This window comes from Myxocyprinus asiaticus, chromosome 32, assembly GCF_019703515.2.
Source record: "Myxocyprinus asiaticus isolate MX2 ecotype Aquarium Trade chromosome 32, UBuf_Myxa_2, whole genome shotgun sequence".
In the NCBI taxonomy this organism is placed as follows: Eukaryota; Metazoa; Chordata; class Actinopteri; order Cypriniformes; family Catostomidae; genus Myxocyprinus; species Myxocyprinus asiaticus.
Genome location: NC_059375.1, coordinates 4767646 through 4885211, shown reverse-complemented (window position 1 = coordinate 4885211; position 117566 = coordinate 4767646). Strand labels below are relative to the sequence as shown.

Genomic DNA, 117566 nt, shown 5'->3' with positions numbered 1-117566 from the left:
ATCGACCACTAATCTGAATAGTCTATTAGATAGTCTATTAGTGGAATGTATCCTTTTATGCTGTTTCCCTAAATCTCAGAAACATGCTGAATCCAGTGTTTCGAGTCAAAAGCACTACTGGTTTTGCTCGTTCTCTGGACTATCCAGCAACTCAACGCTCACAAAGCACTAATAGAATATCTCACATTTTTATTGATCGCATCAGTTTCTGCCGCTCTCTTGTTTGCGCACAAGCTCTGAAGTTAAGGAAAATTCCATGGCAACACGTTCATTGTACATGTTCTTTGTTGCAGCACTCCTCGTAGGTGGAAATTACACATTGCGCAGATGGGTTAAAAAAAAATTCATTGCATTTTATCATTTTAAGCACAAATGTGAGCAAAACTGTCACTGTACATCCGCTAGAGCAGATATGTGACTAGAAGCCCATCCGGTTAATGTGGTCAGTGCTGCATGTCACTGGGCTTTTTGAATCACAGATTCTAGGAAATTTCAATCTACATACAAATACATGTCCAACCAACAAGATTTCCTCAGATGTCCCAACTAGCCTATCAGAGTGTCTGGACAATTCCCTGTGAGTTCCCAGAATGTTGCTGGGCTGTTTCTATTGAATAAGACTAGGGCCATATTTTAAGAGTGCTATGCTTAAGCGCAGTGCTATCCGATATGTCAAACGCAGTGCGAATGGCCATGAAGTCTTGATATTTTAGTGCAAGCATGTACTAAGTCTAGGCGCAAGTGTGTTGATGAAATTGCACATGCAAAGCTTTAATGGGCTGGGTCAAGTGTCATTTAATTCTGAGGTTTTTCTCAGATTATTGTACCATCTGCCTAATTTATTCCATTCCCTCTCAAGCAACATCAATATAAATGAAGACAGCCTATTCATAGGAATTTGGTAGTGTAAATGAGCTGTATGTAATGCATTAGAAGAATAAAAATATGGACCATTTGTGACCACTTATGTTCTTGTGCGCAATAACTACGTCCTTGCTGTGAATTCTCTCCCGTTTTATCTGTCACCATTCCTGTGCTATGGTGTTTAGTGGTGAAATACTAGTGAGGATGTTTGTGTTTCCTCCTGCCTCCGGACCGGGATGTATGTTGGTGTTACGGGACATTTGAAACATGCTTTGCTGCTCTCCTATTGTTCATTGTTTTGTAATGTATTTTTGTTATATGTTTCTCTGTTTAATGTTTTTTATGTTTAATTTCTGTACAGCGTTTTTGAGTTTGGAAAAGTGCTATACAAAATAAATGTATATTAATAATAATAATAATTATTATTATTATTACTACTACTACTAATAATAATCATATTGATCTACTGACAAAAAAATCATGGCTAGTTTTAAAAGTGATTGAGGGCGCTTGAATTACTTTCTTGCGGGGGCCAAAAATGTTTCTGTATTTATCTTAGCTAGCACTTTTATTGTAAGTAACATATTAACATGAAAAACTAAATTAAACACCACGGTGAGGATGTGCTTAGTGCGGACAACCCAGGTTCGATTCCCCCTTTTTCCCCATCCTGTTTCCTGTCTCCACTCTTAATATTTCCTTTAATACTGCTTATAATAATAAATGAAAATGAATATAAAGGTTGATTTCCTTGTAGTGATTTGGTCATGGTGAAGGTCGGGGAGTTGAGAGGAAGGTTTGATCTGGGTAAATTTAACCACGGTTTTATTATAGTTACCATGTTTTTTGTCAGAAACCATAGTTTCAATCAACCATAGTGTTACTACAGTAATATGGTGTTTTAATATAGAAACAAAGTTTAATTTAGTGGTTACTATAGTTTTACCACAAAATACCAGGGTGATACTAGGGTTACTGTAGTAAAACCATAGTTAATTTTTGTAAGGGAAGACTAGGGTTAGGTTTAGGGGTAGGGGTTGGTGTAGGGTGTCTGTGGTACTCTAAATAAACACAAACATGCTGCAGTGATGCCATTTTACTGTATGTTAGTATTTACTTAGGGGTGCAAATAGTATCTGCCACTATTTGCACTGGGGTGCAAATAGCATGTTACACTATTTGCACTTAGTGCAAAGAAGATGCTTTTTGTTGCTATGTTACACTTAGTGGCAATTCTAAATTAGACACAGATATAAAGTAATGCGATAAGATTACATTTATTGAAATGAATTACATATAAAGCTGTACAAATAATTGGAAAGAGTATTTTTTGAGACCACACACTCTAAAAAATCTGTGAATTTAAATGCACAATCCAAAAGTAGCACTTACTGTTCATGATGAGGGGAAAACCATCCAAAATTAACTGAAACCTGCAGACCTCTGTGACATCTATATGGTATCCATTAAGGCTGTACGATTGATTAAATTCAGAATGAAATTGTGATATGGCCTTGCACGATTACAAAGCCATGAAAGACTGCATTCAGCGCTTCAGTAAGCGGCATGTGATCAAGCAGCGCCCTCTAGTGGGTGTTTTTCCCATTCATTTCTTCCATAGACTTTTCATAAAATCCTCCATAAAAGAGTTGTAAGCCATGAACCAAACCAACCAGCACCGAGGTGAATCACAACATCACAAACTTTGTTTTGAGCTAAAAAAGTATTTGAAAATCGGTCAAAAAGTAAAAGGTACAATACTATGTACTTACCTTCTTTAACGAGGGCACAAACTACAATCCACTACATTCAACTACTATTGAATAAAAAACAATGGGAAAATATAAAACTATTGATTTTAGGTTGTTGATTAAAAATATGGAATAAATATATTTTAAGTTTATTGCAAAATATTGTGATATGTACTGTACACGTAGATAAGTAGTTTAACTGTGAAGGGAGAACGACTTGATTACGTTATTCACAGTGCGTCAGGGAAGTGGGGGGGTCGCTCCAGGGCACATTTCGTGGTTCTCTGATTGTGAAGCTTTCTCTGCTGGACCATGGGTTATGAGGTTGCTTCCAAGGAATTCTGCTATCAAATGCGATTTTTAATAATGAAGTTGAAATAATGCAGACTGATGGCTTCAACAGAAGCATATACCATTGATGAGCAATCTTGGAGCTAAAGGTAGATCTCTCTTTAAAGGTATATAAGTTGTTGTTGAAAATCAATTTGTTGATGGAAACAATTAGGGCTGCAACTAACAATTATTTTGGTAATCGATTAATCTTCAGTTATTTCTTCGATTAATCGATTAATCGGATAAATAACAACATTTTGTTTTCTGCATTTTATTCAGATGTGATTTTTTTTTTTAAAACTGAAATGATAAAGGGCGTAAGGATTTGGTTTGATTTGCTGTACTGAATTCATGATTCTATACTCTCACAAAACATTGAACAAAGCCTGAATCATGAAAAGTTAGTTTGAATTTATTATTATTATTATTATTATTATTATTATTATTATTTCAGTACATATGCAGAATAGTTCCTTTACTTGTAAAACTTAAAGAGTACAGTTTATTAAAGGTAAAATAATTACAAATTCTGCATAGCTGGAAAATACATAATTATGTTAGATATGCTTGAACACTCTCACTGATTACATACATTTGAAGTATTTTAAATGAATATTGGAAGTTTTAAAATAGTATTGTCATTGATTACATGTTTCTAAAGTATACTTTTTAAACAAAATGTTTTATCCTAATATCCAGTAAAATTATATTTCCCATAGTATACATTTATTGGTGAAATCAGACATTTGGCATTATCAGAACTATCAAATATCAGGACCTTAAGCATTATTATAGATTATATTCAGCATTATATATAGTTTAATATAGTACAGTTATCTGTAAACGCAGTGCAGATTCACTCTCGCGCTGAAAAGTTGCATCCCGGTGCTCATTGTAACATGCGCCTGCATGATGAGAAATTATCAAAACACTTAAAAAATACGTGCTATGACCTCTGAGACATCAGTGTGACATCCATGAGCTGCACAGTTGATTACATTGAAACTGAAATTGTGGTCTGATGTTGGCGCTCCCTTTCTTCCTCGCAATCAGTTTGATTGACATGGATGAGCATGCTCACTTACTCAGTAAAGTTTAACGGGGACTCGCTTATGGTAAAGACAAACAGTTTTGCAAAACATACGGAAGTACATGCCTGATTTTGAATTTATAACATATATTCATTATAACATAGAATATGATGATTTTAAGCATTTTCATTATCGATAATTAACAATAATTATCGATTTTATCGAATAGTTGTTGCAGCCCTAGAAAAATTTATGGGATTTTTACTTCCAGAACCAGACTGTTACGCTCTATATCAGATGATATTTATCATATTAGAATTCAAATCGTTTTGCGGGACATCGCACTTGATAGCTCCAGGTATCCAAGAAGGCATTCTCTCCCCCTCCTTGCAAAACATAGCTGAATGTCAAACCATACTTTCCTTATAAGCTCTATGGGTGTGTAAGCGTAAAGTGCAGATGCATTACTAATTATCTCCAGGTTGGACTGCATGACTTTGCATTGCATGACTTGATAATGTTGAGCTTTGTGATGTCGTCTATATTCACGTCCAGAGATTATTTGAACAGGCATACATCTTTCGCAATGTCTCATTAATATAGAACGGTGATTAAACTGACTGGAACTACCTGTGCATTAAACAGTTTTAATGCAAACATTCCAGCCAATCAGAACTGAACATTCGAATAGACCATGGTATAACTAGAGATTCATATTGCTGCACTGCTAAGAGTGCTTCCTCTGACGGAAGAAGTGAGAGCACGTAAGGTCCAATTATGCTAAATGTAATGTCTGATTTCACGAGAAAATGTATGTAGGGCTATGGATACTTTGTGGATAGGCATGCATTGCCATAAAATTGTAACCAGTGACAATACTATTTTATTTTATTTTTTTATATTTTAAAGTTATGTAACCAGTGACATTGTGCAAGCACATGCATCTACAATGCTGTGATCCTGATTTCTTCTGTTTTTGTGAATATCTCCTACTAAATTGTTAAAAATTCAAACTAAATCTAACATAAAACAAAGGCAATCTGAGTAAACTCAAAATACAGTTTTTAAATGACAATGTTATTTATTGAAGCAAACACGTTATCCAATACCTACTGGACCTGTGTGAAAAAGTATTTTCCCCCTTAGTTACTAAATCCCCAAATCTATGAAACTGCATTCATAATGAGGTTCAGCTGGACTAGACACACCCAGGCCTGATTACTACCAGCACAGTTCAATACAATCAACACCTAAATATAACTTTTTCAGCAGCATGAAGTTGGCTAAAATGACTCACCCAGTAGCACACTATGCCAAGGTCGAAAGAAATTCCAGAAATAATGAGGAAAAAGGTGATTGAAATACATCAGTCTGGGAAGGGTTACAAAGCTAATTCAAAGTATCTGGAACTCCAAAGAACCACAGTGAGGGCCATTATCTCCAAATGGAGAAAATTTGGAACAGTAGTGAACCTTCCCAGAAGTGGCTGACCTTCCAAAATTCCTCCAAGAGCACAGCGACAACTCATCCAGGAAGTCACAAAAAAGTCAAGGACAGCATCCAAGGAACTGCAGGCCTCTCTCGCATCAATAAATGTCACTGTTCATGACTTCACTATCAGAAAGACACTGGCCAGAAATGGCATCCATGGAAGAGTGGCGAGGCAGAAGAACATTAAGGCTTGTCTGAATTTTGCCAAAACACACCTTGATGATCCTCAAACCTTTTGGGAGAATGTTCTGTGGACTGATAAGTCGAAAGTGTAACTGTTTGGAAGACAGGGGTCCCGTTACATCTGGTGTAAATCAAACACAGAATTCCACAAAAAAGATCATCATACCTACGGTCAAGCATGGTGGTGGTAGTGTGGTGTGGGGATGCTTTGCTGCTTCAGGGCCAGAGCGACTTGCAATAATTGAGGGAAAAAAGGAATTCTGCTCTCTACCAGAAAATCCTAAAGGAGAATGTCCAGTCATCTGTCCGTGAGTTAAAGCTCAAGCGCAACTGGATTATGCAGCAAGACAATGATCCAAAGCATAGGAGTAAGTCCACCTCTGAATGGCTCAAAAGAAGCAAAATTAAAGTTCTGGAGTGGCCTAGTCAAAGTCCTGACTTGAACCCGATTGAGATGCTTTGGCAGGATCTTAAATGGGCAGTTCATGCTCGAAAATCCTCCAATGTGGCTGAACTAAAGCAGTTCCAAATTTCCACCACAAAATTCCACCACAGTGTTGTGAAAGACTGATCTCCAGTTATCGGAAGCGTTTGGTTGCAGTTCTTGCTGCTAAAGGTGGCACAACCAGCTGTTTAAGGGGGCAGTTTGTTTTTCACATGGGTGATATTGGTGTTGAATAACTTTTTTGCTTAAAAAAAAAAAAAAGAAAATATATACATATATACATTTTGTGTTTACTCTGGTTGCCTTTGTTTTACGTTATATCTCGTTTGAAGATCTAAAACAATTTAGTATGAAAAAGACACAAAAATAGAAAAAATTCACATCACTGTATATTATGGTCTATTTTTCAGGTAAGCAGAATTGTAAATAATTTTATGGTGTCACCATTGCCCTGTGCTGGGCTAATTTTTAGTTCCACTCCATCCCTGATGAATCATTTTGCGCTATAATGAACAGTGTTTTTAGTTAAGTCAATTGTAGTTTTTTTTATTTAGACTTTAAAATAGGCTATCATGAGAGAATCTAATCGTGAATACACTACTGAAGGGCAGCACAGGACACTGCTCTCTGTTACTTTAAATGCCTTTAGCAACACAAACCCACAGATGATGATAGGAATTTTTCAAACACCAGCTAGGCTCAAAATATGTGATTAAAAAGATGTTTTCTCTTTTTCATCTAAGCTTTTGGGGTTATTCATGGTTTGCCCATGGTTAGAAAATATACCATCAAAGAAATGGAATCACTGCGCTCTACCAGTTCAGGGTGCGTAGATCCACAAAATATATTTGACAATCTCAAAAGCAAAATGATCTGCACTCAATTTCTTATGTTTTATTCATATCTTACAGTACAGGAAAACACAGACATTTCGGCCTCATGGCCTTCTTCAGTATGTGTACTTCTGTACTTTGTCATAGTTTTCCTTACCTTTTGGTTGGTCACTATGGTTAGGTAACTTGCCACAGAGTATGTTCTTTTAGGGCCAGATAAGTTTAAAGTTTGCTTTGAGATTTGGTGAGTTCTGTCCAATAATCAGTGTATTTTTCTTTAGACATAATTTGGTTGGGTCTGATTGTCTGTGGTTGTTTTGTTTTGGTGGGGTCACAGAGTCTCAGAATGAGTAGGCTAAGGGGGCTTCCTTCAGAGCTCATCTCTTGGCAGATCAGGCCATTGTGACAAAAGGAGAGGGGATCACTTGTTTTGTATTTCCAGAAATGTATGGCTTGTTAGTAGGGGATATTGGCCTAATTCAGCTCTACATGCAGAGTTTGGTGCTTTTCTTTGCACCTGGAGAATTCTTTTACAGAAATCTGCATGTAAAATTTCTATTGGATGCTTGACCCATTTTGCCCAATTTGGTTGTGTTGTGATCTCCATTTCAATTTTTGGTCTTTGCCCTGGTTAAACGGCTTAAATGTAAAGTAAATCACATACGGCAGCATTAGGCTACTGTGGAAGGTCTGGTGTTTAAGGTGACAACACTTGCAAAGTAAATAGACTAATGTTTTATTAATATTATAAATTATCATGTGCATAATACAGATTCACATAATTATTTATTAAAGTATATATATATATACTGTACACTGTATATATATATATATATATATATATATATATATATATATATATATATATATATATATATATATAATTGATGAATTATTATTATTATTAATATTATTGAAAATAGGCGTTACACCAACGTGCGTGAACCAAAGCGGGCGGTGGAATAAAAAATAATTTAGTTGCTTTGTAATGTTTTTTTTTTGCATTTACATTTTCATATCAATAGGCACTCGAGGTTACGGTTCGTGTTTCCAGGGGAGCTGTTACAGCGAAGATACTTTCTCGCGTTTCTATTGGCTACATTTCGTACAGCCTCAATCTGATTGGCTGCAGCAAGCGACACATCGCGGACGCACTGAATGAGAGACCTGTGCCAGAGACTGTAGCATAAGCGGAGCGTTTTTACAGCTACAAACATTAAATATTAGTTACAATATTAGTGTCTTACTCTCTTATCTCCGTTTTGTTTGCTCATACGTTAGCAAAGGTTTCTGAAGGTAAGTCGTATTCTTCAGAAAGCTTATCGTCATAATTAATGTGCTGTTCTGCCTGAATGGAAGTGAAGAGGTAGATGCTGAATACACTGCTGTAGTGTGGAAACAATACGCCATCGCTGTGTATCCCTAACATGTTTGTTATGATATCGTAGAGTAAGCATTTAAATACATACTAGGAAAAACACTTGGTTTTGCAACAGCATACTACCATATTACTAATGCAGAATGTGTACATGTTCAGTAGGCATAGAATACCCGGATGACCAATTCGACAAAGAGCAAAAACTGAGGTGATCTAAGATTTAACATGTGATTTAAACCCTTATAAAAACCAACAGGAAATATTAATTTAAATATTTTTATGTCTATCTGTACCAAGCATCACACAAAGACATAGTACAAAAGTTAAATTAACTTTAATTTTAGACTCCATAAATCTGCTTTATGGATTTTTCCAGTCTTATCAAGGTGTCATTCCCTTTAAAAAAAAGTGGCAGTATATGCCTTATTTTAGTGTTTTCCAAATGGTCGCACATGAGACAGTTACAGTTCAAGTCAGAAGTTTACAGTCACCTTAGCCAGATACATTTAAATTCGTTTTTCACAATTCCTGACATTTACTCGTAGAAAACATTCCCTGTCTTAGGTCAGTTAGGATCACAATTTTAAGAAAGTGAAATATCAGAATAATAGTAGAGAGAATGATTTATTTCAGCTTTTATTTCTTTCATCACATTTGCAGTGGGTCAGAAGTTTACATACACTTTGTTAGTATTTGGTAGCATTGCCTTTAAATTGTTTAACTTGGGTCAAACGTTTTGGGTAGCCTTCCACAAGCTTCTCACAATAAGTTGCTGGAATTTTGCCCCATTCCTCCAGACAGAACTGGTGTAACTGAGTCAGGTTTGTAGGCCTTCTTGCTCACACATGCTTTTTCAGTTCTGCCCACAAATTTTCTATCGTATTGAGGTCAGAGCTTTGTGATGGCCACTCCAATACCTTGACTTTGTTGTCCTTAAGCCATTTTGCCACAACTTTGGAGGTATGCTTGGAGTCATTGTACATTTGGAAGACCCATTTGCGACCGAGATTTAACTTCCTGGCTGATGTCTTGAGATGTTGTTTCAGTATATCCACATAATTTTCCTTCCTCATGATGCCATCTATTTTATGAAGTGCACCAGTTCCTCCTGCAGCAAAGCACCCCCACAACATGATGCTGCCACCCCCATGCTTCATGGTTGGGATGGTGTTCTTCAGCTTGCAAGCCTCACCCTTTTTTCACCAAACATAACGATGGTCATAATGGCCAAAAAGTTAAAATTTTGTTTCATCAGATCAGAGTAGATTTCTCCAAAAAGTAAGATCTTTGTCCCCATGTGCACTTGCAAACTGTAGTCTGCCTTTTTATGGCGGTTTTGGAGCAGTAGCTTCTTTCTTGCTGAGCAGCCTTTCAGGTTATGTAGATATAGGACTCGTTTTACTGTGGATATAGATACTTGTCTACCTGTTTCCTCCAGCATCTTCATAAGGTCCTTTGTTGTTGTTCTGGGATTGATTTGCACTTTTTGTACCAAACTACGTTCATCTCTAGGAGATCCTTCCTGAGCGGTATGATGGCTGCGTGCTCCCATGGTGTTTATACTTGCGTACTATCATTTGTACAGATGAACGTGGTACTTTCAGGCATTTGGAAATTGCTTCCAAGGATGAAGCACTCTTGTGGAGTTCCACCATTTGTTTTCTGAGGTCTTGGCTGATTTCTTTTGATTTTCCCATGATGTCAAGCAAAGAGGCACTGAGTTTGAAGGTAGGCCTTAAAATACATCCACAGGTACACCTCCAATTCAGTACACCTCCTATCAGAAGCTAATTGCCTAAAGGTTTGACATCATTTTCTGGAATTTTCCAAGCCACGGAAAGGCACAATTAACTTAGTGTATGTAAACTTCTGACCCACTGGAATTGTGATATAGTCAATTAAAAGTGAAACAATCTGTCAGTTAACAATTGCTGGAAAAATTACTCGTGTCATGCACAAAGTAGATGTCCTAAACGACTTGCCAAAACTATAGTTTGCTAATATGGAATATGTGGAGTGGTTAAAAAAGTAGTTTTAATGACTTCAACCTAAGTGAATGTAAACTTCTGACTGCAGCTGAATGTCCTTCTCCCTTCAGAGTACACACTTCAAGGGCTCTGCATAGGGATGCTCACTTTTGATTGGAATTCGGCCAGAATGTGCTCCATTTCCTGTGTAAATTGTCTTCATTTCTAATATAACCGAACTAAATGTACATCTGGGTAGGTGATGTGACAACAGTGTAACGTTCAACTGTTTGAAATATGTATTGTTGCAAAATGCCTACTGATTCACATACTACTTTTTAAAACATTAAGATTATTCAGTGTATACTTTGCAGTAAAGAGTATTCCATTAATTATTCCGAACATTAATTATTTCTAAGGTCTTTGTTCAAAATGGAATACTAGTCTAGCACTTTTTTTTTTTTTTTTTGCTGTATTATTGCACATTATACTGCCCAGTGTTTTAAAAAAAATTGCATGTATATTTCAGCCAGTGGTGTCCAGAAATAAATGCGTTTTTTTTTCACACTTTGGTTGAAAATATCTTTTATCTTTACTCTCACTCTTGTCAGTCTGATCAAATGATGATTCAAGAAGGAGATGTTAATCATGGCTGATACGACTTACCATCAATTTCTTCCACTGGAAATTGAAGGTTTTATTATTATTTCACTATGGGATACAGTATTTCACAGTGTGTCTGATGTATTGTAATCTGTACATTTTGGAAAGGAGAAGGTCATCCAAGTATTTAATTCCCAAAGGGTCATTCCATGTCCACTGAACCAACTTTAGGGGATGCTGCTTTCTTCATGTGTCACTTCAGCAGTCAGTGTCTTATATCTTTCTCACGTTCATGTCGTCTTTACAGATGTCTTTCAACACTGGTCGTGGATGCCCAAGGGGAAGACCGGTGGCTCCGGGCACAATGTTTTGCCCTGCTCCTCCGCGCTATCACTACGACCCCCTGGCCACCCCCGGTCCTTTCTATAACCCTCCAGTCAGCAGCGGCTACATGCCCCCTCGTCCTGACTTCATGCCTTTTCACTTTCCTGTGCCACCACAGGGCTCAAACGCCCCACCCCAGTGCCCTGTACGCCCGCCGGTCTTCCTAGAGCCGCCCGCTTTTCCTCCACCTGGGCCTCACAGCTCTGACTGCTCCACTATGGTGCAGCCTCAGAGCTCCTACCCCTACATGATGCCCTCAGTCACACCTCCACCCCTACCACCGATGCCACCCTCAATGCCCTACCCGCCCTCCTATCCCATGAGCTACCCTCCGCAGCCCCAGCTCCCACCTCCGGCCAGCTTCAACCCCGCTTATGCCCCGCCCGGGGGCTCCTTCAAAATCGAGCACAACCGCCAACCTCCACAGTACAAGGTCGACGGATGTACTAGGTCACCCGAGAGGCTTCGCCACCACGATGACCACCGGCACAGGGGCTATGGGGGATACGGAGGGCGACACAGCACTGAGTTTGGTGGAGATAGGAGGGACAGAGGTCGCAGTTCAGAGCGCAGACGGCCGGACAGCCCGCGGTATAAAGAAGACTATGATAGAGGCCGCATACCACAGAGACACCACAGCAGGTAACGCAAGTTTCATTCATGACAAATCTCTGAATAAATGTAAGGTGTTATAATCTATATGGTAGGTTTGGTCTTGGAGGACTAGATCTGCTACGCTGCTGCTGCTGCAGAGCAAGTGCACTTGCTACTGCTAGAACATACACTACCGGTCAAAAGATTAGAGTCACTTACTCATTCTTTATTATTATTATTTTTCATATTTAAGGATAATAGTAAAGTCATCAAAACTATGGAAGAACAGAAATGAAACTATAGGAATTGTTGTTTCTAAAAAATGTAAAAAAAAAATTATTTTTAATATGTTAGCATATTCAAAGTAGTCACCCTTTCCATAGAATTTTCAAAAATGTACTCTTGACATTTTCTCAACCAGCTTCTTGAGGTATCACCCTGGGATGCTTTTTAAACAGTATTGAAGGAGTTCCCATCTATGTTGGGCACTTATTTGCTGCTTTTCATAATTATTCAGTTCAAGTCATCCATTTCAAAAACTTTTTTTTTTTTAAATACATTTTAGTTTTATAATGAAATAAATTAATATGTTGGCACAATTCTATTTTTGTCTACAAAGCTAATTTCAAACATTTAAGCATACGTCTTCAGATTAAAAGGTTTTTAAGATCATGAGAATCATTTCAGTCAAGTGACCCCAAATTTTGAACGGCAGTGTACACGGACATACTGTGTTGAGCATGTAGGACATGCTGCTGCACAATCAAACAAACAGAAGGGCTCCAGACTACGACTAAAAGTAAATAGTATAGTGAAAAGCATTACACAAATAAAAATTACTTGAATTTGTTCACAAGCTTTGCTATGATGGTTAACCCTGCTACAGCAGTGCATAAAAGGACTAAACCTTAAGCATTAAAGAGACAAAACTCCTCAGAGATTTTTACTGTGGTGTCTGTTAGCCACTGTTTAGCACAACAAGCTATCAACACGCAAAAACGCTCTCGGATTAGTTACGTCTCTCAATTATTTGAAACACTGCAATATAATTTTTGCTAGTCAACCATCCTGGCACATTCCTAGTCTGTATCCAAGCCATTATTATCACAATAACAATGCCTTCATCTAACAGAGAGCGCTACCGGCACAGAGATGAGCGAGACTCACTCCCCTCTGACAGACACCGGAAGCACACTCGCAATCGCTCAGGCAGTCGAGAGAGGAAACGCCGGCGTGTGGAGGATGAGAAAGACCGGAGATCGGATGGTGCGAGCAGTAGAGAAAAGACACCGAGTTTCAGCAGGAGCAGAGATGCCGTGGAGACGTCCACCGACCGCCATGACGAGGAGAAAGGAGAAGAAGAGTTACTCAAGCCTGCCTGGATCCGCTGCACGCATGCGGAAAACTACTACTCCAACGACCCTATGGACCAAGTGGTATGACAATAATGAACATAAACACTTAGCCCATCAGTCATTGGTAAGAAAAAAAAGGATAGTGCTACCCCAAACTCAGGCTAATCGTAGAGCCAGAAGTTGACATGTTAGGACGTTTAAACAAAATTAACAATGTTTTGAAAGTACCTAAGAGTTAGTGTTTTCACCCTTGCTTAGTTGACTACATGTACAGTGCATCTGGAAAGTATTCACAGCGCTTCACTTTTTCCACATTTTGTTATGTTACAGCCTTATTCCAAAAAGGATTAAATTCAATTTTTTTCCTCAAAATTCTACAAACAATACCCCATAATGACAACGTGAAAGAAGTTTGTTTGAAATCTTTGCAAATTTTTTAAAAATAAAAAACAAATATTTCCAGATGCACTGTATATTCAGTCATTTTTTCCAGAAGTCATCTCAAACTTCCACTTCAGCAGATGAGTTTCTTCTTGAATCTTGATCTTCAGTGGAGAGTAAATCACACTGACTCTCTCCCTGCTTCACGCATTCGTTGGCTGTTTACGGCAAACGTCAGACATTCATGTGCCTACGCTTCAGGTTTATGCACAAACTCAGGATCAAACTCTGAGTTGACAGAGAAGGTTTATTGCATACTAGATCACTGAACCCGATCTAAACTGGTTTGGCTTTATCTGGTTTTGTCAATCTGAAACTTTCTCTGAAACTCTGTTGTTCAGCTAGCTTCGTGAAACAGGCTTCAGATGATCCAGAGAAGTTTTGTACTGATATTTTGATGCTGTCAAGACCACAGCACATCAGATAATCAAATTACATGAGTTTCTTTTTGTGTGCTCCGTTTCATCTGTTCTATAGTTGGATGTGTTTTTATTTGTTTTTAGGGCGACTCTACGGTCGTGGGCACCAGTAAGTTGAGAGATTTGTACAAGCGGTTTGAGGAGGAGCTTGGCCGGAGGCAGGAACGTGCCAAATCTAGCAGGCCTAAATGGGAACCACCCAAGACCAAATTGGACCAGGATGAAGGTACAGTGTACACTCCACATAGACCTCCTCAAGGTCTTTATGAATGCTTTCAAAAGGTTTTAGTCGTGATAGGGCTGAGCAATATAATGAATATTTAAGATATATTCAATATTATTTTGTTGGCTATATGAATGAACCAATATTGTGAATATCACCATGAGTTGGATGGATGGATGGATGGATGCATACATTATTGATCCAGTGTGGGGAAGTTGGGGTGCATTAGCCGCCAGACAAACAGCACAGCATATCACACATGACAATAAATACAGGAAATTAGAAGTCCACAGTTAAAATAAGAGTGGTTAGATTTGGTTGGGATGTGCATGAGTAATTGAGTACTTGTTCTGCACCAGTTACTCGAGTATTAAAAACGCTACTCGAATGTTGCAAGTTCATTTTCCTTTACGTATTTTCCTGTCGTGAGCAGCACTGAATTACAGAGTTTGTCTCTGAATCTCTCACCAAATATCGCAGTTACAACTGAGTCCACTGTGCTGAACAAGTGGCGAAAGTTTACATTTTATAAAAGCCAACTTTCACCACTTGTTTTCCTGAATAATAACATGTGAAATGATAAATATGTGATAGCCTTTATGTAGATTCAGAGTTTATATCTGTGCATTACCCTAATGCCATCAGTATTGGTTTCTATTTAAGCTCCAGGTCCAAATGTTTTTTACGGTTATTTTTAAATCTTTTTTGTTTTCCATTTTTATTAATGCATATTGTTCAATACATTCCCCCCCCCCCCCCCAAAAAAAAGCATAGTTTGTTGAAGTTATCTTATTTTGAAACCATTCTTGGTAACGTTTGTGAATAAAACAAAATATAAGATTCATGTACATGTCATACATATTATTTTTAATGTGCATTTTAATTTACGAGTAAACGAGTACTCGTTTTTTGTGGGTTAGAGTGCTTCACAAAAATAGCTTCCTATATTTATCTATTAATCATTGCAGCATTAAGATAAACGTATTTTTTTTTTTTATTAAATATTTTTTTTATTTTTCATCAGAGAGACATTTTAAAATCGTTTTGCTCAAGAATCGTGATTTGTAACAGAATAATTTTTTTTCCCCAGCCCTAAAATATACCACACAATTTTTCTGAAAAGTGTGACAGAATGATTGCCTGCCCTGACGTCAGCCTTGCCCTGTGTATACTTTATTCGCCCACTTTTCTTTTTTTTTTTTACATTATGTTCATAATTATTTAAAATAAACAGTTTTTCTGAAGTTGGCAGCTGACACTAGAGCCCGTGAAGAATTCTGGTGGTCTGACGTGTAGAGCAAAGAATCCAGCTTGTTCACAGCACCAGTGTCACCACTGTGAAATGTCTGCGCTGTATTTTGGTGTTGCATTAATGATACACAGCTGAACTCATTTGAGTTTATTTTTCTGATAAGCAAAAGGAATAAAACATATGTCAAATGCTGCAATGCCCCACAATGCCATCACCTCGGGGATAAGTAAAACCAATTATGATATACATTTTTAAGTTTATCACTCAACCCTATCTGGACACGTTTGAGAAAGAAATGCCATTGGCTAGTACATTTTTATTTTTATTCGCCAGACTTTTGATGACATGAAACCTTAATGCAACTGAAATAGATATTAACCCTCCTAATAGTTTCAAAAATTCTCTGTGTGTTTTTTCTACATTGTGGCTGATTTATAGTAGGGGTGGATGATATTACTACACTACTGGTCAAAAGTTCTGAAACATTCATTCTTTATTCCAAATAGTTTTTTGTTTTTTTTTCACATTTTAGAATAATAGTAAAGTCATCAAAACTATGGAATAACATAAATGGAACTATAGGAATTATGTTGTGACAAAACAAAATCCAAAATAAATCAAAACTGTGTTATATTTTAGCATCTTCAAAGTAGTCACCCTTTGCCTAGAATTTGCAGACATGTACTCTTGACATTTTCTCAACCAACTTCTTGAGGTATCACCCTGGGATGCTTTTTAAACAGTATTGAAGGAGTTCCCATCTATGTTGGGCACTTATTGGCTGCTTTTCTTGATTATTTGGTCCAAGTCATCAATTTAAAAACTTTTTTTTATTATTACATTTTAGTTTTATAATGAAATAAATTAATATGGTGGCACAATTATATTTTTGTCTACAAAACTAATTTCAAACATTTAAGCATATGCCTTCAGATCAAAAGATTTTTAAGATCATGAGAAACATTTCAGTCAAGTGTTTCAAAACTTTTGACCGGTAGTGTATATCACGATATAGTCAAAGTTTTCTGGAAAATCAATACAAATTGGGTTATATATCAAATAACCCTGTTGTAATGCCTATTTTTGAAACTCCAGTCAGTTAAATGCTTTATAAATTAAAACTACTTCCTCTTTATTTGGAACAAGACAAACAATGTCAAAGTAAATAAATAAATAAAAATAATCTTGTTTTCAAAAATCAACCTTAAAATGCTAAATATAACAGTATGCCACATTTCAGTTTAAAATGTTGTTGACCAATATTATTATTATTATTATTATTATTATAAATAAACTTTGATCCAGAAACTTAAGATCTTCTCAGCAATGCAGCAGAAAATAAAATATAAGAAAACAAATCCAATGAAAATAATCACTTATAATAAACACTTAAAAATAAATAAATGACTGAATTAATGCGGAATTAATCTTTTGGTTTTCATAATATTTTTTTGTGTGCTTCATTTTGAGGTGATAAAATAGACTGCTTGTATTCCAAGTGATTATATCGTCATGCGAAACAGTTTGCAGATGACATTGTTCTGGTCTGTGCTGGCTTTTGTGAGCCCACACCACAGATGTGGCACCTGTTTAAATAACAAGCTCATCTTCATTTTCTTGACCTGTTTGGGAGTCGTCCCGTTCTGTGGAGATTTCTTTCTCCATTTGGGGGTTTCCTGTGTCAAAAATGATTGAGTAGTTGAAGTGATCCTGCTCTGAGCTCTCCTGTCTCTGGAGCACAAATATCGGAAAGCCTGCTGGACTCGCACGCTCTTTGGAGCTCCAGAGACAGCGCGCGCAACAGTCACGTGAAACATTAGCATGTCAAATTAGTCGAATATTTAGCACTTTTAAAGTGCCAAACACACGAAGAAGATCATTACATTTGCTTGGGCGGCATCGAAACATTTTCAGTGCAGGAAAACCCCACTGATAGATAAGCCCACGGTGTGCACATGGATATTTACATATCGCAATATACACCAGGGATGTGATTCTTCCTTTTTAATCCAAAATTCTGTTTTTTTCTGACCTAAAAAATGTGACACCACGTGAATTGTGTAAGTCGTAAAAAAAAAAAAAAAAAAAATTAAAAGAGGGGGGAGGGGGTTGTTAATATCTCATCGGGGCGTACTATCCTGTCCTGTGCATTCTCGATAAGCACATTTCACCCAAATAACTGTCATTCAGCCTTCCCTTGGATGGCGCAACTGCAATTTCAGCACCGGCATGCTGTTTTCCCCTTTGACTTGCGGTGCATTCAGAAAAATGTCCTCTCGTACTAGCGAAGTATCAATGAGAATCACTTCTGTGGTGACGCGGGAAGTGGGTTTCCAAAATGTTGGCTTGCAAGTTGCCACTGTATCAGTATGGATGTTTTCACACTTGAGTCCTCTTAAACCTGTTCATGCCTGCAACCTCTGTTCCAGCCGAGCTGGCTTTTTCAGGTGTACAAATTAATCGCCTCAGGTGAGCCAAGTCCTGTCTTTCACCAGACCACGTTGACGTTAATTTCGCTCAACAAAAATGTATTATGATTAGTAAATGGCCTTTTGTAGGCTTTGAATGCATATTTTTTTACTCCGTCAGTTCAAGTAGGCTACTTTTCAAAGAATTGCCGACTCTTAAATTGATTAAATATGTTATTCTGTGAGTGGATGCCATATAGTAGGATAATATATTAGATTTATGTTTCTCCTTGGCCAGTTTTTCTATATTAGCTTTTTCTTTTTTTCTTTTTTTTTATATCGTAACTGTAACTTTCTTAATCAAATAGCTGTCATTTTTTGTAGATCATAATGCACGTCGCAAAATAAGCACAACTTTTCAGTGCATTTTTTATACTTGGCTTACCTGTTAATTATTTTTTAGCAATGTGCTGACTTATAATATGTTGAGTAACTTTTACTTGGTAATTTGCGTTCACCAGGCTATTATGTTTTCTCTTCTTGGTACTGCACTGCCTGTTCGTTCAATTGTTTTCAACAAATATGCCTATATTGGCTAACGTTGATTCCGTGAATGCCTGTCATTCGTTTTAATATACAGTAATCATAATGCAAGGCAATATGTTGCAAATATATGCCCTTTATCAGTCAGGCATTTAGTATTGGATTTAGCTATTGGAATAGATGAAATATTTCAAATGGGTTGCATATAATGTTTTTTTAATACTATTATTTGTACTGTTTTTTGATGGTTTCTTATTTTTTTAGACTAGCCGACTGCAAATTTCCGTTTAAACTTTAGTGAAATTAGTCGTTTCGCACATCCCAAATACAAAAATAGTCTGCATTGTCTGCTTCAGTCAGCTGTGTGAGCAGGCGGCGCCCTCTAGTGGGTGCGCAGCAAAATTTTATGATACAACATTTACCATATTACAATTCAAATCCCAAAGCTTGTCAAATGTTGGCTAGAGATGCAGCAAGCTTGAAACATCTCACAGACCAAAACAGATCAAAGTAATAGTAATCTATGTGTTATGTTTATGTATTATGAAGTATGTTTTTTTTATGACTACTTAGACCTATGGAATCAAATCTATATTTATGTATGTGTGTTCAGATAGTAAGTGGGAACAAAGTTACCAAGTCTTGTACCTATGTGATAAAGGAAACCATTTTTATTAAATCTGAAAAATCGATTCTGGTCAAAAATGACTGAAAGAGGAGGGTTAAGCAAACCGGGAAGGGGGCATCTTCATTTTTAATATTCATATATATGACTTAAAGTGCTATATGTATGAGTGTGTATTTTATTTCATATTTTAGTTTTCATAATTTTAATCATATTTTAATTTTTTTTTTTAAATGTACAAATTTCACATTTTAACAATTTATATGATGTCATGAAATGCAATTTACTGTATAATAATGATACAAGCTATTGTCACTTTGAAATTTCATAGACAAAATGAGCAAAATATTCACAAGATTGGAACCTAATAATGAAAATAGAATTCCACATAAAATTTTTGTGCTACTATAGCAAAGGAAAAAAAATTGGTTTATGGGGCAGGGCTTTGCACAGGTTTTTACCAAACCCCTGCATAGATGCTGCAAGAACCTGCTTGTTAAATTCTTCAATATTTACGGTGTTTGTTGAAGTTAAAATATTTCATAATGTATGATTGCCCATTTAGATATTTACACATTTATTACACTTACTACATTACTACATTAATTACATATTTGTTTACATCATTTACATTGATGAGAGCGGAGTCACGCAGTTGTTTTTACCTCATTCGTGCAATGTGTGATTAGAATGAATGTTTCTTTTTACTTTTTGGTAAACGACAGAAAGGATATTAAAAGAGACATTATTCAGTGAAAATGGACTGCGTGGATCTCATCTTTGGACACTCATTACATGGAACGAAAAAAATGTTACTCCCAAAATGTGTATATAACTTACGTGTCAGATATTTATTGTACAAGTTCTCAAATTCAGATCTACAAGCTCTTAAGTTTTGCAGTACTTTTTACCTTCCAACAGACATCAAACAGGCACGCTACTACACTGGTCCGTAGCTATGCTGTAAAATGGAGAATATTTTGAAAAAAGTCAGTGGAAAAGTTTAAGCAAAATTAGAGTTGATGTCGTTAAATGCGAAGTAAATATAACTGTGGCTTATCATGACTCTTCTAAAGCGATGGTGTCATTGCGATCCATGACAACTCGGGACCCACTGTAGCCAAATAAGGTAAATGTCCTTCAAGTGCTCACCGAGACACAACATGCAGTGAAAAGATCTTGGTGCTAAAGTTCTTCTTCGCCACTACACAATTCAATTAATGGTGAGAGAAATCTGAATATTTACTAGCCAGTAGCTAATAACAGACATTTTATAGTTGCATAGTGCAAAATTTGGTCGCTTATATAAGTGATTTATTCGCAATGTACAGGGCTGTTACTTCTGAATCGTCTTTTTGTGATCTACATGCTAATCATGATGTCCAGCTAATCAGCACAGATTGCAGAAGTTAAAAATAAATGGGTGTTACGAGGGAGAACACCAGAAACTAGCTCAGTGCAAAGCAATTAAAACCCTTTTTTGGTCTGCATTGCAGATGAGAGCTCCAGTGAATCAGAGTGTGAGTCTGATGGAGCTGGTAGCAGTTGCTCCAGCAGCTCTGACTCTGAGGTGTTTGATGTCATCGCTGAGATCAAGAGGAAGAAAGCTCATCCTGATCGTTTGCACGAGGAGCTGTGGTACAATGACCCCGGACAGGTGCGGTTCACCTACAGTGCAGTCTCCATTCACTTATGACAGAAAGTATGGTTCTGTTGCTCAAGAATCCACAATTCAAGTGTCATGAAACCCTTAATTTCAGAATGGGTCAGGGCTGTTTCAAAGGGCATTTTAAGACTGTGTTCTCTGGGACCTAAGGAGTCTTAATCCAGCCCTGAATAGTCTTTGCCCTAAACCTACAGCATGACCAATGTAGTCCAATTCACCATCAACTGACTCTTATTAGCCAGCTCTTATTGGTGATTCAAAAACGTATAAAACAAATTAAAATGTGCTTTTACTTAACTTGTTAAATCGACAGCCCTAAAAATAATGTATTAAGTACATTTTAGATTTAATAAAAATAATAAGTCTTATTATTATTAATAAACAGTATCACCCTTTACTTTATAACAGCTCGGCTGTGATTCAGCCATAGCAGCCTTGTGCCACAGGAAATCACAGACTTTCATCAGTGTTTTGATGTTTCGACAGCTCTGTTGTGCAGCACTTTGTTTGACCATAAAAAGCTGCAATGTTTTGTTTAATTAATATATTTGATTTAATTAAAGTTTGATAAAATCATTTGACACCCTTTGAAATCTCAAAATAATAAAAATAAAATGAAAGCAGAAAACACAGAATCTGGGAAAAAATAAAACTGAATTTAGAAACAAATTAAATAATACAGATTTAGTAGGGTCCTAATTTCGGAGTGCAATAATATGTGAAATTGTGGTAACATATCTAGAAGCTTTTGCACCAGACAAATAGACATACACTGATGAGCCAAAACATTGACCACTCACAGGTGAAGCGAATAACTTTAATCATCTCCTAACAAGGCCGCATGTCAAGGTCTGGGTAGATTAGATGGTAAGTGAACAATCAGTCCTCGTAGTCAGTCTGTTGAATGCAGGAGAAATGGGGAGGAGTAAAGACCTGTGTGACAAGGGCCAAATTGTTATGGTCAGATGACTGGGTTAGAGCATCTCTGAAATGGCAAGGCTTGTGGGGTGCTCAAGGTTCAGCAGTGGTGAGTACCTATCAACAGTGGTCCGAGGAGGGACAAACCACAAACCGGCGACAGGGTGTTGGGCGCCCAAGGCTTATCAATGCGCAAGGGCAACGAAGCCTATCCCGTCTGGTCCGAACCGACAGAATGTCTACTGTGGCACAAGTCACAGAAAATGTTTCATGATGGTTACGGAAGAAATGTGTCACAACACACAGTGCATCACACCCTGCTGCTTATGGGGCTGCGTAGCCGCAAACCGGTCAGAGTGCCCATGATGACCCCTGTCCACCGTCGAAAGCGGCTACAATGGACGCGAGTGTCGGAACTGGACCTTGGAGCAGTGGAAGAAGGTTGCCCGGCCCGATGAGTCCTGTTTTCTTTTACATCACGTGGATGGCCGTGTACATGTGCACCGTTTACCTGGAGAAGAGATGGCATCTGCATGCACTGTGGGAAGACGACAAGCCAGTGGAGGAGAGTGATTCTCTGGGCAATGTTCTACTGGGAAACCCTGGGTCCGGCCATTCATGTGGACATCAATTTGACACTTGCCACCTACCTAAACATCATTGCAGACCAGGTACACCCCTTCATGCAATGGTATTCCCTGATTGCAGTGGCCTCATTCAGCAGGATAATGCGCCCTGCCACACTGCACACATTGTTCAGGAATGGTTTGAGGAGCGTGATGAAGAGTTCAGGGTGTTGCCCTTGCCTCCAGTTTCCCCAGGTCTCAATCCGATTGAGCACCAATGTGCTGGACCAACAAGTCCAATCCACAGCTGCTCCACCTCGCAACTTACAGGACTTGAAGGATCTGCTGCTAATGTCTTGGTGCTAGATACCACAGGACAACTTCAGGCGTCTTGTAGAGTCCATGCCTCGGCGGGTCGGCACTTTTTTGGTGGCACGTGGAGGAACAACAGCATATTAGGCAGGTGGTCATTATATTTTGGCTTATCGGTGTATATGTCCAATGCTTCTAAATTGCTGAAGAAGTGCCTTTCAAAGGCATAAGGCCACACCCTCTCATGAATAATAAGACACTGCTGTACAATATGTATTTATTAGGATTTATGTCCCATTCAGTGACAAATAAAAAGTGGAGAAAATAGTCCACAAAATTCCTAAATCAACTACAATTTTGTTTTTTAATTAACATTTTCTTCATCACAGGCAGCATGTACATATCTTTGAACATCTTTACAAACTTTGTTGTGTTTTATGACCCTTTAAGGCCAATTTTGAAAACACAGTGTTTGAAAGCTGCTAATGACTCAGCTGGCTACAGAATACAATCCAAAAATCAGTATGATGCTAGCTTAACTACTAATCGTTTTTATATACTTAAGTGTATTTAAATGAGGTTATATTGTAATAATTATATTTTTATTTCTTTTCTCACGTTTGAAACCAAAAGATGAATGATGGTCCCTTATGTAAGTGCAGTGCCAAAGCCAGACGTACTGGAATCCGACACAGTATTTATCCTGGTGAAGAGGTAAACATACTTTAACATTTTTATATCTTCTTAAGGTGCAGTCACACATACCTTTGCACAGCGAAATTCCGCGGGCAAAGATGGCGTGGGTGGACGTTGAGCGTGTGTGAAACCAGCAAAAATATAATTGTCAAGCAGCCTCTTTTAAATTCTGCACTTTATACTCTGTGAGACTTAAAAAGAAACTTGCAGCTAAATTGATATCCTTGTCCATTGTGAATATTCAGTGTAGCTGTGTACGAAGCATCGCCCACACAGAGGTAATTGCTAAACCAAGCAACTTCCCATTGTTCAACGTGCCAAAATACGCCTGTCTAAGTTCACCAAAGTTGAACTCCACGTGAAATCCACAAGGGGAAATTCTGCTCCACCGGAAAGCCATTGCGTGATTTCCCATTAATATGACTGTATTTCGCCCATGTAATTTCACCATGCGAAGGTATGTGTGACCGTGCCTTAAAGGAACAGTTCACCCAAAAATGAAAATTCTCTCATTATTCACTTACCCTGATGCCATCCCAGATGTGTATGCCTGTCTTTCTTCATCAGAACACAAATTAAGATTTTTAGAAGAAGATAGAGCTCTGTCAGGTCCTTATAATAGAAGCACATGGGTGCCAGCACTTTGATGGTCCAAAAGTCACATTTAGGCAGCATAAAATAATCCATGCAACTCCAGTCGATCAATGAAAGACAGTCATATACATCTGGGATGGCATCAGGGTAAGTGAATAATGAGAGAATTTTCATTTTTGGGTGAACTATACCTTTAAGGCCTTTTAAAAACGTGACTTAGTTAAATACTGTAATATAGAAACATTTTAATTCTGCAACTGGGTTCTTAAAGGGATTGTTTACTTAAAATGAAAATTCAGTCATTATTTACTCAACCTCGAGCTGTTCTAAACCCATATGGCTTTCTTTATTCTTTGGTACACAAAGGGAGAAAATGTAAAAAAAACAATTCCGCTCACTGATGTCATACAATGGCAGTGGATGATGGTGAGCTGCTCTTCAAGCTTCAAAAGAATGCAGAAGTATTACTCAGAAGTCTAATATATTATAACATGCGACTCGTTCCTTGTTCTGAAGGCATACGATTAGGTGAGGTGTTGGTGTGTGTTTGTGTGCGCGCTTATCTGGTGTGTTGAGCGCCATCTCTACACGTTACACTCTGTTGGAGCTTATTGCTGTGATGATTTATGCTGCTTTCCATCCAAATCGGAGAGTCAGAATTTCCAGCTTCATCTCCATTTCTCTGAAATGCAGGTGTATGACGTCACGCAAACATGTTGACACCCAGGAAGATTTACAGAGTCACTGATAAACATTCACTTTTATTAAATAATATCCGTCAAAGAGTCAAAGTTTCTACATTCCATGATACTAAAACTTGTTTTGCAAACATTTGCAGAGAGTGGTTTTCTAAATATGGTAGATTACTCACTTTTGATTTATCATAAACCTGTTGAACAAGCGCTGGCATTGCAGCATTGTTTATCAGTTTGGTTGCTATGTGACGTCTCTGTTGATAATCAAGGTACCGCTGAAATTCACAATATAATCAATCTTGGAATTAAAAACAAGGCCCATCTTTGACACGTTTGTTGTCAGGTAGTCATCACTGTAGTTCGAATTTAGTGAAAAGTCACGTCACGCATGATCATTATCGATCATCGTTTTCATGATGGATCATTGCTGTCACTTCCGAATACTTGAGTACTCATGCCCGTCCCTAGTTTGGTGTCAAAGAAACCAAAATCAAGTTATTTAGTAATAATCTTCACCAACTGTTGTTCTTGCACGTTCTTGAGAGTGCATGAGAGTGCAGTTCACACAACCCCTCTCACTATATGGGGCATTCAAGCAAGAACTGGATTTGTTATTGCTACAGCTGGACCACCACACAGATATTCTAAACAGGACACAACACAGCTGAACAGAACACGAACCAGAAAACCTAACTTACCAAACATGTCTGAAGAGTTTAAAATCAGAAAGGTGCATTTCTATTCCCAGTTTTATTTGTTTCAACCAGAGTACACAGAAATCAAACAGAGAGATAGAAAGGCCTGAGGAACCGCACTTACAGTGCACAGTCAGAAGCCTCAGTCAGACAGAGAATACAGGACACACAATGTTTTGGAGGTTGTGGATGTTTCACTCTCCGAAAGTGAACTTGAAGAATCAGACAGAAAATCGGAAGGAGCCGGTATGTCTGTCATGTCTTATCTATTCTGAAACGGTGTGTGTGTGACAGTCCTCTGACTGATTTAGACCTCAGCAGTAGGGCTGCCAATAGGGCTGAGAAACTAAATTCTAATTTTTCAATAAAATGTAACCAAAATTTGAATTATATTATATTTTCTATAGTTATATCAAATTATATATGCTGTAGTGTTTGTTAATTACAAAGGACATATCTGGATGTTAACAAGTGTGCATAAAATGAATGTCAAAATGTTTAGCTAATTCACATTCTTGAATATTAATTAAAACAATTAAACGAGAAATAAAACTTAAATAGATCATTCTATGTTAACTTTGTGTTGCTCATTAGCCTATTCCCTACCACCAGTACTACCACCACTTAAGCTTCATAATACCAGTGGTGCCACAGTGTTTTCATTAAATAAATTTGCATGTACCTAATGCTTACAGTGCATCCGGAAAGTATTCACAGCGCTTCACTTTTTCCACATTTTGTTATATTACAGCCTTACTCCAAAATGGATTAAATTCATTATTTTCCTCAAAATTCTACAAACAATGCCCCATAATGACAATGTGAAAGAAGTTTGTTTGAAACCTTTGCAAATTTATTAAAAAAAAAACAAAACTAAAAAAAAAGTATTCACAGCCTTTGCCATGAGCTCAGGTGCATCCTGTTTCCACTGATCATCCTTGAGATGTTCAAAAAATCACTTGTACATAAGTATTCACAGCCTTTGCTCAATACTTTGTTGAAGCACCTTTGGCACCAATTACAGCCTCAAGTCTTTTTGAGTATGATGCTACAAGCTTGGCACACCTATTTTTGGGCAGTTTCTCCCATTCTTCTTTGCAGGACCTCTCAAGCTCCATCAGGTTGGATGGGGAGCGTCGGTGCACAGCCATTTTCAGATCTCTCCCGAGATGTTCAATCGGGTTCAAGTCTGGGCTCTGGCTGGGCCACTCAAGGACATTCACAGAGTTGTCCCGTAGCCACTCCTTTGTTATCTTGGCTGTGTGCTTAGGGTCGTTGTCCTGTTGGAAGATGAATCTTCGACCCAGTCTGAGGTCCAGAGTGCTCTGGAGCAGGTTTTCATCAAGGATGTCTCTGTTCATTGCTGCATTCATTTTCCCCTCGATCCTGACTAGTCTCCCAGTTCCTGCTGCTGAAAAACATCCCCACAGCACGATGCTGCCACCACCATGCTTCACTGTAGGGATGGTATTGGCCAGGTGATGAGTGGTGTCTGGTTTCCTCCAGACATGACGCTTGCCATTCAGGCCAAAGAGTTCAATCTTTGTTTCTCATGGTCTGAGAGTCCTTCAGGTGCCTTTTGGCAAACTCCAGGCGGGCTGTCATGTGCCTTTTACTGAGGAGTGGCTTCCGTCTGGCCACTCTACCATACAGGCCTGATTGGTGGAGTGCTGCAGAGATGGTTGTTCTTCTGGAAGGTTCTCCTCTCTCCACAGAGAAACGCTGGAGCTCTGTCAGAGTGACCATCAGGTTCTTGGTCACCTCCCTGACTAAGGCCCTTCTCCCCCGATCGCTCAGTTTGGCCAGGCGGCCAGCTCTAGGAAGAGTCCTGGTGGTTCCAAACTTCTTCCATTTATGGATGATGGAGGCCACTGTGCTCATTGGGACCTTCAATGCTGCAGAAATTTTCCCAGATCTGTGCCTCGATACAATCCTGTCTCGGAGGTCTACAGACAATTCCTTGGACTTCATGGCTTGGTTTGTGCTCTGACATGCACTGTTAACTGTGGGACCTTATATAGACAGGTGTGTGCCTTTCCAAATCATGTCCAATCAACTGAATTTACCACAGGTGGACTCCAATCAAGTTGTAGAAACATCTCAAGGATGATCAGTGGAAACAGGATGCACCTGAGCTCAATTTTGAGTGTCATGGCAAAGGCTGTGAATACTTTTTTTTTTGGTTTTTTATTTTTAATAAATTTGCAAAGATTTCAAACAAACTTCTTTCATGTTGTCATTATGGAGTATTGTTTGTAGAATTTTGAGGAAAATAATGAATTCAATCCATTTTGGAATAAGGCTGTAGCATAACAAAATGTGGAAAAAGTGAAGCGCTGTGAATACTTTCCGGATGCACTGTATGCAGCTTGATGCTGATAAGTATAGTCAAGACTAGGGGTGTAAATCTTTGGGTTGAAAGTGAATCGCTTCGATTCATGATTCATAGGTTTTTGATTTGATTAAAAAAAAAATTTTTTTTTTTTTTGTGCAAATTCAGACAGATTTAATTTGATTCTATTCTTCCCCTAATGTGTTTTAAGCAAGAAAAAGAAAGACAAACTACTTGGAATACAACAAAGTGTGCAATGTGCCAATAAAATAATTTAGAGCTGAGCTTAACTACAGAAGTATTCTATATTCCATATTTCACTATAATTTCCAGGTTTTCCATTACAGTGGGGACCCTGAATCAGTGAATTAATCCAAGTATTACAACATTTAAAGTAGCATTATCTGACTACATTCAGTTTCAAAGAAAAGAGAAGCAATCAACTAGATGACTTCAACTTAAATATTTTCTGCACACCAAGTCCCCAACTAAACAATAGTTGGATTTCCATCCACGTGTTTTTATGTGCATTTTGAGATTGCATAAAAACAGCTGGATGGAAACACCAAGATGTGAGTAAAATCTTTATTGAGAGTACAATTGAGTTTATTAGGAATACAATGTGTGCATAAAAAAAAAAGGTCATGTGATTGAATAACTCATTCATAACAGGACTAACCAGAGGACCAATGATCGCATCTGAAATGTTGCTCTGGTCATCCTGAAAAATGGTGTCTAGAAAATCCAAAGCTGCAAAGAGTTTGCAGAGCAAATAAGTGTGCCAAAGAGCAGGTTTATTGACACTTTTGAAAAATATATTGTAGATCTGCACAGCAAAGACATAGAGGAGAAACGCACACACACATAGTGCTCCCAGACATGAGACAGAGACAGAGTTCTTTAAGTTGTTTTGTCTGTGTTTTCTAAACCGTGAGTATTTTATTTACACAGTGATTTTGTCCTTTTGAACACATTGTATTGAAACGCAGCTTTATTCGCACATTGCTCTTGCAATATTGTAGTTTTTCGCATAAATTAAAGTTGCAGCTTGGATGGAAACATAGCTTATAATACCAGTAAAATGGCACTATTTTATCTTGTAGAAAATAATGAAGTTTCCCCACAATTAAACCATTTTATTTCAGTAGTGGCCACACAACGAGTTGGCAGCTGTTTCAAATGGTTTGAGCATGTTTGACTCAAGACGAGCGCTATTGCGAGCTGTCATTTGTTCATGTGATTGTCAGTGTCATCCAGAGGAGAGATCAGACATCAGGTGCTTGAAAGCCTCGGAATGCTGCTGAGAAAAAGTTTTCTGCACTTTATAAATGGTAAGCCAATGTTGTTTTCCCTTTTGCTCTGGTTTGCATACTTGCGTACAACAATTCGACAATTCAATACTATATGATTTAAAAATCAAAGCATCAAGAGTCATTGTAATCGTAATTATTTATTAGACTTCTGAATTATACTTCTGCATCCTTTTGAAGCTTGAAGAAAAGCTCAGAGCCATTGTATGACATCAGTGAGCAGAACACAGTATGTCCAAAATTTGAATATATGTTGAGGGTTGAGGATTTTATTGGCTGAAACTATGGTTTTGATACAATTAACCATGGTTTTACTACAGTAATAATGTAGTAACCATGACTGTATAAACCATGGTTTATTTTGTGTATACTATGGTTTTACTAAAAATATCATGTTAAAACTATGGTTACTGTAGTAAAACTGTTGGGAAACCTGTTTAAGTGGTGAATTTGAGTATTCTTTCTTTGGATTTGTCAGTAGAATTTTTAATTTGTAGTTATGTACATTACTAACCATAACAAAATCTTTAAAGATGGTAAGATAGTAATTATTTTCCATTGAAGCACTATTTGAGTTAGTATTGGGTATTTCTGTCTTGTTTTTGAGGGTATCGCTAGTGTCTGTGTTGGTTGCTAGTGTGTCATGATGATCTTTGACAGTGACAACAGAACTGATCATATCTGCTTTCTGTACATGGCAATAAATGTTGGCATTTCGCAAAATGTACAAATTTGTCATTTTAATGCGAGACATTTTGTTGCAATATACCTTGTAAAAGTGTGGATCTTTGATTAAAAAAAAAGCAAACTTATAGGCCTATATATGATGATTATAGAGTATATCACAGTTTGTTTTTTATTATTCAAATGACCACACTTTTACCAGAATTAAACTATATATCTATATTCATTTTATTTTACTCTTGTTAATAACATGTTCCAATAATGTATTAAAATAGCACATTTAGCATAGTCTACTCACCTAATTAATATATAAAAAGGTAATAACAATCTTTTTTTAATTGAATAATTCAAAAAAAAAAAAAAAGTGTGGCCCTCAAGGCTAAAGGGATCCTGCTTTGCGTATCCATAAGATGTATTCTTTCAAATTTGAATGTTTTGTTCTTTATTAAATTGAGATTATATTGTCATGTTCTCTTTATGTGTTTTGGACCCCTGTAATTGTGTGTGGGGCTATATTCTCATTAGGGGTTCAAGAACAGAAGGTGTTTGTATTTATTTTCCTAGAAGAGCCCCTGTTGCATTGAACCACAGCTGGCAGAACCTTCTTAATGTGGTCAGTCTTTTGTTGCAGGCGGCTTTAGTCAGGTGACCACCTTAGAAACTATGTGGGAGGTAGCTATTTAGATTAGCGCTTCATTCAAATTGAACTGAAAATTACTAAAAAGTGCTGTAAGGGGGGTTGAGACACCCTGTTTCCAATAGATTGTAAGAGATTTTGACTTATTTAAATTTCAATCCAGTTTGGTGGATCAGGACCAACTTGGGATTTTACACATATCGGAAGGCTGATTTTTGCACAACTATGGCAACAAATATAAGACCAAATACCATGTGTAATAGCAAATCAATATATTATCCATTCCATTACATGAAATGTAATTAAACCAGAATCAATTCAAATGAGCGCTGCTTTTAAAGTAACTTTTTCTGTTTACATTTTTCATCACTATGTGGTTTTGAATGTCATGCCAGTCATTTGTCTGTGAATTGGATTGATTAGCATCACATTTTCTCTCTCGTAGCCGGTGAAACCGTGTCGACCTATGAGTAACAACGCTGGAAAATTGTTCCACTACCGAATCACTGTTTCCCCACCCACTAACTTCCTGGTACATTTTTCTTCTCTGTCTCTATCACAAATGCTTGTCTGTTTGTTTCAGTTTTTTAAATATATTTATATTATATTTTTTTGTTTCTGTATTCTTATATTTTTCCTGCCTTTGAATGTATCTAATATGTATCATGCCTCTTTCAGACGGACAGACCCACGGTTATTGAGTATGATGACCATGAATACCTGTTTGAGGGCTTCTCCCTCTTCTCTCACACACTGCTCACCAATGTAAATATGCAACAGCTGTGGGGAATCATTCAAACAACAACAATAAAAACAAAAAACACATTACTGCAGTAGTAAGAGTTTGTGTTGAGAGTCCTTCTGAACAAAAGCAAAAATAACTATTATAAAAACACTTTTAAAAGTATTTTTATTTGATGTTAAGTGCATTAGGGAGTTTTTATTCAGATGGTAATACATAAGTTCATAAGTTCAGGTGTCAGATGTCAGTTGCTGCTATGTGCCTAAATCATTTTTCACATTCGCACGAAGTCATTTTCACTCGCAAATGCATACTTTTTAAAGGAATGTTTTTGGTTCAAAATAGATTCGTATCTAAAGATTACCACAGAAAACCAAACATGTCCTACACTTTGTGAAAACAAAACATGTCTACAGTTGGACGGCACGATATGTCGCAAATTAATACGCGTTTTGTCAAGATCAAAGTATCGCATGCTTTCTGCTGTATAATGCACTGTAATCATGACCAAAATAGTCTTTAGTTGTAACCCTAAAGCCTACCATTTGTTTAGAGGATTAATATGCATCTACATACACCGATCAGTCACTACATTAAAACCACTGGCCTAATATTGTGTAGGCCCCCCTCGTGCTGCCAAAACAGAACCAACCCGCATCTCAGAATAGCATTCTGAGATGATATTCTTCTCAACACAATTGTACAGAGCGGTTATCTGAGTTACCGCAGACTTTGTCAGTTCGAACCAGTCTGGCCACTCTCTGTTGACCTCTCTCATCAACAAGGCATTTCCATCCACAGAACTGCCGCTTACTGGATGTTTTTGGCACCATTCTGAGTAAATTCTAGAGACTGTTGTGTGTGTGAAAATCCCAGGAGATCAGCAGTTACAGAAATACTCAAACCAGCCCATCTGGCACCAACAATCATCCATGTGATTATCTAATCAGCCAATTGTGTGGCAGCAGTGCATTGCTTAAAATCATGCAGATACAGGTCAGGAGCTTCAGTTAATGTTCACATCAACCATCAGAATGGGGAAAAATGTGATCTCAGTGATTTGGACCATGGCATGATTGTTGGTTCCAGACGGGCTGGTTTGAGTATTCAGAGAATGGCCAGACTGGTTTGAACTGACAAAGTCTACGGTAACTCAGATAACCGCTCTGTACAATTGTGTTGAGAAGAATAGAATCTCAGAATGCTATTCTGAGATACGGGTTGGTGCTGTTTTGGTGGCACGAAGGGGACCTACACAAAATTAGGCAGGTGGTTTTAATGTGGTGACTGATCGGTGCATTACAGTTTTTCTCAGTTGATTTTACACATTTTAACAAACTATGGTCAATATTATCAAAAAAATAAGTCATCTGAATAATAATTAATTGTCCTGTAAAAGTTGTAGGTTTTTCTTGATTTTTCTCAACAGTACACACACATTTTTCAGATTTAAGGTTTATGCTTTCAAAACAGTACACACAGACAACTAAATTAAAGCCATTTTCTCAAATGCATATGTCAGTTTGGCAAATTCCTTTATATTTATATATGCTGCTTTAGTAATGCACACAGTGAAGAAAATGCAATTTACTAAATTCACACAACTATCATGAATTTGCTAGCTATGAAAGGAGTCAAATGTGAGAACTCAGAGCTTGGGTTAATTGCAACGCATATTGCCATCACATTATCCAACAGGTTTATGGCATATTGCATTCTTCGCCCATATCATGCAGCCCTAGTGTGCAGTAATGCTCTTAGAATGGAAGTCTATAGAACAAGAAATTGCACTGAAATAAATGTTAAAATTCATAGCAAAAGTATAGCCACAAGAATTAAACATTTACACGTTAACACGACTAGTTTTATGGATTCACAAACTTTGTGCAAAGTCATATCCAGTCTTTTTAACTCATGTCATGACCGTGTGAATCCAATAACTTTCACGATATAGATGAAAGACGGAAAGCTGTTGCATGTTGAACAGCAGATATGGTACATTTACCAGAAAAGGTATAGTTTGAATGTAGTGGTGGACAAGCATTGATGATATTGAACACACGTGTGCATGTTTACCAGACTCTGTCTCTGTGTTTATCTCTCTTAGATCCCTTTGTGTCGAGTGATTCGTTTCAACATCGATTACACCATACACTTTATAGAAGAGATGTCACCTGAGGTTTGTGGCAACCCATTTTGAAACGTTATTCAATGTACAGCACGTTTCTATGCATAAGTTTGGCTGTGTAATATTAATTAATATATAATTAAGATTCTCAAATGAGAAAATCACTTGACAAGAAAAAATACTTTTTGACTGTTGATAAGTAGTTTGCATCTTAAGTGACCCACAATCCTGTAATGCTACAATATCTGTTCTGATAATGTATTGTGTTTGTTCAGAACTACTGCATTAAAGGCCTGGAGCTGTTTTCCTCATATCTCTTTAAAGACATCCTGGAGTTGTACGATTGGAACCTTACAGGTAACACACACACTCAAACACACACACACACACACACGCAAGCTTACCACAGCCATAGTGATGTAGTTTTGCTATCGTTCAGGTCCAGAAGAAAACAACTCTCCAGAATGTCAGAGGTTTCATTTCATGCCTCGGTTCGTTCGCTTCCTCCCTGGTGAGTTTATCATTTAATCAAGAGAAATTAACATGAATTAAATGGACAAGGTTTGTACTTCAAAACTGTGCTCTCTTTTTCAGACATCATTTATTACAATAAAAAAATGATTTATTTGCAGTTTATTTGTTGGAGTTTTTTTTCCCCATGCTTTCTATTTTCTGTTATCAACATCCATGTCCTGTATGGCTAAAACACTGTTAAACCCTGTTTTTTAAAACAAGTAAAAGAACATTACAATTTACAAGGAAAGAACTTTAAAAGGCTACTGTTGCGCTGCACTTAATGCATAAATAAACAGTTGACCTGTCGTAACTTTGCATATAAGCTCTTATCTTGTAACATGACTGAATCATCATTCTTGTGTATGTGTGTTAGATGGCGGCAAGGAGGTGCTGTCTATGCACCAGGTGCTACAATATCTGTTGCACAGCAGTACGCCGCTCGTTCTTGAGGAGGAGATCGCAAACATGCTGCAGTGGGAGGAGCTGGAGTGGCAGAAATATGCAGAGGAGTGTAAGGGCATGATCGTCACCAGCCCTGGCATGGTAAAACACCTGAATATTCACACTGTTTCTCTGAGATAATGAAAGGATTAGGAAATGTTATACACTCACTGAGCACCTAGGAACACCTGTACACATACTTATTCAAGCGATTTATCTAATCAGCCGATCATGTGGCAGCAGTGCAGTGCATAAAATCATGCAGATACGGGTCAGGAGCTTCAGTTAATGTTCACATCAACCATCAGAATGGGAAAAAATATGATCTCACTGATTCCGATCGTGGCATGATTGTTGGTGCCAGACGGGCTGGTTTGAGTATTGCTGTAACTGCTGATCTCCTGGGATTTTCATGCACAACAGTCTGTAGAGTACTCAGAATGGTGCCAAAAAACAAAACACATCTAGTGAGTGGCAGTTCTGCGGATGGAAATGCCTTGTTGATGAGTGAGATTAAAGGAGAATGGCCAGACTGGTTCGAGCTGACAGAAAGGCTATGGTAACTCGGATAACAACTCAGTACATTTTTAGTAAGCAGAGTAGCATCTCAGAATGCACAACATGTCGAACCTTGAGACGAATAGGCTACAACAGCATAAGACCACGTGGGGCACTTTATTAGGACCATAGTGTTTATTGCTCAGTGAGTGTATATTTATATGTTATGTATTGGAATAAATGAATATCGCATGAAGACAAGGCAGGTTTATATAGCACAGTTTATACACAGTGGTAATTCAAAATGCTTTACATGGAAATGATAAAGAAAATAAAAGATACATACAAAAGTAAATTTTAAAATCACTTAAGAAGAAGAAAATAAAAATAAGAATAAAAAGACATAAGAATTTAAAAGATATAAGAGTTTGGAGGGCCTCTTCAGTGGGAACCCTGAACAGATGCCCCAGGGAGCAACTGACTCGATCCTAATGATCTGAGGGGTCTATTAGGTTTTTATTCAACAAGCCAATCTGCAATGTATTTTGGTCTAAGACCATTGAGTTGAAGCCTGTGAAGCCTGAGTATTGCTACAATGACATTTACAATGACAGTGCCAGTATAAAGAGCAAGACCACTTATATATGTGTGCTTGTGTATTTGTCTGTACTGACACAGAAACCCAGCTCTGTGAGGATTGACCAGTTAGATCGTGAGCAGTTCAACTCCAGCGTCATCACATTCCCAATCATCGTTCATTTCGGCATACGACCCGCTCAGCTCAGCTACGCTGGAGATCCTCAGTAAGTGTGTGAGATGCTGCTCGGAGCTTCTCTTTGTGTTTTTACTCTTGTCTTTAAAAGCCTGTGTTTCAGGCTCTGTTTGATCTATGTCCCTGCAAAAATTATTAGTTCATTCCACTAGATAGCAGCATGTACTGGGACAAAGAAATTTACCTCTACCACCTTCCATCAAAATAAACAGATCTGGGGCTTGTTGTCTAAACGTTGCCTAAGCACAAATTGGGCATTGAAATGTGTGTACGCAATTTCCCACTCACATTTCAGATTTATAAAAAATAAACTTGATTAAATTTGTGCATACCGTCCGCACCCTAATTCCTAACTACGCTTTTCATTTAATACACCACATTTCGAATAAAAAGTATTGAGTACATTGTATGGAAAATATTTCAAATCTGAAATATTTGTTATCTAGCTGATGTATTTTAATATTAATTTTATTTAACCAATGTAAAAGGCTTTAAGATATAAACTGAAAAGAAAATGATTGGGAATTATAAAAAGAAAATATAGAAAATGGTTGCACTTTTGGAAGACATTTCCCATGGCATTATAAGGGGGGAGCATGCTTTTAATGACTTAGAGTATTTTTTTTTTATTCCCAAAGGCTGTGCACTTGAAATTGTGTTCTAAATACAGAAATCACTTTTATTAGATACAAATTAACATTCATATAAAGATGAGCTGTGATGCGCACTTGACTCTGACTGACGTGAAATGGCCTGGTAAACAGACGGTATAATGAAAGACACTGCCGGATGATATCATGCACCCAAACATGGTTTTCCGACGTATCTGGGACTTCCACAACAGATACAGAGCAGCAATCGTTGTGATATCGGCCATGGTTGATGGCGGAATGATAAGTTGTTGTAGAAGCCCCTTCTCCTGTCCTTTTCCGGAAGAGAAGGGGGAATACTCGTGGGTTCGCGTTACTCGCGCGAACGAGAGTTTGAACACAAATTTATAATCCAGCGATCAAACTCGCGCAAGCAATGCGAGGCGAAAATCTTCTTTACGTTGTATGTGAACGCACCATTATGCAGCTGAGCATTCACCATGAGCTCATCTGAAAACATTCCAGTTTATTTTGTGATCCAAAGGTTCATTCCTGATATTTCATCGAATATCTTGATGTAATTGCTATATCTCTATAAAGTGTCGTTGGAATGCTGAGATCCTCAGCTTTGCGATGAGATATAACATTTTATTATCGGTATTCAGCAACATATTTATAATAATTTTTTTTATAATTTTTTTATAATTAATTATAATTTTTTTTATTTATCACACATTATACATTTGCACATATACAGTGAAATTCTTTTTTTTCTCACATATCCCAGCTAAGCTGGGGTCAGAGTGCAGGGTCAGCCATGATGCGGCACCTCTGGAGCAGATAGGGTCAAGGGCCCAACAGTGGCATGTTGGTGGTGCTGGGGCTTGAACTCCCGACCTTCTGATCAGTAACCCAGAGCCTTAACCGCTGAGCCATTTTTATTTAAACCATTACCATGTTGTGAAAAGTTACCAGCCATCTGTTAATAAATCGTTATTTATTTTCTCGCTAAAGCCCATTTTATATCCATTTGGCTCTTGGCAATTTCATTTTTGCCCCTGTGTAGTGAATTGTGTAGTTTATAAAGATTTCATCAGTAGTATAATGAAGTGCAGATAAAATACTGAAGATTTCTAAAGCTCAGTTTTATAAACTTTCATTGCAGGTATCAAAAGTTGTGGAAGAGTTACGTGAAATTGCGCCACCTGCTGGCCAACAGCCCAAAGGTTAAACAGATTGACAAACAGAAGTTGACCCAAAGAGAAGTAAGTGTCTGCATTTGTGCTTTACATTTACATAGAAATAACCAATGTGACAAAGTATTTGTATATATGGCCATCAAGCAAACGTAGCATGAAGTTCTTTTTCACAAAAAAACTACCACTTCAAGCCTGTGCATTGAGTACTTTGTGAGGGGAAAAAAGTGTGTTTTGGATTGATGATTAAACAATAAGTAGGTTCAGCGTCTTAAGAGTGTGAACACTGTGTTTAAAACTGTGATTTACAGGAAGCCCTGCAGAAGATCAGGCAGAAAAATACAATGAGACGGGAGGTGACCGTGGAGCTGAGCAGTCAGGGTTTCTGGAAGACCGGCATCCGCTCTGATGTTTGCCAGGTAAGTAAAGCAACCAGAGGAAGAGGGAAATTATGTGATTGACTTTGTTGAGCAATTATGGTAGGACACATTGGACTTTTCAACAGATACAGAGTTCACTTGAAAGAGCTCATGTGCATTCACATCTAAACCAGGTAGATTTATTGTAGGGAAATTTCTCAGATGATGAAAAGTCAGTTGATTCAAAAGGTGTGGGGGGAAAAATCTACCTGGGTCAACAAAAAGATTTGAATATACATTTACAGCCTAAACATAGCTCTTCAAGAAAGACAACACTTTTTCCAAAATCTATCCCCCAATGCACTGATGAGGCATATTGGCTTGAGAGATGAGAGATCTTTTTTCTGAATGCTAGATATTATACACAGTTCTCTCCACTACATTCTATATCAGGAGAGATTATTTTACCATAATTCAATAGAGATAGAATCAAGGTTAATAGATGTGTCATTGGAACAATTGATAATATTGATCACTTCCCAATATACTACCTAACAACGTGCTTGGATAATTGACCCAAGGATACTTGATAGTAGGGCTGCACGATTTGGGCAAAAAGTCATATTGCAATTGCGATTTGAACAACTATATGATAAACATAAACCAAGTGATTACTTTTGATTAAAATTTGCTAATATTTTGCCCATGCTCCAAGTTAATCCGGAGTGCTTTAAATACAACGTGATCAGCACACGTTAGCAAACGGGACTGAAGTTGGAGCACATCTGTCACTCCCAGCACGAGATGGACTTGTGTATTGTGCACAGAGCTGCTCTATAACCATTAAAAACTGTATCTTTATGTATGCTCATAGAATGTGTAAAACTAACACAATACAGACATGACAGAGCAGCTCACATAAACTTTGAAACAAGCAGCGTGCGCAAACTATTTATCGATTAATAATTGCAAGGTCATATCATGATTTCGATTTTATTTAAATTAATTGTGAATTCCTACCTGATGGAAATTTAATTCAAATACACTTAAAAGTATTTTTTTTGATAACACTTTACAATAAGTTTCCATTTGCTAGCATGAGTTAATTCATTAGGTATCATGAACTAACAATGAACAATATTTTTAAAAGGCATTTATTAATCTTGGTTAATGTTAATTGATCATTTTTCATACTGTCATTTGTCTGTGTGTGTTTACGTCATGTCTGTAAATAAAAAAAAGAATTAAGATTAACAAATGTTGTAAAAGTATTGTTCATTGCATTCATGTTAACAAATGCAGTTAACTAATGTTAACAATTAGAACCTTATTAAGAAGTGTTGCCCATACGTTAAATTACCAGCCCTAATAAAAATATATGTTTTGGTCACATCCCTGGATGTATATAGTTTAAAATGTGTGATATGCAAAATAATATAAAGAACCTGGAAAACAGCTCTTATAGTAGACAAGCCACTCTGGAAAATGCTGGAATTATGAATGAACATTAATTAACATGTGATGTTTGTTATTTTAGGAGGTTTGATTCTAATGTTAGAATTATATGTAAATTAAAGAGAGTCTATGTAGTATGTTTGAATTGCCAAAAACAATAAAATCATCTAAAATCCAGAAATGCGATTTTTCCCGATTATTCTGCAGAACCGGAATTCCGTTTTTTTCCAACCTAAAAATGTGACCCACCTGAATTGTGTAAATCTGTTAAAAAAAAATAAGAGGTGAAGGGGGGTGTTAATATCTCATTGGGGGTTAATATCTTATAGAGAATGGCCTATCCTGTGCATTGTTGATGAGCACTTGACTCCCAAACAAGCATAATTCAGTCTTCCCTTAGATGGCACCACTGCTGCTTCCGCATCAAACAATGTAAATACTCTGGGATTTTAAATGCACAATCCAGAAATAATAATAGCCACGTAATGTGGAAGTGTTGGTACTCCTAAGAATATGATGTTTGATTTTTATCCAGTGTCGTTTTTACATAAATGTGGAAAAACTACGTTACTTGACTGTTGTGAAAGCAGCATTTACATGACGAGGGGGAAACCTTACAGAATGCTTTGAAACCTGCAGACTTAGACCTCTGAGACAACAGTATGATATCCATCAATAGGGGTTGTTCGCTGTGTGGCTCGGTACATTTGTTTGCTTTGAAAACATTAGAGTTGTGTTTGCTAAGGCAAGCATCACTATTACTATTGTTAATACTTGGGATTAGTGTTTGTGCTCAGGATCCTTGGGTTTTGCTCCTCCAGCATGCCATGATGCTTCCTGTTCTGACGCACCACATTCGCTACCACCAGTGCTTGATGCACCTGGACAAGCTGATCGGATACACGTTCAAGGAGCGCTGCTTGTTACAGGTGAGAGAATGTCATCAGAGGTAAAGCCTACACTACAATTGTGTATTTTAGAATATTGGAATATTAAATATGAACATAGTTTTTGGCTTGTCCTGTAAAATGACCTCATAGTCATTTTATCCCCATGAGACACAGCAATTCATTTTTGTCCCCTGTAGACAGCATTTGTTTTTAGTCTTTTTCTCTGAGAGAACATATGCCACTGTTTGAAATCTGGTGTATCTTAAAGAGACATCCTGAACCAAATGTGTGGGGGTTTGGCCATATTTATTTTTAAATATATAAAAACAAAATAGCTGACATAAAACTAAAATATTCCTATTTAAACAGTTTAAATTGCCAAATTCAAATAAAAGAGTTTCTTATATACCTTTCTCTAGGTATATGAACCTTCAAAAATAGTTGGCTGGTCAGGCTGATGAGGTGCAGGACAAGCAATATGACTAAAACAGAACATATCCTGAAAAATGCAACAAAATCCCTCTATAACATGCAAGGGACAGCTGTTCTTGTTTCTGTCCCTAACTCTGTAAATAGTGTAGAAAAGTGCGACAGAGATTTTTGATGGGTCATTTAATTTATGATCACATGGACAGAAAGCAATGAAGCAAACTTTGAAATTTGATATATTGTCCCATCTCTATTAGATATTCTAATATAGATATAGGTATTACTATGGCAAGTTTTGAGCCTACTCTTATTATTACAATATTTTTTTTTCTATTACATAACACCTCAACAACTTATTCATATAAAAGTAGTAGACATTATGTATAAGGTGTGAGCAAAGTGGCAGATCTCTGATGGAATGAAGCTACTCCCCCATTTCTTTTTCCGCTTCAAATAAAAGCATGCTTCACAGGGTAATTAATATATTAATGGATTTAGATTTATATAAAGAGAGATCAGGGAATGAAATCTTTTGAGCTGCACTAAAGATCCATTACTGCATTGAGTTTCTTTGTAAGTTTCTTTTTTTTTTTTTTTACTTCACGCACACCGTTCACTGCTAACTTCCATTCATTCCTATGGGAAGATCTGCGAAGCTTGTCAGAGCAAGCAGCGGTAACCAAATGGGGCGGAGCTTAGCGTCAATTCACACACAGACTGACACAGTTTGTCAATGTCAGCTCCACTCAAATCTTGTTAAATCTTTAATGACACAGGAATTAATGAAAATGTACACATATGCACCGCTCTTACACGTTAGTTTGGAATGCCACGAACACAAGCATCTCAGTGCTGATGGTTTGAGCTATTAGCACTCTTGGAACGCTTCTCGTCCAATAAGATTCAAGGACCGGAACTAACTGCTGTTTAAATATTTATATGGCACTGCTAATTCATATGTAAACTAGTGTGCATACAAAAACATAATACTTTAATCTGTTTCATACTGTAATATATTAACACAATAAACCTTATATAAGCACATTCAAAAAAACATTTTTTTTTTTTATATAAATACAAGTAAAGGACTGTAACACAAAGGATGGGCAAGGAGGCGTTAAGTTTAATATCAAACTCAACATAAAACAAACATAAACAAACACACACATGCAGTGTGGCCGCGTGTGTCTCTCTCGAACTAGCGTCTCCGTCTCCCCCCTATCTTGCTCTCCCGCTGATCATCTGATTCAGTGCCGGCCATGCACCCTCACGGCCCAGCCACGCCCTCCTCCTCATCACAAGGATGTATTAAAGGAGAAAACTAGCCCAGAGCATAAAAATGGATTTGTGGATGAATTTTTTTTTTTTTCTTAAAAATATTATTTTTTAATTACTGTGTCCTCCATAGAGAGTGCAGCCTGTTATTAGTGGACTGTTGACAAATAACATGGACAATTTTTTTTTTTAATTTAAATTCCATATCATAATATTTGGTTATAATGTAAGACTCTATAAAGGAAAGTGTATATTTTAGGTGCTGTAAGTTTTTCACCATTTTTAATCACTTATTTTGCAGGTCACTTAAATAGTCCTGTAATGTGATGAATTATTAAAAAAATAAAAAAAATATTCCGTCTAGTCTCTCAGTTAATATGAGCTCATAAAAACTGACACTTTCTTTGCGTTTGCTTTTTTTTTTCTGGTTCAGTTGGCAATGACTCACCCCAGTCATCATCTGAACTTTGGGATGAATCCTGACCATGCTCGCAACTCTCTGTCCAACTGTGGGATACGGCAGCCAAAATATGGAGACAGGAAAGTGCATCATATGTACATGAGGAAGAAGGGTTAGCAGTTCTCTCAATTAATTTATACGAGATGTTTTTAAAGGAAAATGCAGATGCCCTACTCTGCTGAAATGTCTGTCCTTATTTTTTTTTTAGGAATCAACACCCTGATCAATATTATGTCACGGCTAGGCCAGGACGACCCATCACCCTCCAGGTTTGTAGGTTTTTATTTAATCACCACCCTAGTGAAGTCATTTGTTTAACATGACTGTGTACATTTGGTGTTAATGTATGAAAAAATATACCTTTTGATTAAGGATGCGCCAATATGAACATTTTTGGCGGATACCAATTTGAATGAAAACCTAGGCCGATACCAATATTTTGCAGCTTGCATTATTTTGTCATCAGATCAATGTTTTACGTATCAATTATGCTTAAAACAAATTCATAAAAAAGGTACAAAAGCGATTTAATTGTTTGAACAATGAGTAATTTCCATTAAACATGGATTTTAATAGAGCCACAATGAAAGACGATTGATGTGGGGGGAAAAAGGTTATTTTGCATCTCTTAAAGGAATAGTTCACACAAAAATGAAAAGAATTGGTGTCCATTCACTACAAACCAGGGACACTTTCCTAAAAATCTTAAATCCTGTTCTGATGAAGAAAGAAGGTCATATACATCTTGGATGGACTGAGGGTGAGTAAATTATCAGCAAATTTTCATTTTTGGGTGAACTATTCCTTTAAATATTTTTACTTCTGTTTTGGCAGTTCTGAACAATAGAAATCTCATTTCACATTGTGATAGAACATTACAAAAACATATCATGCATACATGCGTTACTTTTACAGATTTCATTTATTTTGGTAGGTATTTCTTTATATTACACAGAAGAAAAAAAAAAGATGATGAACTTTATACAATGCAATAAATGTCCATAATTATAAATATTTAGTTTTTTCGTATCTGCGTTTTCATGCTTATGACCGATATGTCAGTGGTTTTAGTTTGGTCAATAATTATTGGTGGGCAATACATTGGGGCATCTCTACTTTTGATCGAATTTTTTTATTTGTATGAATGAAAACATTACAGTGTACAAGAATGTACAACAGTTATAATAAACTACTACAACCTTTAAAATAATTGTTTGGTAAAGGTGTGATTATTGTCTCTAACAGAATCAATCATAATGAGCGGCTGGAGTTTCTTGGTGATGCAGTTGTTGAGTTCCTGACCAGGTGAGTGAATCACGGTCCGTTTTTAAAGTGTCCTCAAGCTTTTATTTGTTGGACTATTGTAAGTCTTAATTTTTTTCTTTCTTTTCAAGTGTGCATCTCTACTATCTGTTCCCAAATCTGGAGGAGGGAGGGCTCGCCACATATCGCACGGCAATTGTTCAGAATCAGCACCTTGCTATGCTTGCTAAGGTGACCTTTGTTCTAGATGATGATCTAAACTGTTACATTTCCCTTGTGTCCTTATACTTTATATTAGTGGAAAGAAATGGGAGTTCCATGTAAATGATGTGGTGCGATGGCAATTCATATTCACACAATATGTATGTATTATTTCCTAAATGGCCCCTTTATATTAATTAGCTATTTTTGTGAAGATAAGTCATTGTGCTTAAGATGTCTAAACACATCTGTCTTTGTTTATATAACTTGTGATTTGCATGCTCATTTTTCCCACCCAATTACGCCTAGACTTAATGCATACTTGCATGAAAACATCAAAACTTCTTGGCCATGGCCACTGATTTTGACATGACGTATGGCGTAGCACTGCACTTAAGACATACCTGTAGCTGTCTTAAAATAGAGCCCTTTGAATCCATGATCCTCATCGTTGAAAATCGGTATAAACCAAAACCACGTCTTCACCAATAAAACTACATGAAAGGAGTGACACAGCTGGACAATACATGTAAGCTTTATCCATTATACACAGAAGGGCATTCATAGAGAATTGAATGCATGATTTCTTATTTGTTCGAATTTGATTTATTATTTTTAATTATTATTTGTTTGGAGTATCACTCCGAAAACGTTGTTTTCATTGTGATTATTTTGGACCCCCAGAAATTGGAGTTGGATCGGTTCATGTTATACGCTCATGGGCCTGACCTGTGCAGAGAGTCAGACCTCCGACATGCAATGGCAAACTGTTTTGAAGCCCTGATAGGTTAGTGCTCTCTCATATTGTATTCTCTCACACATTTCCATGCACCATGGTCAAAATATTGAAGTACTGTTGTTTCAAAAGCTTACTTTGTGTTTAGTAACAGTGCATTGAATTATTTTAACTCCTTATACCCTGAAAGTAATTTTTAAAGTTATCCCACCTAAATGGCATACAGAACTAATAAGGTGAGTGAATCGCATGAAATCCTTTTAGATAAAAAAAAGTGAAAACGTTACGATCAGTTTAAAAATTCTCTTTAAGACTTTAGCCAATGCTGCTTTTTTTGTCACTATGAAATGCACATTCAACAGTAAAGCATTGATTTTGAGTTGGGATGCAGATATAAACTTACTTGTATTAAGCAAGCCGAGCAGGGGGCATCTTCACATTTTTTATATTCATATACAGTTGAACTCAGAAGTTTACATACACTTAGGCTGAAGTCATTAAAAATAATTTTTTAACCACTCCACAGGTTTCATATTAGCAAACTATAGTTTTGGCAAGTTGTTTTGGACATCTACTTTGTGCACGACGCGAGTAATTTTTCCAACAACTGTTTACAGACAGATTGTTTCACTTTTAACTGACTATATCACAATTCCAGTGGGTCAGAAGTTTACATACACTAAGTTAACTGTGCCTTTAAGCAGCTTGAAAATTCCAGAAAATGATGTCAAGCCTTTCAAACTCGGTGCCTCTTTGCTTGACATCATTGGAAAATCAAAAGAAATCAGCCAAGACCTCAGAACAAAAATTGTGGACCTCCACAAGTCTGGTTCATCCTTGGGAGCAATTTCCAAATGCCTGAAGGTACCAAGTTCGTCTGTACAAACAATAGTACGCAAGTATAAACACCATGGGAACACGCAGCCATCATACTGCTCAGGAAGGAGATGCATTCTGTCTCCTAGAGATGAACGTAGTTTGGTGCGAAAAGTGCAAATCAATCCCAGAACAACAGCAAAGGACCTTGTGAAGATGCTGGTGGAAACAGGTAGACGCGTATCTATATCCACAGTAAAACGAGTCCTATATCGACATAACATGAAAGGCTGCTCCGCAAGGAAGAAGCCACTGCTCCAAAACCGCGGGTGGCGTTGCCCTTCTGGCCATGCCTGCTGGCAGGCTTTCCCCGCCTTTTGAGACCTGGGAGGGAGACAAGGGGAGGGAAAAGGGGAGAGGGAAAGAGTGAGGCAGAGCGAGAGAGAGAGAGAGGGAGAAAAAATTGCTCACCGGTTCCCAGACATGCTGTCGCCTGGTCCTCGACCACTCCTCCACCCTCTGCTGGACAACAGTCACTCCTCCCCGGGCGGACCGGAGCGGGTCCTCCGATCCCTGGCGTATGGAACGCCCTTCTGCGTTCTGGCAGCCGGTAGCAAGCCCCTCCTCCCCTCGTGGACTGCGGCCATTCCTCCAGGTGGCCGGCAGCGGCGACTCTGTCCCACGGCAGACGGCAGTGGCGAGGACTCCACGATAGCGCATCCCTCCTCCTTCCCGGGTTTCGGAACCAATGTAACATGGTTAAAATGGGCAAGGAGGAGGCGAGAACTGGACGAACCATCAAAATAATGCTTAATGTTTCACATACATTCTATCAATTTATATGATGTCATAAAATTGCATTTATAATAATGTTAAAACTATTGTCAACATTTGAAATATAAACATTTTAAAGAAAATATTCACATATACAAGGTTGGGACCAAATAATGGAAATATAATTCCACAAATAATATCTAAGTGCTACTATAGAGAGAACACAAGAACCAGGCCCGGCAACAGAGCAATTTTAATCTAACATGTTGGATCCTTTTTTTCGGTTGCTGGAACCATTAACTAAGCAGAGAGTCCCGACAGTCAAGTGATTAATGACCTCCTGCTAGCAGACGCTAATACGCACACCATCTCTCACTTACTGGCCGGCAATTATGTTAATGAAGCTCACATCTGAAAATCGGCTAGTGTGATGCCACTGTCAGGAGTTTGGAAGTTTGAGTTGCACAGGTGCCCCGCCTTTTAAATCAAGGCACACAAAGCCTGGTTACTGACAAATCTGTTCTTCTCAAGAAAGATTGGTTAGTGTGAACCATGCCTCGATACCAATAACTTTCACATGCTATAAAAGCATTGCTAAAGACCTGGATGTTCATTAATCCACAGTAAGACAAATTGTTACAAATGGACAAAATTCAGGACTGTTGTTACTCTTCCTAGGAGTTGGTGGACTGCAAGGATTATTCCAAGAGCACAATGGGAAATCCACTACGAAGGAAACCACAGCTCTCCAAAAAAAAAAAAAAAAAAAGTTTTTTGCCCAAGACCACCTAGATGTTTCACAGTACTGCTGGGAAAATGTTCTATGGGAAAACAAAAGTTTAACTTTTTTGCAAAAATACACAAAAATATGTGTGGAGGACAAAGGGCAATGCACATCAGCACCAAAACCTCATCCCAACTGTGAAGCATAGTGGAAGGAGCATCATGGTTTGGGACACTTTTGCTGGCCTGGAACGCCTTGCAATCATTAAGGGAACAATTCATTTTAAAGTGTATCAAAACATTTTACTGGAGAATGAAAGGGCAGCAGTCCATGACCTCAAGCTTAAGAGAGGGTGGGTGATGCAATAAGACAATGATTCAAGATAACACAAGTAAATCAACTAAACAATGGCTAAAAAAAATAAGAACATTTGTGTTTTGGAATGGTCAAGTAAGAGTCCAGACCTTATCCCACTTGAGATGCTGTGGCATGACCTAAAGAGGGCTGTACAACCAATACAACCCAGAAATATTGATGAACTGAAACAGATTTGTAGGAAGGAATGGTCCAGAATTTTTCCTCAACGTTGTGCAAATCTTATAAGTAGCTACAGGAAATGTTTGGTGGAGTTTGTTGCTGCTAAAAGAGGATCTACACATTACTAAATTCAATGGTTCGCTTTTTCCAGCTTGCACTGTGAATGATTACTCGATATCGTCAATAAAAATGGTAAAAGTACAACTTTTTGTGTGTTGTTAGTTTAGTCGGATTGTGTTTGTCTATAATTGTGATTTAGATGAAGATCAGACCACATTTTATGAGTAATCAATGCAGAAATCTAGGTAATTCCAAAGGGTTCACAAACTTTTTCTTGCAACTGTACATTCTGTGGATTTTATTATTTCTAAATTCTGCGTTTCAAATCAGAGTTTTTGTAAAGTGTACAATCTCCCAAAAGATCATGTCCATTTTTGTAACGTCTTATGTAATCTTGTTTTTACACAAGACTTCTTGTGGCTTCTGCTCCATACTCAACTTTATGTTGTTAAAATCACTCATGTATGTTTCTGATTGAGTTCTGAGGCCTTAGTTGATGCATTTTTTTATTTTATTCATATCATGTCTTGCAGTCTCTGGGGGGTTGAATAGTTTTGATTGCAACTGTTTAATGAGACTCAGTACTTTGTGTTATTCAGTATTCCTCCTTTGCTTTTCTTTTTCCATTCAGGGGCTGTTTACCTGGAAGGTGGGTTAGAAGAAGCCAAGCAGCTGTTTGGTAGACTGCTGTTCAACAGTGAGGTAGGTTTGATTAGTTATTTGCATTTGCATTGTGCTTGTTGGGTTAAACCTGTTTCGAATCACTGCCCGTGCCTCTATATTTACATTGGAATTCAAGTTTTTTTTTTTTTTTTTTTTTTTTTTAAATCTCTCCTCCTCTTACCAACATTAAGTAACACCGTAAGTAAATTTGTTGCAATGTCTTTGCAAGCCCATTAAATGCCATAAATTATTGATGCACAAAAACGATGCCGAAATCTTTCTCCCATTTTCAGTTTTCAACCAAAAGAGAACAGTCATTGCTGAAAATTTGAAGTAACTAAAATAGGATAGAAACAATGACATAAAGGAAAAAAAACTGTGTTCATGTGAAACAATTCTGGTTTAATTACTAATCTACACTGATCAGCCAAAACATTATGACCTAATATGCTGTTGTTCCTCCGAGTGCCGCCAAAACAGCGCTGGTCTGCAGAGACATGGACTCTACAAGACCTCTGAAGGTGTCCTGTGGTATCTGGCACCAAGACATTAGCAGCAGATCCTTCAAGTACTGTAAGTTGCAAGGTGGAACCGCTGTGGATCAGACTTGTTGGTCCAGCACATCCTACAGATGTTCAATCTGATTGAGATCTGGGGAATTTGGAGGCTAGGGCAACACCTTGAACTCTTCATCATGTTCCTCAAACCATTCCTGGACAATGTGTGCAGTGTGGCAGGGTGCATTATCCTGCTGAAAGAGGCCATTGCCATGAAGGGGTGTACCTGGTCTGCAACAATGTTTAGGTAGGTGGCACGTGTCAAATTGACGTTTACCTGAATGGCTGGACCCAGCAGAACATTGCCCAGAGCATCACACTCCCTCCACCGGCTTGTCTTCGTCCCACAGTGCATCGTGGTGCCATCACTTCCCCAGGTAAATGGCACACACGTAGAAGGCCATTCACTTGATTTAAAAGAAAACAGGATTCATCGGACCAGGCGACCTTGTTCCACTGCTCCAAGGTCCAGTTTTGACGCTCGCGTGCCCATTGTAGGCGCTCTGACCAGTCTGCAGCTGCGCAGCCTAATACGCAGCAGGGTGTGATGCACTGTGTGTTGTGACCCGTTCCTCCCATAACCATCATTCAAATTTTCTGACTTGTGCCACAGAAGACATTCTGTCGGTTCGGACCAGACGAGAGAGCCTTTATTGCCTTCGCATTGATGAGCCTTTGGGCGCCCAGCACCCTCGCCGATTTGTGGTTTGTCCCTCCTCGGACCACTGTCTGTAGGTACTCACCACCTCTGACTGGGACAACCCAGTTGTCTGGCCATAACAATTTGGCCCTTGTCAAAGTTGCTCAGGTCTTTACTCCTGCCATTTCTCCTGCATTCAACATGTTGACTACGAGAACTGATTGTTCGCTTACCATCTAATCAACCCAGACATTGACATGTGGCCTTGCTAGGAGATGATCAATGTTATTTGATTCACCTGTGAGTGGCCATAATGGTTTGGCTCATCTGTGTAAATAGGGCTGGACAATATGCTAGAAACATTTTCACAATATTTTTATTAAATAATGTACCAGCCCCACTGTCAAGCCCGTTATGCAAATGTAATACCTGCCTGACACAAGTAATACAAGTTATACAAATAGATAGGATTAAAATAATTACAAAAAAATATTATATTAAAAATATTATTAACCTGCACCAAGCAGAACTGGCATTACATTCTACATTTTGTCTTGCAGTCTGAAAGTTCTTGTTATGCTTGTTTTCCTTTCTAGAAACCTGCGTTATATGATGTTGCAAAAAAAGGTTACGTTTTTGGCTGTACTTTATCTAATGATAAGAGGTCCTCAAGTTTTATTTAACTATTCTTTGTGTCGTCCTTCCAGGTTAGGCCATAGAAATTCATTGATTGAAATATGGAAAACTTTAACCAAAGATATTTCTAAGTTCAAATTACACTTAAAATGAAACAAAAAAGCATTTAAAATAACAAAGCGGTAAAAAAAAAAAAAAAAATTATATAACCAACTTTCCCAAATCCAAACATTTACCATCTCTAACTTGAGTGAGAGAATTGTTGTGCTTGACCCTGTTGCCGCCATATCATATTTGTTACAGTTCATGTCTGAGTCTAGAGGGTAGGTTATAACCACTATGGAAAATGTTTTAAAGCAGGGTTTGTACAGTCATGGAAATGCTGGAAAAATCATGGAATTTAAAAATGGTGTTTTCCAGGCCTAGAAATTTCATAGAAAACAAGTTAACGTAATGTTTTGGAAAAGTCATGACGTTTTCAAAAAACTATTTTCCGCAGTACAAGTGTGTTCAGAATTCAAGTTTGGCGCAATGCTGTTCAGAGCCCATTTATAATTGTGCCGCATGGAGCAGTACGCAATATCCATTGCTGCTTAAACTAAGTTGTTTTTGAAAAGGCGTAGCACTATGCTGTGGCGCTTTTTACACTTCATTCACTCTCATGAGTTCAAGTTCAACTTTGCTCATGATTGCTCAAGTTTATTTGATTAATTTGTTATTGATAGCTAACTTGTGAAATCTCCAAACATGTTTAAAGCATCTCATGACGTGTATGTTTCTTAATACACCTTATAATTTTTTTATAATTTATTATAAATAATTGAAACTTCAGTTATAATACATTGTAATACTTGACCTATTCATAGTTATACCGTAAAGAGTATAGTACATTATAACACAATCAACATCGAAAATATATATATATATATATATATATATATATATATATATATATATATATATATATATATACACACATATAATATACACACACACACACACAGTATATATTAGGTAAGTGCTGTCATGCAAAAGTAGAAGTGTGTACACATTTAAGAGGCTATATGACACGTCTGTGCAGTTGTATATGTCATCTGTCTCATATTCCTTTTATTCCCTATCTGTCTGACAGGACCTGAGGGATGTTTGGCTCAACTATCCACCTCATCCTTTGCAGGTGTGAGCGATATAGAGATTCTGAGATTTTGCTGTATTACTGCTTTAATGGATTTGATTTTGTTTTACTTATTTTTATTTTTTGAAAACAGTTTTCTCTGAAGATTTATAATTGCAGATTTAAATAATTTTTTTATTGACCCAGGCATGGTCTTGGCAGGTTTCATGAGATAGTGAGGGCAAAAAGCAATAAAGCAATGTCACATAAGCAAGTGTGCGGTATGTCCATATTTCAGAAAGGCTGTAACTTATCTGTCGCTTTGTGAGGTTCATTGTTTTCAATATAAGATTTCCGTTCACCAGTATGTATAGTTTATAGATGTATGTTGTGTTGTGCTGTAGGTGCAGGAGCCTCTGACAGACAGACAGTTGATTGAGTCGTCTCCAGTTCTGCAGAAACTAACACATTTTGAAGATGACATTGGAGTGCTGTTCACTCATGTACGTCTCCTCGCACGAGCCTTCACTCTGAGAACAGTGGGTTTTAACCACCTCACGCTGTAAGTGCTGCTGTGTGTTTGAACACATTCTTCTAATGCTCTAAGATATGCAAAATTCTAAATGCCATATTCGGCGGTGTACATGTTAAACTCATGTCAGAATCGCTGTTAAAAAGCTGCTCTTTTCAGCCTAGTGCATCTTAGTGGAATATTAAAGGAATATTCTGGATTCTGTACAAATTAACCTGGACAGCATTTGTGCCACATGTAATTAACACAACATTTTTTGATTTGTCCCTCCTTAAAAAAAAAAAAAAAGTAAAAAAATCAAGACAGAAATGTAAAATCACACTAATTCTTCTGTTAAAACTTGTGTGTTATAAGAGCTGTAAAGATATTTAAATCGTCATTTTTTGGTCATTTTATGGTTTTAATGTTCAAAGTATTACGTCATCATGGCAACAAAGTTGTAAAACTGAATGTAACATTACACAGAAGAGGTTAGTAAGTGATTTTATCACACTAAAATCGTGTTATCACATATATTGTTTACATCTTGCGGCTATACTTTTGAAACAGTACGTATTTTAACGTGAACAGATTTGCCTCATTTACTTCTATTGTGAGTACCTTACTGTAACCCAGATTCTTGTTGTTTTTAAAGGAGGGACAAGTCAAGTTAACAATATACCCCAAATGCTTTCAATTGAGCTTAACTTGTATTGAACCCGGAATATTCATTTAAAACTTAATTTTTATGGTCATTTTAGGGTTTTAGGGATTGCGGCGTTATGTTGTCATGGCAACAAAGTTGTAAAATTGGATATAACACAGAAAAGGTGGCAAGCAATTTTATCCCACTAAAATCATGTTAACACGCATATTGTGACTCTACCTCTGAAACGGTGAGTATCTTAACATTTACAGATTGGCCCCATTCACTTCTATTGTAAGTGCCTTACTGTAACCCAGATTTGTTTTTTAAGAAAACAAGGGACAAGAAAAGAAAAAAAAAATTTTGTGGTAATTAACAGTATGCCACAGATGCTGTCTATTGAGCTTGTATTGAGCCCGGAATATTTCTTTAATGTAAGCACAGTTGAATGTAAACAGATGGGACAGAAAAGGGCTAAGTGTCAACATATCAGATTTGTGTATTATGCCTTGCAGTGTAAATGCAGCTGATGTGTGTGTGTCTGCAGTGGCCACAATCAGAGGATGGAGTTCCTGGGAGATTCCATCATGCAGCTGGTGGCGACTGAATATCTGTTCATTCACTTCCCAGATCATCATGAAGGACACCTCACAGTCAGTATATCACCCATCTGTTCTCAATTTATTTTTCAGTCGCTCTCGTTTTTTTGTCATGAGGAAGATAGATTTGGCATATGTTCCTTTTGCGTCGTTGAACTTTCATTTATTCAATGTTCGCAAGTGACAACGATGATCATAAAAACTAAATAAAGCTTGCAGTGCCCGCCCACTTTTTCGGCTGTCTGGGTTCAGGAAGTATTTTCCAGATTAATTTCTTCCATAGACTTTTTATAAAATCATAAAGTTGTAAGCCATAAACAAAACCAACCAGCTCCAAGTTGAATCACAACATCACGAACTTTGTTTTGAGGCAAAAAAGTATTTGAAAATGGGACATAAAGACAAAGGTGCAATGCTGCGTACTTACCATCAATGAACAACCTCGTAGCTCACGGTAGGTCTGTCTTTAAAGGTTTATAAGTTATTGTTGAAAATCAATTCGTCTATGGGATAAATGAATGGGATTTTTACCTCTGGAATGAGAGTGTTGCGCTCTATAGAGAGTACCCGGCCACTTTTTCAGCCCTCTTGTTTCCAGACATCTTTTTCCCATTCATTTTTTCCCTATAGGGATTTCTTTAAAATACTTCATAAACGAGTTCCATTCAACCAGCTCCAAGGTGAATCACAATATGACAAGCTTTGATTTCAAGAAAAAAGTATTTTAAAATCAGACAAATAGACATAGGTACATGACTGAAATGATATACAATCCCATGAAGCATTGGCAATGACGGAATTTAATTGTAAAAGAATGCAAAATTAAAAGATTGGAAAAATATATTTAAATTTGTCGATAATAAGTTTTAGAAACAATATATTTTGATTTTATTACAAATTATACCATGTTCTGTTAAAATACTAGATTCTGATTGGCTGGAATGTGTGCATTAAAACTGTTTAATGCACAGGTAGTTCCAGTCAGGTTTAATCACTATATTAATGCACCTACTCTGCTGTAATCCATAATGAAACATTGCGAGAGTTTTATGCCTCTGTTCAAACTATCTCTGGACTTGAATGTAGCGTAGCAAGTCTGATGAGTCTCAGAGCCGGGATTAACCATCACATCACAAAACACAACATCTTAAGTGATGCAGACTTCAAGTCATGCAATGCCGTCTTTAAATAAATTGTGAAGCGCTACAGAAAAAATGGAAAAGACACAAGTGTTCATCAGCACCATATCACTTATTCCAACCTAGAGAAAATGAGAAATGTACCTGCACTTTCAGCCTTTTGTGGTTTAATTGTGCATATTGCGATTTTCAATCTTAATTCAATCAATCATACAGCCTTTATTGATACCATACCGATGTCTACTTCTGCCACAGATTTTGCATCTTGCTTTTATACAGCCCAAGCCTTCGTTGCTAGTTTGAAAGCATCACATTAGAACTAGAACCGGAGGCTTGTGCTGCTTTTAAGCACTTATTGGTGTAACAAGGTAGTGTGTGTGTGTGTGTGTGTGTGTGTGTGTGTGTGTGTGTGTGTTTTCAAGCTTCCTTTATCCTCGATCTCCCATCCATTCATATACAAGACACCTATCGCATTTAAACACAAACAAAGACTACATACAACCATCAAGACTATATTTGATCCCAAATTACCCTTCTGAAGATTTCCTCTTTTTGTTTTGTTTGATTATTTCCTTTATTGGCCTCTTAAAGAGCACACATTATGCTAATTTACAGGTTCGTAATTTTATTTTGGGGGTCTGCTAGAATAGGTTTACATGCTTTAATGTTCAAAAAAACACATTATTTTTCTCATACTGTAAATTTGTTTTCCCCTCTGATTTACCTCCTGTCCCTTTAACCCTCTGGGGTCTGAGGGTGTTTTGGGCCCTGGAGAAGTTTTGACATGCCTTGACATTTTTCAGTTGCTTAAAAACATATTAATGGCTAAAGTCTGATAACACTGTATTCATCACAAACTGGGCTACAATAATATGTGAGCAACATGTATATACATGTTTGTATATTTGAGAAAATAACGTTTATGCGTGGTTTTTGAAAAAACTAAGATTTTAAGTCACTGAAATAAGGCCATATAACACATACTAAACATTTGTTCACAAGACTTTTGAGAACTGGATCTTGTAGCCTAGAGTTTTTGCTACAAAATGATGTGAAAACCATCCTGATCACCCATTCATACAAAATAATATAGTCATTTAACTTTTGAGAGGCCGTGTGCGAGGAGATGTGGATGATCGTGAATATTGATGTGATTCACACCTGAGGAGACAAAGACCCCTCCCCTGAGAGAGAATGAATGTGAGGAGACTTAATGATTGAATGTATTGTTTGTAGCATATTCACAAAATCAAGTTTAAGTTAAAAGAAGTAATCTGACTATACATTTTCTTTACATAAAGACGTAAAAACTTTAGACATACACTACCATTTAAAAGTTTTAGATCTGTAAGATTTTTGAATGTTTTTAAAAGAAGTCTCTTCTGCTCACCAAGACTGCATTTATTTGATCCAAAATACAGCAAAAACAGTGATATTGTGAAATATTTTTACAATTTAAAATAACTGTTTTCTATTTGAATATATTGTGAAATGCAATTTATTCCTGTGATCAAAGCTGAATTTTCAGCATCATTACTGCAGTCTTCAGTGTCACATGATCCTTCAGAAATCATTCTAATATGCTGATTTTCTATTGGGCATATTTACAGCATATTTTACACATTTACACCCGAACAGATATTTGCAAGCACAAGCTTCGTTGATGATAATGAGGCAGCATAAACACTAGTTAAAATATAATCTAAACATTCATATTATTTTTATATCATATTACATATCATATTTATATCATACAGCATACAATTTAAATACCTGCTTTAGCTGAAACAACATTTAAATGTAACTAAAACTTGCCTATTAGGACACATTTCAAATTTCAATACTCTGAATCCTGGCTGGCAAGTCTGGAAATAGTCCAGCTAGTAAAAGATGTACATGTTTATATAAAATAGCATGTCAACTAATGTAAGTAAAGACTTATTCATCTGAAATTGTATCCTCGGCTGGATCAAGTCGCTCTTCAACATACAAACGTTCATCGGAGTCCCGCTCTTCTTCTGAGGAAAATGTGAACTCTTCGTCACTATCCAGGAGCTTCCTCACCTGTGTAGCGTGCCATCATCCAAATATGCAGAAAAGTGAATGAACTTGATGTTTTTTAAGGCAGTGTTGGGGGCGTTTACCATTTGCATTGATCGCCTCAGCACATTACCGTATGAATAGCGCCCTCTGCTGGTGGGTGTGATCATATTAGCGATAATTATCTGAGCCAGGAGAAACTGTACATCGCTTTGTTTCATACAGATTACATTGCAGGAGAATATTTGTTTTAGATTTGATTTGTTTTATTTAAAAGTAGACATTTTATGCTTTCTTTAGACATATGTTTCATGTTTGTCTGATAAGTATTCGCGGAGTTTCATTTCATTTTTGTGATGTGTTTCAGAAAGATGCTCATGGAGACAGAGACAGCTGAAAGTGCACCCTGTTTATTTTCTTTATTTTACAAAAGCACAAGGTTTTGTTGTTATTGTGAGTGTACACAAATAAAAGTAGACCCTTTATAGTCTCTAATGATGTCTTACACTTATCTGTATGCCCAAAAATGACGGAGTATTTTAAGTTGTTTCCGCTGTTATGTGGAAAAAATCCAGCAGGACGCCCTGGCGCGTCCGTCGACCCTGAGGGTTAAAGCCGAAAAGCCCAGTCTGCTCTGATTGGTCAGCTGGCCTAGTCTGTTGTAATTGGTCAGCCGAGTAGAGCGTGTGTCGGAAATTTAACGCCCCTTACCATAACCGAGTTTCAGCTCCCGAGTCTTCGTGAGCAGCTGTAAACACTACTGTAACTATGGTAACAGTGCTGTCGATTTTTGCCCAACTGGCTCTAGCCCGAGATCGATATTGAATGAAATAATGAAAGTTTGGAAGAACAAGCTGATCGACCCGAACCACCTTCGCAAGCACGACTTGAGCAGGACGTTTCACGTGGTAAATTCTAATTTTGTAGCTTTCTTACAAGTACTCTGTTGATTATTGTGAACCTAACAAAGCTTCAAGTAAAAGACATGTAGTGTATCTAAGTTAGTCATCTTTTGCTGGAATAAGTGCAGCCGAACTTTTTCGCCCGAGAAATGAACGGAGAACAGAGGCTTACTCCCGGTTGGACATTACAGAGGGGTATTAGAGAGTTAGTGAGCAAGTTAGCCGTGGACTACCGATAGCGGCCGAAACATTACAGCTTGTAATTATATAATTATATAAGACTCTTGAGATCGACCATATTTTTACACAGTTTTAGGTAAAAGCCGGCTTACAGCTGAATAGTAAACCCTTACCAAAATAATAACATTACATATCAAGTTAGCCGAGCACTACCGTGGATTGCAGACGTAAAATTACCGTTTGTAAAAATAAATCCATCTCCACACTTGATCACTATTCATGATAGTAAGAATGACAAACAATCTGTATAATTCTACACAATTGTAGGTAAAAGTGGGCCTGCAGCTGATTAGCAAAACTATTTCAACACAATAACATTAGCTAGCAGGTTAGCAGAGGCCTACAGCCGTGCACTGCGTGTACACCGTAGCTACAACACAAAACTCTGCATTTTAATTCTCAGTAGCAGATAAATCCACAAATAATCAAGCCTACTTACAGGTTGTGATCCTGAAGTCCTCTCGATATGGCGACAACACTAACCCAACTCATCCTGGCCTCTGCTATAACTGTTTGTTTGAGGGTGGGCCAAAGTAGCCCTTAGGCGGGTATTATGCAAGTGTGTTACATAGTGACGTAGATACTTTATGGAAGAAATGGCTGGACTACAAACCAGTTGTCTTGAGCAGTGTTGTCTGTGGGAGAGAATAACTCCCTTTTGCATGGACTTTGTGCTTTGTAAATTTGCAGACCTTTTATATGCACAAAGAGCTATGTTACACACTAAAGGAAAGGTAAAATCCCAAAAAGCATAATAGGGCCTCTTTAAGTTTATTGATCTGTTGCCACAAGTGCGCAATCAATCGCTATTTTTTGGAATTTCGAGTTTCTTGTTTTCTTTGAGTGCAACAAGTGCCCCAAAGGAGTTTTTTTGTTATATTCCTTTGTATGTTGAAAACGAACTGAATTATAATCCTTATTTTTGGTATATCTTGGAGTATGAATTAAATTGTTTATATGCTTAGCAGTGTTGTACTTTCTGATTTTATTTGGCAGTTTATTTCAACTGCCTACCCGAATTGAACTTAAATTATTGGGTAGACCACCGTTTCAGTATGTATGTGTGTCTGTGAATGAGAGAGGGAGGGTGTTTTCCACAGATATTACAATTTATTTTGGATAGTATAGAAACTGTTGTATTGATCAGAAACAGGGGTCCATTGACTGTTTTTTTTTTTTTCTCGACGTGTGTGCGTTTGTATGTATGTCAGTGTGAGGGGGAGTGTGAGGGTGCTTTTCACAGAATTTGAAATTGAGAATATTATAGGAATTGTCATTCTTATCTGATTTCCTTAGCCAATGTCTTTGTTTAATTTTGTTATTTTGACGTGGTATCATGTACAACTGAAGGTATAACTGAAATAATTTGGTGAAGTGATATGGAACCATTTTGTTGTCAAGATCTGGAATTACTTCATAGCTGTGTGCTTCCTGAAAAATAATTGCACACCTTAGAACTGTAAGGGGCCACCCACTGGCTCAAGGACGGCATCCAATGGCATAGCTGAAGGTCTCCTGCGCATTCTGTCTTATCGTGCGCATTCAGTTTAAGTTATTTTGTTCCAATTAAATAACTATATTATTTGTTTTATGATCCCTGTTTATTTTATCTGACTCCAATTATAAAAGTTTCCAAGGATATATTAATGTTCCAATCTTAATTATTATTATTAAATTTGGTTTAACATTTGATCATCATATTTAACTCTATTTTATATTGTACTCATTCATTCGGATTCCTGTCACTTAGAGAGTCTCGCGCCGGCCGTGTACGCGGATCTCGCGGTCACAAATACACCAGTATTGGTCATTAAAACAGTAATTGACTAAATACTAATTAGATGACTGCTCATGCTTGCCTTTTATCTAAAAGTATTTTGTTTAGTCCCCTTAGATAGTAAACACTTAATTAGAGTAACATTATCTCTACCAGAGGTCATGACCACTAAATTTGCAAAGGTGGACCAACAAAATACCTAAGTTTATATGATCATGCCATAGTTTCCTATGTACACTTAGCTAGAAAATATTACAATAACCAGAGGTTTAGACTTTACCCTATTTAGGCTTGGCCAACAACTTCATGTTGTCCTAAACGGTAATGCCAATTTGTTAGTCGGAGCTCTAAAGTCTCAGTTGGTGTGCCCCATGCTGAACTCAGAACTGAGTTTTAGTCCGCTACTAACCTGGTCGTGGATTTGCGGAAACATAGACTTAACATAATCTACTAAAGATAGTAGTTTCAGAGTAAATCAGAATAAACTCAAATATAACAATTTATTTACCAGGTAAAATAATACATTCATCAATTCCAATTAGACAATAATAAGTCAAATTTTGACATTTTATCAAAACATATAAGAAATTAAAATTGCAATTCCCTGGTAACTACACACAATGTTTTCTGTGTGGGTCATCTGGCTACAATGGTTTTCAATTTAGGGAGTTGTGAGTAGACCTTGATTGAGTAGGTAGTTTGTTGTTTACAAAGAATGCACCTAATCTGCATACAGCATCTGGTCTCTGTGAGAGATCTGGGAGGGGTCATGCCCCTGATAGAATACAGTATTTTACTAAGTTCTTAAATCTTGCTTGTGATTTGACTTGCTGAAAGGGAATGAGACCATTTTACCAGTTGCACTGAGACCTCTTGAATGATACCAAACATGTATGATCAGAAAACCTTTTACATTACAGAACAGGATAAGTCATAACTTAGTTTTTTGGTGTCCTTAAAGTGACCTGAGGTGAGAGAGAGAGAACAGATGTGAGTGTGATTTGCGTTTTATGGTCACTAATCAGTGGGGTGTTTTGTCTCAGGTGGAGATGTCTTCTGTGTGAGAGTTTTATGACGTTGGTTCTCGCAGAGTTCTTTGAATTTTACCGGAAGTGATGCAGACAATTTTGTGCCAGTCTTACAGAACGTCGGTCAACCAATCAGAATCAAGCATTCAACAGCCTGTGGTATGAATGCTATTGTCCACTTCTTGATGAGCAATCATTAAAAGTCTCAATATCATCTACAGTCTTCTGTTTTTAATGGCAAACTTGAGCAAAGTTGGTGCTGATTTTCACTGATCTTTCCCCTGCCTGCTTCTGTGAAATGTAGGGTCTCTGTAATGCAGCAACAACCGATTTAAGGGCTCTCCTACAACTCAAGCGAAAGTTGTCCGTTTCAGGTCCATTGCTCTCGATTTGTTGTCAATTCTAATCTGTAATTATTATTAACACTTATGTTAACATATTCACATAAGTGCCACCCTTCTGTTCATGAGCGCAGCTCGAGTGCTTCTCAGAGTTACAAGAAAACAGTTCGAAGGATTTTTGTCTTATACAGTATGTGAGCACTGCAGACTTTCTCAGGAGTTTAATTCACTTTAAATCCAGCGGTTAACATTTCAGTGTATATACAAATATATATTCCAGAGTGAGGAAAAAGGCTGGAAAAATCACTCTGGACCCCACTCACCCTGCCCACTACCTTTTTGAACTGTTGCCTTATGGCCGACGCTTCAGAGCTCTGAGCACCAGAACCGTCAGGCACAGGAACAGTTTTTTCCCTCAGGCTATCAATCTCATGAACAGTTAAATTGCCCCATTGAGCAATAATTATGTGCAATACACAGTTTAGTCTTTTTTTATATTTATCCAACACATCCAACCTCTTCTGCCATTTCATTCCTCTGAGAGAAAAAAAAAACAAACATTTGCACTGTACATAACAGATTTGTATTTGCACTGTACATAACAGATTGTATGAGATTTGCACTACCCATGTGTGTGTGTGTGTGTATGTATGTACTGTATGTGTGTCTGTACGTATGTGTATAATTAGTTTTATTTTTTGTTATCTATGTCTTGCTGCTGTTTTTGTATTGTTGTACACTGGACGCTCCTGTCACCAAGACAAATTCCTTGTATGTGTAAGCATACTTGGCAATAAAGCTGATTCTGAGATATATATACACACATACACACACACACACACACACACACACACACACACACATACACACACACACACACACACAGATTAGCCAAAACATTATGGCCACTCACAGGTGAAGTGAATAATGTTGAGCATCTCCTAACAAGGCCACATGTCAAGGTCTGGTTAGATTAGATGGTAAGCAAATAATCAGTTCTCGTAGTCGACGTGTTGATTGCAGGAGGAATGGGTAAAGTAAAGACCTGAGCGACTTTAACAAGGACCAAATTGTTATGGCCAGATGACTGGGTCAGAGAATCTCTGAAACGGCAAGGCTTGTGGGGTGCTCCCAGTCAGCAGTGGTGAAGACCTAATGACTGTGGTCCGAGGAGGGACAAACCAAAACTGGCGACAGGGTGTTGGGAACCCAAGGCTCATCGATGTGCGAGGGTAATGAAGGCTATCCCATTTGGTCCGAACTGACAGAAGGTCTACTTTGCCACAAGCCACAGAAAATTTTAATGATAGTTACGGGAGGAATGTCACACCCACAGAGTCCATCACACCCTGCTGTGTAAGTGGCTGCTTAGCCGCAGACAGGTCAGAGTTCCTGTGATTACCCCTGTCCACCGTCAAAAGCACCTACAATGGGCCGAGAGCATTGGAACTGGACCTTGGAGCAGTGGAAGAAGGTCACCTGGTCCGATGAATCCCGTTTTTACATCGCATGGAGAGCCAGTGGAGGTAGTGTGATGCTCTGGGCAATGTTCTGCAGGGAATCCCTGGGTCTGGCCATTCATGTGGACATCAGTTTAACATGTGCCACCTACCTTAACATCGTTGCAGACCAGGTACACCCCTTCATGGCAATGGTATTCCCTGATGGCAGTGGCCTCTTTCAGCAGTATAATGCGCACTGCCACACTGCACACATTGTTCAGGAATGGTTTGAGGAACTTGATGAAGAGTTCAAGGTGTAGCTCTGGCCTCCAAATTCCCTAGATCTCATTCCGATTGAGCATCTGTGGGATGTGCTGGGCCAAGTCTGATCCACAGCTGCTCCACCTTGCAACTTACAGGACTTGAAGGATCTGCTGCTAATGTCTTGGTGCCAGATACCACAGGACACCTTCAGGGTTCTTGTAGAGTCCATGCATCGGCGGGTCGGCTCTGTTTTGGTGGCACGCGGAGGACCAACAGCATATAAGGCAGGTGGTCATAATGTTTGGCTCATCAGTGTATATAATTCTTTTCACTTTATTTGAATGGGAAAAAAAGCTGCTATTGGTCAAAAAAGTTTAGTACCTTGCTGAACATATATGTAAATTTTATTAATTAAAATTATCTGCTTTAAAGCATGAGGGGCATTAAAAAGGTTGTTATAAATCGTGAGCACAAAATAGAGGGCTACCACAGTTTTAATTCTTTGTTGAATCTCTCTGGTGGAATAAATAAAAAAGCTTGTCAAATGTCAAATGGGATATTTTCAACCTAAATGTTCAACTTCCTTTAAAATGTAATTAAGTGGCAAAAACTTTGTTGCAGCATGGTTCCACAGGATCATTTTTATAACCATTAAGGACCATTAATGTCATATTCTCATTACTATTATGCGTCAGGATGTATTAGTTTGTAATTCTCATTATTCTCAGTGATGATTCTCATAACATTAATTCAGTCATGAAAATTGGTTTGTGTGTGTGTGTGTGTAGCTCCTGCGCAGCTCTTTGGTAAATAACCGGACACAGGCGAAGGTTGCAGAAGAATTGGGCATGCAGGAACATGCCATAACCAATGACAAGACCAAACGACCAGTCGCCCTGCGGACCAAGACTCTGGCTGATCTGCTGGAGTGTAAGTTTGCATGTTTGTGTGTGGGCAAGCTACATTGTTGAGCTGAAATGTAAAAGATTCACCTGAGAAAAGTGGCTTTCGTGGTAATTCAGTCATAAAAATCATCCTGTCTATACGCAAAAAATTCACCATAAATTTGCCATATATAAAGGGAGTACAAACAATACTACCATAATGTATTAATACAGTTTAAATAATATATCATTTCTTTTTGCGGTAATGAAAATGAGACTTTTTCTCATTACATCAAACAAAACAATTACAAACCACAGAACTTGTACATAAAAAGGTTTTATTTATTGCATAAATAATTTTATGAAGCAGTTTATTAAACTGCATTCCCAATTATTAGACAAGTAATTATTTTGATCTTATCATTATTTACATGCACATTTTCCAACTCCAAACCATATAAACTTGAATTCTTATTGGATTAAATCATTTTCAGGTGGTATGTATTTGCGTAATGAGGGAGGGTGTGGCGAAAGTGACTAACACCTTATATCAATGTGTGCATAATTATTAGGCAGCTTCATTACCTCAGGTAAATCTCCAAAAAAGAGATTTAACTGACACTGAAAAGTCAAATATTGTAAAATGCCTTTCAGATGGATGCAACACTCTTGAAATAGCTAAACTATTGAGGCGTGACCAATGGACAATCAAACGTTTTGTTGCGAATAGTCAACTGGGGGGCAAAAAACGCATGGAGAAGGTGCAAATTCAAAAGACTTGAGAAGAATTAAACGTAAAGCTACCAGGAACACATTATCCTCCAATGCTACTATATTCCAGAACTGCAACCTACCTGGAGTGTCCAGAAGTACAAGGTGTCAAGTGCTCAGGTGTCAAGAAGGCTGAAACACAACCACCACTGAATATATTCACAAGTTGAAGCGTCAAGATTGGGCAAAGAAATACATTAATACAGATTTTTCAAAGGTTTTATGGACGGATGAAATGAGAGTGACTCTTGATGGACCAGATGGATGGGTCCATGGCTGGATCACTCTAATGGACACAGGGCACCACTTCAAGTCAGGTGCCAGCAAGGTGGAGGAGGGGTACTGGTATGGGCTCATTAAGGATGAGGTAGTTGGACCTTTTCGAGTTGAAGATGGACTGAAACTCAACTCTCAAACCTACTGCCAGTTTCTGGAAAGTACTTTCTTCAAGCAGTGGTACAGGAAGAAGCTCTCAGCATTCAAGAAGACCATGATCTTTATGCAGGACAGTGCTCCATCACATGCATCCAAGTTACTCCACTGCTTGGCTAGCCAGCAAGGGCCTCAAAGATGCCCAAATAATGACATGGCCCCCTTCCTCACCAGACTTAAATCCTACTGAGAACTTATGGGCCCTTCTCAAACATGAGATTTACAGTGAGGGAAGACAATACACCTCTTTGAACAGCATTTGGGAGGCTGTGGTTGCTGCTTCAGCGAAAGTTGATTGTGAACACATCAAGAAACTGACAGACTCCATGGATTGAGGCTCATGGTAGATATTGAAAAGAAGTGTTGCTATATTGGTCACAGAATATTTTTGAAAGGCCAACATTTTTATTTAATTGTCATTTTGTGTTATTTGTTGCACCTACTCTAAAAATTGAGAATAAACAATTGAGTTGGGAGAAATTCTTTTTGTAATTTAGTTGCCTAATAATTGTGCACACTTATATATTCCCCTGAGAAAGACAAAACTCACTTTTCTTTGTTAAACATTCAGATTTTGAGCTTCAATAACATTTTGGATTGACTGAGAGCATTGTGTTTGTTCAACAATAAAATTAATCCTGAGGAATACAATTTGCCTAATAATTGGGCACACAGTGTATTTCTTCACCAGTCATTTTTTATCTTCATTCTTGTTGTCTTTACTGTACCCTTCTCAATGCTTTTCTCATTTTTTCCAACAGCATTCATTGCAGCTCTTTACATAGATAAAGACCTGGAGTTTGTGCACACTTTTATGAACGTCTGCTTCTTCCCGCGACTCAAGGTATGGCCAACCTCAGCAGAATTAGGCAGCGCATCACAGAACATTCCAGTGACAGGATAATGCCAAAAGCAATGCATACAGTGATCCATTAAATGCATCTCTCTTTTTTATTATTATTTATTTATTTATTTTTATCCCCCCTTCTCCCAATTTGGAATGCCCAATTCCCACTATTTAGTATGTCCTCGTGGTGGCGCAGTTACTCACCTCAATATGGGTGGCGGAGGACAAGTCTCAGTTGCCTCCGCTTCTGAAACAGTCAATTCGCGCATCTTATCATGTGGCTCGCTGTGCATGACACAGTGGAGAGCCGTCACAGCATGCGGAGGCTCATGCTACCCTCCGCGATCCACGCACAACTTACCATGCGCCCCATTGAGAGCGAGAACCCCTAATCGCGACCACGAGGAGGTTACCCCATGTGACTCTACCCTCCCTAGCAACCGGGCCAATTTGGTTGCTTAGGAGACCTGTATTGAATGTATCTCTGATCCATTGAATTATTGTTTCAGGAGTTTATTTTGAACCAAGACTGGAATGATCCTAAATCGCAGCTGCAGCAGTGCTGTCTGACCTTGAGAACAGAGGGGAAAGAGCCAGACATTCCACTGTACAAGTAAGAGCTGCTCATCTCCATGAACATCATTTATTGCTTCAAATTGCTTCCCTGTTCTCTTTCCTTCTCCTCCCAAACAGTATTTGGATACTTAATCCACACCTTCATATTTCTGAATGTCATTGCATTAGAAAACAAAATATAATTTATTTTAAAAGAAAACATTTTGCAACCAAACGGCGCAACTTCCTTTTCTACACCCGCCATGTTGGGTTTTTCAGTTTCTCCCATTCGTTTTAATACAAGTGGTCCATCTTGGGCTAAACAGTCTCTGATGTAGCTCAAAGCACAGAGAATCATTTACTTTTACTATTGTTTTCTTTATAACCTACACATCTAACTTTTTTCTGTAATTGTAGCTTATGTTCAATGCTGTAACATTGGGGATGTTCCAAAGCTTAGTGAGCTGCCTCGCTGTCTCCTGCCTACATAGGCAGCTGTCTTCTGTGGCAGCATTCTAACTGAAAAGGAACTTCATATGAGAGTGATTTGGAACATAGGTAGCAACTCCACGTGTCATTCAAATAGCACTCCTCACATGCAGCGCATGGGAGACTCGACTCGCTACTGATTTCGATACAGGTGATGCAAGAGGAACAACGCAATTCTCATAGCACACACACATTTTGGGTTAAATAGTCATTTCAGTATTGAATGGATAATAAGATTATTTATAATCAAACATTTTCTCGCTTCGTCCCCCATCTTGAATTTATATTTCCACCAAGCTCATCACGGTGCATTCTGGGATCGCCTACCTGGGAAAGGGTACATACGATGAATTTGGCCAAAACAATATATCTTAAGAGGCAGCATAATTAAGATACCTACCTTTTGGAACAGCCTTCACGACGGGAGCGTGCCTATGATGTCTTAAAGTGCTTCCTCCGGAGGCAGCTCACTAGGTTTTGGAACAGACACTTATGTGCCAATCCTGTCCTGTACTGTTTTTCTTAGTTACTTGCCTCTATTAGAGTTCTTTAACGATCTATTCAAATTTGCAAAGTGCCCATAGATCCCTTTATTCTTCCAGAGAAATGGACTGTTTGCTCCATCCCCTCATCAAACTCTAATGTTCCTCGTCTTGCATTACAGAACACTTCAGACAGTCGGGCCATCTCATGCCAGGACCTACACAGTGGCGGTGTATTTTAAAGGTGAACGCATTGGCTGTGGAAAAGGACCAAGGTACTAATACGCCCAGATATTTAACATCCATTTTCTACATCCCTGCATATCCTCTTTTACAGATTTCTTGCTGTGTCCAGAACCTCTGCCGAGGTGATAAAAATGTGAAATATTACAAAAATCTAGGTTAAAACACAAGTTGGTAGAAATGTAAACTTTGTGGCCATGTAGGTTTCACAAAAAAAAATAAAAAATAATAATGTGTGTGTGTGTATGTGTGTGTGTGTATATATATATATATATATATATATATATATATATATATATATATATATATATATATATATATATATATATATAGCATTTTCTACATACACTGATCAGCCACAACATTAAAACTACTGACAGGTGAAGTGAATAACATTTATTATCTCATTACAATGGCACCTGTCAAGGGGTGGGATATATTAGGCAGCAAGTGAACAGTCAGTTCTTGAATTTCGTGTGTTGGAAGCAGGAAAAATGGGAAAGTGTAAGGATCTGAGCAACTTTGACAAGGGCCAAATTGTGATGGCTAGACGACTGGGTCAGTGTATCTCCAAAACGACAGGTCTTATGGGGTGTTTCCGATATGCAGTGGTTAGTACCTACCAAAAGTGGTCCAAGGAAGGACAACCGTTGAACCGGCAACAATGATGCGCGTGGGGTGCGAAGGCTAGCCCGTCTGGTCCGATCCCACAGAAGAGCTACTGTAGCACAAATTGCTGAAAAACTTTATGTTGGCCATGATAGAAAGGTGTCAGAACACAGTGCAGGGCTGCGTAGCCGCAGACCGGTCAGATTGCCCATGTTGACCCCTGTCCACCGCCAAAAGCGCCTGCAATGGGCACGTGAGCGTCAGAAGTGGACCATGGAGCAATGGAAGAAGGTGGCCTGGTCTGATGAATCACGTTTTCTTTTAGATCATGTGGACATCCGGGTGCTTCATTTACTTAAGGAAGAGATGGCAGCAGGATGCACCATGGGAAGAAGGCAGGCCGGTGGAGGCAGTGTGATGCTCTGGGTAATGTTCTGCTGGGAAACCTTGGGTCCTGGCATTCATGTGGATGTTACTTTGACACGTACCACCTACCTAAAAATTGTTGCAGACCACATACATGGCAACGCTATTCCCTGATGGCAGTGGCCTCTTTCAGCAGGTTAATGCACCCTGCCACACTGCAAAAATTGTTCAGGAATGGTTTGAGGAACATGACATACATTTAAACTTAGTTTTTCACAATTCCTGACATTTAATCATAGAAAACATTCCCTGTCTTAGGTCAGTTAGGATCGCTACTTTATTTTAAGAATGTGAAATGTCAGAATAATAGAAGAGAGAGTGATTTATTTCAGCTTTTATTTCTTTCATCACATTCCCAGTGGGTTAGAAGTTTACATACACCTTTGTTAGTATTTGGTAGCATTGCCTTTAAATTGTTTAACTTGTGTCAAATGTTGTGGGTAGCCTTCCACAAGCTTCTCACAATAAGTTGCTGGAATTTTGGCCAATTCCTCCAGACAGAACTTGTGTAATTGAGTCAAGTTTGCTAGCACATGCTTTTTCAGTTCTGTCCACAAATTTTGTATCGTATTGAGGTCAGGGCTTTGTGATGGGCACTCCAATACCTTGAATTTGTTGTCCTTAAGGCATTTTCCCACAACTTTGGAGGTATGCTTGGGGTCATTGCCCATTTGGAAGACCCATTTGCGACAAGCTTTAGAAATGTTGCTTCAATATATCCACATAATTTCCTTCCTCATGATCCCATCTATTTTATGAAGTGCACCAGTCCTTCCTGCAGCAAATCACCCCCACAACATGATGCTGCCACCCCCATGCTTCATGGTTGGGATGGTGTTCTTCGACTTGCAAGCCTCACCCTTTTTCCTCCAAACGTAACAATGGTCATTATGGCCAAAAAGTAGCATTTTTGTTTCATCAGACCAGAGGACATTTCTCCAAAAAGTAAGATCTTTGTCCCCATGTGCACTTGCAAACTGTAGTCTGGCTTTTTTATGGCAGTTTTGGAGCATTGGCTTCTTCCTTGCTTAGCAACCTTTCAGGTTATGTCGATATAGGACTCGTTTTACTGTGGATATAGATACTTGTCTACCTGTTTCCTTCAGCATCTTCACAATGTCCTTTGCTGTTGTTCTGGGATTGATTTAAACTCTTCGCACCAAACTACGTTCATCTCTAGGAGACAGAATGCGTCTCCTTCCTGAGCGGTATGATGGCTGTGTGGTCCCATTGTGTTTATACTTGCGTATTATTGTTTGTACAGATGAACGTGGTACCTTCAGGCATTTGGAAATTGCTCCCAAGGATGAGCCAGACTTGTCCTAAACAACTTTAAAAAACTATAGTTTACTAATATGAAATCTGTGGTTGTTAAAAAATGAGGTTTAATAACTTCAACCTAAGTGTATGTAAATTCTGACTTCAACTGTATATATAACCAAGTAAAAGGTATTTAAAAAAAAAATTGCTTTTTTCTTGCACCTTGAATACATGTGTGTACATAATCATTAATTTCAAAAAAGTTTTCAAATATATTTTTCAAGTTATAATTTTATTTTAAGTTTTTTACAAATATCATACATTTTTGATTTAAGAATGTCAAGAAGTTTTCTTGGGTTTCTGCACCAAATGACCTAAATAAAATGTGCCTTTTCATAAAGATTTCTAAATATTTATATTTAATGAAATTATAAAATAATATATTTTTAAAACTTCACACACATTCTTGGGGGTATAAAGGTCCCCCAACCCCCCCACCACCACCACCACACACACATAACAAAATGGCTACATGCTGGTTGCACCACATGACTTTGATCCTGTGGACAAAAGTTTTTCAAATATTAGTCATAATTTAAAACAAAAATGTTCACTGCATATTTTTAAAAGACAAATAATAAAACTCTTTACTTCACTACTCATGCCAAGAAGTATTTTTTCAGGAATTTCATTTTTAATGAGACATTGATGTTTTTTACAGTCTCTGGCTCTGGACAGTTACACAACATGACATCTTTTTACTTTAAGCCCCAGAAAAAAACATATCAAAATTACTTAGAACTCAGTAATTGAAAATATGCTTATCGTAGTAAGGGTGTATTCTCTAAGTAATTGATTTTGGGCCCCAAAAATAAAGATAAAGCAATATCACACAAGCAAGAGTGCTATATGTCTATCTTTTAGCATGGCTGTGATTCGACTGTAGGTACAGTGCCGCAGGTAATCACAGCCGTGTTTATAGATGGAAAATACAGCATGATTGCGAGTGTGTTATTTCTTTTAACAAACAAGTAAATAACTAATTAGGGAAAAATGAAGGACTCTCCCCAAAAAAACCCTCTTGTCTGTGGAACTATTTATTATGCCATGGATTCAGGATTTGCAGTTGCTAGTTCGATAGATGTGCCCAGGTGTCCGTTTTTAATTTGAAAACCACACTTTAGAACTTATAACAACTGCTTGGGCTGTTTCTAACAAGTTATTGGTGAAACAAGGATGTGTGTGCGTGTGTGAGAGAGAGAGAGAGAGAGAGAGAGACTGAGTGTGTGATAGTGTCTGCTGCAGTGATGAACAGTAATGCTACAGCTGTTCATTTAACTCTACTGCTTTGTTGAGTGTGGTATAAATCCACTCCGAGCGATCGTGGAGTGATGTTGCCATGTGCTATCGGAATTATCCTATGATTATTTCACTCACATTCAAGTGTTTTGGTGTCTGAGAGAAAACATGGAGGACGCCAGTTTCATTTTTGTATATTTCTTGGGGAACTCCGCTCATGTTCTGAAACTTCGGTATCAGGTAGGCACCCTGAGCGTGTTTGATTACTCCGTATGTCGTGACTCTCAGCTGTGATTGGCAGTAATGCTGAATCTGTTAGTTTAACTCTATTTCTCAGCTATAGTGTAGTAGTAAGCCAAGCGATCATGGGGTGAGAGATAATTCTGGATGACTTCAATGAAACTCGCGCACTTACTGAAAACACTGTCAACGTCAGCTCAACTTGGTCTTGTGTCAACAATACTTTTATTACGGAATTTACGTACAGGTCAGGGGGCGTGTTTAATTGTAAATTTTTTTAAAGCGTTTTTTTATATAATTAATCCCACTAAATTAACACGTAAATTGGACAGCCCTATAAATATTTGAAATTCAATACAAAACATTATATATTAATGAAAATAAATTTACAGTACACCTTTTCTTTGAAGACATTTAATCCTAAACGGGTCATTTTGACACCCTTTATATTCACGTTAACTTTTTGGGTCCTGCATTCTAGGTTTAATCCAGCAAATTTTCTTCTTCCTCACCTGCTTTTTGTAGAATGATAAATATGTGTTTTTTTAAGTTGCTGAACATGTATATTTTTCCTTTTTTTCCAAACAGTATTCAGCAAGCTGAGATGGGTGCAGCCATGGATGCTCTGGAGAAATGTAAGTGACTTTGAGGAAACGTTTTTAACATTATTTAAGCCTCTTATAGTTGTAATTCTCTGTAAGGAATAATCAGTAAATGTAATAAGTTATTAATCACTCCTGCAAGAGAAGCAGGGTAAAAAATGATCAAATGCATTGATGATGTTTGTGTGGCTGTATACGTTAGCATACAAAGCCAAGGACATGCAATGAGATGGTCATGTGAAGTACCATAATTATTCATTGCAGCCTCAGAGATGATAGGTGTTTTTCCACTGCAGGAACATTTCATAGTTCCTGGAACCATTTCAGGTTCATGTTAGGGTGCTATGAATAGGCCCTATTCATTTCCATTATGCCTAACTGTAACCCAGATTTTTGCTGCTTATTTTATTTTTATTTATTTTTTTCTTAAAACAATGGACAATTGTATTTGAATTTTTGTGGTAATCATTATACCACAAATGCTGTCGATTTGAGTTTAACTTGTATTGAACCCGGAATATTCCTTTAACGATAATTAGACTTGTCTGGGTCTTGAACAACTCATACTTGTTCAACTGACTCAAAACACAAAAGACACTCATTACTCGCCACCTACTGCTGTAATTGTGTAATTTACAGAAATGGTCACTGAACGAATGCATGCTGTGTTAAACAGGTCTCAGATTCTTCACTTTTAACTGCTCTGTAGAAAGCAGAAATCCCTTTTGACGTGTCTTGAAAGTCTGTCTTTCGCCTTCTGCAGATAACTTTCCACAGATGGCTCATCAGAAACGCTTCATTGAGAGAAAGTACCGGCAAGAACTGAAGGAGATGAGGAGAGAGAGAGAGAGGCAGGAGAGAGAAAGTGATGGAGATGTGAAGAGACAGTGATCAAGGCTAGAACAGAATCTCACAGGAAGTCAATAACACAACAGCAGGTTCATGAAAGGAATTGGACTAGATATTATTGCTTGTTCTTTTTATGTGTGTTTGTGTTAAACTTATCCATATGGTTGCTTTTCTTTATGTAAATAAAATTGAGACTGCTTTTAAAAAGATCAAAAGTAGGTCATCTTGCTTACACATCACATCACAAATACACATCACATGGCATTTGTAAAAAAAAAAAAAAAGAAAAAAAAAAAAGGATTGTTTCCTGAAACCTACTACTATTATTGCTAGACATTAACTATCGCTTTGATAAAACATGAATCAAAAGGGAAATTCAGCTGTGCTACAATTCCTCTCTTTTGGTTGCGACAGCATAATTTGTTCCCAAAAATCTTTTGCGGATTTAAAAGTCAATATGAAACAGTGTTTGGAAAGCATTTTACTTTTCGTAATCTTTCTTAGTGAAATGGATATTCAGTAAGTAAACTTAGAGGAGAACTTGACTTTTATATCAGGAATTGATTGGATTGTGAAATCTGTGTTTTCCATAACAGAATGGAGTCATGTGGGAAAAAAAAAAAGAAGAGATTTCATGTTGGCTTTAATAAAGAAGCTGTAATTTCAGATTTTTGCCACTGTACTGCACATGAGATTCAGAGAACTAAGGAGTGCTCCCTTGCCCTTATGAAATAATGTTTCCTGACCATGAAATTTAGATTATCAGACCGAATTAGTGTCAAATTGCAGTTAAAATTAAATTATATTTGAATTTTGTAGTTCATCGTGGTACATTTACAACTCAATGAAAAAATGAAAACAAACAACGTCTTTTGAAATGCAACGGTAAAGACATGATGAGGTTTGATTTTATGGACATGTTGCTGTGATGTCAACTTTGAGATGAGTTAGATGTAGATTGCTCTACAGACCTGTCAGAGGCAGTCATGGGGTGGACACTAATGGCAGTGGCAAATGAGCTTCTAAAAAACTGGCAAGCCATTGTCCTGCTGGCATCTGATCTAAATTAATTCCTCCACATATTGTAATCTATCATGATAAACAGTGTCTTTCCATGCACTCAATATTTTGTTTATGCATCACTGATGCCTAGTGTAGAATTAGCATCACACAAAAGTTCTCAGGTACCAGTGCCATTGTAGAATCGTGCTGTTCGTAGTCAGCCATGATTAATTTATTCTGCGAGTTAAAGCGTACAATTACAGAGGGTTTCTCAAGATAAAGAAAGCAATGTGCACCCAGTACAGTGTAGAGCAGGCATTGGCTAATTACAGCCCACGGGGCAGATCCGGCCCTCCACATGGTTAAATCCAGCCCACGGCTCATTTATGTTGCTTTATATATATATATATATATATATATATATATATATATATATATATATTTCAATTATCTTGCTTTGTGACCAAACGTGCCTCCACAAGATTTATACATGCTCAGGGTTGCCAGCTAGCAAGCGATGCAAACCCCCAATCAGAGATTTATACATGCACAAATTGGAAAGTCCCTTGCACCTGTATGCTGATCTAACTCTTGCAGTAAACATTCATCATGGTCACGCAGCCTGTTTTATTGTGTTTAATGGGAGGCCAATGACAGACAAACCATTGACGAGACCTGCATCATGACCCCCCTCATGGTAATATTTTGAGAATAAAATAAGTAAATGGGTCCGCTTTGCGTCAAACTTTAAAAGCAGCTTTTTAAAAAAAAATTTTTATCGTTTTCTATCAGTATTTTTATTTTTTTAATAATGCCAAACCCTGATTTAGAGAGTTTGTAATTTTGAATAATAAATGACCAGGGAAGTAGAGATAGTAAAATAAACTATTTACTATTATACTCAGCCTTTTATTAAGTTTTCCTAATGCCTGATAGAAATGCATTTGCCTTTGGAAAGCAATACAGGCATTTGCAGAATAGTTCCATCAGTCACAAATACACTTCAGAAAATTGTGCAATATGCATTTGAATGAGTACACTATTTCTGGGTTTAAAAGATACATGAATCAAATCAATGCGGAACATTGTATCTCAAAAGGATTTTTACTACTGCTGTTCTCCCAAATGTACCCCCCATGTACTACTTTAGGCGCGATGTGGCCCCTGTGCCAAAAAAAAAAAAAAACCTTTCCTGCCCCTGGTGTAAAGCGGCCTTTTCTCAAAAACTGATATAACTGATATACTTATCTCTCATGTGAGTGTACATTGTTAAAAAAAAAAAAAACATTTTTCAAAATACTATTCATTTTAATGTTTAAACGTTAAGCAATTAGCAAAAAAAAAAAAGAAAAAGAAAATCACTTAGTACTCTAAATCACCAATTAAATAAAGTGGAGGCTGTCTGCGTTTATTGAATGTAACTGTTTTCTCACAGTGCACAGGCATATAACAGCCCTGAAGAAACAAACACATTATACGCATTCACAAGGTATACTTACTCCACAAAGTGCATCCTAATACAGTCTACTAACTTATTCTTAACGACATGGGACAAAAACAGGCTCTAAAACTGAGAAAAAAAATAAATGTATCAAGGATTATTTATTTATTTATTTTTTATCTGTTCAGAGGTATTCACCCATGTTTGGATGCAGTGTCCTGCTGCTTCCATTTTCTCACAAAATGCATGTTTTCATCTTGCCTTCAGATACAAAAATATACATTTACAAATCTGACATTCACTTGAATTAATAATTTGAGTTTACATGATGGTCTTAATGATTTTCAGCTCGATCTTTTGAATTGTCGCCACGTTTTGACAGAAAATCTGACACCAACTGTGTGAACAAACACCTGTATTTTACACGTTTTAAATGCAGGAGCCTTTTTCTAATTGTATCTGCTAACAGGACATATTAAAATGAGGGAAATTATCTAAAAATCCCAAACAATTTCTTTAGAATTTTTGTTATGTAGTTGACATAGTAACTGTTGGGACATAGAAAAAAAAAAAAAACACTTACTTAAAATTATTTTGACTGCTAATGTAATGTCTTGTGATTTAAACAGAAAATGATGTGGTACATTTGTGTTAAGAACATTGGATCATCTGATTAATTTAAAATGTTACTATTTTAAAAACTAATTGCAGGTAAAGTTGTGGGGAGCTCAAGTATTTATCTGTCTGTCTGTCATACTCTTTCCCCAACACCCTAGCAACCAGATGGAACACCGATATCTCAGCATCAGAATGTCATAGAAATAAGAGGAATGTCATGTCTCTGATTATCTGACAAATCTCTCTGTCCCTCTAGCTATCTGTCATCTGTCTGGCTTATTCAACGTTTTTAAACTTTCAGACAAGGCTTTGTCAATCCAACATCAAATCTTGACAAACGTAGTTCTACAGTATTTACCCTCTGCATGATTATATGAAGGCAAACTTTAAGAGTGTCCTTGCTTTAACTCATGATTGCAATGCCATTTGCATCCCACTGCCTTGAAATTTGTAAAATTGAAAATATTAATCTTAAATTAATTTAAATCACATTTTAGAAATAAAATAAAGGACATTCATGACAACATGGTAGTTAAAAAAAATAATATATAAAAAAAAACATTTTACTTGTCCCTCTGCTCTGGGACTTGGAAATATAAACATTAAAGTACAATGCATTTTACTTGTAAGTCAAGTCATTTTTATTTGTATAGCACTTTTCGCAACAAATCGTTTCAAAGCAGCATTACAGAAAATAATGCTGTAACAGGAAATTATGCTATAATGTTTCTAAAGTCCTCATTGAGCAGTTCAAATGAAAACTTGATTGAAAATCATGCTTTAAAAATTATTTGCCTATAGGCATCCTGTGAGCAAGCCAAAGGCAACTGTGGCAAGAAACACAAAACTCCTTAAGATGTTAGTTAATGGAGAAAAATAACCTTGTGAGAATACCCCTCTGGCTATACAGCATGAATATAATGCCAGTATTAGTTATCTATGTGTAGAACAAGCCATTTATTGAGTAAACTGAGTAGATGCATATCGCGGTGCCGTTTTGCAGCCCTCTTCAGCCAGTCGCGGCCCGTTTGGCTTAACGTGGCGGCCTGTTTCAGCTTATCGCTGCACATTCGGCCCCGTTTCGTGGCCGGCCCACCAGGAAAAGTCCCGGTTCTCCCTATGGCCAGTCCACCCCTGGTGGCCAGTGTAGTATCCCTTGTTGTACGGCTTTAGTTGGCAGTAGTTCCTCTGTGAAGTCCATCGTAATAGACATAACATTCAGTTTTTGTATTTCCTTAATTATTCCCTTATTTTCTGAAGAAAAATTGTCAACATTTAGAAGTACACTACTGTGGATGACCTTAAAGCTAGTAGATATGGGGGCCTGGGTAGCTCAGTGGTAAAGACGCTGGCTACCACCCCTGGAGTTCGCTAGCTCGAATCCCAGGGCGTGCTGAGTGACTCCAGTCAGGTCTCCTAAGCAACCAAATTGGCCCGGTTGCTAGTGAGGGTAGAGTCACATGGGGTAACCTCCTCGTGATCGCTATAATGTGGTTCGTTCTCAGTGGGGCGCATGATGAGTTGAGCGTGGTTGCCGCGGTGGATGGCGTGAAGCCTCCACATGCACTATGTCTCCGTGGCAACCTGCTCAACAAGCCACGTGATAAGATGCGTGGGTTGACTGTCTCAGACGCAACTGGGATTCGTCCTCTGCCACCTGGACTGAGGTGAATCACTACATGACCACATTGGGAATTGGGCATTCCAAATTGAAAAAAAAAAAAAAAAGCTAGTAGATATGGACTTAAAACCAGCAAAACTTTCATTTTGATTTCATGGGGTCTTTAATGACATTAACTTTCAACCCCATCCATTTTTGTCCATTATCCACTTATGGCAATATACTCCCCAAAAACATCATTATTGATTTCTGTAACTACATTTTCACTAGACATTACAATAATCGGTCATTCACTCCTGTTCAAAACACAATTCAAACAATTTGTAACTTCAAATATAACTATCAACTATGTTCTTACAAGTAAAAAATGTTCATTTTTATCTCAGCACCATAACATCTTAGAGACATGGGGGTGGGCTCTTTTGACTCGGGCTAACAAGCAGTAAAAGGGCAGTCGTACTGCACTTCGTGCTCCAACCACTGCCATTCAAACATATCCGAATGCGGGAGACTGGAAATGTGAAAAAAATGTCACACTATGCTGCGACCTGCGAATCTGGATGACAAGACGACGTGCAACCAGTAGAAGATTGAAGAGTCACACATCTTGTCTAAATTCAAAGAATACATATTTCAAAGCTGTGTGTTTTTATTGTTGCTGTTAAGTGATAGACAGTATATTTAAAATGTTTTTAATATCATTTTTATTTTAATTCATATTTAAAAGGGAAGCCCTCGTGCGTGACAACATAACCTGGTCCATTGCGACATCTGAAATAATTTTGAGGGCTTAAAGCCTATTGTGATTGGTGGTTAACACCCTAGCAACTGCCTAACCACTCCCTAGCATCATGACCCAGCAATATTTCTGTATTAGAACATCATAAAGACATGGGGGTTGACCCTTTTTTTTTTTTTTTTTTTTTATACATGGGACAGCATACCGAGTCCCTCTGTGGGCACCATGAACCCATCGTCTCTCTCTCTCTCCCCAGTGTTGTGAAAAAGTCTGATTTCTTCTGTTTTTGTGTATATCTCATACTAAACTGTTTAAAAAATTAAAACAAAATCTAACATAAAACAAAGGCAATCTGAGTAAACACAAAATACAGTTTTTAATGAGTTCATGCTTGAAAACCCTCCAATGTGGCTGAACTAAAGCAGTTCTGCAAAGAAGAGTGGGCCAAAATTCTACCACAGCATTGTGAAAGACTGATCTCCAGTTATCTGAAGGGTTTGGTTGCAGTTGTCTCTGCTAAAGGTGGCACAAGCAGCTATTCATTTTAAGGGTTTTTCACATGGTGATATAGGTGTTGGATAACTTTTTTGCTTCAATAAAAAATATATATATATTTAAACTGTATTTTGTGTTTACTCAGGTTGCCTTTGTTTTATGCGGGAACCGGCTGAACAGTAAACATAAGGTTTAATGTAAAACTCAACTTAAAACAACATAAAACATAAGACAAACATACACAATGCGGCCACGTGCATCTCTCCCTAAAACTGGCACCTCTGGCTAGTCTTTATCCCCCTCCTGGCAGATTAGCCCGATTCAGGGCCGGCCGTGTGTCCTCACGGGCCGGCCCCTCCCTCCTCCTTGACACACTATAGTTTTGGCAAGTTGTGTAGGGCATCTACTTTGTGCATGATACAAGTAATTTTTCAAACAATTGTTTACAGATTGTTTCACTTTTAATTGACTATATCACAATTCCAGTGGGTCAGAAGTTTACATACACCAAGATAACTGTGCCTTTAAGCAGCTTGGAAAATTCCAGAAAATTATGTCAAGCCCTTAGACAATTAGCTTCTGATAGGCTAATTGGAGTCAATTGGAGGTGTACCTGAGGATGTATTTTAAGGTCTGCCTTCAAACTCAGTGCCTCTTTGCTTGACATCATGGGGAAATCAAAAGAAATCAGTCAAGACCTCAGAAAAGAAATTGTGGACCTCCACATGTCTGGTTCAGCCTTGGGAGCAATTTCCAAAGGCCTGAAGGTACCACGTTCATCTGTACAAACAATAGGGTACATGGAGCCATCATACCACTCAGGAAGGAGATGCATTCTGTCTCCTAGAGATGAACGTAGTTTGGTACGAAAAGTGCAAAACAATCCCAGAACAACAGCAAAGGACCTTGTGAAGATGCTGGTGGAAACAAGTATCTATATCCACAGTGAAAGGAGTCCTATATCGACATAACCTGAAAGGCTGCTCAGCAAGGAAGAAGCCACTGCTCCAAAACCGGCATATAAAAAGCCAGAATACAGTTTGCAAGTGCACATGGGGACAAAGATCTTACTTTCTGGAGAAATGTACTCTGGTCTGATGAAACCGTTTTGCCATAATGACCATTGTTATGTTTGGAGGAAAAAGGGTGAGGCTTGCAAGCCGAAGATCATCATCCCAACCATGAAGCATGGGGGTGGCAGCATCATGTTGTGGGGTGCTTTGCTGCAGGAGGGTCTGGTGCACTTCACAAAATAGATGGCATCATGAGGAAGGAAAATTATGTGAATATATTGAAGCAACATCTCAAGACATCAGCCAGGAAGTTAAAGCTCTGTCACAAATGGGTCTTCCAAATGGACAATGACTCCAAGCATACCTCCAAAGTTGTGACAAAATGGCTTAAGGACAACAAAGTCAAGGTATTGGAGTGGCCATCACAAAACCCTGACCTCAATCCGATAGAAAATTTGTGGGCAGAACGGAAAAAGCATGTGCGAGCAAGGAGGCCTACAAACCTGACTCAGTTACACCAGTTCTGTCTGGAGGAATGGGCCAAAATTCCAGCAACTTATTGTGAGAAGCTTGTGGAAGGCTACCCAAAATGTTTGACACAAAATAAACTATTTAAAGGCAATGCTACCAAATACTAACAAAGTGTAAACTTGTGACTCACTGGGAATGTGATGAAAGAAATAAAAGCTGAAATAAATCATTCTCTCAACTATTATTATGACATTTCACATTCTTAAAATATAGTGATCCTAACTGACCTAAGACAGGGAATGTTTTTAAATGTATTTGGCTTCTATCTATCTATCTACAGGTATCTATCTATCTATTATCTAAATTAATTATCTGCACTGTATTAATACCCAGTGTGATACAACATCTCAGATTACACGAGACTTCTCATAACAGACGTGGAGCACGTGAGATTGAAGGGGGAAAAAATGTGCATTTTCTATTAAGAAGGTTCATGCTGCCAAGTTCACTCCTTGCCACCTTACATAGGATAAGTGGGTAGGTGGATGGATGTATGGATGGATGCTGCTGAGTTCGGCTGTGTCATCATAACTCTTTGCGCCCGTTTGACCAAAGTAATTTAATTGTCGTTGTTTTCTTCTCCAATTACAATATATTATTCTGCTTTATATCTCCATAAAATGAATTATTTCTCCATAAATTAGTTTAACCACTAATAAATTTGTGAATGAGCGAAATAACACAGTCATTCACTCACTCCCTTGATAGTGAACACCACATAGGCTACTGCACTCTATATGGAATAGTGTGTGTGTGTGTGTGTGTGTGTGTGTGTGTGTGTGTGTGTGTGTGTGTGTGTGTGTGTGTGTGTGTGTGTGTCGCATGGGTGTAGAATACACGGGACGTGTCCCCCTCACTTTCAATAAAACCAAAGTTCGTCCCTCGCACTTTTCACAGGGCAAATGTGAATGTGTAAATGCAAACGTTAAAATTCACTGGTCAATTTCTAGAGATTGACATGTACTACATCATCATGAAGCCTGGATTCCATGCGACCATGTCAGTCACCCAAGCTGGATCTCAGCCACCGGTCATTGGTCACTAACTCAACGTGGCAAAATACTTTAGACTCTACTCATGTTTTTTTACTGTGACACCAAGCAGTGTAAGTTGTTATGTGGCATTTGTTGATACTTTGATGATTATTTATGATATTATTATGGTATAATTTGTATCTAAAAGCGGAAAAACTTGCTTTCGGCACTCGCGCTTACACGCTTGCCAGAACATACCAGTTAATTTGCCAACTTTAGCCACTGTGTGTGTGGCTCATGGCAAAGAATTTTCGTGAGATCGGGATGGCAGGGAGAAGGAAAAAGGTGTAAAAAATATATATATATTTCTCAATGCTTTCAAGACTTTACTGAATGATCATTAGATATAATACATTACTACTGATCCTTCTTTGATGTCAGAGTCTGACTGAGAAGTAGGTCTGTGAATTAAAATGAACCATATAATTATGTATTATTGCTTGGTTTGAGATCCAGCCAAAGAGTGAGTTTTTCTGTAGCTATTTGCTGTCAAATTCTGCCCCAGAAAGGCAATTCAAATACAATAACTGGAGGAACTGACATTTAGGACATTACACTATGTAACACAATTTTGGTTCCTGGGTAGTAAGTGTTATTTCCTAATTGCTTACCCTGATAGCACACGTACATCACCCAGACGTCTATTTGATGTGCGTGTTTTTATATCTGGAAGATGCATTTTTCAGGTTGTTTGCTCATCTGCAATACGTCTATAAGATGTTTCCTCTCGGATGTCAATAAGACGTTCAGCAGATGTATTTGAGACGTTTATGATTTAGAATGTTTGTAAATCTGATCTTTTTAAGATGTTTAGCAGATGTTAATTAGATTGCGATGCTTTCCAGATGAAAAGATCTAAAACAGACATCTCGGAAACGTGTGCTATCTGGGTATGCCTCAGAAGTATAGAAAATTATTATTATTATTCCCCATAAACTTTGCTTTTGTGACCAGGACAGTGATATTTTAAAATGTACCTATTTCCAATGAGAAAACGGACGAATTTGTGTCTTTTCGTTCACATAAAGTCAGATAGTGAGACCAAGATCTCTAATCAAGTCGTTGAGGTCTTTTTGGTTGGGGTAGTATGGGTTTCTCTCCTCAGCTCCACCTCTGAAATCCCTCAAAGTTCATATCCTTGATGCTCATCTTGATAAATTCGAGGAGAACATGGGAGCGTACTCGGAGGAGCAAGGCGAGTGCTTCCATCAGGATATACTGGACTTTGAATGCTGCTACCAAGGACAGTATAACGAGAACATGATGGGAGACTACATTTGGGGACTGATTCGTGAAAGTGATTTACAGTATAATCGTAAATCTTTTGTAGTCAATTTTTGTATTACTTTATTATAAATACATGTTAATTTGGATTCATATGTTGTTTTTTTCTGACTTTGCAATCTTTTACATAAAACAGTTTTTAAATTGTAAATTTAACATTTAACATGTTGATGTTATTATGAGCTAAAGTGTCCGTGTGCCACACGTCCCCCCCAAGCAACCTGAATCCATCTTCAGGCTTTTTGAAATATAGAATTTTTTTCTAGCCATTTGCTGTCAAATTCTGCTCCACAAGGGCAAAATGCAATAACTGCACCATAACAGAAAAACGGCTTTACATTTTTTGATTTTACAGCCAAATTTTCAAACTTTGTTTTGCAAGGGTCAAATCTGGGAAATCTGTGAGTTCATTTGTATTGGAGTAGTGGATTTCATGGTGTTTTGGGTTAAAAGGGACTTTTATTTTGATGAGAGAGAGAGAGAGAGAAAGAAAATTCCAGTTAGAGTTGTTGAGTTGAAGAACTGAGAATAAAGATGTTAAAGATGGAAGAACTCCATGTCCATGGTTTTTATTTATAAATCCGTACAGTTAGCACAGGATTTAAGCCCCTAAAACACACACGCATAAGCTTTACAATAGTTGAGCCAAACCCATCTGGCACAGGATCACTGTTTAATTGGTAACCTACAACTGTTACCTTAAAGGTGCACTCAGTAATTTTTTTCCTCAAGTTTAACACCTAAAGACATGAATTGTAATTTTGCAATATATGTAGAAAATCATGAACACATAAAAATGAAGACTCCAGTCATATCAGTAACCTTATAAAAGCTGTTTTATTCTACATGGAGAGGGTCCGCACATGGGGGCTGCCATGTTTGAATCACATGACCAGCTGAACACTACTCACTTAATCTCAGTAACCGTCCTGTTATTTGACACTTTCACTCACTGATTAAAGTAATCATGACTGACTGTGAATACTACATTTCTACAATGGCATCTGAAACTGAAAACTATCAATTTTAAATGATGCTGCATCCAAGCCACTAGGTGTCAGTGTAAGCCCAAGATGACACAAAGACAAAAGTTACTGAGTGCACCTTTAAGGAGCTATTTCTACTTGATCTAAACCCCATAGCTAGCTTTTTGTGGTGTAACCTAATGTACAGTATTTAATTCAGTTACATGAAATACTATTTTTGACTTCAATCAAACCAGTTACCAGTAATTTAGATGTTTGTACATGAAACACATTTTAGATTAAAGAGTCTATACAGTCTAAGGAGACCAAATTCCAGTCATGACTCAATTTTGACTAAATGTGTTTTTACTGTTTAGCCTTTGACCAATTTCGTATATACTGCATATGTAAAACTGTTTTCTCAGGTAGCTTGTGTTAAAAATGTGCTTCATGTGGTTACACCTAAATTAACTGCTTTTTTAATATGAAAAAAATATAATTGAATATGATTGAATCAACCTGATTACATTGTTATAAAAACAATTTTTTTTTTTTTTTTTTTTTAAGTTCAGGTAAGGTAGAAATAGATCCTCAAGTAAATTACCCCTTTTACAGTGTAAGCTATATGAAATCTAAAGCTTTCTGGCAAACGAAATGAAACTCTACGTGCTGCCTTTTAGTTTGGCTCAATATTGGTTATAAAAGCAGCATAAGTTGATTCTGGACTTTTAATTAATAAAAAAATATGTATTTTTATACTTACTGCATGTTCGTCTTGAGCAAAACATTCAGTCCCCCTCACTTTTAAAATGATTGGCTTACCTGTGTGTGTGCAAATGTGAACTTTTTTTTTAAATGCAATTATGTCTAAAACACATAAGTGTGCGTGTGAGCTAGATATTATGAAAAATAGTCTTGAATGTGTGGAGGATTGAAGTTAAAAAACTAGATTTCTGATTACCATACAGACAAGTGCATTTCTTAAAGCACATACAGTTTCCCAACACTACTCAGCCCAATTTTTAAAGTCCATGAAATAAGTAATTTGCTATGTCTCCTAACAACCATTCCACAAACACTCTGACTTTACACATCCTTTTGTTAAATGTCATTATTTGTAAACATTTTGCAGTATGCTGAGTGAAATCTAGAAAATCTAGGTTTTTAGACTTATTTACATCATACAAAGGGCCAAAACATGTTTTTAATTAAATTGCTCAATGGGGAACCATAAAGTCCCCCTGAAGTGCCTTGAAAAGCACAGTTTTCTTTGGCCTGTAGACACATTTCCTAATAAAACATCAAATTGGGGCAGGACTCAGCTCATGCCTTTTCTTTTTTTAAATAGCCAATAGGCTTTAGTTTACATCTTAAAAAAAAAAAAAAAAGAGCGTCTCATGTTCAGCCAGGGAAACTTAAGTCGCAGTCTGGAGCCTTGAACAATTGTATCTTTATAAATGAACACTGACCAAGATAAATAAATGTTGTACATTGTTAGTTCATGATATTGTAGCATGTACAACTTTATTCTCTGTGTGGGAAGAAAAGATAACTTATAAGGAGCTTAAATACTTTTAATCCCATTCTCAACATGAGAGACAGTAAATGTACAATTCCCATCAAGTACAATATTTAAGACTGATTCTACAGAGTCTCCAAAACACAGAGTAGTGCTTGAACAGGCTAAGCATTTTCAAACAATTTTTCTCAAAGTTTTTTTCAGTATGATACAACTGTAAAACTCTGCAAACTAGTCAGACAAGAGCAATAGATACATTGTCAAAAGCAATTTCTTTCTTGCATTTAGTAGAGATTTTAACATTGGAGCATAACACTAGTTCAGCTAAGATGATATACTTTAAGACTTGTATGGTCTACAACAATGGCTTAAGGTTCTTCAAGCCATCAAAACATAAGACTATTAAGCTGGTCTTTGGGGTCGTGTCAGTGATTGCTTCACAAATTTTCACCCATCTAAGTGCACTATGCGTCTTGTAATTAAAAACAAAAAAAAACGAATCACCATTTATCCCACACAAATGTACGACTGTAAAAGACAAATAAGAGAAGACTGCTACCAGGAGATACAAATGACTGGAATGTCGAAAGGAATGAAAAATAAGTTTAGTAAAGATAAATGATCAATTACTTGTCTTTGTGATTGAAACAAGAATGCATTCAGGGTACAAACAACAGTATGTGCAATTTTCTGATCTTAACAAAATGGGGAATGTACAACTGCAGTTTACTTTCACAAAAATATAAAACACTTTGCATCAATTTACAAACATCCACCTAGGCATGACAAGTTGAGGTAAATGGAATGGAAAAATATTACTAGACACAAATGGAATTGAGAGGTCATGAAGTGGCATAACTACAAAAAATAATGTCAGAAACAACACCCTGCCTTTGTTAACAGGATGCAAAATATTGCCTGTGACAGAGGTAATGTTCCTTGAATATATTCTGAACATATGACTATAGTATTGATAATTTGTATTATATTAGGCGTATACTTCACGGGTCAATAACTGAAGTCAATAATATTTTTATGATCTGCTTTGAGGTAAAAAAAAAATAAAAATAAAAAGCACAAATATAATTAAACAATAAGACTAATAATCCTGAAATGAAGTGCTTGTTATCAAAGTATGAGGAATGCCGTTTTCAAAAACAAACTTTAAATAAGACTATAAGACTGAACGCGTTGCATTCCAGTGCAAAACATAAACAATGAAAACCAGTAAATGAAGAATAAGTGTGGGTGGAAATAAATCAGTGGTTCTTGTCACAGTAACTCATAGCTGGCTCAAAAACTTTTGTGCGCGGTTTGGAACCGATGATTCGTTGCCATGATGAACTGTTACATTTGGAATAACGCTGAGAAAAAAAAACCACCACACAAAAGTAGCCATGACGACTATCACCATGTCAAACATTATGACTTAAGATAAATTTACAATATACAGCCACTGACAACAGCTGAAATTAAGGCAAATTCATGCAAGGCCATGAAACAGCATTTCTTGTGTACGGATGTGTACAACTGTATCCTTTTTACACATTTATACAATTCTATTATACAAACGGTAACATTTAAAATACTCTCTTTACCATCTTTAGTCATTTCATTCACCCTTCCCATTTCAGCTGCATTTTTTCTATCACCCCCAGTGAAGCTTTATAGAGACTCAGCATTCAATCTGCGATTGTAGCTGTCTGCGTAGAGTTAATGTGCGACGATGCAACTGCTGCATTTGCTGCATGCGGTCCCGCTGCCGTGCCAGATTCTGTGGCATTGGGTAGCGCTGGCACCCGTAAAGAAAGCGGTAGGGGATGCGCACATGGCATGCTGTCGCGCGACAGCGCGGTTGGGGCATGGGTGGCAGAAGCATCCAGCGCTTGCGCTCAGCGCAATAACGATATGCCTCTTTGCGATACTGCTTATCCACATCGTCACTGTTCTTCCATCCACCAATCACAAACACATCATCATCAAGATAGCAGATAGCGGCACCCTCAATACTGGTAACTTCTGGAGGTAGGCTCTCAAGAATATCGTCAGAGATCCTTATGCTAATCTTCTGCCGAGCTACATCTTCACGTACGTTGGTGTAGCTCTTGGGACAGCATGAAGCAGTGTGGTAGAAATTGGTGGACGCTACAGCCATTTGGAACAAGCAGTAGTTGTCAATAAGTGGTAGGGAGTCAACCTCTTGCCATTGGCGGCTGTCAGTGTCGTAGCGAGTAGTGACCGTCTTCAACCCGTCATCGCTGTCGGTATCTACGGGTGTTCGTGCTGTGACATAAACATATCGATCTTCAACACTAATGGCCTTGACATCTCTCAAAATCTTGGGGGCAGACTCTAGGTTGTGCCACTTGTCCTGATCAGGCTCATAGACACTCACGTCCTTAAAGCCAGGGCTGAAGTTGCCATGACCACCAATGCTATACAGAATATTTTTAATGCAGGTGAGACCAAAGGAATGCTTGCGTGTGGTGAGGTTGCTAACTTGTTCCCAGGTGTTGCGATTTGGATTGTAGCGTTCAACTGTCTTGGCAAATCCTGGTTCCATAGACCCTGCCACATATACATGTGTATCAGTGGCTGCAATAGCGTGACCATCTAGATGGTTGTGAATGTGTGGCAAGTTGACCCAACGGTCCTCATACACAAAATACCCAACGCACTCACTCAAGTAGTCGCCTCCTTCAGACACACCTCCAACCACCATGATAACATCCATGTTCTGGCCAAACCGTGGTTGGAAAGTAGCCATGTAAGAAGCCCAGAACTCCGTATCGGCAGATTTGAGGTTCTCAAAGCGGATCGCATGACCCTCCACAGCTTCTGACACAAGTTGTAGGCAGGCTGCATTCTGTGCCACCAAAGGCTCATTCTTCACAACTCTTGTCAGATAGGTTGGCTTTATCTGTGGCAACCTGAGGAGACGAAAGAGCTCCTCAAAATATTTTTCACGTTCCTCCGAGTTCTTCTGAACCCATTTGACCACAGCATCAAACAGAACCTCTTCAGAATCAACGGTAATCTCTGCATCAGACAGCCAATCTCTGACCAGGTGGAATGGTAGCGTGTAAAACTCCTCATCCTGGATGACTTTGTGGAAGTTGCGGCGTATCATGTCAGCAGCACGCAAGGCCAGTTGATCAAGAGTATACATGTGCGCCAGGCTATGAACGGCCACGCAGTTTCCCAGGCTCAGTTTTCTCTTCAGAAACTCTCCACAAAAATCCTTTAATTGCACCAGCAAAAACCTGGAAGGAAAAGAAAGAAAAACAATCATTCTCTAAGGACTTACAACCATGATGTGATTTATTTCTTTGGGTTGTACATATGATGGAAGTGATCTGTCTTGTTTGCTATGGTAGTCAGCAAGTAATATACTGTATCCTAACCAGTAGCAATGCAACAGCTTACCAGCTACAAGATATTTGTCTGTTCACACTGAACATGAAACTGCAGCATGATGTAACACAATCCCAGCCAATCAGAAAATATTTAATAGTCATGCACTGAACTGAAAATTCTTGGCCAAAACTAAAAATTCTGGACACACTGGGCTGAAAACCAAAAAACGATTGATTTAATTTAGACTTTGTTTGTAGCACTTTACAATAAAGTTCGTAACTATACAGTAAGGTTCTATTTGTTAACATTAGTAAATGCTTTAGGTATCATGAACAATGAACAATTATTTTTACAGCATTTATAAATCTTGGTTAATATTCATTTATCAGAATACTATTGTTCATTGTTTGTTCATGTTGGTCCATAGTGCAAGTCGTTTGTTCAGTTCAGCATGTATACATAACAAGGAGAGAAAGCAGTGAAATGTAATAAGACATGTTTATCGCTATGCACAAAACGAATCACCAATTTCTGAATGTGTAAAAATGACTTAAAATGACTAAAGAACATACAGATAAAATGACATGAATTACAAATGGAAATGTGCTTTGGTGCACAGTGTAACTAGATATTCTGGCTTTTTTTTCATTTTTTTATGTCTTGATAAAATTGAAGTCCAGCAAAATATAGAAAAAATACGATTTCTTGTCATGTGGCGAAAACAGTTATGGTGGTTAAACTATTTTTAAACTGTCTTTGTACATTTGTAGACAAATTCCATTTGTGTTGCTTTATCCTGCCTTAAGACTTACTATAGGATGAGCCAATAGCATTTGAGTGTGGGCTGTGAATGAGCATATCATTGGTTTGACCCACTGAACGAATATGCCCCTTCACTGAACCAGTCGGTCATTTGAGTCTGACTGAGATGAGACATCTCGTTCATGAATTAAATGAACGTACTGATACACTTATTCACGAATGAAATGAATGAATCGGGCATCACATTCGTGAAGGAGGATCTGCTGACTGGCTGAACGAGAAGAGGAGGCAAGTCATTCATTCAGTTCGGCAATCTCATTCAACAAGAAAAGGGGCTGGATGAATTATGAATAAAAGTGATGAGCACACATTACAGTGACATAAGGATTTTATTGAAACTCTACTTTTTTTTAGGCTAGTATTGTTGATTTTTTTGTATAGCTTGATACAAAGTCATGCTCAGCAGTTAAAGAGATAAATATACTTTGTCATTTGTGGGAAACCCGTATGATCCTTAAAAGTGTCATGAAACCCAAAACACATTTTAAAATAACCAACAGCCGAGGACTGCGTGCAAAGGTCAAGAAAATCTAGGCGGTGCGTGGTCAAGCCACATGGCTGTGCTTATGACGCAATTTATGTCACACATAATGAGCGCGGAGCGATCCGCAACGCGGACATCCGAAATATACGTTGCTGCACTTATAAATGCATGAACAAACATCAATGTTGCATATAAGTGCTTAAAACCGTTTGCTGAATTTGGGAGTGTGACAAAAAGCACACACATAATGTTAGCCTACCAAATGATTCATTACAAAAAAACAAACAACAATTTTTATCTGGTGTTTTTCTCTATTTGAAGTTTACCAAATTGTCCGCTGGTCAAACACTGCATGTATTCTTACACAAACATATGAACACATCAGTCCTAGAGACTGCAGTAGTGTGTTAAAGCAGCTTTTACAGAATTTTGCTTTTTCGAAGTACTTTACGCAACTAGTTTAGGCTAACTATTCTCCCCATCATACATTATTATTCTAATAAACTCTACACTGGCATCAAACACAACTCTTCACATTCCCACAAATTGGTGTTTCATCACACTCGTAGTAAAAACATCCAGTCAGTGAACCGGAAAATTAGTGCATAGCAAAGAGGGTTGCAAATATCAGAAATATCCTCAGATAGACAGTCGCTAATGTTAATGAATAAATAGAATACAAAAGGCATATTTTTTTACTCACAGACTAAAAGCTATTTAATTTAATACTAGGGCTGAGTATTCATACAGATTTCCTGATTCCGCTTCACAAGCTCTCAATTCGATATCGATTCATATAGAAATATTTATATATTATATTATGTAATGTCCATTTAGCTTACATATGAAATAAATTCTCTCCCAGCCAATGCTGTTAATTATTCAGGGGACTAGGTGCATTGCAAAATATTGATTTTACGAATTACTGTATGTTTTATTAGTATTTCATAATTTGGATGAAATTAAGAAATCCATTTATTCCATAATTAAATATGATCTTATAGTGCATATATTATCTTTTGTTACATGTTTATTATTTAGAAGTATTTACATTGATTTGAACACTAAAAACGGTACTGTCTCTTTAAGAAAACCTGCTGTTCTGCAATGAGTGCATATTAATGAGAGAGCACTCAAATGGCTTTACCTCATCCGTGATATGTGTGATTAGAAATCAATGTTGATTTATTTTAATTTTTTTTGATCAATCAACAACTGCCTATAAAGAACAGAAAGGGTTTTAAAAGAGACATTATTCAATGATTGCGTGGATCTCATCTTTGGACTCACAGAACGAGTTAAATCAAACTTTTACTCTCAACACGTAGTGAATGGATCTCACTGCTCAACTTTTCCCCCACTATAATACACAATCACTGGTGATTGAAATTTGAATATATTCCAGCCAGTGGCTAATCTTAGACATTTTTAGTCACATAGCATGAAATTTGGTCGCTAAAGCGTGTCTAAAGAGTGATTTCCTCTCATTTTAGAGGAGGGTTGTGCATAAAGGACCAATCTTGGGATTTAAGAATCGATATCGAGTTTGTTTAAATGAAGATCACAATCATCATCAATATTTTTACTCAGTCCTATTGAATACAAAGTTACATATGTTATAAACAGATGTTGCTTATTTGTCATGTTTATTTCATGAAACAAACAGAATATGAAAAACTGTTCTACACGATTACTTAAAAGTAGGGCTGCACAATTCATCGAAAAACAAATCGCGATTATGGCTGACATGATTATATAATCGTGAAAACTGCCAATTACAGCTTAAGCCCTACAAAACTAAAACACTCAACGGTTTTAATTAAGGCACAGACCGGGGTAAATAACTGATTTATTATGCTAATTAGACAGCTTTGTTTTAATGAGTGCATTCGCGAGAGTGCAGAAGTCTGTTTGGAACACCAGTGAGCTCGCATTGAACTGGAGAACTCAGTATAAAGCTGCAGTGACTGACAGATCATTATAATGGGAGAGTTCCCATTGGCCTACTTATTAACATGACAAAACAGTTTTGTCAAGTTCATAAGTAGGTCAATGTGAATTTGATTTGTATATAATAGCAATAATTATAAATATAAAAGAATTCAGCTTAACTGCTCCAAGTTTGTTTTGTAGGTGTAGCCAACATAAAGAATATGGCATATTTCACGAATCACCATCATTATCGTGTCTGCTCTAAAAAGACCCATTTGCCCCGCAGCTGCTATTGGTAGATTTACAATTTTCATGAATTGCACAAACTTGAATTGCACAATGATCTACAAAGTGAACTATCAATGTTGTTCCAGCGGTTCTTTAAAGCCTGGATGTAAATTTTCAAGTGCTGTTGCATTGCAGAATTACTTTTATGGTATTTCAGGTCAATTTGTTTTTTTCCAGTGTCGACAAACAACAACATAAAAGAGAGAAAAACATTTATTGTGTTACAAATCGCGATTTTTGAGACCAACGATTTTTAAATTGTCTCGATGAAAATACTATTTTTACGTTAATTAAAAAAATGATACTTTTAGCTTCCTTAATATGCTAATACAATGATAGATATAGGAAGCTATTTTTGTGCTGAGTTCCAAACGAACAGGTTTTCTCTCCAAGAAGTTTTGACTTTTTAATTCTTCATGTTTACTAGTCATTTACGAAAATTGGCAGTTTTGCACATCCCTACATTTTGCCTGTAAATTCACTATTAAAGAGTGAAACAGTTCATGTCAGACACAACAGTTCTTTAATAATAATAAAAAAAAATATTCTCAGAAAGAAGAGTTAACAGTGCTTAATATATAACATCAAATCGTGTCAAAGCATCAAAGCATGTCCACGTTAGCAATCGCATTTTCTCAAAAAATACCAAATCAAACCAATTGTACATACAGTGCATAGTGAAGAAGAGATTTATTACAGCACACGTGAAGCGCTTTTACTTTGAAGTTGCACCAGAGACTATTTAGCAGACACTTCTACTAAAATTAATGGGAGAAATTAGAACGCCCAACTGCAGTTGAAGTACCGCCTTACAGGTAAAAGAGCCAATTAATATGTGCTTCAGAGGAAGATTTATGAGTGTTCCACAGGATGCTGGATCTGCTGAAGTTGTGTGAGGTTGGTTTATTACAACTGTTTAAACGAGATATGTGCATATTAGCAGATGGTATATGATGTTAGTTTTATTGATATTTGCCTTTTTTCATTAGAAAAGACTGTTTAAAGTTACAGGGAACTGTCGAGGAAAGACAGGGAGAATGAAACAGGCGAGCACTTTAACATTATGAGCTCAAACGCGTCTGCGCACTGATATGCGGACCATGTAAATGAGTCACACGATGGCACGTAACAACAAAACGAGCTATGACTGGTTGTTTACATGTCTCAGTCGTTTAACATGCAAGCAGGAGTTTCTCAGCGCCCTCAAGAAACAAATCGGCCAACCGGGAAAATGTATCGGCCGATACTGATAATTAACAAAGACCGAATATCGGCTGATTTATCGGCCTCGGCGATATATTGGTCGACCACTAGTTGTAATATTGAATCGGGAGGTCTGTGGCAATTCCCAGCCCTAGTGCCCACCCACTTTTTCAGCTTTCTTGGTTCTCTGGGAGTATATTTCCTATTCATTTTTTCCATAGGCTTTTCATAAAATCCTTCATAAAAGAGTTCAAAGCCATGAACCGAACATACCAGCTCCGAGGTGAATCACAACATTACAAACTTTACAGTCTTTCACGAGGGCATGCACTACAATCCCATAAAGCATTGCAAATGAAAATCAAATAAACAATGGAAAATATACAAATTAATTTCAATCTTTATGATGTGATACACTGTAAAACAAATTCTGTTAAATTTACAGTAAAATACTGGTAGGCGTGGTTGCCAGAAATTCACCATAAAAATATGGTTAACATGTTTTGGGTTTTACGGGATGCAATTTTGATGTTGATATATTTTACGGTTCACTACCATTTATATAATTTAATGATATAAACTTAATATATTAACCTTCTGGAACTACAAAAGTCTGCTTTTCACTTTAAAATGTATTGTTAATCACCGTAGTAACTACAAAAGGCCACATAATGACATAAAGGCCGGTTCACACCAAATCCACGATGATTTTGCGAGACGTGCAGAATACACATGCGCCTGGAGTTATTTGCACTAATTAGTGGGTCCACAAGGTGGCAACACTTACATTTTGAACCAGTGCAGTCACAAAGAAATGCTAGATGATGTCATGTGTGAGGAGGTCTGGAGACACCTGCACTTTTAATACTCAAGTCTGAAGGAATATAAATACATCTTTATGGGTCTAAACTCCAGAACAGAAAGTCCAGTGTCTCATAGCAGTCGTAGCGCGCATGCGACAACTGCCTGTCTATGCGCACAGTTATATGGAGTATACTTTGACAGGCTCATGTTCGACTGTACGTAAACGCTGAGCGTTCGCGTCAAACTGGAAGTATTCCTAGGGCTTTAATCGGGCCTCACACATTCAGTGCTCGAGCACTCTGCTAATGACGAAATGTGTCACGCGTCCTGTACGCAGACGCTCAGCTAACATTTTCTGTGTAAAGATATATATAAAATTACAACTTCGTTGCATGATGACATAACACCTAAAACCCTAAAAGGACCGTAAAAATTATGATTTTAACTACTACTTAGCTCATATAATACACATTTTTTAACAGAAGAATTAATGGGCTTTAATAAAATTATTCACTTCACCTTTCTGCTTTTAAACAAACCATTTTTTTTTTAAAGAAAATGAAGAGCGCGGAAAATTCCTTAAAGCGTTTTCTTTAAAATGGTTTGGTTTTCATTGGGAGAAAACACTTTATATAAAACTTTAGGCATTGTGTTTATATTCTGGGCTCACCCTTCTCAGCTGATATAGCTGCAGGCATTGCTCCAAAAAGGGGTGGGAGTTCCAAACCAACCTTTAAAGAAATAGCGTGATTCTCCCCCCCCCCATCCACTTGAGCGCAAGCCACGCCCTTATTGAATACTACCGGCAGGCTTATCTTACCATTGGTCGGCATCAGATGCATTCACAGAATCTTTCTGGAATCTGAACTATTCACAGGTGACTGCGTGATTGAGATGACCAGTGAAAACCTTCCTGAGGGTTTAGTCATGACTGCGGGGCATGGTTTGCGCTTGAGTGGTTTTGAAAAAAAAAAAAAAAAAAAGTAATATATATAAAATTCACACAAAAAAATAGGGAGCCCCTTACCCAACCCTTTCCCTAAACTTAACACTCAATGGAAGTGACGCCCCCTTTTGGAGTTGGCTAAACCCCCTTTTGGAGTAACCACGCCCTCTTTTGGAGACTCCACCCCCATTTGGAGGTCTCCCTGCAGCTATACCTACTTGCATCAGCTCACCTCTAGATGGTGTCCATGATAAATAAACTGCAAACTAGCACATTCAGCCAAGTTAAACATTTCTCTATAATGAAAACACTTTAAATCAAAATATTGTCTCTCCCTTTGGATAACAGTGTCGTTGTTAATAACAAGGGATATGTGAGAGAAATTTGGTTCTTCCTGGTTGTTGTTTTAGTACATTAAGCAGCGTTACGTGTTTTTCACATTAAGCGTTTTAGAATGTCCCCGTGGCCTGAAAATGATAATTATCTTCATGGGTTTGAGACCTGAACAGCTCTATGTTGCTGTCGGGCTGGTCAGGATGCTTAAACAAACAGAGCAATGTCTGATGGCACCAAGACAAGTGTTTACACTTTTCAGGGAAATCAACGATTGGCCTAAATGGCTTACTAACAGTTGTCTCTTCATATTAAGCGGGGACAAGCCAGGACACTAGCTATTAAAACTAAGCCCTTGATTTGCTCATCATTCTGCTGTTAAAAAAAAAAAAAAAAAAAAAAAAGAGAAATAATGGTCCGTTTGCCTAGACCGAATTTTGGGCATCAAATGCACTTTACGAGTCAGCACTCTGCAGCATTTTTGGCCATCTGTATGTATTGTCAATGTTGTTCCTCTGATGGGATGCACAAAAACGATGCTGAATTAGAACGAATCATGGGGCAATGTGTGCTTGTATGATGCCCAAAAAAAGCTGCTGACCCAGGGCAGCACCACTGCTGCGCTCCCATGATGCCCAACATACACGTATGATGCTCGCAGAAGCTGATAATACATGCAGCTCGCAAGGATTTGACATACAGCATGTCTATCTCACCTGTCCGCCAGCTCCAGCACCTCGTGCACGTTAGCGGTGCTAACTCGGATCTCGCCTGTGTACATAAACTGGATGACGCTCTCCACCGTCTCCTGATCAAGGCCTGCCTCGCTGCTCCACTCCTTCATCTCCACCCGCCTTGACACAGACTCAGAGAACTGACCCCCGAGCAGCGGCGTGAAGTAATCGGTGGCCGCGGCCAAGACGGAGCGGTGCGCGGTGAACTCGAAGCTGTTGACAGCGCTGCTGAACGCGAGCGTCACGTCGCAGAAGAGCCCGAGCTTCCGCTGCTCGTTCTGTCGCCGGGAGAGCTCCGAGCAGTGTGTCGCAGAGGCGAACTCCTCGGCTTCCTCGGAATCTCCGTCCCCCGCTAGAGCGCTCGTCGCACTCGTGCCGCCGCTGCTTCGGCTGGCGTCTTCTGGGTTCGGGGCGGCTGCGGCCATGTCAGCGTCCGCGGTGTCGGTTCGTAAAGTGCGCAGTAGATTGAGGCGCTGCAGTACACTCAAACACACACACTCCAACATAAACAGCGCTCCACACACGCATGCGCACTCGCGTCTCACAACGCAGAAGAACTGGTGACGTTATGCCTATGGAGGACCGACTGTGACGATATTAAAAAAAAAAAAATATATATATATATATATATATATATATATATATATATATATATATATATATATATATATATATATATATATATATATATATATTATCGGGCTCTTCTGCGACGTGACGCTATATATATATATGCGCGAAGAATATTAATTTTAATCTGACATAAATGACTATTTATACATGTATGTCCTTATTTATGTATTATTTCATTTATTTCCATAAATTATTTTTTCAGTTATTTATTTATACATGTTTTTTTATTTCCACATTTATGCATTTCTACATTTCTTGGTCCACATGATAATGAGGGGGCCTGATTTCTACTTCAAGCATAGCAATCTATCTCAGAGGGCTCTAGGGTAAAGCTCAGACGCCACAGTGAAATCTTCTGGTTGGGTCAAAAAGGGATTGAATGACCTCTATTGAATGAATGTGGAAGAATTTAAAAGTGAATGTGGAGATTTATAGTAAAAAAGGACTTGGATATTGATCTGTTTCTCACCTACACATTTATCATATTGCTTCTGAAGACAGATTTCACCACTGGGGTCATATGGATTTCTTTTATGCTGCCTTTATGTGATTTTTGGAGCTTGAAAGGTCTGGTCACCATTCAGTTGCATTGTGAGGAACTACAGAGCTGAAATGTTCTTCTGAAAATCTTTGTGTTATACAGAAGAAAGTAAGTCATACACATCTGGGATGGCATGAGGGTAAGTAAATGAGAATATTTTAGAAAAGTTGTTGTCTAAGAGTTTTATTTAAAATATCTGATAATGACACTTCATTGTTTATTTTCAGTCTTCCCATATATCTTATTTGTTCTGTTTTAGCTAAAAAGTATGTGCTAGTCATTTTGCTTCAACAATTCTGGGTTATAAAAATGCGGCTGCCAGAAATGCTTCAGAGGTCAGGACCATACATGGGCAGTAGCGTTGTCATTTCTTTGTAATTCCTGATCTGGCATTATCTATGTGCACTCCAGTGACACCCTGCGAATTATCGGAAGAGGCTCCAATTTCAGAAATCTTCAATCTCTTGAATACTCCAAGTCGTCAAAAGCTGTTCTGCTACAGGCTGGAAATTCTAGATAAGATGGCTTTGGTAAACACAAACCTTGCGTCCAAATATCCATACTTCTCTACTATATAGTATGCCAAAACCAGTATGCCAGTGGAGTAGTATGTCTGAATCCACAGTATTCATGAAGCAATAAGCTAGAAATACCCGGATGACCTACTATTTCCCGCAAGATTTTTTAAGTGCGGATTGATTCGCCACTTAACGATCCCATAATCCCTCGGAAGCTGAGGCGACATCACGGTCAAAACACTGGATTTAAACAAACGGCTGTGAATTGCGAGGCGGTAAGTGCTATATAAACCACTTCCTCGTGCTTGTTTAACAAAACCAAAGAAAATAGTTTTCGCAGTTGTTATTCCGTCATGTATTTGTGTCACAAGATGATGCCAACGTCCCCGAATGAAGTATGTCCGAATTCTATTCATACTACTCATAGTCTAACCGTTAGGATTGGGAATTCTTCCTCTCCCACTACACCTTTCACTTGTGGGGTACCGCATGCTTCCATATTGGGCCCCATTTTCTTTTCTTTATACATGCTTTCTCTGGGTTCTATTTTTAAGAAATATAACATTTCATATCATTGTTACACTGAAGAGACTCTGCTGTATGTCCCACTTAGTTGATGATATGAATTAGCTGATGTTAATTAATATTCTTCTATTATTTAATGCCTTAAGAATATTAAATGCTGGAGGGCAAGAACATTTCTCTAGCTAAATGAGAGCAAGACTGAAATTGTTGTTTTCATGCTTGAATTTTAAAGGGGATCATGCCTTCTCTGTAGCCGACCCCAGACTATGGAACAAAATCACACTGGACATTAGATCTTCTTCAACTCATGACATTTTAATATCACGTTTTCAGATGATATTCATTTTGCGTTCGGGGTTTTACACGTGCTAAATATTCAACTAAAATGTTCATTTGTAAAAATAAGCTTTATATTTGTATATACACTATATTGCCAAAAGTATTCGCTCATCTGCCTTTAGACGCATATGAACTTAAGTGACATCCGATTCTTAATCCATAGGGTTTAATATGACGTCGGCCAACCCTTTGCAGCTATAACAGCTTCAACTCTTCTGGGAAGGCTTTCCACAAGGTTTAGGAGTGTGTTTATGGGAATTTTTGACCATTCTTCCAGAAGCGCATTTGTGAGGTCAGACACTGATGTTGGACGAGAAGGCCTGGCTCGCAGTCTTCTCTCTAATTCATCCCAAAGGTGCTCTATCGGGTTGAGGTCAGGATTCTGTGCAGGCCAGTCAAGTTCTTCCACACCAAACTCGCTCATCCATGTCTTTATGGACCTTGCTTTGTGCACTGGTGCGCAGTCATGTTGGAACAGGAAGGGGCCATCCCCAAACTGTTCCCACAAAGTTGGGAGCATGGAATTGTCCAAATTCTCTTGGTATGCTGAAGCATTCAGAGTTCCTTTCACTGGAACTAAGGGGCCAAGCCCAGCTCCTGAAAAACAACCCCACACCATAATCCCCCCCCCACCAAACTTCACAGTTGGCACAGTGCAGTCAGACAAGTACCGTTCTCCTGGCAACCGCCAAACCCAGACTCGTCCATCAGATTGCCAGATGGAGAAGCGTGATTCGTCACTCTAGAGAACGCGTCTCCACTGCTCTAGAGTCCAGTGGCGGCGTACTTTACACCACTGCATCCGACGCTTTGCATTGCACTTGGTGATGTATGGCTTGGATGCAGCTGCTCGGCCATGGAAACCCATTCCATGAAGCTCTCTATGCACTGTTCTTGAGCTAATCTGAAGGCCACATGAACTTTGGAGGTCTGTAGCGATTGACTCTGCAGAAAGTTGGCGACCTCTGCGCACTATGCACCTCAGCATCCGCTGACCCCGCTCTGTCATTTTACGTGGCCTACCACTTCGTGGCTGAGTTGCTGTCATTCCCAATCGCTTCCACTTTGTTATAATACCACTGACAGTTGACTGTGGAATATTTATTAGCAAGGAAATTTCACGACTGGACTTGTTGCACAGGTGGCATCCTATCACAGTACCACGCTGGAATTCACTGAGCTCCTGAGAGCGGCCCATTCTTTCACAAATGTTTGTAGAAGCAGTCTGCATGCCTAGGTGCTTCATTTTATACACCTGTGGCCATGGAAGTGATTGGAACACCTGAATTCAATTATTTGGATGGGTGAGCGAATACTTTTGGCAATATAGTGTAGCTTTAGAATGTAGACTACAATATTTTTATTCATTTATATAACATTTATAAATATGCACACCTTACAAGTTTGTACTTTTATTTTAGTTCATGGTACTTTAATATACTTTTTAATAATAGTTCACTTTTTACTAGATGAACAACTTTTGTTGCCCAGCTCTTTGCACAATGTGACAATAAATGTATGAAAGAAAAGGATGCCATTTATTTTTGCTATGCGTTTTCAATAGAAAATGTCTTTATCAAACAACCAAACATAGCAGATGCTGCAGACTCTTGGAGCAATAATGAAAAATACCTGCGTATTCAGGTTAATGGGTTGCGAAAATGGGGCGACAGTGCTGAGAATTATTTTTCAGTAAACTCACACCTTTGATGTAGCTCCAGGTCTTGACCGCATAATGGTTCTATATCACTTAGCCAAATTATTTCAGTTATTTCAAAGAGCTGTACAGGCTACCACAGCAAAATAACAAAAGAAAACAAAGACATTGGTTAAGTACAATGGATAAAAATGACAAACAATGTCTATAATATTCTAAATTTATTTCAATTTTGGTTGAAAAGTGACCTTGCACTCCCTCTCTCTCCCTTTCATTTCCTCCCTTCAGGGAATCGTGATTACAGTCGTAACCTTATCATTCCCTTTCAAGTCGGTCATTTCAATGCTGCGTCATTGCTGACGCTAGGGGAATGCCAATAATCAGTTCTCATAGTCAACGTGTTGAATGCAGGAGAAATGGGAAGGAGTAAAGACCTGAGTGACTTTGACAAGGGCCAAATTGTTAAGGCCAGACAACTGGGTCAGAGCATCTCTGAAACTTCAAGGCTTGTGGGGTGCTCCCATTCAGCAGTGGTAAATATCTCCCGAGAGTGGTCCAAGGAGGGACACACCGGCGACAGGGTGTTCCCAAGGCTCATCGATGCACGAGGGCAACGAAGGCTATCCTGTCTGGTCCGAACTGAAAGAAGGTCTACTTTGGCACAAGTCACAGAAAACTTTAATGATGGTTACGGGAAGAATGTGTCACAACACACAGTGCATTGCACTCCGTTTCATATGGGGGTGCGTTGCCGCAGACTAGTCAGAGTGCCCATGATAACGCCTGTCCACCATCGAAAGCACCTACAATGGGCACGCGAGCGTCAGAACTGGACCTTGGAGCTGTGGAAGAAGTTTGTCTGGTCTGACGAGTCCCATTTTCTTTTACATCATGTGTAGAGTCATGTATGTATGCCCTGTTTACCTGGGTAAGTGATGGCACCAGGATTCACTGTGGGAAGACGACAAGCCGGTGGAGGGAGTGTGATGCTCTGGGCAATGTTCTGCTGGGAAACCCTTGCTCCGGACATCAATTTGATATGTGCCACCTACCTAAACATTACTGCAGACCAGGTACATCCATTCAAGGCAATGGAACTCCCTGGTGGCAGTGGCCTCTTTCAGCAGGATAATGCCACACTGCACACATTGTTCGGGAATGGTTTGAGGAACATGATGTTTGAGGAACATGATGAAGAGTTAAAGGTGTTGCCCTTGCCTCCAAATTCCCCAGATCTCAATCCGATTTAGCATCTATTAGATGTGCTGGACCAACAACTCCGATACACGGCGGCTTCACCTCGCAACTTACAGGATCTGCTGCTAATATCTTGGTGCCAGATTCCACAGGACACCTTCAGGGGTCTTGTAGAGTTCATCCCTCTGCGGGTCACGCTGATTTGGTGGCACACGTAGGACCAACAGCATATTAGGCAGGTGGTCATAATGTTTTGGATCATCAGTGTATACCACCACACCGTGCTACTGATTCGTACATGCTGCTAGCCAGTAGGGTAGTTAAAGACACCCACAGAATCTCCTCTTCGTATCATAACAAGAAGGGAGAAGTAAAATGATGAAAAGATGGATATACATATATATTGGATTGGATACCATTAGCCCCTGATGTTGTGGCTTGATGTTTTCAAATCCTAGAGATGCCCCCGGACTTACCTACTGTATATTCTTTGGCCTCTGATTGAAAGTAAATTGTGTTGCTTGTTTTTTAATAAATTAACCTTGACCTTCTAATAATGTGGACACCAATGGCTTCTAAGACTTCCCTTCAACAATTTCCAACTAAATAGCTTTCAATGACTCCTAATAACTTCCACAACTGCTAATTACAACAACTTAATGGAATGTTAACATGCTACTTGCTTATGAGAAAAATTTACAACATTGGGATTGAGAGAACTGGATTCATTGTGTTTTAATGGACACACCATCCTGATAGTACATTTTCCAAACTAACCACCCACCTCCAAAATTTTACAAACTGCATCTGAGATTTCAATCAATTTGGACTTGTAGCCTCTATGTCTAGGCCGCCCATCACAGGAAATATTAAGAAATGTTTTTAACATATTAAATATATCGAATTTAACAACTATCAGCCGATTTATCAGTAATCGGCTCTCTACCATTGCCTTGGCACATTTTAATACTGTAAACCACTTTGTTTTCAGCCTCAAAATTATAAAAATGTCAATGCATTCACATTTATTTTGTGTGCATGTTTCACAGTTCTTCATGCCGTGTTTTCTCTGCATCTTCATCCACTTTAAGTTTGAGTTCATCTAGAGTGATCAGGCCATCATTGTTCCTGTCCTGGTTCCTGAACATATCTCTGATGACACTGTCTGGATCTTGGGCTGGTTTAAGACGACCTTTCCCATCTGCTACCTGTTGTTTGATGAACTCTGAAAACTAAGGAGAGACAGGGAAGGGTAGTAACGTTTAAAACAAAATCATTGCTTTCTGTGGTGTGTGATACTAAAACAAGAATACAAGTACAGAGGCTAAAATGTCTCAAGTGCCAAGAAGAACATGATAGCCCAAATAGAAACAATTACACCATTTTTATTTTATTTTTTTGTAGCAGTTTTGTCTTGTTTTCCAGTAAAAATATCCCTAAACCAGATAAATTTACTTATACAGAATACTTGCATAAAATATTAAAACTTGTTTTTCTTGTTTAATTGTAAATCTAACCAAATTTAGTAGTCAGGGTTTAAACACATTTTGTTTTCCATTCGTTTTCCATGAACTTCCAAAACAAATTTTATAACAGTATTTTAAAATTATTTTACCCATCTGAGAAAAATGAAATTCAGCACTGTTTAAACAACAGTAAAAACATACACCTTATACAATACCACCACTAACTAAATCAATGACACACAGTATCTGCTTTGTAATAATTCACAAGGTCTTTTTGTTTTTTTAGTGTTTTTTTTTTGAATAGTGAACACAATGTTTCTGCCTTGTCTTGTCCTCCCCCTTATCTTTCAGATGTCACACTGTCAATTTCGGAAGCCCTTTATTTTGAGCTCACTATTTATTGGCTAACACTTCACCTTTTAATGCCTTACATGGTTTAAATGAATGCACAGAATCAAGCCTAGCTGTGGTTAAGGCAACAGGTGTGGGGCCCTCCATTCATTTATAAATTGGTCAGTCTTTAGATGGTACTTCGTGATAGATGTTTAATTCTGTTTGTTATAGTGACAGGTGGGTTGGTGATTGGAAAGATTAAAATGCATTGTTAATTATCAAGACTATTTTAAATGTACACTAAGTAACTTTTGTCTTTATTTTTTCCCCCCCTTTTCTCCCAGTGTGGAATGCCCAATTCCCAATGTGCTTTTTAAGTCCTCGTGGTCGCGTAGTGATTCGCCTCAATCCGGATGGCGGAGGACGAATCCCAGTTGCCTCCGCGTCTGAGACCGTCAACCCACACATCTCATCACGTGGCTTGTTGAGCGCGTTGCCACGGAGACATAGCGCGTGTGGAGGCTTCACGCCATCCACCGCGGCAACCACGCTCACCACGCACCCCACCGAGAACGAACCGCATTATAGTGACCACGAGGAGGTTACCCATGTGACTCTACCCTCCCTAGCAACCGGGCCAATTTGGTTGCTTAGGAGACCTGGCTGGGGTCACTCAGCAAGCCCTGGGATTCAAACTAGCGAACTCTAGGGGTGGTAGTCAGCGTATTTACTCGCTGAGCTACCCAGGCCCCCAACTTTTGTCTTTGTGTCATCTTGGACTTACACTGACACCTAGCGGCTTGGATGCAGCATCATTTAAAATCAATAGTTTTCAGTTTCAGATGCCATTGTAGAAATTTAGTATTCACAGTCAGCAATTATTACTTTAATCAGTGAGTGAAAGTGTCAAATAACAGGATGGTATAGGAGTAGTATTCAGCTGGTCATGTGATTCTAACATGGCAGCCCCCATGTGTGGACCCTCTCCATGTAGAATAAAACAGCTTTTATAAGGTTACTGATATGACTGGAGTCTTCATTTTAATGTGAGTGGTCATGATTTCCTTCATATATTGCAAAATTACAATTCATGTCTTTAGGAGGTAAACTTTAATGAGGAAAAAAATTACTAACTGCACCTTTAAGATATCAGAACGAGCTCATCTGTGTATAGGAGCATAATTATCAGCAAAAAAGATATAAGAAAACCTGCAATCTTTGATTTGTTTTATCAATCAATATTTATGTACATAGCCTCCCCTAAAAATGTCCTTACGGACCGCCACTAGACATGTAACAACTTTCACAATACGATAAGAAGCAGAAGCCTCACGATAATAAAAAAATAAATAAAAAAAGCCCACAATTTGTTTTCGCTTAAACTTATTTAAGGATTCGACATAAATATATTTTAAATCTTAAGTGACACAACAGTGTCTGACATTGGCAACAAAAAGCAGAGCTCTATAATAAAGTAACTTGAACAACAGCACTGCATTTATCAGCAGATTGTTATTAGAAAAACTCAATTTTCTTGAGAAACATTAGTTTGTCTACATTCAAGTCATTTTAATTTGAATAGAACTTTTCACAATGCACATTGTTTCAAAGCAGCTTTGTAGAAAATCATACCTTAAAAGTCTTCAAGCCCCCAGTGAGCAAGTTAAAGGTGACCGTGGCAAAGAAAAAAACTCCTTAGTGGAAGAAAATAAAAACCTTGAGAGGAACCTGACCTCTGGCTTTACATTATATGTACATAATACAATATTATTTAGCGGTTTGAGCAAAAAACGATCAGCACAAGTAATTATTTTGCCCTCTTCCCCTGGTTTCACTTTTCATGTAAACTTTAGCAGTCTTACCGGCTTATCCAATGCACGCAAGTGTTGTGCTAATAGCTGTTTACATTTCAACATCAAAAGCAGAGAAAAATAAGTCATGTAATCGCGGGTTTCTTACATTGTCGTTTTTTTTAATAAGCTGGTTTTTGATAGTTATGAGCGTCTGCTGTGCATGTAATCACGCTCAGTGTCGGCTGGGAGAGGCTGACTGATAATTGCAACTCTCTGCTGCTCTTTCTGCCTCGCAAATCCACCGATTTGTGCGGTGATGTCAGCGTAAATAAAATGACTTGTTTGATGTACTGTAGCACTGGGACATGACACCGTTGTTTGGCAAATTCAACAAGTTGTAACACTACAATCTACTTGGCATTTTCCATCGGTCTTCAAGCTCTTAACTCGAATATGTAGACTTCTTGCTCCTTTTCCTGTGAGCGCTCAGCGCTGCCTCTCTGGGGAGGAGCTCTCAATGTCGCACTGCTTGGTATTAATCACACTTATGTATTTATTTGTGCATATGATACAAATTGTTAGTGTCATATTATACGATACAATAAGATAAAAAAAAATACTTTTTTTTTACACCCCTACCGCCACTATATTTCAGGGTATCTCAGGGGCTGATTCTATGGATCAAGGCTCGTGATTTGGTGGGCTAGGCCCACCCTGGCCCCCCTGTGGGAGCAGGGCCTGTCAAGGCTCATTAAATTATCTAACTTCATCAGTTGAAAGCACCAAGCTTTGGATCATAAAATCTTGTAAACTGACCTCCTCTAATGGAATCTGTTTGTCCTGGTTGATGTCCATAGCTTCAAAGATCTCAACTGGAGTTTCATTCAGCCACACGAACAGGTACCCTTCAGGAACCCCCTTCTGCAGGGACACCAACTCAAGTTCAAACCGCAGCACTGCACTCCCTGGTACGACACCAGCTGAGAGAGAAAACAAGAGGAAAGAAAAAAGATGCATTGAAAAGAATTCACTGTCTCACACTAATATGGTGCTGTACATTATATTAATGCTTCTTGTTCTTTTGCTGTACAGAGAGAATTTCCACCCATCCAGTATGGAAAGCAGTTACATAACACATACAATTTATTCTTAAGCTTGACATTTTTTTTTTTTTTTTATCTACTTCCCTTACAAAATATAACACGGTTCTTGTTTGTGTAGCAGATTGTCTTCCATGGACCATGACACATACAATCAGAAAAGGAGACCACAAAATTGACAAGGGACTCGACTTGTCTCGGGCTTAAGTCTGAGTCGACACTTGTTTGAGTCCGAGTCAAGACCGAGTCCAAATGCTCACGAGTCCACAACAAGACCAAAAGCATGAAAATATGATCTTGTACTACAACACTGCCAATCACCAAAAGATTCGTTCACTAATTAATCAAGTTACCATTTCTGCAAATTACGCCTTTGCGCCAGTAGGTGGCGACAAATGAGCATCTTTTTTGTGTTTTGAGTGAGTCACTGAACAGAAATCACCCAGTCGTTCATGACGGAAACAAGGATTATACTTTATTTAAATCTGCGTGCTGACTGCAGCATCATAAGTGTTTTCCCCACAAATGACAACAAAGCATATGTCACTTTGTCAACTTTTGGGCATGACTTATCAAGCTATACCAGGAAGACAACAATAATAGCCTAAAACAATAATTATGACTTTCAATAACATCCACCGTCTATGCTGGGGCACGTCGTCTCATGTTTTCCGGTGCTACTCTCGAATATGCCGCCTCGACCAGTGTCCATTTTTTTGAGCAAGTATCCTACACTTTATAAATAGAGACGGAATGTGTGAAGTGCATAAAATGAAAACTGGACTGGAATGTATAACAAATTGAATTGATTGACAAACAAGGCGGCAATTTTTCTTTTTTTTTTTTACTCTACTGTAAGGTGCCAGAATGCCATTCTAGCCTAATTTAACCCATGTGTGACTGATTTCTGATTACATTAAATTTAAAGGAATAGTTCAGCAAAAAAACAAAAACACTAATCATTTACTCACCCTCATTTTGTTCCAAATCCATATAGCTTTCTTTCTTTTGTGGAATACAAAAGGAGATGTTTGGCAGTATTATGGCCTCAGTCACCATTCACTTTAATTGTATGCCAAAAAGATGCAATGAAAATTAATGGTGACTGATCCTAACATTGTGCAATCTCCTTTTGTGTTCCATAGAACACTGGTTCTCAAACAGGGGTCCGGAACCCACTAGGGGACCTCAGCCAACTTCCAAGGGGCCTCGAGATGTCTTGAAATTATTTAAAAATAAATTATATTGAAATATGATAACTTCATTTAAATGCTGAAATTAATTCAAATCATGATGTACAACATATAAACTTACAGTTCCTGAAAGGTCTGGAATCATGAAATTAATTGTGATAAGTATTTTAATCTACTGACACTTCTTGGACAATGGGAGGGCCTCAGAGTCAAAAATGTTGACAACCACTGCCATAGAAGACAAAGTCATTTGGGTCTGAACAACATGAGGGGATTTGGGTTAACTAGTCTTTTAACTTTTCAGTGAACGATGGTGCCATTTATCATACTGTTGTTGCTGTTATGTAATAAAAGCAATAAGTCACAAGAGGCTGTTCGTTACAGTGATTTTGCCATGGTTAAGAGCAGTGGCGTACCACACATCTGTGGGCCCCTTCTGCAAAGCATGAGATGGGGCCCCTCCCACAAGCAATGATGTCATGCATGAAAATTTGTCATGCACCTGCTGCAACACACTATTGAGTCAGTCTCCCCCATTTACATATACTTGATTTAACAGTATAAACATCTGATTTTGCATACAGTGATGAATTATCATTATTGGTACTGATGCTATTAATTGATGTTATTATTAGTAACATTATATATATAGGCTTTATAATGCATGTGTAGTGATTTGGATATATGTATATAGTGTATTTTAGTCTGTCTAAAATCCCAGCAGCAATAAATGTTTATTTTATGAGTGTGCAGGCAAACATGCCGCTGCTCTGATTTTCTTATTTTAGCAATATTTAATGTTTAAATGTTGGACCAATGGGTAAATATTTGATGATGATGTTAATTAATGAGGAATACTCTGCAAAGATTCAAGAATTGCGTTCCGTTGTGAAAAAAGCAAATGCTACTTGTAGATAACTGAAACTGCGACGGGGCCCCCCATAGGGGTGGGTGGCAGTGTCCCGTAAGGCACTGGTTAAGGGGGTTTAAGGTGTTATGCTACGTGAAGAGTCAATCATCTCTTACCCATAGTAAAATCACTGTAAAGTGCAGCCTCTTGTGGCTTAATACTTCTTTTTCTTTTGTAATTTGTCTCATTAGGCCTGTTTCACATCGCAAGCGTGAGCAATGCATTGTACTTCAGCGCCCATGTTAACAGGTTAGAGCATTCACACTGAAAGCTGAAGCAGCTAGTGTTTCAGCACCGAGTTTATTTTTGCAGTGCTGCTCAAGCTGAAATAAAAGTGACGGCACACTTTTAAATGGACTTACCTCATTCTTGTATTGATTACGGAAGACACAAGACTTACTGTGGAGAAACAAAGCACTCTATGACCTTCAACTGACTTTTTATAAGGATTAATTAAGGAAAAGGGGATGCAGTTTCGGCTGTTGGTGTAAAAAATAAGTTAAAAAGTTTTTTTTTTTTTTTTTTAAGTGAGTCCTTATTGTTATGAAGAAATTACTCAACACTTCAGCTTATTGTGTTGACTGCCACTAAATTATAGAATTCTTCAAGAGCACATTAGTTTACAGCAGCATCATGTAAATAAGATTTCATGATGATCAAGTTTGTAATCCTTATCAATAGCCCACTCCTGATAACCATTTGATAAGTTTTATAAGTTATGGTCATTAATAAAGGAAACAAAGTAACATAAAACTCACTTTATTTTCAGTATAGAGCTGTGGCTGTTATGCTGTAAAAAACGCTTCCTGTGTGCCAGCCCTAGTGAGTTTGCTGCTGTAGCTATGGTGTAGGTTTGCACAAGCGCTGCTTTGGTGCACGATGTGAAACAGGCTTTAGCTATGATCCTGTCCTAAATAGTCCATGTCGTTTTGGGCTGAAACTCAGTGGTTCTGCTGTACCTGAGCTCTCATATACTTAATACAGGCAGACACTTTGTGACCTTTTTCTTATACATTGTGATATTTTACATATTGTTTATTTAAATATGAACCCTTTAATCTCTGAAAGTGTTTTTAAAGATTTCCTGTTAAAATAAAAGGCTTATAACCCGACCAAAAAAAAAAAAAAAAGAAAATCACAAAAACAATTGAGCCAAAAAATTACTTTCTTTTTTATTTGACATTATATATCTCTGGGTGTAAATAAGGTGGCTCTGAAAAACTGCTTTTGTTTTGTGTTGATACGACAAAGTAATCAAAAGTTATTGCATTACAAAAATTATTTATCATAGTGTCCAAAAGCCTCTCCAAACAAATAAAACACAATAATTGTACATGTATGTGCAAACACAACAATGACTAAAGATATGCAAAGCATGGAGACATGATTTTAGAAATGAGATTTCACAGAATGAGTGCCTTTTGACTCAAGTCTGCATCACTAAGTCTGTGTCACCTGTGGCACCATCTCCTGGTGGCCATATGTAACACTGTGCTTCGTGTGGATTATCTAATGATCTATGCAGCAGATACCTAGTGTGGGGGCTCGTTTGAAAGATAACCAATGATTTTTTACGTTCCATTTATTTTTCGTGAAGGCTAAGCCAAAACGCGGCATACAAGTAACACCAACATAATTGTCAAACAAATATACTTAGCTATTACTCGCTATATTTTTGTCTGTGAGTAAAACAAATAGGCTAGTTGTATTCTACTCTTTGAGAGCTTTCCAACAACATGTGACCCGTCTATTTGATGAGTTTGATTTTTTTACTGATTGCAATATTATGTACAGTGCAAATTTTGTATAAATTATCAAAACAACACTTCTGATTTGTCTGCAAATTTTGAAGCACTTGTTACGTTTTGGTTATAATGCCTACATGCATTGGAAAGTAGAGCTTCTAAGCTTTCAAACGATACCTATTTTGTGTTGATCAAGACTGTAGTCTTTTGTCATCTGTCGTCTTTTGCCCTTGCTACAGTATATAGATCACCCGGGCCGTATTTTGATTTCCTTGGTGAATTTTCTAATTTTTGATCAGATCTTGTAGTTACTGTAGATAGAGCTTTAATTGTTGGTGACTTCAACATTCACACAGATGATGAAAATGACACATTGGGATTAGCATTTATCGATAACTCTCTTGGAGTCAGACAAAATGTGACAGGACCTACTCATCACCATAATCACACGCTAGATTTAATTCTGTCATATGATTTTGATGTTGATACTATAGAAATTCTACCACAAAGTGATGACATCTCAAATCATTACCTCATGTATGCTGCGATCTGCTAATGTCACTCAGTCTACAGCATGCTATCATTCAGGTAGAACAATTCTTTCGACCACTAAAAGATTGCTTCACTAATAATCTTCCAGAAAAGTCTAGAAGTACGATGTAAATACAGAAAATATAAATACAGTCTTCTCTAGCACTCCTGATAGTGTCACCTCCCCTTCGATTAAAGAAAATTAAATTCAAAAAGCCCTGGACCATGGTACAATGATCACACTCATGCTCTCAAGAGAGCTGCTCGGAAAATGGAGCGCAAGTGGAAGAATGCAAAATTAGAGGTGCATGGAAGGATAGTGTCTGTAGCTACAGACAGGCACTAAAAGCTGCCAGGTCAGCATATTTTAGCAAACTCAGATAATAACCACAACAATCCTAGGTGTTTATTCATTACTGTGGCTAAATTGTTTAGGAATAAAGCATCGACTGAACCAGATATTCCGTCGTGGCACAACAGTAATAACTTCATTAATTTCTTTACTGATAAAATAGAAATCATGCAATCAACTGATTTCAAATCTCTCATTTATGTCGAAAATACTAGAAATTGTAGCGTCTTCCCAACTATGTTCATTTCTACAGAGAAATGGTGTGTGTGTGTGTGTATATATATATATATATACACACACACACACATATACATACACACACATATATATATATATACACATACACATACACACACACACATACAGTCAGGATTTAGGCCCCATCACAGTACAGAGACTGCACTTAGAGTTACAAATGACTTGTTCTTATCATCTGATCGTGGCTGGATTTCTCTTCTTGTGCTTTTAGATCTTAGTGCTGCTTTCGACACCATAAATCATGTCATTCTCTTGAATAAACTGTAGAATTATGTTGGCATTAGTGGACTTGCATTAGCATGGTTCAGGTCCTATTTGTCAGACCCTACCACTTTTGTTTGTGTAAATGTGGAATTGTCAGATCAAACAAAAGGAAAGTATGGAGTGCCACAGGGATCAGTCTTAGGGCCTTTGCTTTTCTCCTTACATATGCTTACCCTAAGAGATGCACTATATTGCCAAAAGTATTCGCTCACCCATCCAAATAATTGAATTCAGGTGTTCCAATCACTTCCATGGCCACAGGTGTATAAAATGAAGCACCTAGGCATGCAGACTGCTTCTACAAACATTTGTGAAAGAATGGGCCACTCTCAGGAGCTCAGTGAATTCCAGCGTGGTACTGTGATAGGATGCCACCTGTGCAACAAGTCCAGTCGTGAAATTTCCTTGCTACTAAATATTCCACAGTCAACTGTCAGTGGTATTATAACAAAGTGGGAGTGATTGGGAATGACAGCCACATAAAATGACAGAGCAGGGTCAGCGGATGCTGAGGCGCATAGTGCGAAGAGGTCGCCAACTTTCTGCAGAGTCAATTGCTACAGACCTCCAAAGTTCATGTGGCCTTCAAATTAGCTCAAGAACAGTGCGTAGAGAGCTTCATGGAATGGGTTTCCATGGCCGAGCAGCTGCATCCAAGCCATACATCACCAAGTGCAATGCAAAGCGTCGGATGCAGTGGTGTAAAGCACGCCGCCACTGGACTCTAGAGCAGTGGAGACGCGTTCTCTGGAGTGACGAATCACGCTTCTCCATCTGGCAATCTGATGGACGAGTCTGGGTTTGGCGGTTGCCAGGAGAACGGTACTTGTCTGACTGCATTGTGCCAACTGTGAAGTTTGGTGGAGGGGGGATTATGGTGTGGGGTTGTTTTTCAGGAGCTGGGCTTGGCCTCTTAGTTCCAGTGAAAGGAACTCTGAATGCTTCAGCATACCAAGAGATTTTGGACAATTCCATGCTCCCAACTTTGTGGGAACAGTTTGGGGATGGCCCCTTCCTGTTCCAACATGACTGCGCACCAGTGCACAAAGCAAGGTCCATAAAGACATGGATAAGCGAGTCTGGTGTGGAAGAACTTGACTGGCCTGCACAGAGTCCTGACCTCAACCCGACAGAGCACCTTTGGGATGAATTAGAGCGAAGACTGCGAGCCAGGCCTTCTCTTCCAACATCAGTGTCTGACCTCACAAATGTGCTTCTGGAAGAATGGTCAAAAATTCCCATAAACACACTCCTAAACCTTGTGGAAAGCCTTCCCAGAAGAGTTGAAGCTGTTATAGCTGCAAAGGGTGGGCCGACGTCCTATGGATTAAGAATGGGATGTCACTTAAGTTCATATGCGTCTAAAGGCAGATGAGCAAATACTTTTGGCAATATAGTGTATTATCAGGAATCGTGGAATAAGTTTCCATTGCCGACGATACACAACTTTATATTTCTTCTAAACCCGACAAATTTCACAATTCTCCAAATTAGCAGAGTGTATCAATGAAATCAAAGATCGGATGGCCAGAAATTTCCTTCTACTCAATTCCAACAAAACAGAGGTACTAATTATTGGACCAAAAACCTCGTCATCTTCTACAGTGAAGAACTTAGGTGTTATATGTGATACCAATCTGTCCTGTGACAATCAAATTTCCAATGTTTGTAGAACAGCATTCTTCCACCTCAGAAATATTGCTAAGTTATGACACATGCTCTCTGTTGCTGATGCTGAAAAACTAATTCATGTGTTCATGACCTCAAGACTAGATTATTGTAATGCATTACTGGGAGGATGTACTGCAAGTTCAATAAATAAACTTCAGTTGGTTCAAAATACAGACTAGAACCAAGAAATATGATCATATTAGCCCAATTTTATCGTCGTTATATAGGCTACCTGTTAAATTTCGTATTAAATTTAAAAATTCTGTTAACTACATACAAAGTTTTGAATGGTCTAGCTCCACAGTACTTAAGTGACCTTCTACCACGCTATATTCCATCACGTTCATAACGATCACAAAATTCTGGCCTCTTAATAGTTCCTAGAGTATCAAAATCCACAAAAGGAGGTAGATCCTTTTCCTGTTTGGCTCCAAAACTATGGAATAGTCTCCCTAACAGGATTCATATGCCGAGGTTACCAGAGCCAGCCAGATCCAGCTCCGTTTCTGCTTTGTGTCGGACTTCACTGCTATGAGTCGATGAGTAATGACTACAAACTACAGCCGGTGCTAGCCAGACATCACTTCAGTCTTTTACGATGGACTTTGGAGGACGAACTGATGCCAACTCCAACTCTAAGACATCAGATACTTCATATGCCACTGCCTGAACCTTGGACTTAGGATGGACCCCACCAAACCTCACCGAAATGGCCTGCCAGTTGAACTGCGATGCACCTCATTGATCTCTGCCTGCATCACCTTTGTTTATTGATGGACTACACTCTTGAAATGGAATACATAGACTATCAATTAATTGCCAACAAAAGCCTTCATCAGCCAAATAACAATAGGACAATGCATCTATGTGAAATTCTGCAGTTAATCCAGGATGGACTTCAAAGACATTAGTCATTAATCTTACAGTTCATTCAAAATTTTTGTTTAAACACTTAGTTTACAAATTTAAACCATGACTTACACTGCACACAAATAACTAATATTGGCATTATATTCATTCTGTTTAGCCAGAGGGGAACTGGCCCCCACAGTGAGTCTGGTTTCTACCAAGGTTATTTTTCTCCATTAACCAACATCTTATGGAGTTTTGCGTTCCTTGCCACAGTCGCCTTCGGCGGGTGGTTTCACTGGGGTTCTAAATACAATTATTATATAACCATTTAATTTTTTTTTTTTTTTTTTTTTACACAATTTACAATTACACAATGATGACTAAGACTTTATAGATATTACAGTTTCATTTTCTGTTAAAGCATGATTTTCTGTAAAGCTGCTTTGAAACAATGTGTGTTGTGAAAAGTGCTATACAAATAAAAATGATTTGACTTGTAGTTCTTAATATTTTGATGAGTATATTTTTTCTTGTGGGTCCATCCGAGCTTAAAGGGTTAAACAAACACAAACTAATACACACCTCCTTTCTCTCCATGTCCGAGGTGTGGCGGCACTATGACCGTCCGTCTCTCTCCAACACACATGTTCCTCAGAGCTTCATCCAGGCCGTCGATTATTTTACCTCCTCCAAGCAGTACGTCCTGTGGCGCTTCATAATCACTCCTGCAGTACACAGACATCAACAACAACTGATTTGAGCCAAACCACAAAAACATCAGCAGAAAAAAAAATAAACACTTTCCCTTAAACATCATGACTGTAATACATTTACATTTAAATTTTTTACATTTTATTAATAAAAAAAATCTAATAAAGTAAATATTACTTAATTCAATATTACTTAATTCAATTTAAATTCTAAGATTCCATGTGTATGCAATGGATATATACAGTGTGTGTATATATATATATATATATATATATATATATATATATATATATAGAAATAACACATTAATGTATGAAGTACTATGAAGTATTAATGTATTACAAGTAGCTTGTATTGTAAAATTGGAGAGTTGCATGGTTGAATGTAAGAAATATTTTTATAAATGTGAGCTGATACACTGTTTCATAATGAAATGATTTTTTTAAATGAACTCACGATGAAAAGAGCAGCGTGCCGTCCAGCATTGAGCAGTTATAGTGGTACTGAATGAAGTCATTGACCTCACTGCTCTCATTACACATTTCAGATCTTTGACTGATTTCCACCTGCACGGGATCTTTAGGGTTGTGGAAGTCGATCACATGGATGTCAAAGACCAACACTGCTGAACCTGGGATCTCCTTACCTGACCAAGAACAGAGTTAGAATCAACAGCTAATCACACTTTAAAATGCAAACAGAGATGTTATGTGAACTAATGGTCAGCCGATAAAGGTTTTTCAAATGGCGGATGCTGATATCTATATAAACATTAACAGATATACAGGTATAAATAGATTGTTATTATATAATCTAAATGGCAGCAAATGAGATGTACATAAAATTGCTGAAATTAAATTATTTTAATTAAAATGTACTTATTCAAAATTAATGCAAAAAGGAACAGAAAACATTATCTAGTGACAAGGCTGTCAGTAAATTTTGAAAGCGGCCCAACAACTAGTACAGATAATTGGGCAAGCTGCCATAGTTGTCAGGCGACACTTCAGTCTGTAACTAGTGTGTTTACTGTGCTATAGGCTGCATTTACACGGTCACAAAAAAAAAAAATCTGACCTCAGAATGAAATTGCACTTGACCCAGCCCATTAGTGCTTTGTACTCCAAAAAAAAAAAAAAAAATCTGCGTTCAGCAGAAAAAATTAATACAAGTTTGAGGTTGCGTAAGGGAGAGTTAATAAGAAAATTATAATTTTTGGGTTAAGTCTTCCTTTAAGAGAGTTTTCTACGAGTGTTTTTATAATTTATTTATTTATTTTTTGCGTTTACCCAAACTACACTTAAAGGGTTAGTTCACCCAAAAATGAAAACTGATCAATTAATGTCTCCAAAGCAAATCAATAGGTTTGCGTTTAAAAAAAAAAAAAGAAAAAAAAGAAAATCGCTTCCTGCCAGCAGTCGATAAATCACGTTGCTGTTGCGTGATGTAAGCACAATGGCATGTTCACCTGAGAAGTCAGAAGCGCGTGCTTTGTATACAACAGAGGAATGAACATCACGCGAGTGTTAGGTCATTTCAAACAGCAATCCAGCGCTGGCCAGAAGCAACGATTTAAAGATAAATATGCTTTAATTATAGATTTGTTCCTTCCACCAACCTATCGATTTGCTTCAGAAGACATTAATTGATCGACTGGAGTCGTGTGGATTACTTTTATGCTGCCTAAATATGACTTTGGACTGTCAAACAGCCAGCAGCCTGATGGCACCCATTTACTTGCATTGTATGGACAAACTGAGCTGAAATCTGCTTATAAAAATCTTTATTTCGGTTCTGCTGAAGAAGGAAAGTCATACACATCTGGGATGGCTTAAAGGTGAGTAAATCATGAGAGAATTTCATTTTTGGGTGAATTAACCCTTTAACATGAATGTGTGATGACGTGCCTTGTATGCTATCTGTATGTGAAGTGCTGATATGCAAACATACAGTGTGGCTCGTCATTGGCAAATATAAAAAAGTTACAATTAAATGATTAACGCAGATACTAAAGGTACATACAGTATAGTGGTATCGCTGCAGCATGTTTATTGTGTTTTTTTTGGCTATGTTCAGATTGTCAGTCCAAATCCAAGTCCAAATCTAAACATTTCAGGCTACCTTCATATGTGGTTCGAAATCCTATTGAAATCACATTTCTGGAAATCCATTTCAGTCTGACCACTCTAATCAGATCTCAAGTGTCTTTTTTCCGTATGTCACTTTTTCAAGCTACGTAAAGACATTTAAGCCCAAAGTATACTTCGGTCAGACGCGAACGCTGAGCATCCGTGAACAGGACGCGTGATGCAAATCTTGTATCAAGAGATCCCCGAATTTTCCACTTCTTAATAATGACAGAACAGTACCGACTGGCATTTTCAAGGCTTTGGATATCTTTTTATATCCTTTTCCATCTTTATAAAGTTCCATTACCTTGTTACGCAGGTCTATTGACAGTTCTTTTCTGCTCCCCATAGCTCAATATCTAGCCTGCTCATTGCATCCACGTGAAAGCTAACAAACTCATTGACTATTTATACACAGACACTAATTACAATTTAAAAAGCCACAGGTGTGGGAAATTAACCTTTAATTGCCATTTAAACCTGTGTGTGTCACCTTGTGTGTCTGTAACAAGGCCAAACATTCAAGGGTATGTAAACTTTTGATCAGGGCCATTTGGGTGATTTCTGTTATCATTATGATTTAAAAAGGAGCCAAACAACAATGTGATAATAAATGGCTTCATATGATCACCATCCTTAAATAAGAAATGTTTTGCATGATCAGTCATATTTTCAAAATCAATGCCAAAATTTCACAATTTCTGCCAGGGTATGCAAACTTTTGAGCACAACTGTGTATATATTTTTATTATTAAAACAATTAGTATTAAAAGAAATATTAAGAGTTGAGACAGGAAACTGGATGGGGAAAAGAGTGGGACAAAAGACGGATTTGAATCCCCACGAAAAAGCACATTCGCGCGGGCATTACACCACACGCTGCTGCAGCGACACTTCAAGTGCAGTTTGTTGTAAATTACTGTTACCATCAGACTTTTAGGGTGCAAACAGCCACTCTGTGTGGCAGGTACTTTTTACACCTGAATGTTTAAAGCAATTTTTTTTTTAATACTCAATATAATTGACTACATAATGTAATTAAATATAGCTTTGTAATAATTTTGTGAAGAACAATCTATTACTTTTACACAATCACTACTCTGTTCATCAGATGTACCTTTTGCAATGTTTCATTTGAACAAATTCACTTTTGTGTCGAGTTGCAAGCTTCCAGGGTCAGTAAATACATATTTTATTGGACAACTGTTACCCACTGAGGCCCTGTGAATGGTCCTGCCAATGATAAGCAAGTACGGAATACAACAAGGTTCCCGTGTTGAGTGTAAATAGGGAGGTGGAATTGCCCTTTAAGCCGGCGTCACACTAGCCGATTTTTTTTTGTTGTTGTGATTTTCAGTTGTTAGCTTCATTAACAATCACCCTCCAGGAGGAGGGAGATGTTGCTCGCATTAGCATCTGCCAGTGGGAGGTCGTTAATCACCTGACCGTCGGGACTCCCTACAGTTAATGATTCTAGCAATGGACAAAATTATCCAACATGTAAAAAAAAAAAAAAAAGAACAAATAAATTAGCTCTGTGGCTGAGGCGGGCTCTTGTGTTCTATTCAAGTGACCAATAAGCTTCTTCTTTTAGTGAAGAACTGACAAGACGTCAAGCTGATCTGAAGGTCTTCATCACACTGCATATCACAAACGCTGATTGTAATCCATATTATTCTGTCACCAAGCCTTTTTTTCAGTGTTTTTACCTACAAAAATGAATAATGAAATCAGAGAGCAGATGCACAACAGTCTGTTTTTATTGAACGTAATTTCTTTACTCACTGAAAGCTGAATATGGACATACGTGTTCTATGGCAAGCCTCGAGGGCATAAAAACACAATCGCAGACTTTCACAAGGTAAGGTTTCTCCATGAATTGCTACCTAAATCACTCTTTTACAATTGTTTATGCTCACACTCAGGGTTGGGGAGTAACGAAATACATGTAACGGGAATACGTATTTAAAATACAAGTAACTGTATTCCACTACAGTTACAATTTAAATAACTGGTATTTAGAATACAGTTACATTCAAAAAGTATTTTGATTACTGAAGAGATTA

At 38.0% G+C, this 117566-nt stretch overlaps 3 protein-coding genes across 3 annotated transcripts in view; 1 reads left to right on the top strand and 2 right to left on the bottom strand.

The window, feature by feature from the left end:
* Nucleotides 1-8069: 8069 nt before the first annotated feature.
* On the top strand, nucleotides 8070-71849 carry drosha (drosha ribonuclease III). Its single transcript, XM_051666948.1, has 31 exons — nucleotides 8070-8227; nucleotides 11187-11905; nucleotides 12990-13293; nucleotides 14157-14298; nucleotides 20620-20780; nucleotides 23219-23299; nucleotides 30674-30760; nucleotides 30907-30993; nucleotides 33078-33149; nucleotides 33374-33455; nucleotides 33538-33609; nucleotides 33988-34157; nucleotides 35232-35356; nucleotides 37081-37180; nucleotides 37423-37530; nucleotides 39747-39854; nucleotides 41953-42091; nucleotides 42188-42248; nucleotides 43225-43284; nucleotides 43374-43473; nucleotides 44128-44230; nucleotides 47722-47792; nucleotides 50719-50763; nucleotides 51105-51262; nucleotides 52405-52510; nucleotides 62418-62559; nucleotides 64478-64560; nucleotides 65073-65176; nucleotides 66272-66364; nucleotides 70755-70801; nucleotides 71532-71849. Exons 2-31 carry the CDS (start codon nucleotides 11187-11189, stop codon nucleotides 71657-71659), a joined length of 3858 nt encoding a protein of 1285 aa, XP_051522908.1. The 5' UTR covers nucleotides 8070-8227; the 3' UTR covers nucleotides 71660-71849.
* Nucleotides 71850-83848: 11999 nt separating this feature from the next.
* klhl11 (kelch-like family member 11) lies at nucleotides 83849-95295 on the bottom strand. Its single transcript, XM_051666958.1, has 2 exons — nucleotides 94765-95295; nucleotides 83849-87142 (listed from the first exon to the last, which is right to left on the bottom strand). The coding sequence occupies exons 1-2, from the start codon at nucleotides 95286-95288 to the stop codon at nucleotides 85555-85557; spliced, it is 2112 nt and encodes a 703-aa protein (XP_051522918.1). The 5' UTR covers nucleotides 95289-95295; the 3' UTR covers nucleotides 83849-85554.
* A 5606-nt stretch (nucleotides 95296-100901) lies between these two features.
* fkbp10b (FKBP prolyl isomerase 10b) overlaps nucleotides 100902-117566 on the bottom strand; it is a 45471-nt gene continuing 28806 nt past the window's right edge. Inside the window, exons 7-10 of the mRNA XM_051666964.1 lie at nucleotides 113828-114017; nucleotides 113243-113385; nucleotides 104601-104764; nucleotides 100902-101424 (exon numbers count right to left, since the gene is read on the bottom strand). Coding sequence (XP_051522924.1) covers nucleotides 101236-101424; nucleotides 104601-104764; nucleotides 113243-113385; nucleotides 113828-114017 — 686 coding nt within the window. The 3' untranslated portion in view covers nucleotides 100902-101235. The remainder of the gene's footprint in view (nucleotides 101425-104600; nucleotides 104765-113242; nucleotides 113386-113827; nucleotides 114018-117566) is intronic.

Coding starts and splice junctions, on each gene's coding strand:
- drosha (XM_051666948.1), top strand. CDS start 11,187: ATGTCTTTCAACACTGGTCGTGGATGCCCAAGGGGAAGACCGGTGGCT. Junction 33,456..33,537: donor GTACGATTGGAACCTTACAG/GTAACACACACA, acceptor GCTATCGTTCAG/GTCCAGAAGAAAACAACTCT. Junction 35,357..37,080: donor AGCTACGCTGGAGATCCTCA/GTAAGTGTGTGA, acceptor CTTTCATTGCAG/GTATCAAAAGTTGTGGAAGA.
- klhl11 (XM_051666958.1), bottom strand. CDS start 95,288: ATGTTGGAGTGTGTGTGTTTGAGTGTACTGCAGCGCCTCAATCTACTG. Junction 87,143..94,764: donor GTGCTGGAGCTGGCGGACAG/GTGAGATAGACA, acceptor TTTTCCTTCCAG/GTTTTTGCTGGTGCAATTAA.